We start from the raw sequence: 123696 nt of genomic DNA on the forward strand, positions 1-123696 counted from the left end.
CTTGAGTGTTGACGTGAACGGTGAAGCGCCAAAGTGGGAGGAGGGGGGGGAGGGGGTGAAGTGATGAGCCATTCATAATGATTCGAAACATCGGAGTTTGCTGAAGAGACTCCAGTGATCGCCTCCTGTATCTTTTCAATGCCAAACGCGTCATCCCCTTGGGCCAACCAAGCCCTTTTCTTCTACTCCTGCTACTCTCCCAACTGCTAGCCTTCACAGCGCTTTAGTCACGTGACCGGTCAATCTCGGCGCGACGCGTGGTAGAAAGCGGCAACGTAGGCAAACCGTGCTTAGTAGCGGCGCTGCGTTTTCTGTCGTTATGAAGAGCGTCGCTTCTTCGGAGGTGTCGAACATGTGTTTCCTTGGGGCCCCACCTCACGACATGTGTCCGAAAGAGGGCGACTCCGTCATTCCCAATGTAAAGCGGGCGATGCGTTTGACATTGAAGAAATACAAGAGGCGATGCTTCAGTGGATGGGGCGGGTAGCGGAGAGTGAAAGCTTGCTCTCGGCGGTCGTGCGCAGGACACGCCGTAATGAGTCGGATACCCTGGGTTGCGGAGCATACGGACCCAGGGAAGGGCAGTTCGCGAGATACCCCAATTCTAATCACCGCGCATGGTGTTCCTAAAAAATGCTTCTATAGACTGGATAGCTGATTAATCAGTAATTTGTTTCTTCGTGTCCGCTCATTCGGTCCTGACAGAAAAAAAATTCGCGACAGTCACACGCTTCAGCAGTAAACTGGGTAGCCCAGGATGAATAGTCCCGTGATAAAAGCGTGTTTGGTACCCTGTGTTACGAATCAGCCCTCCACAGGGCTTATTGCAATACTCCTCGGCGGTGCGGCGAAGCCTCCACTACGTGCGCCTTTCAAGCAGGCCTCCCTGTCTGTGACACACGCTAGCAGCCGACGATTCAAACGCGTCGCTACACGTCTGGATCTCTGGCGCCTCGCTATCGGCGTGATTCCAATCGGCGTTGGCAGACGAGGCAGGCTTCAAGTTGCCCGAAGGACGCGGAAGCCACTCCGGAGACCTCCTTTCTCCCCTCTCTCGGGAGAGGGGAGAAAGGAGGTCGGTAGTAGCAGCGTGCGCCGCTACTACCGACCGCTCACGAACTCTGGAAAGTGTGTTGTGTGTGTCTGTGCCGTACACGTCGTGTGCACAATCCAGAGGGAACGCTTGTTTTGACCGTTGGCGCTTTGGGTATAAATAAGCCCTCCCCCCCCCCCCCCCCCCAAGCGCTGTAGTTCATCCCTGTTTGAGCAGTGAATCAATGCTGTCACTCTGTTCGAGTCCCGTGCTGTAACCTCACCCGTCAGGTCGTTGTTCTTGTCTGGCTTCGGCCCATCTCTCGCCATGAAGTAAACAAGTTACGTTTGCCTTCGGCTTCTGGTATTCTTCGAGGCAGCAACATTGGCTGGCCGCTCGCTTCCCCACGCTACCACACGCATGTCGGAGGCTTTTATCTCAGTCGGCTTATGGTATGAATGGACAGATTTTCTTGTCACATTGTACGCTATAAATCCTTCCTGACCTCGAACATTCATTGTGTTTACATTGTTAAACATCTGCGTCTGCCATCGACTAATCCATGTGACGCAGCGGCATTGAGTTTACCAATACCCTTGCAGATATAAGTGCAGTACGGAGGCTAAACGCCAGTCACTAGGCCAAGGTTATCAGCCAGAGGGGCCTCGTTTGTACCCTCGTTTGTCAGGGGAACCGAATGTAGTTGTATCTGAAGTACATAATTTGTGTCAAGAATAAGATTTCGAACCCCAACGAATTCAATGCCACGCCCATGGGATAGCTGTTTCTTTAAGGAAAAAGGGCGGACCAGACTTGCAAATGACGCGTTACAAGTAAAAACTTACTAGTGTAAACCATACTTTAGAGTAACTTGTAATTCAGCTGCTTTTTTCTCTAATTGAATATAAACCTACCCGTTTCAAGACTTCCCGGCCGTTTGTGTGCGATAGGGGTTAGATGTGCCACAGTTCTTAAGCCAGAAGCGAAAACAGCCAATGCTTTTTTTTTCGAAACCCGTACAAATAATACGGAAACACGACAATTAGTATGTCACTAAAACACCCATGAACGAAAGTTTTAAGTACGTAGGTGCAGGTGCCAATTTCTCTCCCTCGGATTTTTGGCGACCTGGCTATTTATACAACGCTATATATGTGCTACCGTAAGAAGAAGTTGCAGAAATAGTAACGTTAGTAGTAATCTCTAAAGCAATTCTCGATTACTTTTTCGACGGTGTAATTGCACTTGTCTTTGGTTTTTTTCAGTAGCGTACACAAGTGTGGCGTGAACCAACAGCACCACGCACTCACCCACGAAGCTTTTGAGAAAAAGAGCGATGGGAATTGTAACCAGCAGGAACGTGGCCACCGGCACGGCGCCAACCACGAACCACCAGTACGAGGCCGACTTGTTCTGGTTCTCATTCTCGCGTCTGCGAACAACACAACAGTCCAACGCGGAAAGGAACTTTGCAAGACTTGTTGACGCGACTTGAAATCACAGAAGACCGAAAACCAGCCTGTCGTCTTTGCCCGCAAAACACCGTTTTACACCCAGAGAACACGATAAATCAAGAGTACTGTGATTTGGGCGAGTTGGTAAACATTCCTGATTGAAAATCAGCGTGGAAAAAAACAAAGCACATAAAATTGCAGCATCTCCATTCCGTTGATGATGGCGAGGGTGCGGAGTACGGGGACTCGAAATGACATCCAATTTGCGCCCCGAGTGACATCCGATTAGCGCCCCGACCGTCATTCGATTTGAGCCATGAGTTGCACCTCGATCATTCCCTCAATGAAACTGCAACTCCCGGTTCAATTGGAATTTCGCTTGATTTTCGCTTGATGGTGGTGTGCGCGCGGATGGACGCGGACGGACATTGGGAGGTATAAGGTACTCCGCACCGTTACAGGCGAGGGAGTAGGCCGTTTCACTCCCGGGTACTAACGCGTGGTTGTAGCCGAATTGGTAAGATGACTGACACTAACTCTGTCTGGTCTACCAGACACGGGCTCGAATACTGCTGCTGCCTGTGTGATTTTTTGAGATTGTAAATGCTATGCGCACGGACACGGACGGACACTGTGCGGTCCTGAGGTACTCCGCACCTAAAAAGAAATGAGAAGTAAACAGGACAGTGCTGTCCTGTCTACTTCTCGTGCGCACTGTCCTGTCTACTTCTCGTGCCTATTTTGTGCTTTGTTTTTTTCCGCACTTATTTTCAATCATGAGCTCGATAAAGATTGTCGGCTGAGCTCACGCGTTCATTTTTGCATATGCTGGCGTCGGCGATTGGCGCGTTCGGCTGGCAGCGCTCAACAAGGCCAGCTTACGGATTGTAAAAATACCGACAATTCCCACGCATAGTTGATCATCGACGTGAAGGGAAGTTTCATGTGCATGCGGTTGCAAAGCCGTCCCTCAGAAAGTCTTTTTCGGAGTATTGCCCGGCACCCACAAACGAGACGCGCTGCTCTCGCAAGACTAGGAGATGCTTCCACCGGCGACGACAATTGGTTCGGCAGTCGACAACACAACAGAGTTTCATACTAATATATAGTCGAGGGAAATCTGTCGCTGCAGTCTCGTTCCGTCGTGGACGCCGCCATAGCACCGAGCGTCGTTCCTAGCCTAATTGCCTTGGCTAGTCGCATGGCAACGATTGTCGCATTTTTTAATGCGCAGTATTCTTCGCCGAGTACCCCCCCCCCCCCCCCCCCAGCCACGAGCGTGTAACGCCCTGCATTTCCACAGAAATGCAGATTTCGCGAAAGTTGCAAACAAACGTAATCGTTAGAATTATGTAAATAGAGATAATAGGTCGAGCAAAATTTTGAAACACTAGAAAATAAGACAAATACAAAAAGATTACGGAAAATTTCAAAACGTATACCACATGCCATTTCCACAATAATGTAGATTTCGGGAAAGTTTCACCTGTAATCGTTATAATAGCGGAAATGGAGATAATTGTTTGAAAGAATTTTTTCAAAACTAAGAAAATAAGAAAAACAAAATAATTACGGAAAATGGCGAACCGTGTAACTCCCTGCATTTCCACAATAATGCAGATTTTGAGAAAGTTCCAGTTGTAATCCTTATAGTAGGTAAATTGAGATAATTATTCGGGCAAAATTAAAAAAAAAACTTAAAAAATAGGAAAAATAAATCAAAATTACGAAAAATGGCAAAACGTCTAACGCATGGCATTTCCACAAAAGTGACGATTGTTTAGTAATTGGAGGTAATTCTTCCGACAGGATTTAGAAAAAAACACAAAAATTTGGCTATAAAAAACTTACACTCAAGGCAGGCGGCATAAGAATGGTACGCATTAGTAGATAATTTTCTGAATTTCTGCAGAATATTTTGTTCGGCCAGCATATTCTAAATAATGTTTGACAAACACATCTTTTAAAGCGAAACTTTAGTGTTCTCACTGATGGTGTCTGTAACGCGAATCCGCCCTGTAGGAAAGTCAACTTTCCATGACCATGATGATGATTGTGGGTGAAGTGTAGGAAGACAGAAATTTTATTGCTTCCCTGCGAAGCTGGGCGACAGCGCCGTTACACCCCTTCCGCTAAAGGTTGATTTGCAGCAGACGGAGGAGGTGACGCGATTGATTGATTGTAGGGTTTAACGCGCCGACGCAACGCAGGCGATTAGGCGCGCCGTAGTGGAGGGCTAAGGATTTTGACCGCCTGGGGATCTTTAACGTGCGCCGAAACCTCGTACACACGGGTGTTTTTGCTTTTCGCCTCCACCAGAAAAGCGGCTGCCGCAGCCGGGAACCGAATGAACTTGTGCCAGCACCGTTGAATATAATCAGTACCTTTTTCAGCAGACCGGTTAACGACGATTGGACGACAAAAAGAGTTACGTTGAGCCTACCGTCGTATGTTTAGGCTTAACGCTAGGTTACCTAAAATGTTGAGCCTTAACGACATGCCAAGAAAAAAACATTGGATTGGATTCGATTGGATTGGTTTGGATTAGATTGGATTGGATTGGATTAAAGTGGAGTGTGTTGGATTGTGTTGCGTCATAGCCGCGGCACGTTGCGTCACAGCCGCGGCAGACGCGCTGGGGCCGGCGCATGTGCAGTACTCTCTCTTCCGCAGTTTCCTCTCCTTCGGGCGCGCTGCGCATATAACCGGTGTGCCGTTCTCCGGCGAAGCAACATCCACGCTTGGCTCAAACACCTAGAGTCCACGCCGCTTTACAAGTACGCCAACGTCGTCATCGACTGGGACCGGCTTACGCAGTCCCCTCAACGTTCTGCGCGCTATTGGCCTCGAGGACATACCGTGGCGCCACCTACGAGTCACGTCACTTGTAGGACGCCGAATTTGGTTGTCGTCTGCTACAACACATTTCCCGTGCGTATGCGGAAGCGTGCTTTCTTGTTGTGACCACTGTCTCGCCCCCTCCTTGTGGATTTGATGCAAATTACCAAAAAAGTTGTCTGTAAACCAAATAATCCAGGCCAGCAATCAGCGACTCGCTTGTTCCCGGCGATACCGCCGCGTTTAGGTAGTTGCTACCATCGCGACCCACAGCTCTTACATATGCAGCCAGCTAACGCCAAGGACGATGCAGCTGATGCCTAGAAAACCGTGTGTACGAGATTTCCGCGCACGTTAAAGATCCCCAGGTGGTCAAAATTAATCCGGAGCCCTCCACTACGGCGCGCCTCATCGCCTGCGTTGCGTCGGCGCGTTAAACCCTATAATCAATCATTCAATGATGCCTAGAAAAGTACGCTGTAGATTCATTATGAAATACTTGTGACGGGACATGTGTGTGCAAGGAAACAGTTTGTAACAGCGACGGAAACGCGTCGCTCACTTAATTTTAATCTCACCGCGCGAACTGCTCGTATTGCCTGGTAAATGAATGACTACGTGAGAACGGTGATCAGATTGCTTCGCCGCACATGCTTAAAAGTGTTGTTATGGTCTGCAATTTGGCTTAATCAGTGCCTCTTTCCCCCACGATGTTTTTACAATCATGCCCGGATTTGATTCACGATCACTGTCGTAGCTTGTACTCTGCACGGATGATGTTTACTTTTGGCGACTTGTCCGCAATGTACGAACGGTATGAACGCGAGTTTTTAGCGCCTTCGAGCGGGTTTGTACAAGGCTATATTTAGTTTTCATTATGTTCTCGGCGGGGTCATTTATAATTGCACCGTGTTTTGAATGTTTACAGTGAGCCGGCCTTTCTCAAGCATCAATTTCGAAACGCACGACTTCTCACAGAAGGCGAGGCTGCGTTCGAGGCGAAACACATCGTTAATGATTTCGGGTAATGGGGAGATTTAGAATAGGAGAACCCAGCGTTGGGGGCCCCCAAGGAGCTAGAGGAACCCAAATGCAACACGCCGTCGCGTGCTCGACGGGAGGGCCTTCCTGGGGAGCATTGTAGCTTACTAACTGCAGTCGCGACAAGTGCGTATTGCTGCATCGGGGCGAGTATCGCTCTAGCTGACATTGATACAGAGCCATTTACCATGTTATCCCTTTTTGTGTAATCTTACTGCTGTCGTAACCAAGTGACCGTTGCTGCATATAGCGAGTATCGCTCTATACGACATTGATACAGAACCATTTAGCAGCCTGTATCTCTTTGTGTAATCATACCGCTGGAAATTCTTTTTCGGCCGCACAATACTGTAACCAGAGCTGCCACCGGTGACCGCCTTTTTGGACGTTTAAGAAACGTTGGACGTCTTGGTAACAAAGAAACTGCATTTTCAGGCTGTCTGGATGTCGGCGTTTTACCCGAACTGGGTGTGGCGCGCACGCAAACGCAAACCACAAATTTCTTATAAGACACTCAGCACTGCTTCAACCACTGACAACGTCTTTGTATGCGCCAGAGATCCTTGTTCACCCTTTTCCGTGTTCCTTCCTACGCGACATGGCAAAGGTCAAATCAAGGAGCTCGGTCACTCACAGCACTGAGGTGGTGTTGAGGGTGGTGTTCTTGTTGGCGGTGGTGGAGTACTTGGACGACGAGTTCTGCTTGGAGTAAGTCGTGGACCCTGTTGTGTCTCGCAGCTCCGTCGTGTCGCGGGACGTAGTGTCCTGCGACAAAGGTGCACTATGCAACTAGCGCGGTAGCCACATTCTGCTATGGTACTCTTGCAAGCCTGACGGGTACGTGTTGGTTGGTACCAAAAAAATTACTTAGATTCCCAGGTTAACCTTTAATATTCCGATAAACAGTAAGAATAAATTACCGTAGAAACCAATATGCAAATATTATTTCTTCACGTACGACGTCGTTTACCCTATCGGCGGTTATAGGCACCACCGCATATATTCTTTGCTTAGTCTAATCTCCCGGCAGCCGTGATAATTACCTCCGGGAAATTCTCACGACAGTTTCTTCAAATGTGGCTGGCCTAAAATTTACTCAATAATATTAGCTCCCAACGTAGCCTGACATAACCTAACCTCGCCGAAAATATCGTAACCTAACCGAACGGATCATGGCTACCCAAATCCAGCCGAACTGCAACTGACCTAAACCGCCGCGGTGGCTCAGTGGCTTAGGCATTGCGCTGCGGAGCGTGACGTCGTGGGTTCGATTCCCGGCCGCGGCAGCCAGTTTTTTGATGGAGGCGGAAAGCAAAAACGCCCGTGTGTACGAGATTTCGGCGCACGTTACAGATTCCCAGGTGGTCAAAATCAATCCGGAGTCCTACACTATGGCGCGCATCATCGCCTGCGTTGCGTCGGCGCGTTAAACCCTACAATCAAAATCAAATCAAATCAACAAACGTAACCTAACCCAGCCCAACGGCATAGAACGCAACCTATATTAAGCCTAATCAAACCCATTCTAGAAGCCGTGTGCGTCGATCTCTTGATATAGAAATAACCAGAATAAAAAAGCAAAATCACGATGAGCGATAACTTCAAAATTCCGAAAGCTTAAAAAAAAAGAGAGAACTTCAGCAATGCCGGACTCGAACCTGGGAATTCATGTTAAAAAGCAACTACTATGCCACAGCGCCACAGCAGCAACTGTAGGGGCGAGAAGTTATGGAATATTTCTTCCAGAGAATCTTCGGGTGGCTTGTCTAGCCAATGAGAGGCGACTGCCCTGAGAAATTTCTGAAGGTTATTCTCAAGGTTGCCGTGATTATTAATAGACTACCGATATTCTTCAGCATCGCATTTGTAAAAGGGTTGTACGGTTGCCTTTGCGGTATCAAGGTACCAAATATGACATCTGTGGCTAAATAATTGGAATAAATCTCATGTCATCCGGGCTTCCTTTCTTTTTTCACACAGGACGGCTTTTAAAAGTAATCACTGAATTTTTTTTAACCTGTACGCATTAGATTTCTTCACTGGAGTTCAACATAACATTTTAGGTCGCTATTGACACAGGGGACATAAAGCACTGCTCTGAACTTCAAGGGCCAGTGTTTTAAGGTAATCCCTGAATTAATTTCGGCTGCGTTTAATCTCACGACAACCGTGAGAATTACCTCCGGGAAATTCTCACGGCAGTTTCCATAAAAACTGGCTGGCCTAAAATTCACTGAATATTATTACCTCCCAATGTAACCTAACAAAACTTAACCTAACAAAACTCAACTTAATGTATCATAACCTACCCAAATCCAGCTCAACTGCAACAATCATAACGTAACCCAGCCCAACGACACAGAATACAATCTATATTTAACTGAGTCCAACCTATTCGAGAAGTCCTGTGCATCGATCTTCTGATATATTATTAATCACGATAAAAAAGCAATAATAATCACCATGAGCGATAACTTCAAAAATTTCGAAAGTTAAAAAAACAAAATTCCACCATGCCGGACTCGAAACCTGTGCTTTCTAGTTTAAAAGCAAGTGCTATAACCCAGCGCCCCAGGAGCATCCGCAGGAACGAGTTTTTAGGAACTATTTGTCCCATACAATCTCCTGGGGGCATGCTTAGCCAATCATAGGCGACTGCCGTGAGAAATTCCTGACCGTAATTCTCACGGCTGCCGGGATAATAGACACAACAATTTATTTCACTCATACAGAATAATCTGACGAGTCGTGGTGACGTAGTACAGTCTGCGGTCGCACTCATTCAACGTGCATATAAACAGAGTTAATATTTCGGAAACTAAATAAGTTGTGCGTATAACCCATTAGGGAAGATTTCACGCGTCCTTCATACAGCTGCGGCCGAACGAAAAAATCGCAGCAACAAACGTTGAATTAACTGAGCTTGCAAGCAGTACGTCGTTCTGCCTTAGAATAGACGAGTATTTTGAAGCTATTGTTCTGGCGCAACATAACGACATGGTGGTGTCTATTATCACGGCAACCGTGAGAATTACCGTCAGAAATTTCGTGCGTCAGTCTCCTCTCATCGGCTGAGAACGCTATCCGGAGATTCTATGGGATATATATTCCCTAAAAATCGGTGTTTGCAGCTGCCCCTGTGTCGCTGTGGTATAGTACTTGGTTTTAAACGTGAAGTCTCAGGTTCGAGAACGACATTGCGGAGTTCTTTTTTTTTTTAGCTTTCGGAATTTCTTGGTCATCGTGATTTTGTTAATGCCTTTTTTTACTCCTGTTTATACTATATCAAGAGATCGTCTCCTAGGACTTCTGGAATGGGTTGAATAACGTTTTATATAGGTTGTGTTCTCTGTCGTTGGGCTGGGTTGGATTAGGTGTGATGCAGTTGGGCTGGATTTGGGTAGGCTACGCTAGACTAGGTGAGGTTACGCAAGGTTACGTTGGGACGTAATATTATTCAGAAACTTTTAGGCCAGCAAGTTTTTATGGAAACTGCCGTGAGAATTTCCCGAAAGTAATCTCACGGTTGCCGTGACATTAGACGCAGCCTATATCTTTCTACGGTTACAGCATGAACACGGTGCAATACATGTGCAGGTTTCACTCAATAAAGCGGCGGGCGTCGCTGCACGAGTGGCTACAAACAGACCGTAAGCGAACACATGTCCTTCGTCCAGCTCTACCAAAGAAACACCAAATTCTGCACGCCATCAGGACATGTCTTGGGCAAAACAACCTTACATACAATATCTATGCGCACGAAGTGGGCGTCAACAACACACTGAGGTAGCATATGAGGAGCTTTGAGAGTGATTAAAGTGACGTAGTGAAATACCGTACATTGGGCGTCGGGCACTCACCCCGGTGAAGGGAATCATGGCTGTTTATAGCATTTTTTGTCCCCGGCCGCGACTCTGGAGGTAGCTGGTTCTAGATGTCACGCTCGCGCCACGCCAGCCCCCGACCGCGCGATTTCCTCTTCGTCGTTGCCCACTTTGTCCCACGCCGCTCTTGTACGTCGAAGAAGAAGGCGCCGAATGCAACCGTGCCGGTAGTCAACCAAGACACCAGCCCTCCGCACTCGGGAAGCTTGTTAACAGCCGCAAAAGTGGCACGTTACCCGTGACCAGTAGGCGAGGGCCGGTTCAGTTTCTAGCGATGATGACGGTGATGTCTACGACCATGTCGATGCCCTCATCGAGCCTTTGCCGTCGGGACAAGGCATGAAAATGGTAGCTTTAACCGGTGCTGCCAAATTGTAAGAAGCTATTCTCATTGAGGGGAAAATATAGTTCCTTACGCCGTACAGCAAACATTCGCCAAAAAATAAAGTACCACTGATCACCAAGCAAGGGTGGCTTGAGATGTTTACAAATGATGGTGATGTCTACGGTGGTGGCGGTTCCTACGGAGAGATCCTAAAGCGATTCAGGGGCGAGAGGAGGGAGTACCCGGCCCCGCACCACGAACTATCCCGTGCGGAGTCGGTGATGCTTCGTCAGATGCAAGTGGAATGCGTGCTAACCCCGGCGTTGGCGCGCCACATCTGCCCCGAGGTGTTCGCAGACCCAGTGTGTAGCGTCTGTGAAAGGGAACTAGCGACACTCGGCCACATCATGAAGTGCGGCGGTGAAGTGCGCGATGGGGACGGGCAGTCCCTGGATGCCACGTACCCCGAGCAAGTGGAACGCTGGTTGCGCTCCAAAGACTCATCATCACAGAGATGGGCGATCCAGCGGCTCGAGGAGGCCCTGGCTAGGCAGAAGAGAAAGGGGACCAAGGACCCGGTTACCGGGTGCCGTGGGACCCCAGTACCGGACGCCCTGCCAGGAGCACACCCCGAGATCTAGGCCCAGTGCCCTAGGACTTTTAATAGACTAGGGCATTAGAAGGGAAGCCCCGAGCCCTGCGCGGCCGGTTGTCAACCCCACGCAGGATCTGTAAATAAAGTCTGTTCTCTCTCTCTCTCAGCGCGCAAACACTCATCGAGCTTTTCCCGATAGGAGAGTGCCAGAGAGTGTGATGACGATGGTAGCTATGATTGGTGTCGTCAAATCGTAAAACATTGTCCCCACAGCTGGAGAAATCGACATCGGAGGGAAAAAGTAAGGTTTATGATAGGTATGTCAACAACAAAAGTCTTTTTAGCATTTTGTAGAACGCTGCATTGGTCATTTTTTGCCTCGTCCTTAAAGAAGTTGTTTATTATCTGTCAATGCAACAAAAGTTTTTGGAACCTCTAAAAAGCTTTCTAGTTTTTTCTATTGCTGTATTTCGCACAAGTATTTGACATTTCCTTATTATATGATCACGGTTGAGTCATGTGAGTTTTTTTAATCAGAGGGAAGTATTACACTACAAAAGGGTAACGTAGACTATGAAATGAAGCGCCTACTGCTTACTCAGAAACATATATAAATCGCTGACTAAAAATCATTGAGGTTCATTTCTTGCTGGGAGTAACATAAAAAACACATTGGGATGTCTCATATTCCCTTCACACGTCACATGTCTGCAATATATGCCAACAGCCTGCCATTAGCACCGCAACGCGCAATTTGGTATAGCGCAGTAAGTACACAAGTTACTCGAATTTACGCTCTCTCGGGTGCGTGTGGCTTGAATAGTGTTTAGCAGTGTTTAATCAATAGTGTTTAACACTCTTGCCACGCCTTCCTTATACTTGCAGGTACTGCATGAACCACCTACCGCCTTTCACTGTGGAGTATATTTTTTTAATGCGATAGATTGCCGTACGGCACAACAGGGAGGTTTATAGGTACAACAATGCACTAGTTCACCGCAGAATTTATCTGAAAAAACAAACTTCTGGACGTTTTCTAAGCGTGTTCCAAAATACTTGGTGGTGCAAACCAAAAAGGGAAACGGTTAGTTGAAACGTGCGAACGTGATTGCGAAAGTCTGGCAGCACTGGTAACAAATATAACGATAGTGATAATCAGCTTGCTATATTTCACCAGAATCAACAAGCTGCAACGACGTTATCCTAACGCGAGACATTCATACTTGGCCTCTTCAAATTACGGGGTCTGGGCTCTTAGCAGTTTCTGCTCTGGCAGGAAGTCGTGTCATGGTGACATTCCTTGCCCTTTAGTAAACACGGGAAACCCAGAAATCCAGGACAGTGCAAGCCACGCGAGACTGTCGTTTCTTAACTGTCGCCTCTACGGTTACATTCCTTAATGTCGGACAATCTATGTGGCGCTACGGTATTCGTGTCGACGCGCTCGGTCCGGACCGGTCTCTTCTGGGGGAAAACAGCGTGGCAGTGCAACCGATATTTTTGTCAGGTGCATCTTTTCGGCCACAGAAGAAAGTGAAGAACGGAACCGGGTACCCTTCTATGTGGAGAGCGTTGGGCCGATGTATCTGGCCAGAATTAAAGTTTTCCAGCACACTTTCTCACTTGTGGCTGGACACAGTGGCACCAGTGCTTACATATTCACCCCTAAAGTATTACGACAACGCTCAAAATGACTGCCGAGAAGACGACGCCGGTTGCTTCGTCCTACATCGACACACACAGTGCTCTGTTCATGATGGCGGGAAAATTTGAACGGTACAATCTATCGTGCAACTGAATTTTATTATTTTGATCAGCCGACGGCAAACCCGCTCATCCGACTGAGACGAACCGGTGAACAACAAGCGGTCGTTCTATGCTCTTCGCCAAGTAACAGTAAGACTGACAGACGTAACTGCGGGGATTGGCGGCTGCCATTTACGCATTTCTAAACCCTCGGAGTCAGAAGAAAATCGTTATAATTTCAAGTTTCATTCGATTGAACTCCGCGAGTCGGCGATGCAGACATGCTGCCCATCGAGGTGTCCGCCGGGTTTCCTAGGAGCGCCAACGAGTCAGAGTGCGTCGGGGTAGCTTTTTAACACCGCAGCTGTTTAAGCTTGAGCTTGTCCGGTGGCTTCAGCAAAAAAATACAAACAGAACAAACTCCTCCGGCGCGAGGCGCCAGGAAAGACCTCGGTGCAGCTGTGTAGGCGGAGCCCAGCCTCGCCGAGCTATGACGTCACTGCGCCGACGTGATCGCGCGCCGGCACTGCTATACCTTCAAGAACAGTCTGCCCAGCGTTCTTGGCGTGATCTCTCGCGTGCTCTTCTTCTCACCAGTTCACGTGCGTTCGCGCCTGAAGCGGGAAGCACAGAATATATCGCGCTACAAACGCCAATTTCGGCAAGCCGGTTGCTATAGCATGTGCTAACACGGTCCCCTTTGGGGGAGATATGAAAGCCTGAGGTCAAAACGATTTGGGCCTGCCAGCCATGGAGAACTATCAGCGGCAAGTTCTGACATTCATGTGAGGTCCAACAGCCAGGTCTCCGACGAAAGCAGAGATGGGACGACAGAAGGCGAGCGTAATTCCCGAAGGAAAGCGTGGCGCGTAAGCCGTCGCGCCGCCACAGGAGAACGGAGGCGGCGACGTCGGTCCGATCCGTAATATCGCGCCGGCGAAGCGGGGGCAAAGCTTCAGCGACTTTCACAAGATCCGGCGTCACGAGCTCGCGTACACTGTACATACTTTAATCACTGAGTGTCCATTGCTCTTTGGAGCGCTGACGACGACTCCACGCAGAAATATTGACTTGGTCTCGAAGCATGACCACGTAGAAAACGTCGTCAAGTCTCCAAGCATAACCAGGGGTAATGTTAGCTGAAATAGAAATGTGCTAATAGGAATTGTAATAGGAATACGAAATAAAAATATGCAAGCTTCGCGGATTTCGAAGTTTTCGCGCTACTAGAAGAAAGCTGCGCAAATTTTTTCGACAGCACTGCCACAACCGAATCCTACCGGCACCTCCTCGAAGATGATTTTTTGCCCGAGCTAGTTAAAACCCACATCGAGAAAGAGGTTAGCATTTTGCTACAGGATGGAGCACCAGCCTACTTCGCCGCTGAAGTGTGCCGTGGACTTTACGGCACCTTGCCGAACCGGTGGATGGGGCGAGGCTGTGCCTCGGCGCCCTGGCCTCCGCGCCCTCCCTATCTCACACCCTGCGACTTTTTTGTGTGGGGATATGTGAAGTCCCAGGTGTACCGCAGCGGCCCAGCAGCAAATACCGAGACCTTCTCAAGAGTCATCCAGGCAGCCTACATTGCCATCGACAAGATGAGGGAAGCCGTGTTTGACGCTTATATTAATCATAGAGTTTCATACTAATATATATTAGTATGAAACTCTATGATATTAATAGGCTACAGAAGTACATCGGCGCTGACGGCGGCCACATTTAAAAATAAGAACCTGAGCATTTTGTTTTCTAACAGAGAACCTGTTCAGCAAATCGTAATCTTTCGTGTCCGCAGTTAAAAATACCATCAGCGCGAGCCTCGCGGCGAACGCCCGGCAGTTAACAAGAGGAATGCGCGGCATTTTCTAGGTTAAGAAAATGCGGCGCATTCGTGTGTGCGTGCCTCGCGACAACCGTCCAGCATCACCGGCAAGCATACCCAATTAGGGAGATTGCCCAACATTGCGGAGACGGTCCAGCAGTTAAAAAAAAACAAGAAAATGCTGAGCGCTCATGTGTGCGTGCCCCGGCGCACGTTTCTGAAGCAAAGTATACCCACTTGGGGATATTGGCCAAGACTGGCGAAAAAACCCAGCGTTCGCCCTAATCGTGGCAACACTTGCTCGGAACGAGAAAGACACGCCATAGTGTATCCCCTTCAAGGTGATGTTCAATGATTATCACTTAAAGGAGCCATGAAGAGAAAACAAAAGTTTGTTTTATTCGAAAGATTAGGTGTTTCATAGTACCCCAAGCGCTTTCCCGGAAGCAAATGATGCTTTATTCACTGAGAAATAAGGCAATTTAAGCCAAAATTTTAAATCTCCCGCTAAAATTGAACATTCCGTGACGTGTACAATGGCGTCATAGAGCCGGTCCATGAAACAGATACTTAGTATGTCGACTCCATATAGCACCCACACGCGGGAGTCGATCGAGACGGCGGCCATTTTAAAAATACTAGTAAAACCTAGTGCACCCGCAGCCCTAGTCATGGAATCGCCTGATCCGGAGAACAAAACTCTCGGCGAGGAGCTCAGGCTTGCATTTAACAACCTCACACCACAAAAACGCTCAATGCTTCTAAGTGCACGAGCGGCAAGAGTTGTGGGATACGCGGATGGACCGGAAAGCGACCATTCCGCGATAGGCACAACAGGCGAACGGCCAGCCGTCGGCACCGCTGCCTCGTCAGCCCCGTCGCGACGGACGAATATAGACTGGTACGTATGTGCCGTATTTTGATTACGGTTAATAATAGTTCAATTTCAGTAGCAGTATCACTTATGCCAGTTGGCCGGTGTCGTGTATGGAAAGCCGTTCGCGCGAGCTCTCTGCTTCGACCAGAAAGATACGAGCGTCAATGCGCGGTGTTTACGGCATTTTTTCCCCAAGGTCAGAGCGATTTGATGAAGCCCCCGACGAGCGCCAGCATGTCCCAGGAGTGAGCTAACGTAAGGGTCCCTGCCGTAATCACTTCCTCGGAAATGAAGCGAGCACACTGGTACTTCCTTTAGCTCTCTTTCTCCTCCGTTTGCAAAGTTCACAAAACGTAGCCACTTGCTTCGCCTAGGTTCGTCGTTGGGCAGCACATGAAAGGAGATCTCCTCACCGGCGGGGATGTCGCACTCCCTCGACGATTTGCCCGTACTACAAGGGCATTTCAAAACGCAGCAACGAAATTTCATTGTAAAGTACTCGAACAAACTGCAGTTTTCAGTGGTTGTAAACTGGAAACGAGCTCGTAACGACAGCAGCAAGCCAACACCATTCGAAACTTACGCGACGACTAGCTCTATCTCGTCGCTTCCTGCTGTTCCTTACTCCCCTCGTTTCTATTTTTACCTTTGCTGGTTGGCGATATGACGGCCAACCTCCTGTGAAGGGATTACGATACGAAGCAAGGTCGCGGCTGTGCGTGCTGGAACGGTTCGTTGGCCCTGAAGAGCCTCGAACCCGAAAATTCGTCTGCGCGACGGCGAGATGTCGAGCTCGGCCGGAGCTAGTTTTGTGCGCATTGGCGCACACGCTTGCGAGTTCGCTCGGACCTTCAACCGTTTACTCCACCGTTCTTTGTCATAAAAAGAATGTGCAGTATGTTTCACGGGGATTTAGCTCGCTATATAAACTGTAAGCCCTGCCTAACCTGCGTTTGCTTTTACCGGCCTCCGCCAATCGCAGAGCATTCCCAAGTGACATCACAGGTTCTGTTGCGGAAAATGAGCTGGTGGGTCGCATGGTCATTTCCTTTTTTCCTAATTATGTAGCTTATTTGAGCGAAGTTTGCGTTATAAGTGGTGTCGTTATGGTTCTAACGAGGCAATCTTTCGAATGAACCAAACTTGTGTTTTCTCTTCATGGCTCCTTTAAAACAAATGAAAGAAGCTCACACTTATAGCAACAAAGAAGGAGTAAAGGACGTTGCGGCAGCGAAGAAGCGAATCGGCTACAATCGATGACTTAAACGTTCGTAATGGTCGCGAAGGTAGCGCACAGCCTCGCAACCTGCAAGTCTTACGCGTCAGCGTGAGCTTCCTTCATATTTTTGTAGCGCAAACTCCACTACGCTACCTCGACCAGTGTTCGCGCGGTGAGGAGTTTTGCCCTTGAGCTCTAGAGGTCAAGCCACACCCCCTTCCGCAAGTGCCCGCCAGTGAACAGCGGTCCGATGGCGGAAAGAGATAGGCGATCAGGGAAAGGAGGCCTGCGTGGGACGTAACGCAGGAAGGCGAGGAGGCCGCCGCCGCAGCGATAAGCGGGTGCCACGAAGGAAGGCCACAAGGCCCTGTGCGGCGCAGAACCGTGTGCGATAGAGGTATGCGAACATCCAGCTGTAGTCCCTCGTGCAGCAGCGAGGCTTAAGCAACGCCGTGAGGCTCAAAAGAGGAAAAACGGTACTGTTGCGTACAGCTTCGCTACCTTGAAGTCTTATGCATTAGTGTGAGCTTCCTTCATTTTTTTGTTTTCTTTGACTACACAGTGAACTGTTCAAATGACTAGAACATTCCGTTGTTTCACCCGGAAGACGATGTGAATTGCCAGAAAAAAGGTACTTCCTAGGCCAACAAATCCAGCGTAGCGATAGCATCTTGCAGACATTTTTCATACCTTGTGAAAGCAGATGAGGAAACAAATCCATTGTATATTGGCAAATGATGAACCGTGGGAATATTTCGTTATGAGCGCTATAAGCTGTTGTGTTACTCTCTGTGATCATCGTAACTTGGGGCAGAAAAAAGGTATCGGATCTTCCGCAAAACTTTTCCACAATCGCGCGTTTCGTTATGCATGCCCCAGACGGCGCCGTCATTCCAAGATCCACTTCCACGTCCGAATTGGCCGCCATTTTCTTATAGACGACCGCGCTTTCTATTTTTTTGTTCTGGAAAAACAGTCAAGTGCCGTTGTCGTTCCCGCGTCAAGCAAAATAGACCAGGAAATGCGACCTTTGTGGGCAGTTTGAGGGCGAAAGAAGCATCGGTTCCCCCGAGAACCTTTTTAAAGACGTTAATTTATCAATTTAGCACCCTGTACCAGTGTTCACCGCCCGGATTTGCACGTGTTTAGCAACCCTGTGTTTTCATCGCAGTTTGTAATAGCAGGAATTTTGGTGTATGGTCATTAAACTCACTGACCTCGCGCCCGCAAGCTAAACAATATTTTCTAACCTTCTTCCCCTCCCCCTCCCCCCCCCCCCCCCCCAAAAAAAAAAAGAAATTAAATTGGCGCAGCTTCGCACTAGCGCCACGAAACTGGGCAAGCAGCGAAGATGGCGGCCCCACCTAGATTATTCTTTGTTCGGCTAAGTTTATGCGTAGTTATGTTTTCCGACTCAGTCAAGTTTCCTGCGTGGTGTCGTCGTTAGGCCCAAAGAGCAGTGAACACTCGGTCATTCCAATATATGCGTACAATGCACACGGGCTCGTAGCTCTGAATCTTCTGCAACTCGCGGAATTTTCGGCGCTTCAATGGCGCGATATTCCGGACTAAGCCGAAGTAGTCGCATCCATTCTCGAGTAGCGGCACGGCTGCCTTGGCGGCGCGGTTTTTTATTGGGTAGCGACGCTTTGATGTCGCCCATCTCTGCCCAGACCCGGCTGTTGCTCCTCACATGGAATGCCGAACTTGCCGCTGAAAGTGCTCTGCAGCTGGCAGGGCCGGATCTTTTTGACCGCACGCTTTCATATCTCCCCCAAATGTGACCGGTTAGCACGTGCTATAGAACCGGTGGCAACCGGCTTGGCGAACTCGTCTTGTAGCGCGATCTCTTCTGTGGTTCCCACTTCAGGTGGGAACGCATGTGAACTGGCCAGAAGAACAGCAACCGAGAGACTGAGCCCGCGAGAGAGAGAGAAAGAGAGAGCACGCGGTTGGTTGTGGTTTGAGGAAAAGGAAAAGGAAAGAAAGTTCACTGGGGTTATTTTCAGCTCTGCAGGGAGCTCAGCTGCATGCAACCCAGTGCGGGGGAACAGAAGCAGAAGGGAAGTGAAAGGACAAAGTAGAAAGAGAGACAGAGAAACACAAAAAGAGAGGATAAAAATAAGAGATAGGATTATTAGACCGGGAACATCAGCCAGTCAAAGCGGTCTGGGCTATAGCCGCTGCGTGACCCCGTCGTCTCCAGGAAATGGAGCAGATGAGCGAAGACCTTCTGTTGGGTTGCCGCAGGCCGAATCTAGAACAGAAGGTGCTCCATGCCGACGCAGGGAAGGCCGTGACGCTGGAGCACTCGGTGGAGCTCTGCTCTCGGCGCCGCGTGGTGAGGGCCGCAGCAGAGTAGATGTTCCAGGGTCTCTGGCGGTGAGCAGTCCGGACATGTAAGGGAGTCTTTGCGACCCTGTGGGTGCAGGCTCTCCGCCACATTGCAACAGTCGATCCGCATGCGGAAAATCACAGAGTGCCTCCCGGCTGATGGGCGCGGGCAGTGCCCGCGGCGACAGGGCACTGACAACCTAGAGGGGGGCGGAGGGGGGGGGTAGCATCGTCTTCACCCCGCAGGCTAGGACAGTGCAGTTCTCGTTGATTGACGCCACGCACACACACACACACACACACACACACACACACACACACACACACACACACACACACACACACACACACACACACACACACACACACACACACACACACACGCACGCACACACACGCACACACACGCACGCACGCACGCACGCACACACACACACGCACACACACACACACACACACACACACACACGCACAACATGCTTAGTTATAACTAAGCATGTTGTCCAAACAATTGGTCTCATCAAAAGGATTGCCAACCGTCAGCATGTGTTGTGGGAGCGTAAGAGATAGCGACCTAATCAGGCCTTTGTGATCAACAAAATAACATGCTCCCTCTCCTACCTTCATGCCAGTGCTGCTAAGTTACAGAAAATCAATTGCCTCATCAGAAAAGCCTATCAAGCGGCACTTCAGATACCCCTGTACGCCTCCACTGCCAGATTAGACCGTCTGTGTATCCATAATAATGCCGAGGAGCTTGTGGAGGCGCACCTGACAGGACAAATGGCATGCTTATGCACTACCTCAGCCGGTCTGCTCATCCTAGACCGACCCGGTATTTGTGTCCCTACTTTGCCGGCTCGTAAATCCCCCATTCCTCGCGCTATTCACACTCGACTTGTCGTCCATCCTGAACCGCGCAACATGCTCCCTGTGTATCATGCGCGTCGCAGAATGCAACGAGCGCAGGCTCGTCAGCGACATCTTGGGAAAAAGCGCGAAAAACGACTACATGTAGAAAACAACACAGGAAGGCGCCGTCCTGTGTTCTTTTCTACGTGTACTCGATTTTCGCGCTTTTTCCCAAGATGCATCACCAGCTCGCCCAACTTTCAATTGTGTTAAGTCGTCAGCGACGTCTTGTACGCGGACGCGGCAAAATACCGTTACCCTGATGCTTATGCCCTGGCCATAGTGAATCGGCCGGACGACCCCCCGTTATTCTCCCTTAAAGTTAGCACTCCTTGCACTGCCACGGCGGTGGAGGCGGCAATTGCGCTCGCCCTCTCACAAAGGCCGACCCCCACGATCGTAATCTGTGATTGAAAGACGGCCGTTCAAAATTTCGCCCGTGGTATCATTTTGCCACTGGCACTAAAAATTATCGCTCAAAATCCTCCAACTTACGCTGTAGAACTGCAATGAACCCCGGCCTCGGGACTCGGGGGGAACAAGGCGGCCCATGACGCGGCTCGAGGATTCACAATCCGAGCGGGAGCCAGCCTAGTTCCTTACCACGGGGCGCGATCAGCCAGACACCGCCTAATTACGTATCATGACATACTAACGCATTCCCGCCTCGCCCGCCGAAAATACGCCCCAGCGCATCCTCAGCATAGCCATAAGCAAGCGCGCACCTGGCGACTTCTGGAGGCTCATTCTTTTCCATTCTTGTGAACCAGGGTAGCGTGGTCTAAGTAGACCGTGGGTGGCGTCGTGCCGGTGGAGTCATGATGACGAAGTTGACGGAGAAGAAACCTTTATATACAAGTATTTACATCGCGGTATCAGAGAACAGGCAGTGCGCTCCTGCGCGCGAGATTAAATAGGCGCGTTGGGTTCGTTCCCCTTCACCCTTTTTCTCGGATGACGTCAGGACGCGCCAATCACAAGATTCACGGCACTGATAGTAGCGCCCCCAAGCACAAACACACACACGCACACACACACGCACACACACACACACACACGCACGCACGAGAGACACGCTCTTCTGCGCAGGTGAGGGTTAGGTTGCCCCCGCCATGGCAATCCGCCGTGGGTCGGAGCCCCCTTTTGTCCTGGCGATGTTGCACTACCGGGAAGACGTCTTGCATTCATCTGTAGTAATATTCGTCTGGTGGCTAGTTGAAGACTTCTCCAGCGTCATCAAACATGCCAGAAGAAGGGCATGACAATGCTGGGCGGGCCCGCCGCCGATGCTTGCAGTGCGGGGCGCCAAGCAATGCTATTCAGCACCGCCGCTGGCCGGTTGGCGCTTGAGGGGCCACTAGGTCGCTGAAAGGCTGTTGTCAAGTATAGTTGCATAGTTCGCCACTGTGAACACGCCGGGTCGTGGAAAGTCGACGAGGGAAGACCGGCAACAGGTTTTTGGTGGTTCACCCGACCGCAGAAGACTGGTTGCGTAACAGCATCGCAACACCCTCGAGGGTGGTGCTCCATCAAATCCACCCTTTCCTCTACCCCTCACCTCATTGCGCCGCATGTGTCGAGCGCACCCCACTTCCTCACACCACTATGTGGGCCTGTCCTTCCAATTCCTTCCCTTTAATCCCGCATGACGAGCAATGGGAGGGTGCGCTGGGTAGCTCCGACCCGGGCGTTCATATCGCCTTGGTGGAACGTGCTGCCATCGTCGCCGCCGACCTCCAACCGGCGGCCACCATGCTTCCCTAACCCCAGAGGCTCAATAAAAGGGTAGCACCGGACCGACACCGGTGCTACCCACCCAGCACTGAAGACACGCTCCCTCCCCTTGATTCCACCTTCTGTTCCATACTTTCCCACTACAGGCACACACGAACAATATACCCCCCGCCCCAGCCCTCCCTCCCAACACACCACGCCACCATTTACCGCCGCCTACAATTGAGACCTTCTATAATCACCCCATCCTACACAACATCTCACCGTCCCTTTTCCCCTACAACTGCCCACACTGGCACATACCTCTCACCACTTACCATCTTGTTTTCTCTTGTCCTCACCACCCTAACTCCATCCCATCCCCCAAACCCGAGCAGTGGGAGTCCGAGCTGACCAGCTCAGCATCAGAGCGATAGCGAGCCCTGGTGCAACGAGCTCTGGACGCAGCTTGGACGCGTGGCCTCCTGGACTTGGGAGACTGAGCACATCGTGGTGTGCACAATAAAAGTTTATTCCTCCTCTCTTTTTCTCTCAGTCAGCCCGACTGACGTTAAAATAAACACAATGGAATCACACTAAACACAACGACTGGCACCTGGCTAGAGGCGGTTACTTAAGTGACGTTCCTGAACTTACACCAACCATACGCGCTTTACGTTGACCCACCCTGTTCCTCGTCCACTCTGTAGAGCTGACACGACTTGCGTGAATGTCAACACTGCGCACCTGGAACATACACAAAATACTCTTGCGGGTTCGACAAAGACATGAAGGAGAGGGGAAAAAGATGTAAAACAGTGCAAAACTTATAACTGTTGTTGCATGGCGGTGCGGAATGTTTCGCTGTCCACTACATTCACTAAGGCTCAAGCCCCCTGCCCGCGCGTATCTCTCCGCCGAACCACATGTGCTGCTGGGTACGTTTACCTAAAGATATTCACGCGGTTTTTACAATGACGCACCGCACTCCTCGCCCTCTTTCTTGAGTGAATTCGTCATCCGTATAGAGTTTCATACTTCTGGCGCACGGTCTAGGGGAGCCGCGCTTCAGCGAGGGGTCGTGATGTACCGGGCAGGCACGTTTCACTTGTCCTTGGCATGGCTCACGAACAGGCTGGAAAGTTGCCTCTGGCTCCAAAAAAGCAACAATATTACTGCAGAAGAATAATAAAATCTGTTTTGTTATTATGAAATTAAAGCTCCAGAAAGAATTATTTGTCAGGGATTATTTGGAAGCTTCATGCGAGATGAACATGAAAACAATGTTACCCATTTTTGTTGGTTTTGGCTTCAAGACAAAAAAGAAGCCATGCGCCTAACCAAGCCAAGTAGGCAAGAAACGTCGCTAGCTGCAATGGCACCACCCACGGCGGCCCGCGAATGCAGCGCCAGATTTCCCTCTAGTATGTATTAGTATGAAACTCTATGGTCATCCGTCACAGAAATGCTTGTCTTTCTGTAGTTGATCTCTTCTGCGAGAGGGGGGCCCCTGTGCACCCCGGGTAGGGGCCTTAACCCCGGGGCAGTCATCCTCACGGACGCTTGGCCTACGCTTCAGCACGTCCACGCGGCCAACCAGCCCACCAGCAGCAGCGGCAACCCAGAGCGCTCCCTTGCGGACAAGCTGCACACAGTGTCCCCCCAAGGCTGTAGCTTCTTCGGAGGTCGTTTTCTCTGCTCGGGCTGGTTTTCCGGACGCCGACCGTTTTCAGAAAAAAAGCAGCGTTTGGCAGTAAAGTTGCTTGCTGGTCAGTTTGCTTATTGGCATTACATCTACGCGCGTTCGCGTATACGCCCAGAGCATTGCGATCGCTGCGCCGCCTGCCGCCGCTTCTCCGCGGCGTTGACGGGATTAGCGCTGCGCGGCCGATAGGGGCTCATGCAGTGTTTTGGTTCTCGTTCGCTTCTTTTTGCCCTACTACGCCCTAAAAAAACTTGTTATGGTGACGTAAATACTACGTTTAGGTCACTTCAAAAGCCGCTGCGTCTTGGTAGGGTGCTCAAACACCCACAATAGCTATCCGCGAACGCGGTTCTGCGTCCTTCTTAGCCGCTGTTGCGGGCGTCAGTGACGGCAGCAGCATACCCCTGCTGTCACCTCCGAATACGACCGGCACAAGTGAATTTTATTGTCGCCTCGTTTAAACCTGATACTGGCACAGTGAGAGGTGTGTTTTCTTTTGCACAGCGGACAACGAATGCGGCCTCATTTCGAATATATGCGTCGTAGAAAAATATATTTCGGGAATGTGATTACCCAATTCCTGATAATAACTTGTGCCTTTTATAAGAATATAAGCCACGCGAAAATGTAAAGCATATTTCAAGGCTCTGCGTCGTGAAAGATGTGCACCCATGCCGTATAGCAAGAACCAAGAAAAGTGAATTAAACCACGGAAAAATAAATGGACTGGAAGTCCGGAAGAAACAAAATGGCTTGTACGGAAATGAAGAAGTCAGTGCAGCTTCTGAAATGCTAAAGACGTTTTTTCTAAGCTTAAGCCGGGTAGGACTCACGAAACCAACTAGTGTGCGAAATGCACTGCATTTCACGGGGCATGGGGAGGGGGGGGGACGCTTAAGTATTGTTGTGTACGAATGCGGAGCGAAATCAAGGAATGAACGTTTTAGTAATCACACACACACAAGTTACACGTTCACCTCACTCTAGTTTTCAGACTTCAACGAACAGTTCATCACTCGGCGGATGCATTTTTTGAAGTACACAAGTTCACAACTGATAAAAGCTGCCCTTAGAAGAGTGGGATAGCTGATAGGGCCCTCTGATTTCCGTTTGTGCTAGATTCTGCAGGCTCCCTGCGTCATATGACTGTGCTTCAAAGAAACGTTTAGTCGCGGACGGGCATTACTCTAGAAGCCCTTTTCCGCGCTGCTCGCGGACGATATATGTAACATACAGTCAAACCCGGCTATAACGAACCCGGATAGAGCGAATTATGCTATATATCGAACAAAAATAATTCAGTTACGGAAATGGGAAACATGGGAAACATATTCCTTATAACGAAGTTCACATCCGCTATATCGAACTCTGGGCGCCTAGAATGGCCGCCGAAATGCATGATCTCGGAGCGGCGATCGAGATCTGAGATTGCCCGCGACCACGGAGCAAGAGCGGCGACTGAGACATTGCGCCTCGCATGGAGCGACGTGACGCCTAATACTTTCCGTAACTGTTTCCGATGCGCGCGACTTGGGACGGAACCCGCCCAGTCAGCGAGTCCGGACCAAGACAGCAGCATCGGTGAACGGTGGGAAGAGCTCGCCAACGTTCCCGATGATGTCGCGAGTGAAATCCGTCCGACGCTTATAATGAAGCGCTTTCAGCAGTCGATGTGCTCCGCCAATGCTTCATAGATTTTTGAGGACGTGGACTCGAACTGGTGCAAACAATGTTTCGTGTAGAGAATGCTACGCTAGTTGAAGCCGCCAAAATGAAAGTGAAAACAAAAATCACCAGCTTTTTTTTTTTTGCAACGTGGGCAGTTAAGGCGGAAAGTAGCTTCGATACTTGCAATAAATGGATTATTTTGGTATGGTAATGGCTACTGTACTGTGTTCGTTTCTGCCTAAGCGGATGGCGGAGTTGGGGAGGCGGCGGGGTGCTCCAGCGGAGTGCGAACTCGTAACAATAAGCTCGTTATAGGCGGGTTCGGCTATTCGAACTATTGGATATATCGAACTAATCGCGGTGCATATTGAAGTTCGCTATAAACGGGTTTGACTGTATATGAATGTGAGCGGACGCTCAGCTCGCGACAAGACGCCCCAGCATTATTTTTTGTCGTGCGCTGATCTAGGATATAATATTGGATTATCCATCATACTTATTTCGTAGAATGTTCGTGAAACTTATGTCCAGGATATTAATCAATATCTGAGGTATGATATTGGCAAGTATAAGTGGCATGCTGTCAGGTATGAGCGCCCCGCTAGGTTACGTGAGCGCACAAAACTGATTTACATTGTAGTGTATAGCCATAGCATGACCACCTGTGTTAACTATGGTTACGGAGACACTGTTAGTAAACTTCAGAGCAGTGGAGATCACAATCATCTTCATATGCATATCCCGCTTTCGTGACGCTGACCTGTGACGCACATCTGGCGCTTGTACAGACCGAAAGTACCAGACTAAGATTGCGTCAGACACATTTACTCTCTCGTAAATGTGCCACATTTGCAAACAGAGAGACTGCTCCGCATAAATATGTATTTTCAACGCCAACAAACGGTAAATCTCAGTTGTGAACGGGCCCAGAAAGCAACGGTGACAGTGGAGAGCGGGCCGGAGACTCCCGCGGCTGCTTTAGAAACGGGCCGCTTCGGGGATTTCAGTGGCGCCAATACAGGCCGCGCTCGAGGCGTATATGGAGTTCTGATGTTTCTCCTACTCACATTTAGCTTTCCGGCAATTTTTCAATTTTTTATGCGCCTTCTTTTATGCTTGCTTCTACTTCCATTATTTTGGACTTTGAACAATCGCTTTCGTACCGCTTATAAGTTGTGATTCCCGTGCTTGTCACGCTACGGAAAAAAGAACCCGCTTGCTGGCCAAACCACTGTAGGGTATGTTCCACCTCTTCATGGCCATCTTGTCATCATCACTCGCAACATGGACGCCGGAGAAGAGGTGACCTGCGAAGAATCAGCGGCAAGTTTCATTGCAGTTGTCTCGATTTCTCGCATAAATTGAAAAGTGTGCTGTGAAACATAAGGCCTGCTGGTTAAGTGTCTACCGGCATACATGGGTGCGCTAAGCATCTATACGGAGAAGTTGTCCGACAGGACGATGCTGATGCCAGGAGTGTGCGGGCATGTTATGGTAGGCGAGGCCACAGTTTGTGACCAGACGTGACGCGTGAGGTTTTAACAACGCGCCCTTTTAATCGCTGTAAGCGAATCTAACACAGTTCCATCCAAACATGGTAAGCGGCCAAGCGTAGCGCACTCGGCTTTCTTCCGCTGCTTATCATAAATGCAGGGACAGAATTTTTACAGAATATAAATATTCCCCGCTTGTAAAACTCCGCTGAGCATGTATGCTTGTTTTCACGTGAACGCATAGAGTAGTGGAACGTTTGACGAATCTAGCACCAACCACGGAACGCTATCGATTTGTGAGTTTGTTTATCAGCCATGACAAACGTTTTTGTTGGCCTTGTAGAAAGATTAATAAAGCCAGCGGCGTTTTGGGATCTCTATACCTCAAATAGGCTGATTTTTGTGTAATATGGTCAACTTTACCTTTGTCTCACACAAAAATACTAACAGCAAAGATATGTGTTTCTCATTCATCAAATTTACCTTGCTACTTATCATTTAACGCTCCATTGCTCTAAAGGAGCAATACTGAAACTTCGGAACAGGATCACGCTGATCCAAGCCATAAGAAAGATTATGATATTTAAAAGAAGTTGAGCTGGTATGAAAGCCGGAAAGAAATATGGAATGAAAGAGGTCCATTCCTTCAAGACCGAAGCAACGGCCAACGTTATCTATGTTTTTATGCTAGGAAACACCCGATTTGGAAGAGTTTTACCCGGCCAGGAATCTTCGAGAGGACCCACAACCGGTGGTGCACTTCGGCGTCCGGAACCGAGATCGCCGAAGGATTGTCCTCATTACGGGCATCGCTGTGACGATCGTGATTGCGGGCGTCATGTGCTTGGCCATTACAAGCAACATCGTAAGAGTTTCTTTTCTGATTCTTGCTTGAAATGTTGGAGAGCTCTGATCAGCTGGCTCTCCGCATGGCACCGTGCTCTTGGGCTCGATAGTGTACGGACAAAACGTTTCGCAAAAATTGTCTCCTCCGAATCGGCATATGCAGTCCGACTACGTTACATATAAAGCTATCTTACATTCTATAGAATGGGTGTCACCAACAAGATATACCGACGTTCCCTAAACGCACGGACCCGTACAGCTCATGCCCCACAACTGCGGTGGGCACGTGTCCGGCAGCTGGCGGTTGCGCGCCGACGGCGTGACCGTCAACTCCTAATTCGTCTGGGCTATACTAAAACAATGCAGCTGCGGGCGGCGCATTGCTCTACTCGGTTTAAACGGCAGAGCTGTTTAAGCTTTTAGTTACGTCGTGGAGCGTTACCAGAAAACGCAGTCCAGACCAGCGCGCATGAACATGCGCTTCGTAAGGAACGCCCGTCGTCGTTCAGTTTTGCTCGTGCGTATGCCAAGCGAGGAGCTCGCAAAAGTACCAAGAAAACTACCAAGCGCACGTGAACATGCGCCTCGTGAGGAGTGCGCGGCGTCGGCCAGCTCCACTTTTGAGAGCACTCTGCCCAGCGTTCGTGGCGTGATCTCTCGCGTGCTATTCCTCTTGTCAGTTCACGTGTGTTCGCTCCTGATGAAGTGGGGAGCACAGACAGCGAGTACGCGAAGCCGATTGCCTCGGGTTCTAGCGCGTGCTAACGCGGTCCACATCGGGATATACGTGAAAGGCTGCGGACAAAACGATCAGGGCCTGCCATTCATGGCGACATTTCACCCGCAAGTTCGTATATTCATGTGAAGTGCAACAGCCGGGTCTCCGACAAAGGAACAGGGGACGCCAGCTCTGGTATTTCTCCCGCCTTGCACCACTAGTGCAAGCTGTGACATTTTTAAAGGCGAAAGCCCTTTAGGTCTCACTGAAAAATTGACATCGAATGCCACGGCGTCGAAATATATGAAGCAAACACCCTTGTGAACCAAGCAAGGTCAGAAGCAAACGAAAGCCTGCCGGCCCTAAAGGAGGATTGATCAATATAAAAGTTAACTATAGAATCATTAGTGCTTTATAGTGATGATTAGTAATGTGGAGGGGGATAAGTAAGTGGAAGTGCCCTTAAGGGCGCTTCCTTTTAATTCATCCTAATGTAGTGTTCAACGTAATCCAGGAAACTTCACGGGGAAAACACTGCATTACGGATAAACGGAGAATACCCGAGCCATTGGAGGTTTGCAGACGACATAGTCTTGCTAACCGAGTCTGCAGAACACCTAAAAGCAATGCTTGAGAGACAAAATACAGAAAAGAAGGGCGTGGGACTCAAAATCAATATGAATAAATTCAAAGTAATGATAATAAACATGCCGAAAGCGCCCTGTTCAGCATATGTAACGAAATGATAGAGCAAGTACAACATTATAGCTACTTGGCCAAGGTTATCTGCGCTGATCCCAACCACGAGAAAGAAATCGGGCGCAGAATCGGTATGGGTTGGGGAGCACTCGGCAAACACTCCCAGATAATGAAAAGTGAGCTACCTCTATCACTGAAAAGGATAACATGGAACAAATGCGTCCTGCCGCTGGTGTCATACGGAGCGGAGACTTCGCGTAAAATTGGTATTCATTAGTGATTGACAATAATGATTACTAAGGTGGAATTAAGGTTGTTTGAACTGAATAGACGGAATAAATGAATCAGGAAGTATTGAGACTAAGATGACTAAGACGAACAAAGGTGTATGAGGCCAGACTAAGGTAAAGGTCGATTCAGATTAATTAAGGCGGACTCTGATGAATTAGGTCGAATTAAGGTTGATAATATATGAATTAAAGTGCAGTAAGGTGTATTGGGATGAATCCGCGTATATTAAGATAGAACACTTTGGATTACTGCGGGAATATGCAGATTAAGAGTAAACAAGATAGACTAAGGCAGATTATGGTGTATTATGGGGGGACTGGGATGAACGTGGATTGATAAGGGTGGGTTAAGATGGATTAGGAGGGATTACGATAGATAAAAGACAGTAAATTAGCGTGGCTGTTGTGTCGATATATGTACATGTATATAAAACCTATAGTCGTCGATATAGCAGACCAGGCTTTCGTCTTCAAAGCACGCATGACTTGAGTGACCCGAAAAAAAGTTTCTTTATGACGCGGCCAGCGCTTTGATTTGAAGCGGCTCAATGCGACAGATGCCATTCCAACTGGCTCCGTGTTCAACTCTACATTGCTGTTCAACGACTCCGGTTAAAGGGGATTCCCACTACAGATAAAATCACACTCACTCCTTGGGCAGCGTATTACGTGACTGACGTCACGCCTCCGTACATAACGATCAAGCGCAGCCAGCAGATTCGCGGTCCACGGAGCGGCGCCGTTGGGATCAGGAGCGGCCTCGGTGGGGGTTTATTTGCCATTGAATGCTTTAGCTTCATTGGCAAAGATCGCTATTTGGGTGATAAACTGCCGGTGATAAACGGTGGAATGACTAGCCGATTAGGAAGCACCCACCACATACTAGCCACGTAACTTCTCGATTTCACCGCATCCGTCATGGCAGCAACTAAGAGAAGAGCGAGGTACAAAACGCAAAGCAAGCAGATTTGCCAGACGGGCAAGAAGGATTGCGCCAACCACGAAGGATTCCCCGACAAGGAGGGGATCGTCTGCGCAGCCTGGACAAACCATCGCGCTGCTCCCGACGGCTAGGCACCCGCATTTGTGCCGGCTGCGCACGTATACTCACGGAGGTGTGAAGTGCGGTCACGTGGCACGCGGCGCGGAGGGAGAGAGCGGATGAATTTTATCCTTCATGTGAATCACCTTGTATGTGAATGCACGAGCCAATGTATCCTCCTAGTGAACTTCGGACCTGTAAGCGTCCGGACTGAAGCGTTCTAACAATTTAGTGAAGTACGATAAGCGTTTGATATTTAAACGTGGCGTGTATTACCTTTTGTCATTCAAATGCGTCCGCAAAGGCTGTGTTTTGAAACTATTGTCTGCACGCGTAAAACAACGATGTTAGCCGGGTGATGCTTTTCTTACAAGCTACTTTTGCCTCAGAACATCGCGACGCTTTTTTTTGCGAGGTGAAATAGACACACGTAATTTTTGTATTATCTTTCTGTTACAGAACACAACGAATACCAAGGCGCGTACCCGCACATCTTCGCCAGATTTGGCGGTTTCTAAGCCATCATCTACGGCGCCGACACAGGTCGGTTCCCATCGCTTATTTATTACTGAAGAATAACACAGAAATCTGTCACTGGCGTAAGTGGTCGACTACCAGAGACCAAATACCCACTCTGGTAATATGTTGTTATTTAGAAATTTCGTTTATCCCCCGTTCCCACCCACGCTTTTTTCCTGCTTTTAGAAACCGACACCGCTTCGATCTCGTTTTGCTGGAACCATTCCTCTTGCGTGACCCGTTAATTAAAACACCTGTTACTAAACACCAAAAGCGGCGATACGTTGACTAAACCTCACGGAGTATGGATATCTGATCTTCGGTTCTGAGTTTGTGAGTGTCAATTAGTCAATTATAACATTGTTAACTGCGTGAATCGATTAATAACTAGTGGTACCATTCTCGGAGTTTTATTTTTGACACGTGACATGTTCGGCTGCACTCGCCTCAATTTAATTGTATACGTACGTCAGATGCATGTACGGATCTACCCCATACTAGCCTTTGGGTATGGGTCCAGTACAAATGACATTATTGTACGTAATTTAGGAATTTACATTACATATATTTTAAAAAAAATCAACACCACCGCGAACCCGAGGAATGGCCGCACGAAGGAATGACGTGCAAAACTAAGTGGGTAACCGGAGCACACTGCTTTAGTTCAAGACGTTGTTTCTGAACATTATTTCTTGGTCCACTATTAAGGCTCCTTGTGCCTTCCATACCCATGTACCATTTTATAGTTTCCTCTGTAACTGAGAACGCCGAAATGACTTTTTTGATTTAATTACAATATACCGGTAAACTGGAATTTCTGCTATTTAACGCGCCGACGATGCACTTCGCTATGAGGTACGCCGTAGTAGAGGGCTCCGGATTAATATCGACCTCATCGGTATCTCTAACGTGTGCCCAAATCTCGTCACAAGGTGGTTTTCGCTTTCAACTGCCATCAGTAAAGTGGCCACGACGCCAGGTTCGGAGCCGCGTCCTTGAACTCAGCAGCACAACGCCTTAGACGCTGAGCCACCGCGGCGCGTATACCGATGCACTTCAACCATAAGTGTGAAGCGCTGTGACTAAAGGTGTGAAGGAATTATTCGGGTTCAAAGACGACCCACGATTGTTTGTTACAGGAAACGGGCTCGACCACGGCTGTCACGGTGTCTTGCGTAGGGAACTGCTCGACGCCGTCGAACGACTCGCTCCAGCGCCTTGAAAATACCGCCCCATCGGGCAGTAGCGGCGTTTTCCAAACCGCTGACCCGACAGCTGGCCGATAATGACCGTACCTCCTCGTATGGACAAGTCCCGGAAGCGTATAGGACTTGTCCGCCAGACTTCAAAGTGCTTTTTTTTTTCATTTTTTGTCGCAGTGTTTTATCCAGACTTTATTAGTACATTTATTTTCATTATCGCGCTACTTAATTGCTGGGACTTCCGCAACACTTAGTCGACGTTAGTCATTGAATATAGAAAAATCGAAGTTCCTTGTGCTCAGCTATAAAATTCCCGATTCCATTATGATCGGAAATACATTGCACACTGACGACCTGGAGCTCTTAAACGGTAATAGTGAGTCCTAGATGATCGATGCATAAATAGGAGTTAAGCCACACTCGCTCAAATGTCAGAATTTATTGGAAAAATGTTCATTTTTCAAGTTGCTGACATTTAGAAACTGGTGTGGCGTTATTGCTGCTTGATATTACTGGATGATTAGAAGAAATTATTTGTACTACTACAGCTTGATGGACTCATTACTTTTTTTCAGCAACTGACTGTTCAGCTGCCTGATCGACTTTTTAATTGGCCGTGCTATTTTATTGATTGACAAAACGTTTTACCCCGTACGGCTTGGACTGGTTAAGGAATAAACAGTCTGCAAGTTTGTCATTCGCAGGCTTAACACAGAACATTGTTTGTATTCTATTCAAATTCGAGTAACAAACTGTCACAGTGTTATATGAAGTGGGAACTAATTTGAGGCAACGATGAACTTTGTGGGGATCCGCCTGATCCCCTGTTCCTCCTCCCGTGAGCGTGGCCTTCGACCGAGCGCGCTTTCCCGCGCACGTGACGTCACCCGCGGGCCGACACGCCGACGGGCGCCAACCGCTCCGTTGCCGCTCCTCCTTTCCGAGCCTCCTCTCCCCCGCGCCTTATAAGCGCGGCGCGTGCGCAGCCCCAGGGATATCAAGCCCTGTTTCTCTTGGCTGGATACGAAAGCCACAAGTCATCGAAAGGGTGAGTCGTTGGGGTTCCGTGTCTGCCAGGCACGTGTTTTTGGTAGGAGTGTATTCTCTTTGCCTTTCGCGTTCGCCATGCCGGCGCAGGATGCGCGACTTAGGCCCTTCACGTTCTACGCTCGTCTCCCGAAAGGGGTGACGAACGTCGAGCTCAGGAAGATCCTCGTTCATTAGTTTTCGAAGCAGGAATTGGGTGAAGTCCAGGATTTTGGTGTGGAACGTTTTGAGATCTTTTTCAAAACCAAACCTGCAGTGGAGCGTTTCTTGGCTAGCCGTGTATTCACTGTTCGCGAGCAGGAGATCCGCTTTGAGTACCGCGGTCACAGGCGAAGATTGTGCGAGTGTTGCATTACCCTAATGACCAACTGGACGAGGCTTTGTGCCGCGCCCTCGGCGTCTATGGGCAGGTGCACAGCTGCTCAAAGGGGAGCGTGTCGGGATTCTGAGGCGTGTGGTCAGGCATTCGGAGGTTGCGTGTGGATATGAATCGAGCAGTCCCAAACTTGGTTCCCGTGGGGAGATTCACTGTCCAGTGCGAGTACGAGGGTGTCGTGCGTCTCTGCAGCCGCTGTGGCTTTCCTGGCCACTACGCGGCTGCATGCACGACGCCCAAGTGCAAGCGCTGCGAGCTGTTCGGCCACGAGCAGTGAGAAGATCCCTGCACCAAGTGTGGTGGCGACCATGCCGTTTCGGAGTGCACCTTTCGCTCGTTTTCGATGGTGGCTCAGGAGCCGCCACGGCCAGCGGGACAGGCCGCCGGTCCAGTAGTTTCTGAGGTGGAAAATGGCTCGCACCCAAGCAACAGCTAAGGCAAAAGTAGCCTCGACAGTGTGGGTGATGGCGACAGCGCCGAACCCACGAGAGAGGCACTCAAGGAGTCATTGGTAGCCCCTAACCCTGAGCCATCGGCCCCTGATGCCGCTGCGGCGACAGAGGAGCCGGCCGAAAAGACAGAAGCTGTGTCCGAGGAGAAGCGCCTCATCGAGGAGGCGCCCAAACCGGCCAGGACAAGGAAGAGGCCACGCCAGAAGAGGAAGGTGCGTAACCCTACGATGGAGACGAGTGCGAATGGTGCATCAGACGATGAGCTCTCCCGAACCTCATGAGAGGCCCCTGAAGAAAAACGACCTGCTGTGGAGGAGCCTGAGGTTGCGGGAAGCGAGGACAGCAGCAGCTCAGATGATGAGATGACTACTGATTCTTCCTCTTCAGACAGCGAGGAATCTAAGCAGGAAGCCTTGGAGAACCCTGTCAGTCCTGATACAAGTCCTCAGGAGAGTGTAGAGATTACTCTACCTCTTGGTAGAGTAATCTCTACCAAGAGAAGAGGCTCGGTCTAGTCTCTTGACTAGACCGAGCCCCTCCAAACCAACATGGATTTTAAGCCCCCTTTTGTCTTCCTTCCACTAGTTGCCCTGTTGACATTTCTGGCTCTCTATCAGCTTCTTTTTCCACCTCTCATGGCCTTTGCCCTAACAATAGCTACTTTCAATTGCCGCGGCCTCACGAAACCTTCCAAGCAGGCAGAGGTGCTAGAACTAGCTAAATCAAAACATGTCGACATCCCCCTGCTCCAGGAAGCTTATATTCACTCTGCAGCACAGATTCGCCATTTTGACAGCCTTTTTAGAACAAGATCTCTGTGGAATTTTGGCAGAACTGGCTCTTGTGGTGTGGCGATTGTGCTGATGCCGTATTTTGAGGGCACTGTTCTTCGCCACTCCCGAGGCTCAGAAGGCCGCACGCTGTGGATCGATCTCGACTGTGGTATCCGGGTTGTAAACATATATGCTCCCGTAAAGCGCCGATCCAAACAGGCTGAATTCTTCCAGACTTTGGACAACATCCTGTTAAGGCCTTCCCGCGTGGTCGTCGCAGCGGACTTCGATGTTGTTTTGAATGCAACTGATCGCTCCTCCAACCGTGGAAAACCAGCCTTTAAGGATTAAAATGGTGTAAAGGCACTCCGAGCTTTACTGGATGAACTAGACTTTGGTCGACGCCTGGCGTGCGCTGCCGCCTGGACAAGCGGGGATGACTTGGACTGGCCGGGGTTCGCAAAGCCGGCTAGACCGATTATATGTGTCTCCATCGTTGGCAGCCAGTATGCGCTCCACCTGGATCACGCCGTCAGCGCTCAGCGACCACCACCTTGCTATCCTGCGCTTTGCGCACCCGGAATGGACACTGCGCGAACGAGGGATTTGGCGCCTCAACGCACGGCTCCTGCATGATCCAGAAATTGCCACTGATGTGGAGATGCTCATCGACAACTTCCTGAACACGGAGCTCGAGCCCACAGTTTGGGATGAGCTTAAAGACAGCGTAAGGGACTGTCTTCAGACATGGGGCAGAAAGCGACCTCGTGAGGAGCGAGCCCAAATAACCATTGTTTCCGATCCCATTCTACTACTGTCGTCACCCCTCTCTCGCGGTTCTGGTGTCACAGCAGCCCTTCCAGAGCTCCGCAAAGAATATCGGTGCCTGCTAAGGCACCGTAGGGATGTTATGAGGGCTTTGGCAAGAGCGGAGCGATGGGAGTCAGAGGCATGGTGCGCACGTAACATTCTTCGCCGCCGCCTCGCCCGTTGTGCCCCTGCTCTTTCGCTAGTCATCAACCCCCAAACTGGACAGGTAGCTAGCACTCCAGACACGGTCTTAGCTGCAGCTCGCCTCTTCTACAGCGAATTATATGAGCAACAGGCTACAACCCCGGAGCTCTTCCCTCTAGTTGGGCCTCAGGAACCAGTCGAGGTAACTGATTCACCCCTGACGGAGGGGGAGCTCTTTGAGGCATTGAAAAAATCCAAGCTGTCGAGAAGTCCAGGCTCAGATGGGCTCACCATCGAATTTTACCTCAAATTCTGGGGGAGGCTGGGCAAGCCATTCACCTTTTTGGCTAACAAGATGCTGAGCAGTGGTTGCCTTACTGCTTCTCAATGGGAGGGGCTTATCACCCTCCTTTGCAAGGACGAGGCGAGACGCTCCGACCTGCGAGCATGGCGAGCAATTACACTGCTTAACTGTGACTACAAGATTATTGCGAAATGCATAGGCACGAGACCCAGTGACGCACTGGACGCAATCCTTGGTCCATATCAGGCTTGTTTTGTGCCGGGCCGTTCAGCACGACTGCATGGCTTCGGCATTCGATATCTGCTAGAATGGGCCGAGTCGAGGAACCTACAGGGCCTTCTTTGCTCATTCGACCAAGAAAAAGCGTTTGATGTCATCAGTCATAGCTACATATTCAGCACCCTCCAGCTGGCTGGCATAGGGACGAACGTGCAAAAGATGGTGCGTGCACTATACAGTGGGCCCACTTCTGCCGTCACCATTCGGGGTCGCTTGTCCGAGAGTTTTTCTGTCGATCCTGGAGTTCGGCAGGGCTGTCCTCTGAGCCCTGTTCTCTACGTCCTAGCTATTGAACCTCTGTTGCAGCGGCTCGCGAGCGATCCCCAAGTAGGCAGATTCCTGCTCCCACCGGATGCTCCCCCGGCCGCCATCTTTACCCATCTTTACTTTGACTGTGGTATTGCCTGATGAGCGCTCGCTCAAGAAGGCAATGACCATCATCCAGCTGTATGGGCAGGCGAGCGGGGCTAAGCTGAACACCGCAAAGAGCTCAGTTATGTACTTACGCAACCCTCCATCGTGTCCGCAACATGGCCTTCCCGTCGCTTCTGACGTCAAAGTGCTAGGTTATCGGTTTGGTCCCAACGGCCCCTCTCCTAGCAATCGGACTGCTGTGCTGACAAAGCTCGAGTCGGGGGTGCGGGACTACCGGCTCAATTGCCCTGTCACCGCCCGAGCCACGATCGTTCGGACCCTCTTACTGTCAGTACTCAGCTACGTCGCCAGCATTATGCCTATTCCAGCAGCAACCAAGCAGGAGGTGGAACGTATTGTGTTCCGATTTGTATGGGATGGTAAACCGGTCAAAGTTAAACGAGATATTGTAAAGCTCCCCAATAAGAGAGGTGGCCTTGGCCTTACTGACCTGAGCAACCTAGCTACTGCCTTGCATGTCCAATGGACGAATACAGCCCTCAACACAGACACGTCCCTCACTCGATCCCTAGCTTCCTACCTCCTAAGCACCCGGCTACGTTTGTTCTCTCAGAGTCGCCCACGCAACAATGTTCCACGAGCAGGGGAGCCATCCCCATTCTACCGGGGAGCAGCTAAGGCCCTGGCAGATATCCAGGAAATACTCCCACAGTTTGATATACTCGGTACTCCACTGAAAGATTTGGTCGCCACACTCACGCCCAATTTGCCTCCGCACTTGGCCCGCTACTCTCTCGAACGTCAACGTCCGAACTGGAGTCTCATCCATGCAGAGTACCTGGATGCCAGCAGAGCCACCTTCCAATGGCTCTTTGCCCGTGGCCACTCAGACAAAGGCAATTCACTCGGGCATGCCTCACAGCACGCTTTTTTTTCTGTGGTGAGCCTGAGACAGCAGAGCACGTCTTTCATAACTGCCTGCTTCCCAGCGCTCTCCTCAAGAGGGTCGCAGATTTGTTTGAAGTACCTGGAATTCCATATCCCACAGTGAGATACCTTCGATACCTTCCACGTCATGCTGTCAACCAGTTTGTTCTGGCGCTAGTTGAATGTTCCTAGCAAGTTTGGGTAGCCCGCTGCATTGCTACTTACTCTGAAAAGAGGCCAGGGCTTCATGGAGTACTTTCCAGGGTACGGAAGGAGCTCTGGTTTCACCTGCGAAGAGAGCAACGCAGGCTGAGGAATCAGCAGTTCGCAGGGCAATGGTGTCGGCCACCGAAAATTGTCAACGAAGACAGAGGCCAAACCAAGGTAACCTTTTAAAGCATCTCCTCCCCCCCCCCCCCACAATGACCCCAACCCCCCATCCCCCCACGCCTTCTCGGGTTGCCCAATGGCTCTCGAAGTTGTGCTATGTCGAAGCGAGTCTACGGATTGCTGGAGTCAAAGCTGATCCAAGCGAATGACGCTCGCCCACCTATGTCCAGGTTAAAAAAAAAAAGGACCGCTGCTCTAAACAAAAAAAAAAAAAAACCCCGCACCATTGGGGGGCCCTTACCTGAGCAGCGTAGTTGGATGATGATGGATGGATGAGTTTGTAAGCTCTGGGGCAAGCACCTATGTGCAACCCCCAACTCCATCTGACAACGGTAAGGGGAGTGTTGACGACAGCACTGCACGTGAAGTGGACGCGGGCGGCGCTGGATTGCGACATTCCTCTAACCAGCTGTTTCGCGTCCTATTTTCGTAGTACTCGGCTACGTCTGTTCGCGCAAAGCTCCGTCCGTAATAACGTCGCCCGCGCGGGCACGCCATCGTTGTTTTACACACGTGCGGCCAACGCCCTGTTCAGTTTACAGCAAAACACTCCAGACATAGACTTGTTCGCGACCCCACTGAAAGTGTTGGCGGAAATGCTGTCCCCCAGCCTCCCGCCGCATCTACACCAGTATTCACTCACCCGTCAGAAACCCAATTGGAATCTAATCTCGGCACTGTTTCAGAGCCTTGAAGAGCAACGTTTCAGTGGCTGTTTGCGCACGGGAACCTTCCTATCTTCCCCACAAGGAGGCAGGCCCCTGTGGGGCTGGTTCCTGCGCTCCGCGGGGCACCTTGTTGGTTCTGCGTGGAGCCCGAGCCCCCGACGCACATCTTTCGTGACTGCGCAATCCCGCAGGCACTTCTTCGAAAATTGGCACATTTATTCGACATTCCTGCTATCCCTTACGAAACTCTGAGTTCCTCAATCCGTTTCCGCGCGTAGCAGTAAACCAGTTTGTTTTGGTCGTCGTAGAATGTTCTTCTCAGGTTTGGTTGGCCAGCTGCGCTGCTGCTCACTCTGAGCGGCGGCCAGGCCTCCACGAAGTGCTTGCGAAAGTGCGGAAGGAGGTCTTGTTCCACCTGCGAAGAGAGCAGCGCAGGCTGCTCTCCACGTGTAATCCAGCGTGTAATCCAGCGGTGATCCTTGAGGAGGCTGCGGGGAGCATCAAGGTGGTTTACTAAGAGTTGTCTTTGTTTTTCAGGCTGGCTAACGTTTTCTTTTTCTACGTAGCCATGGGCATTCACACCGCCACCCTTGCGCCTAGGGGGAAGGGCCGCCACTCTAAAGCAAAAGATTCCCCCTTGCTCCGGGAGGACCTACCCTGAGTGGCGTTACCGGAGTTGAATGATGATGGTTGGTTGAGTTCTGCTGCTCTGGGGTGCGGCCCTTTGGTGCCAATCCCTCCACCATCTGACAGTGGTAGGGTAGATGGGGAATGGAGGAGATCGGAGCCGGATAACCGGGGCGCTGTTTGTCCCAAGGTTGGCTCGTCTCCTCCCCGCCGGGCCGTTCGGCCGGGGCCTGCTTTTGGCCCTGCTCGGATGCGCAGGGTAGGCCTAACCCTACCTTGCTAGCAGCCCACGTGCAGCCTCGGCCATGCCCGCCCGGTCGGGCGGGGCCTTAGGACGCGCGTCGGTACAGTGTAATTCTTAACCCTGTCTTGGCGTTCATTATGCGCTGTACCACTCGGCCAATAAACCCCCTGGTTCGTCCTCGCCCTTTGGAGCCTGTCGTCGCCTTTGTTGGTGAGTCGAACCCATCGCGGCGTCTCCCTCCTGGACGCCGCGAACCTCTCTGGGGCATTTTGGATGGGTCAATCCCGGGCATGGGGAAACACCCTGTATCCCACTTCGGCCCGCATAGGCCAATCTAGCCCACAACTTCAACGAACTTTTAAACGTGAAAAGACTCGCACAGAGGGCAAGCTCCTCGAGGACGTCACTGGGTGTTAGAACGAATATACTCTTCTAGCACTCGTCGGTCTTCTAGCACTCGTCGGGGTTCACTTTGAAAACCCTAGTTTATAGTTTATTTTAATGCGTGAGAATAACAAGTGCGTTCAACTAATGACGGTACATGCTTTTTACAGCGTTAAAGGCCAACTGCATTCAAAATTTCAACCTCTTGTAAACACTATTTCCCTATAGTCTGCCTAAAACGGAAGCAAGGTTGAAAATACAACAGCTGAAATACGCGCGTCGACGCCGCAAGCGGTCAGCAAAAATCGGCGATTTTGAAACCGAAACTGAGGAAAGCGTGGCCATTAAAATGATCTTGCAGCCGGCAGCGCAAGCAGCCGGATGGTCAGCAGCTCGGGAGCAAGCCTGTGCGCAAGCTCTACGCCCGCACGAGGCAGCAACTTGGTGAAGCATTCGCAGCAGAGCTCGACCGGCTCTCCAGGCGCGTGGCTGGCCGGAAGAAGAAGCCCCCGTCGTCTGGAGCGTCACAGGCACGTCATGGCTGTTAACGCGACCCACCGGCAGGTGCAGCGTGGCCTACGACGGAGCTTTTTAAACGCTTCTGACTGACTAATGGCGCGTTTCACGCGGCTACCACTCGTGTCCGAGATGATTAAAAATAAATTTGGTCTAGATAAAATTTGAGTGCAGTTGGCCTTTATCGTTGTACAACTACGGGATCTGTCGTTTCGCTATTCCTCGATCACACTACCGAGGACCGAGGTCACAAACCGGCACCCACTTCAACTCTGCCATACTCTCCCCACCACTTCCCTTACCTTGTACTATAAGTGTTGCAATCTCCCTTCTTCAACAGCACATCTTGTAGGGTTCTGCCCACTACACCGTTCGGGGAGGGGGCCTGCGGCCTTGTCAAGCTGCCATCACGCCAGCTTTTTCTGCAGGTCTCTTTCATCATGTATCCTTGATGCCAAATAAATTCATTATTATTATTATTATTACTACACTCGATCGCATTTCCTCCTCATCCCCTGGGCGGTGCGAAGGCGCATCGACCGGTCGGCTTGCCCCCCAAGGAACAGCGATGCCTGAATCATCTACTGGGCCCCCTGGGCACCGAAAGCGCGCGGCTTCCTCCACTGATGATGCCACCCGCTCTTTTTTGTTTGTTTGCTCAATAAAACATTTGCCTCCCCTCCTATCGAAGCCAACATTGAAGTCTACGCGCAATTTAATTGTACAAGGAGGGGGGGGGGGTAAAGTTTTAGGAACGAAGCCTCTTAGAGGCTGGGGCTGCTGGCGTCTCCTGTCGTGGTGGCCGTCGCCGCAATCGTTCGTCTTATGTAGTCACTATTAAAACACCGGAAAACTCGTAACGACTTGCGATATAACGTAACACGCACTGAAAACACACGGGTACACACGTTTCCGCATCACGCTGGAGCGCTTCGTAACCCGTACTAAAAAAACACCGGGTTTACGCCTCGAGCTATAGAGTTTTGTGCTTAAAAGACTAGAGACTTTTACAGCAAAGATGTACAACCTGTACCCACGAACGGTTTCATCTCCGTGGACAAAAACGCCAAGGCGCGAAGAATGCACCCACACACTGCATGCTTCACCCCTCCCCAGGTTCCACGTTAGTGGAGATGGCCCGGGATTTTACCTTCTACTTTTGGCAAAGAGCTCCAGCAGTGTAGGGGCAGTTGAGCAGCTTTTGCGAGAGCTGGAGTCAAAGCAGATTGCTGGGTGTCACACGTGGAAGAAGCCCGCTTCGCAGCAGGAGGTGCTGCCCCTCCCTCTGTAACATCAGTATGCGGCTCGTCTGCAGATCGCTTCGATCACGGATCGGCGGTTGCCTCCAACAGTGGCGGGAAGTCATCAGTGATGCCACCAACCGTGTAAGCAGCAGCAGATGCTTCTGGTAGCTGCGTTATTGCAGTCGATGGTTGCTGCTCCAACACGTCCGACATGGCCGGGCCGTGTCTTGGTCGAAGCAGCTCAGATGCTGCGGAGCTAAGTCTAACGAGCGAGGGGAGGGGTCCCAGCTTGCGGACGACCCGGCGCGGTCATCTTTGAGCTTCCCGCTGTGACGTATCGGTGCCAGGAAGATTGCAGCGACGTTAGGAACGAGCAGGAGTGATGCAGCCAGGGAATAGAGCCTGTTTAGACAAAAACAACGAGTAGCCGGAGCATGTCAACAAACCGCTCGTATATTGCCTTTTGGCGCAAATTACCTCGACCCATAGTTTCTCAATATCACCTAGAGTGGAAAGTGTCGCTGCGATCGCACGCCGCCATGGGAATTGTGGGAATCGAATTGGCAGCAAGTGGCTAGTACAAAGGTCTATGGATTAGGCTTCTTGGCTCTGAAGTGCTTGTTAGCTCTGTTTTGGGTATGCTTTTCCGTTTTCGGGATACCATTTTCTGGCATTCAATGGCTAACACAGATGTGCCTAAATAACAGCATCACTAGCACTTAACGCATGTGCCCGCGTTAGCGGCGAGTTTCTTAAGATGAAGGGGTGACCACATGAAGCGACGGCGACAAGCGACGCGGAAGACGTAACTCAACAGGTACAACAGCAGAGTGTATACTGGGTAACAGCCACGGGCGAAAACAATTAATACACTGCCGACAATGTCCTCTGTCGTCGTCGCTCGTCGCTACAGTTCACTGTATCGCCGCTGCCGCTCGCTTGTGGGGTGCTTCTGGCCAGCAAAAAGCGAGCGAGGGTCCCAGCGGCCTGTTCTTGCCGCCGCCGCCCACACTACAACCACTAAATAAGCTACGCTAGCCCACACTATCCGTTTTCTGCACACATTCAGTTACGATTTTCGCGTCGCTCGTCGCCGTCGCTGCGTTTACTTAACCCTTGAAACATGCACTGCCTTGGACAGGCGCAATGAGGCAACATACATAGCTACTCGACAAGCCAATATTTATTTGTCATTTAAAGCATTCATGCAATTTCATAATGCTTTGCCCGCGTGCTTGAAGACTTACTTGTGGTAATAGGCTACGCCTCTAGGTTTAGTTATATCTGCTTGGACAAAACGCATAAATACGACACGATTACATCATTCTTGCATCTCTATGTTGCATCTGTTTCGCCTGCCAACGACGTAGCACACGATAATAATACTGTATTGAGAGGATGCAAGAACACAGTTTAAGACCATCTAAACAATTTTTTTCAGCTAAATATTAAAAAAAAATCAGAGAAACCTTACCCAGTTTGGAGTATGTAATAATTTGAACATATATATGTCCGGGACGGCGCGCTGTATCTGGCGGAGTGAGCCAAAGGAAGGACTTCTGCTTTTTTTTTTGTAACACCCTAATTTCTTTTGCAACATAAGCCCTCTAACACAGTGTCTTATACAAAATAAAATTTGTTAACAGCGGCAAATTTGGCAGCAATTTTTAAACAAAAACTCAATTTGCATAGCCACAAAGTCGTTGCCAGCCATGCCACGCCGAACGTCCGGCCGAACTACGCACTATGGCGGCACTCATGGAGGCGTAGAGCGCTTTCGCCGAATCACGTTGACCTTAACGCCAGATTCCACTTTAGGTTAGCTACTCTTTGCCTCGACCGGCTTCTCGTCGTCACGGGACGACGATACGTGACGTGTCACGCTCAAGTGTGAAATTGTACGAAGTATTCTACAACTTTTACGTCTCCCGTTCGTACTTTTCTGAATTTTCCGTAGTGGGAACATTAGCCCCTCAAAGCTCCTGATTCCTGGCCGATCCCCCAAGCGGGTATGTACCGTAAGAAAGGCGCAACGACAACAACTTTTGCTCGGCTAGCTGCCTAAATTTTTATTTATAAAAGCCTGTAAAGAAATACGATCATAAATCCCTCTGATATTTCTTCAATCCCCTGTTCGGGTATGTGGCATTCTCCTAAGAACATCATAATCTTTTTCTTCATCATCATCATCATTAGATGGCAATGTTCGAAGATAGTGCAGTTCCGCGGAGCTCGGCGCATCGTCCGCATCTCTTATCACTCTGCCCTCGTGATATATGGCCGTACTCGTTGTCACCGTGGCGGGGTGCGTCTGCATCATCGGCGTGTGCATTCGCCGTATCGCCCAGTTCCGCCACGAGTGCTACCTCGCCAACCGAGCCTACATGGCCACTCAGGACACTGACTCTCAGCAGGCGCGCACCACCTCGGAGGGAGCCATGGCTTCCAGCAACGGAACGGGGCCCCACGCTTGTGCAGCGGTGCTCTGGCTAAACGCCACGGGTAGCAAGGCCAACCGCTCTTGTTCTTCGTTCCCGGTGCATCGGTCAACACAAGCGCAACGGCATCCTCAAGGTCTACCGATGTGGGGCTACCCCTGCGAAGTGCACTCCCCTCCCGAGTGCAGCTCCAGTGTGCCGACGCCGCGGACAGCTTTTCCCGCCTTGGTTATAACGAGAAAGAGCAGCACAAGTTGGCGCCTCTCCAGTACTACCTACGAGCCGATGCGAGCATGGAGACAAACGTAGACAGTGCAGTGGTAACGCATTAGGACTTAGTGTATAGACGCGGGTGGACATCCCATTGGATCACACGTGCTCTTTATTTATACTCTTTAGGGCGGCTACCATTTTCTTGACCGAAAAACACAATGGTTTCTCGCTTCTGCCCGAATAAAACTACAGTGCAAACTTTATGTTGCAAAGAGAAGCGGGAAAGCTAAAAGTGCATCCAACCTTCGCTCAAAGTGCGTCCAATCGGTCGTCAAACCTTCCAAGTTCCTAATCGCATACGAAGAACGAACCCACGCGACGATTTTCCGCGAACTAAGTAAACGCATCTAGGAACGATTTAAATGTTACCGATACGTGGTTTATGAGATAAAGGTATACAATCGCACTCCTTCTTCATGATCGATTAGTGTATTGCCTTATCTATACCCGTTCCTTTTTAGCAATTTCACCCACGCACCGTGTGTCCAAAGATGTTACCACAGCTTTTCGGTCGACCAACCGCTTTATGGGGGATTGCATCAGTTTTTTAACACAATGCCATCGGTCACACTAGGAAAACTTACAGCAGCACCTCGGCACATTATCTTTCTCTAATGGCGACAATGCGTGAGCATCCCTTCTTGCCGAGTTACGCCTCGTCTCGCATACCGAAGGCATACGTGGTTTGATTCTCAGATCCAAATTTAGCCAATTTTTTTTATCTCAATTACAATACTAAAGGAGCTTCCCCGAGAATTTTGGCGTCCCTTCGAGCATTCTTTGACATTTTGTTGTGTCCTTTGAGGTCAATTCCTGGTGGTGAAGTCGTCAGCTATTTTGCAGACCATCTCTCGGTTATGATCACACCTAATTTTTGACCTCATGTTTTGACATTCAAAAGTTCGTTAATTTTAAACGGCGTAGTTCGCAAGACGCCCCAAATAATATTTAAGAAATGTTCGGCACTGTTTAGAGAGGAGCCAGAAGTAGTGCACAAAGCCCCCATATGTTTACCTAAGCTGTCCTCAAGCTCTGCAGACAGAAGTTTTGTAGTTAGTCTGCTTGTGAACAAACTCCCAGATCTCAAGAGGAGTCGTTGGCAAGGAAAGCGTTTACTTTAAATACTATAAATCTAAAGCGAAGTTTCAGGCCCCAACCCACCTTCAAGCTGCCTGAAATGTTCGTACATCGACTCATTCAGATGCCATGTGTGATTTTGGAATTAGCCTTTGTCCTAATTCATGCGTGTCCAAAGGTGTCCTGGCACCCTCGCCTGAAAGTACATGAACTGTCCAGTTATGGTCACCATACTGTGGGTTCAAAGACAGGCCTTCCAGGGCCACACGACAGGCACTCGCTAAATTAAGACGAGCATCACCACCAAAGTGAAATCTAGTAGGCGTGGTTCCATAGCCTGTCCCATCACTGCCGTCTTTGCTGCGGACACGTGTTATCACACTTCATTTCGCACATAGACCAGCAGCTGACGAATAAAGTGGAAAGCAGGATAGAGAAGAGATGGGAAAAGAAAAGGAGATTGTCCAGAGGCGAACGAGCAGTGCGCCAGAACAGAAAATCGACAATGAGGCAGAGTAGCCACGCATAGCTGTGCAAGTTTACTGCCGAGAAGGCCCTTCAAGGCGGAAGGAAGGACTACATTTAAAGCTCTTGGCAGTGTGGGGGAGACAAAAGATCCGTGCGGTAGCGCAAAAAGGTGTGAGCCAAGGCAGATGGAAGTGGGGAAAGTGGAGAGAGGGGTCGCACCAGCACCGAGCTGCTCCTGACCGCAGTTACAAGCGCCTCCAGCCTGTCTTCCTTTTGAACCGCCTTCCCGACAGTGGTAAAATCGAAGACAGGGTTAAGGGACGTTGTGGAACACGCGCGAGGGGAGCGAGAGTCTGTGTCCGGTGACCAATACGAGGGACGATGTGGGCTGGACTCTGGAGAGCACGGGGGTCAGTCGTCCTTGTCTTTGGTGAGCCTTTTAGCTTACCTCCGCCCGCAAAGACAGGCTTGCCAGGCTTGCTTTCTTCCGCTAACTGCAAGAGAAGAGAAGCCAACCAGTGATCGTGCCTTCCTGACACGAGGCGGCACACCGAAACGACCCATGCAAAGCCCCAGCGCTCCACACAGTGCTAAGTTTAGCCGCTTGCATGGGCAGCTGATATTACTCCATTGTAGAAGTATCATGATCAGGTACGTACCATATATGCAGAGTACCATAGAAAAAACACTTGGCCTAACTATCGGCCTCCTAAATAGTACCTGATAAGTATAGTACCTTAGAGAAAACATTAGGCCAATATCGGCTGCAGCTTCAAAATTATCTTGGGAGTCTACGGAACAAGCCGTAGATTGTGCTGTAGAGTTCAAAATATGACGATGATGAAACCTACCAGGGGTCGGCAATATGAGATGGAGGAGCCACCCGCCTCCGTTGCACTCCCTTGCAGCGTCGTGGGCTTGCTGATTTCCATCTGCTCCAACCCTGTGACCAGGTGTCCACGCAGGTCGAACAATCATTCCTTGTTGTTGGAGGGTCTCTGTTAGTGCTATAACGTTATTGGCAGTTGCATTGTGAGTGTAGGCCTTGTCGAGCTCGTGTAACGGAATTTCGAGAGTCCGTAATTAGTCTGAGCTTGGTGATACTAGTTGGTGCAGAGTGTTGCAGTTGTTGAAGCGCCTCTAGGATTCCAAGGAGTTCAGCTTCTTTGGCGAGGCCGTAGGTATGCGCCATTTGGCGGCTGCCATTGAGAGCAGGGTATTTAAGGCATACCCAAGCAATGACCGCTTCTGCACTATCAGATGGGGCATCTGTAAAGATTTCTGATTCATCAGGACCTTGATCTTGCCTAAGTTTGCGTGTCTCTTTCAGTGCTCAGGAGAGAGGAGAGAGTAAACGCAGGGGTTAGGGTAGTGGTTCTTGTGACAGCTCCACATAATATTATAGAGGGTGCCCGGTGCCTCGCAGGAGCGGCATTCTGTGCACACTAAGTGGGGGCAACACAAGAAGCAGACACAAAGCTCAGCACAAAGTAACAATCAATTCGCTGTTACTGCAATGTGGTTTTTATGTCTTGTTCATATGCTGACCCAATCTAATTTTAGTGCGCGCAAAATTTTTCACTATGAATTGAAGCAAACTTGCGCGTCCTTGCGCTTTACTGCAGTGAAGATGCGCTATTATTAGGTGTGCAGAGGCTGTGTTTACAGAGAATCACAATTTCTCCAAGGCGATGCGTCCAGGCAGCGGATAAAATGTTTCTGTAGTTTGTGCTCATGCAAATCATAGCATGCGTGCACTAAGTCCAGAGTTAAATTCTGTAATGTCATAACTCTCAGCGAATTGCAGGTTTCACATGCTATAACCCTATGCATTTTGCATACATTAATATGAAATGAGACAAGTTATGAACATCCATGAATCTGCCAACATTATTGAAGTTCTTGTTCTTCCCTTCAAGTGAACTGAAGTCAAAAATAGCTCAACAAGTCGAGAAATTGGGATGGAACAATCTGTTTATTACATCTGGTGTATATTTCTTGCTGAGCTGTGTGCCATGAGCCAACACCCCATGAGCCTTAAACGTGAAGAGGTTGATTTATCCTGTTATTTCGCAGATGAAAGTGAAGTTGGCCGCACAAACCTTCAGCAGCTCTGTGAGCAAAGCCCTGGTTTTTGCATCGGAACTTCGTCTACCGGAGTTCGCCGGCTGCAGTGGCACAGCGCAGTTTATTGCCACTATTGACCGGTATAAGCACCACTACTGTTTTAAAACTGTCCCTTAAAGTACATGAACTATGTGACCTTTCAACCTTTCATGTAATGCCCTGCACTCTGATGGATCAATACAGTTAACCCTATGTTGGAAGAGGTGAAACTATGGTTAATTTGCGCTTAATACAAAGAACACCGACTGAGGCTATCAACTTCCACCCAGGCTATTAATGCGCATTGCATTGTATCTTGTGCATTTCCCTTAAACAGTAGTAAAGAAAAGGTCACCCTCAGTTTTCTCGAAAGCAGCTTTGGCTCCAGTAGGTGGGTAGTGCAAACTGAATGTAGATGGGCATTGCAGACAGATACTACCACAGGATCTTGTACGACAGTGGTTCTCAGACATGACTGCCCCGAGGACCCATTTTGGGCTTCCAAAAGTGGTGGGGGACCCCACGATGGAGCATACGTTGATCGGTGCGATAATGTCAAACAATTTCCACTTGCAGCTCACATCACACACACACACACACACACACACACACACACACACACACACACACACACACACACACACACACACACACACACACACACACACACATATCCAATGCCCGAGTTTTCTGCTTGACGTTATTGACTATGCGCGTTATAATGTTCAACAATTTGCTCGTGAATCTAAAAGTCTTCTAAACACCTCTATGCTGCGTTTTCTGGGTATGTTCTTTTTTCTTTTCATTGTTGGCATGTTGCGCAAAAAGCAGGTGGTAAAGTATGTGCTAGCTGGAGAAACTAATTGTACATGTAATGCGGCGAGGCCACCCTTTTGCATTGCAAGCAAGTGCTGGCCAAATCGAGAAAAGAATGCCGGGGGGGGGGGGGGGGGGAGTTTTCAGGTAGGCTTCGCGGACCCCATTTGAGAACTGATTGATTGATTGTAGGGTTTAACGCGCCGACGCAACGCTGGCGATGCGGCGCGCCATAGTGGAGGGCTCCGGATTAATTTTGACCACCTGGGGATCTTTAACGTGCGCCGAAATCTCGTACACACGGGCGTTTTTTGCTTTTCGCCTCCATCAGAAAAGCGGCCGCCGCGGCGGGGAATTGAACCCGCGACCTCGTGCTCAGTCGCGCAACGCATTAGCCACTGAGCCAACGCGGCGGATCATTTGAGAACTGTTCTAGCAAAAAACTGCCTTCCTGCTTTTGCGAAGGTGCCATGTATACTGATCGCAGAGAATATGACAGGCCTGAGACCAAGATACATATCTGCCTAGATAAAAAGCTGTCATTAGGTGCTCTCATGGTGCCAAGAAGTGATAAAAGCAAAATGGTCTCATCATCAACATGTGACAACCAAATCTTAATAAATGCAGATGAATAACTGATTAGTGAGCAGGGACGCAAATGCATTATTTCACCCACAAATTGTCCTAAACAGAGCGAAAAGAACCAGCATCCAGGTCGCTTACTATCCAATAAGGTCATTTACTACACTACCTTTCGCTATGCAATAAAAACTTTTTTGTGGCACCTGCATATGACCCACAAACTAATGAACACCACACCAAAGATCTTCTTAGTAGCTGAAAAGCGTTGCACTGTACTTTAGACAGAAATCATAAAATCAACTTCAGTTGAGCATTCAAAATGTAAGAATCCAAAATGACACTTTAATAAAAGAAAAAGGTACTAACTTAACCAGCAGTGTAGATACAGGCAATAAGCAGGATATATTTCTAGACTCCAAGATTTCTTTCATCACCAAGGAAAGGGATAAATAGAAAAGGACTGTTTTACACCATGCCTAGCATTTTCTACAAAAAATTGCTTTGTTTGCTGTGCTACATGTGCTAAGAAAATCGACCAAAGAGAAGTCCCAAAAAATATACTGAGACGATGCTCGCACGTGCCCACGTTTTTTAAAGTACCTTGTACTTCGCAAGTATGCGATTGTAACTTTGTTCACACATGACACTCTCTTATGTCATGCCGATGGGTGTTAAATGCGTCATAGTTGTAGCCGGCGCTCATGTGGATTACACGAAAAATGCCAACATTGATAGCTTTTGAATTGCGAAACCCTCAAACTTGCGCACTTCGTGCTTTAGACCGGTATGAATCTACAAATAACTTGGAAGTCGCAATAACCTCAGAGTTGGCTTGAATGAACATTGATGTAGGGACAAAGTTGTGTCCCTAGAATAAGAGCAGTCCAAATCATCAAGCAAAAAGGTCGCGAAATGGTTTCTACACTACTTGTCAACTTGGTTGGGACAGAAGGGCGCTGCAGTAGGGGAAGCACGCTGGCAGTCCCCTGCCATCATGCATAGGAATCTACCCCTCTGGCGTGTCAGCATGCAGAATACTTACACAAGGCATAAATACGTATGCCATGTGCAAGACAGATCCCAAGATTACATAGGCACTCACCAGTGGCGGGCAGTTACCTAGTCCCAAGAAGTGAAAGTTACCTGCTTTTCCAAGGCCTTCAACCTGTTGAATTCCCGCTGCCCTGTTGACTCTGGCTACAAAGCCCCACTGCGACCAGCCACATTACAGTGGCAGAAGGCAGCCATGGAATCATTGGGCCAGGAGCTGATGAAGCTGCAGCTGGTGACGGGAATGCCAGTGGTGCAAGATGGCTGACGAATGTCGGTCATCTCCCTGGCATTCACGCTGAAAAGCGTCTCCCAGCTGGCAGTAACGTTGTTTGGCCCCTACCTGTGCAGGTGGGAATAACGGGAAGTTTATGGAGTGCTTCCAAATGTCACATCACAAAGCCTGTACCAGAACAGGTTAATTCAAAATTTAAGCGCAAAGTTGGGGTGCAATAAGTGGTTTGTGTCAACCATGCCAATACTGTACCTGTGAACACGGGCGTAGCCAGAGGCAGGGTTTCGGGGTTCGAACCCCCTCCAAAATTTTCCCAGGCAGCACGAAAGCAAGACTTTGTGTCTTGCTTTTGTGCTGCCCCCCCACTCCCTTTCGTGGAAAAGAATTCTGGCTGTGGCCCTGCCTGTGGAAATGCACAGCCTTCTTTTGTATACAGCAGGAGAGGTATTGAAAACTATTGTTACTCTCCAAAGAAGCCATTTTACAGACACAGTTTTACAAGTGCTACACAAGTGGGGAAAACAAAAATGAGTACACAGCTGTTACAAAGGAAATCTTGCTTTTAACTGTTTTTGATCAGCTTAGATGACAGCTAGCCAAACAAAGTGAAATCATATATGAAAGAGGCTAGTTCTCAGTCATTTTTGAGCTCTTCTTAGTGGCAGGATGTTAGCAAGCCATTTCCCTTTCTTGGACAAAAAAGAACACATTATTTAAATCCCTCTCTAGGTGTCACTCATGAAAAGAACGCCATGCACGCCAATGATCTTTGCATGCACAGAAATTGTGTTCAAGGAATTCTGATGTGAGAATACTTTATGGCAGTACTGATCTGACGCAAAGCCACGTGCATAAGTCACGTGCATAAGCGAGATTCAATTCTACTGTAATGAGGTAAATTCAGTACAACTGGTCATGGTCATGTGGCAATTGAATAGTCAGGTGTGAAAATGATGCAGATAAGAGAGCTTCCATTGTAATAAACCTATTAAATTCAGCACTCGTCTCGTGGCCCCTAGAGACACCAGAACATTTCTCCATGATTCGCAATTTTTCCTTCATGTACAAGAGGTGTTCAGTGCTGTATGAATCAAACCGGTTGTTTTAAACAAGACAAGAGTGTGCAGGTTTAGGTAAAAAGTGCTTGGCTGGTTCAACACAATGGCTGCACAGCAACTGGACTGTTGTGAATTGGGGCAGATTAGACACCTCAGTACCGCAATGCACGCCAATTCCATCACTATAATGCAAGTGTAAGGCCATGTGCAAGGTTACCGTGAAGGAACGGACATATTTACGACAGATAAAATAATTCCGAATGACGCAAAGGCACCTAGAGCCCTGCATGAGTCGCATTCAGCAACACCGCAATGAACACCTGTTGTGCTAGTTCCGAGTGACTTACAGACAAGTCAAGGTACAAATAACCATGAAAAGTGGTGCAATACCTGCAATCATACATTCTGTGCATGCAGGTACATATGTACAGCCAACCTGGACCAGGACGCACTGGATATGTATTTCAGCTGCGTCCGACAACGGGGTGCCTGGAACAACAACCCCTCAGCTTCAGAGTTCCGCCACGCACACCGAAGGAGCCTGGTACATGCAGCTGTGGACGGCTCACAAAACGCCAATGTGACCCCACAGCTTGAAGGCATCATGTTGGCCAGGAACCAAGGGGCCAGCAACAGCACCTGCAACGAAGACAGTGATGAGGCTGCGGACCCAGAAGCAGCAGTGGTACCAGCTGCGCTGGACCATGACTACTTCGGTGTGCCTACATTTGCAAGCGATGTAGTTAAGTACTTCGGCGGCTTCGTAGTGCGAAGCGTGACCAAGCACCTACACTGTGCCGAATGCGCAGGACTCCTTGTGTCCACCAGCATCACAGCTGTGCTGACCTTACTCAAGGACAACGGTGGGCTTATAGAGCCTTCCCACTTTGTGCACGCAGCCCTTCACGCAGCTGAGCAGGTCCTGCACCGAAGCCCACCTACCCCTGGGGAGCAAGTGAATCGGCTCACGCTCCGGGCTTTTCGGGAGCTCCTCCAGCGGAACCCTACCATGCTCCAGCAGCTCGAGCAGTACCACGATGAGGCTCATCACGTCATCAGCCTGGGAAATGTGGTGATCCCAAAACGCATAGTGCTCCGTGTCCGGGCAATTTCACGGCAGATCACTGAGCGAAGTAGGGGCACATACATTAGGCACATTCTCACAAAGCGGGTGCGTTTGCCCAACAGTGATTGCTCCTAATGCCACAAAGAAGAATCTATTCTTGCCTGATTTCTTGATTTAAATGTCTGAAATTGACAGGCCAGATGCACTGGTTACAACACCCACCACCTATACTTTCTGTTGGCAAGTCCACCAGCTTTCTTGTGTTGTGATATAGTTATCCATGAATAACAGACAAATGCAGCCGCTATGACACGCGACTGCCTGCAAGCCCTTTGTGTTTTGCTGGAGCAGCGGCTGTGGATATTACTCATCACACGGAGGCTCAGCCATACTTACTGTGTAAACATTCCAGTGATAATTCAGGGGGACTTTCTGGACCGACACTGCGCGTTCGATGGTGTGGTGTGCGACAGACTGTGGTGGGAGAACGATTTTACGGTAACCAGTACGTCCGTGATGCGTGAAGCAAGAACGTACAGTGGATGTGTTGATGCGCGCCTTCCTGAAAGGGCTGACAAGGTCAGGTTCAAGACCACTGGATGTGCAAGGATTCCTTACTGTGCAGTGCCGTGCCACAGCTCCAGCGCCAGGAACACGGAAATTGTAGGGGGACTTTCTGGACAGACACTGCGCATTCGATGGTGTGGTGACAGAAGTTCGGTAACCGGTGCGTCCGTGGTGCGTGAAGCAAGAACGTGCAGTGGTTGTGTTGATGCGTGCCTTCCTGAAAGGGCTGACAAGGTCAGGTTCAAGAGTGCGGCGCATGGAAGATACACGTACTACCCCAGGTGCTTACAGCTCAGCTAGCTGGTCACCCACGTGAATAGGGTAAAACGGGCTTGAATTTTTCAGCCTACAAATAACCACTGAAACAATGCCAACAATTGGCTTAACAGCTATTCATTTAGGCAATTTGCCAGTACGACCTTGTTGTGGATAGCGGGAAGTGCATCGACTGCCTCAATATTAATACTTTACGGGAAAAAAATGATATAAGACGCTGCCTTCACGAAATTCTTTGGATATACCAGATGACATTGAAGACACCTAAAGTGCAGGCACTGGAGCAACAGCACGTGCAACCGCCCGTGTGCAAACCTCACTAAAGCCACCCCTGTGAGAGCTGGTACTGGGAAGTGTTAGTAGTGACGCGAGAGTTTGGTAAACATCAAGCACAGCTATGGTCATGAACACTTACGTTTTGATAGGCCTTCATAGTGGGACTCATCGATTATCAGTCTCGGACCGTCCGCGGACTGCTGGGGTCGCGGTCGCGCTCTTGGCTTTTTCGTGTAGCCCCACGGGACCTCCTGCCCGAAGGCAGTCCTTGGACTGCTTGCTCTGATAAATCGACGAGTGCAATGCAAACAAAGGAACGTTTTCATTTGTTTCTAAGCAAAATAGAGCTAACTTCTGAACAAATTAATGCGCAGTCGGGTTCGATTTGAAGGTTTTTCACTCTAGTGGAGAAAAAACAAGCACCAGCGCTATATTTCGGGCTGTAGAATAGTTGTATCATGCAACAGACTACGCCGGGAAGAAGGCAGCGTTATCTTTATTTCAAAAATTCCGAAATCGGGCGCTATGCATCGTAGAAGTCCCGTCGATCGATGCTCCCGCGATCACCTTGATCGTTACTACACCACAACGTCCAAAGTAGCCGCAAGGGACGCAAGATAGTAAGACTGGCTATGTTTATTCGTCGAGCGCAACCGACAAGTAAACACATACAACTAGCGTAGCCGCAAGGGCCGCAAGATAGTACCGCTAGATATGTTTATTCGTCGAGCGCATCCGACAAGTAAGCACATACAATTAGCCATTACAAAGAACGCTCGTACAGTCCCAACTGATCACGTAGGCCATAGATACAAATGGAGCTACATTTCACAGTTGTCGCGATCTTAGGAGAACCAAGAAAATGGCGAGCGCTAACACTGATCACTCGCTAAGAGTTGTACTACGCATAAATGCGCACCAACAGTTCCGGCAACCTACAATCCGAGACACGTTAAAGTTTCAACTCATTTTACTGAAACAGGTAGGAGAACGGCTCTTACCACCTACATTGGCATGGAATAAACAAAAGAAAAGCGTGAACGATCAAGGAAGACAGCTTACCTCGTATGGCTTTCTGGCGTCCACTGGTGACCGGCGAGGTATTATTAGGCGAGAGGCAGGAAAAGATGCAGCCACGCGTTTCTTTCACTCCACCATGATCAATGTTCGGCACGATCATAGAGTTTCTTTGCATATTGTAACAAACCCTATGATCACGCACACCCCGCTCTTCAACAAACACACCATGGCACACAGCTACAACACAACAAAAGAATTCGGCTGCCGCGCCTATGACTACTCTATGACAATGACGCACAGCCCATAGATCCCGAAAAACATAGTGAGGAAAACAAACCCACCAAGACGCTTAAGAATCCAATAGCCGTGCCAAGCCAACGAGGGTGTCTTCCATAACCCCCAACACCGACATGGATTCCCAGGCGCAGTTTCCTCTCTAGTATACTTACTAAGAAACTCTATGAACTCAGCCACCCTTTGCTGATCGACACGGCGAGCCGAAACTAACCGTATGGCGGCAAAACAAACTATCCCAATGAAAAAAAAGTTTGACCCAAAACCCACCCAAGACGACGACAACGACGGTATTGGAAATTTTCAAGAATAGTAGCCAAAACCGACATAAAAATAGAAAACAAGAAACACGAACAAAAAGTGTGTGGCTAAAGATTATCGAAAGGGAAATACACCGCCCTAAATCCCCATTATAGCGCACAAATCTCTCGAATAAATTTCACGCGTAATCCAAATATTATATTTCAATATAAGAAAATATTCAAGTACAAAACACCTAATGTGTTCTCACTCGGCTTCGCGTGCTCGCTATCCAGAGGCGAAGCCACGTCCCCATAAGACCAGGCTTGGTAAAATAGAGTATCAGAAGCACGTCGGTACATGCTAAAACGTGCCCCTGGATAGCACCATGTGTCACTTGGTGGTGCATGCTCACTAGGAAACGCCTGTACGTTGCCTCGCACGTCGTTGCGACATTCCATTTCCGGATAGGTACAAACCCGGCCCTTCCGCTGCAATATAAAGCGGTAAAATGACCTTGCAACACTTTCAATAAACGCTTTCACTCTTTCCTTCGCGTCTGGAAGCACTGCGAAAGCTATAGTAATCCCCACCACAGAGCGGCACTGCGTGATTTGCTCGTCGCGCCAGATACGCCTTCTGTTTCTGCCTTGTTTTTGTGGCTTCATTGTTAAACTTGCTATCGAAAAGCACATTGGTGCAACTGAAGGCAAACTGGCCAACAGCCGCTACATGTCCTTAGTGGCGTAATTCGGGCGGTCAAAGAACGTCAAGACAATGAAAGAGACAAAAATCTTTTGAGCGAATTTCCAAGTCATCTGATCGGCATAGAGCAGTAATTTTTGGCTGAGGTACTTTGCGACCCCCCATATCTGGGTGTGTTGGGGGACTTCGTTGATTTATTCACTGATTGTAGGATTTGACGCGCCGACGCAACGCAGGCAATGAGGCGCGCCGTAGTGCAGGGCTCCGGCTCATTCTTGACTAACTTAACGTGCGCCGAAATCTCGTACCCACGGGCATTTTTGCTTTTCGCCTCAATCAGAAAAGCTGCCGCCGGTGCCGGGAATCGAACTCGCGTCCTTGTGGTCAGCAGCACGACTCCTTAGCCACTGAGCCACCGCGGCGGGTGGGGCGACTTTGTTCTGCAAGCATGTAAGATTTCAAAAAAAAAAGTTGGAAAAATTTTTGCAGGGTCCCTTTAATTAAACGTGTTGATATGCCGCACCCCACCAACACACCAACCTACACCAAACCACGTTTATCTACGAAAAGAATGCGCAGAATTGAGCTAAGAAACCATTTTGAAATTAAAAAATCATGCGTCTGGGGAAACATATTGGCATTGAGGGCTTGAACCCGAGGTGTTCATTAGAAAACCCACGATCCTTCCTCAAGGATACTGAGGCAGAACAGCGAAGCTCGTTTCAAAGTTTCATAAGAGAACAGAAGGAGTGTTGCAATCGAAGAAGTAGATGGCGCTGGGTGCGCCCAGAAAATTCTTGTCTTTTACCTACGAACAAGGGAACGGAATCTCGCCACGTTGTTAGGCCTCATGTGGGCTGCGTAACGTTGGGCTTAACTAGGGTGAAAACACATGTTCTCATTAATGCATTAATGGATGCTTACCGCCTGATGTTTCCGCTTCGCGTGAGTCGTACTAGTACCACAGCGTCAGGTGCCCATATAGCTGCATACTCGTAGACATGCATTGCCTAACGCTTACACCCGGATTTTCTTAGTTCCGTGCTAGTCCAAGAACTCAGCGTAACATTAGAGTGGCATTAGCGGACATTCGTAATCTATTTTGTTTCGAGACAGCTTCGATAAAAGAAGAGTTTTAGCTGTTTTCTGTAACCATACTCTTTCCGTAAAAATTTCTCTTCTACGCCGAAGTTGCCGCGCACGCTTAATGAGAAAACCGAGACAAATGAACCGTTGCTGTAAAATATCCCTAATAATTAGGCAAAGAATCAGAAAATAATGATATATTGGCGTCATAAATAAAAGCACGATTACGCAAAATACGGTTTCACTTCCTGGAATTCCCCTTCATTTTTCATGGTTGAAATTCCTTCAATTGTCGTGCAAATGCAGCGGGCGAAATGAGTGTGTCCTGACTAAGCCAGGTTTTGTGCCTGTTCACGTTCTAACGTTCTGTTGACGTTTAGCCGGTTTTGGCTTAACCTGAAGAGAAAACACAGATAGACAGGCGGCGTACGATTTGGCGAAGAACGGGCAGTAGTCAATGAAATATTTCAGGCGACAGTGGGGTCTACTTTTCTTTCGCAGGACTAAACGTGCGAGGATAGGAACTCAACTATTGTTTGAAGAAACCGTAATGCAGTCACTGACCAAGTCAAAAAAAGTATACAGACGTTTCGGAACCTGTACGGACTTCTCGTTCACAATGAAACGTAAGTAAAATTTACCACGCGAGCTTCCGTCGAACACTTGACTACAACTATTGTGTGTGTTTTAGTTTTTATTTTTTGAGGCTGGACAACAGGAAGGCAAACGAGTTGGCAATAAGAATTAATAGACAAGATTTGCTATTTTCAATAAGGGAGACACAAAGACAGAGAGGCACTCAATTGCCGAGAAAAACGTAGGGAAGTTTGTCGACATGCTACTCTGCGACGGAAGGCGGAGATGTAAAAAAGGCAGATGTACTAAGAACAGTAAAGAAAACATAAAAACAGAGAATAAAGCCATAATTCTGTGCCGTTTCAGGGCGTTGCGATAAACGTTCCATGCACGCGCTGGGGGTGGGCGACGACAGCGTGGTAGCTACACCAGTGGCCTATAGGTGCTCAAACAACACTGATGGGGCTTTGCGTTGAAAGGAGGGAGAGGGAAGGTGTCGAACAGGATCTAAGTCGCTTCCACAGGAAGCAGTAGAAGAAAAAAAACAGTAAAGAAAAACGAGACTTTGTGGAAGAGGCGTGCCCATTTGCATGTTGACGCAGCCTTTCACGGTTTGTGTCACGCGACGTGTAGCTGCTGCATCCGCTAACTCCGCTGTGGCATTTTGGAATGGTGTGCCCAACGGAACGATAATCCCGTCCCACCGATGGCATCGTTTTCCGGCCGAGTTGCCGCGATCCTTGTGTCAAGTGGAGTGTGGATATCTTTGTGCTGCGTTTACGACGACTGCGCTAACGGTAAGTTGACGCCGACGTGAGTCAGTGAGAAACTGCCGGCGAGAAGCGATGGTATTTCGTCACCCCGTGACAATTTTAACAGCGGAGCTAGAGTGAACTAGAACACAAAGTGGTCCAAACGCCTATACTTTTAATACACGAAAAGTGAAGCAAAATCGGGTAAAATCCGCAAGGGGCGCTGCAATCTCAAAACTTCAAAACGTACCTCAGTGGTAGAATACTCGCTTCCCACGCAAAAGACCCGTGTTCGATTCTCGCTTGCGGTACCTGTGCACACTATTTTTTTAAATAAAACGTTGCAAGACTGCTACAAAGCGATACTATCACTTATTTCATATGCTCTGCTTTTACCATATAAAGTGCAACAGTTGTATGCAAGATTTCGTATACCGTACGGCATACTGAATGTATGCGAAGCACCGCGGCTGTAATCAAAGGAAAGCTTTGTGAGCGATCAAATGCGTGTAAATGAACCGATTTAGTGTCATTGCCAGACCTGACACTGATTATATTTCTGGATATATAAACGATTGTTTTCATTCAGCTCTGCCGAGTATCCGCAGGCGCCTGTTCCTATGCAGAAAAACGGCGCGCACCCACCCTAATGCAGACGACAAATTTTCTGCCTTACGCGTACTGGGGCAACTTCCTATTAAATTTATATTGCAATAAATGATGGGCAAACTTCGCAACGTGATTGAACACTACGCTTCGGAATATATTTCAACATGTTTTGTTTATTTTAGAAAGCAATAAACAAACAAACTCCTTTTATGTGTCGTCTGATAACTTGTAACGGTAACGGCCTGATGCGTGCGGAGTTATCCCGACGTCGTGCATCGCAGTCTGCAGGCTACTTCTGTCCCCGTCATAAAGGCAAGTGAACATTTGAATATTTAAGACGCAGAGCCCACATTACAACGTAACACAGTCTTCCAGACAGTACAAATGAATGGTTATATGCTAGCTAATATACCAATGTCAGTGCAAGCGTGCGACCGGCCAGTTTTGTCAAATGCAGTTTCTCAAGCATTCAATGAAGGTGTTGGACAAACTGCCAAAGCGGCGAGTGGGTGGTGTCCTGGATCATTTCAGAAGTTGAGCGAAGAGCCGAAGCTTGAGCAAGTAAGCTAAGAATAGAAGGATACCGGACGTGGGTGGGAAGGCGGGATGCCGAGAAAGCCCCAGTGCAATTTTTATGACGGCCCGCGTTCTTCCTTTAAAATATTTGTAAAACTGCCCAGCCCTCTATTTTCTGTGCAATCATTTCCAACAAAACTGCTTTCGAACCAGAAAGCGTGCAATCACAAACTTCGTTTTCTTTCGTTTTGTTTGTAAGACCATAATGCTTACTAGATGCACTCGCTGCCCTTTCAGTGCACATATTTACGCTGCACGAGAGTTATATGTTCAGACGGTTATTGTAAGGCTGTTTCATATTTTCCCGTATCCCTTGGCGCTTGTTGTCTGGTTAGCTCCCACCGCGCCGCAATGTAATAAAACAACTGCCCATAACGGCCCTCAATCGCAGAAAATGTCTTTGAAAACGCGCCAAAGTGATGGTTGTATAATGACGTACTAAAGTTTTGTACCAAGACATGTAGTAGTGATACTTATGTCTCGAACATCGAAAGATCTTGGAATTTATGTCCAGAAAGTTCGGAAAAATTACCAATGCAGTTCAATTTATAGAACATACGGAAAAGCTTGAGGCACCGAAGTAACAATTCTCAATGTGGCTTACGGCTGAGATATTTCTGGTTCGCTTCGCAAGAAAACTGCAAGTTGCTACATTCGCAAGACCCTCAGATAGCTTCGGCTTTCTCGAATGCTTCCACGGAATTGAAATTTTGCTATTGCTTTTTCCCTAGGCAATGAAGCGAAAGAAGCAGATTTCGTGCTGCGTTCCAGGCTGCGACAGGAGTTACAGGAACAGAGGCAGCCAGAGCAACCTTTCACTGTTTTCAATGCCAAGAGCCCACGCCTTAGAAAGCAATGGGGAAAAACTTGCCAATGGGAGAAAAATCCCTGACGGATTCCAGCGCAGCTTGCGAGTTACACTTTTCTCCCTAATCGATGAAGCGGCATTACGTGCACATTATAAATGCCCGAGAGGTGCGAATGGCCCATGCACGACCAACCTAGGCTACAGGAGCCGTGCCCTCAGATCGACGCAAGCTTACGGCGGCACCTGAACATGCAACAGGCCTAGACCAGCTTGCTTTTCAAACGGTGCACACGAACACAATCCACGAGCGAACACTAGGCGGATGTCAGCAGGTGAAAAGGAAATGTCGTGCACCTTAACAGCCAGAGCAACATTTTCTTCGAAAGTCCCAAGAACTGACCATCCAGAAAGCCTCGAAAGCAACGAACAGTTCAAGCAGATTGGTGAGGCACCCCTGCGCACGAATGATATGCCTGATGCTGATGTGCTCAGCCGAATTTGTACTCCTCCAGACTGGACAGAACTGTCCTTCCCAAACTTTGACGGCGTATGCTGTGGAACAGCAGGGCTGACCAAAGACTCGAGTAATTTACCACGACAAAATCATTTTTGTTGAATGTGCGAAGGCCGGAATTTCTTGTAGAACGCACCTCATTGGAAAAGCTCATGCAGTGAAAAGTAAGCAGTCTTTGCCGCAGGCCGAAGCGGGGAAGAAAACAGTGAACTCTCCCCACTTGTGTCGCGGAGCAATGACCAAGGAGAGCCTCCAAGGGGTAGAATTCCCGCTCACTGGGCAACTAGCAGCTTCTGTACGCACGTACAAACAGCTTTTCTACAGCAAAAGCCAAGTCGTCGAAGAAGGTATGTATGCTAAGAGATAAGAGTGCGGAATCATACCACGCGCATACCAAATTTTTTTAAGCGCCTAATCTCCAAATACAAAATAAGAAGTGCTTACTTACCAAGTGTGCGTGGTCCCTGTGCATGTCGACGGATAACCGGTAGTATAGGACTTCTCTCTCTCTCTTTTCTCTCTCTATGAGGGTCGTGGAGAACAAAAACCCATCATTCATTTCTTTATAAATGCGTGAACTTTCAGTACAACTGCACTTGACGATTCCCGCAAGAAGTTTGTAGTTAACTTCTGCACTTAATCCCTAATGCAACTCATTAGTCGCCGTTCACTATAAAGCCAACGGACCTCGGCATCACCTCCTGATTGCACCCTCGGTGGACGACTCGTACGCAGGAAGCAAAATAGTGTGCTGAAATGTACTTGGTTTGCAGTTTATAGCCACAGCCTTTTTTATTTTTGGTGGGGAGCTTGCATATGTGAACTTCTGATAGGTCACGAGATTTATATGGGGCCTTAGAAGAATTAGCTTGGAACTACCCAGTGTGATGCAGCCCAGGCTGCCAATGTGCCCACCACGGGTTCCAGCGAGCGAAACCGTAAGGCAGGCGGCCCTCGCAACGCGTGTGCAGTCACTCAGGAAAAACGAACTACATAGCCCCTCAGAACCAGTTATAGTTCATGATTTTTTACGATACAGTAACCAGCCGTAGCAGAACACTCCTAGCCTTGGGGCAGATATTGGGGTGCCTGCCGGCCGTATGGATCAAGCCACAAAGCCCGACAGTGCGTGGCACAGAATCAGCAGCAGCTGCTGCTGCGGGTGACGGATTCCTGCGGTAGCCGGAACGGATCACTCGACTAAGCAACCTATAACTCAAATCATCTGCGCTGGCAGGGAACGAAAAGCCAGAGGGTGCATGCAAATCCGACTCCCGGTACGAACGCCGATTACGCGCAATTGGGAATACCGTGGCCGCTTCAAGCCCAAGGTGCTAAGCGAGCAACATGCGTCATACCTGTCAGAGCCGGTGCTCGCCCGTCTCTGACAAGTACGGCTTTGACAGGTACGGTGCACCGGAAGGGATCGCGGGCAATGCGGGCCCTCGTAATGGGAGTAGTTTCAATAATATTTCCACAAGGTATATGGGGTATCTTTCTGCACCGGTGCGAGGAAATTGCTTACGGTCATGCATTAGCAATAAAAAATTCTAAACTTAACTTCGGTTGTCCCTTCGGCTGCTCATAGCTTCTGTTTTGTCTTTTCAGAAGGCATGTGTGCCGGGCAAGGCTCTTGCTGATGCGCGACAAATACACGGCAAAATTGACCATCGCGGCTACCCGAAGGAAGTCTTCGCAAATGAACGCTTTTTGGCAAAGACACCGGAGAATGAAAATTCAACTCGGGAGCCTCAAAGAACATGTCAAGACGATGAGGAAAAAAATCAGGAAATGAAACAAGATAAGTTCAACGAAAAGACCATGGACCTTCAACAAACCAACAACAAGCCGCCATTAATTTTTTCGCGCATCCAGGGGACAGAGCCCTCAAGGGTAGGATTTCACCCAAGATTCAGTACCGCAGTGCATACTAATGGTCATCAAGAGCCCTAAGCTGTACGGACATATGCGGAAAAACGAAACGCTCGTCCTTCCTTTATAAAAACACGCTCAGTAAGAGCCTAGCGTCATACAGAACGGACTTCGGTTTCTGTACTGAATTGATCTGTGCACTCAAAGAAGTGACCAAAAACAGGGATCCTTTCCCACTGCACGGAGGGCTCCTTGTTGACGAAATTAAACTTTATGAACATCTGTCTGTCACGCCATCAGCACGAATCGAAGGATTTGTCAAGCTCGGAAGATTTACGCCCAACAGCCAGAAACATGAACCTGCGACCACGGAATCCTAATCATGTTTAGTCCGTTTGCTGGCGAGTGGACTCAAATATTTGCGGTGTTCGCAACTCACGGAAACGTAGAAGAACGTTTAGCAGGGGTGAGACAGCCCAAACAGATTTGGGAGCAGTTTTCGGAGCAGCAAAATTTCGATTTTGGAGCAGAAGAATGTTGATTTGGAGCAGTTAGGGACATTTAATACACCGTCTTGTGAGCTTAAAAATCCTTATTTCAGCAATTTGCAGGGTAAAGTGCACATTTTAGTCAGTTTTGAATACACAGAACACTCAAACAGCCTTACCTGAAAGAGTTTTTAAGAGTATCACAAAGTACTAACTGCACTACCTTTTTCCTAACTGGTGATATTGTGTTGCGCCTGCACTCAACACTGACAATAAAACTGCCGTTAACATTAGAGAGTTTTAGCAGTCCGTCTGTTCTTTTGGTTACTTTGTTACCGGGTTCACCGGACCGGTCTGCGCCTACGCGCGCGGAAGGGCGAGGAGGCGCGGACAAGGCGAAGGCAGATCCGCGCAACTAATCTCCCTACGGCTACGAATGCCCAAGTGCTCAGACGAGTCCCGGTGAGCACGGTAACTATGTACACGACAGAACAGACGGACTGCTAAAACTCTTATCAAATTTAAGGGCTCCGCAATTGCGGTGTTTTTTTGCTGTTTTAATGCTAAAATTATTATTTTTGTAATCCCAGGCTGTGTTGTACGAACGACTGTAGTCATGGCAACAGTTGAGCAGCTTCGAGCTAACGGGCGCATAGCCCAACCAGCCTACCCGTTTCAGTCCCAAGGGCGCAGGTTCACCCCATGGTCACTTGAGTAGCGTTAATGTTTAGCCCCCTAGATTTTGGCATTAAATTTCACTTTGCATACATCAAATGTTATATTCGCGTTCTATGGCAACCGTGTAGTCCTGCAGCTATTGGGCGCTGCCTGAACAGGTCGCGGCGCCGCAGCACAGCCCGCAACTTTCGTGTCGACCGTTCCATCCCTGAGGCTCGCGATCGCGCTTCGATGCACAGCAACACCTCAGCATTTTACAACAGCACAACAAGCCAAAAAAAATTCACTTCACGAACCCGATTATAGAAGCGCGCACCGCGTTTCGCACTCAAGGACAAACCACGCCGAAGTCGTAGGCCCCACATTTCAATGAACTTTTTTTCGAGCCGCCCAACTTCCCGTAATCTGGCACCAATCTCAAACCATATCCCCGCATTAACATCACTGTTCAGAGCCAAGAATGAATAGTCTGGAACCCAGCTGATAGCGTAAAATAAACCAGGGAAAATATCGGTGATACGCACTGAGCGCGTTGGTAGCAGCCAGATCAGGCGGCGGCCATGTTTGTTGCCACAGCAATGCCTAATCGAGAAGGCCGTTTCAGCGAAACCGGACGAAAAGCGAATAGAGTTTTTGACACTATTGCTTGCTTCGTTTCAGTCTTCCTATTTGTGCCATTTCTGTGTTTGCGATTGACCGACGATAAAAGCGGTGACCGGGATGCGGGAGGCTTTCGTCTCCGCCGAAACTGATATGAGCATCAAAATCCGTGCCGTTAAGGCTCTTCTGGAGCAGTTTGGCGCAATTTTCGCCATTTTTGTGCTTTTGGAGCAGCTTGGCGCAGGAAAATAGAATTGTATCAGAAAGGCGCAATATGCGCAGCTGTCTCACCCCTGGTTTAGCCAAAAATTTAATAGAGGCGGTTATTCTCGCGGAAGATGCCAGCCTCCTCGTTGACTTCGTAACATGTGACGGCGCCTCGTGGAATAACAAAATGTGGAAAGTCTTGGGAATCAAGGCGACTTCAACCGAGCACGTCCGGTATCAGGTATCCCAAGGACCCAGGTCGGTCTTTGCATTTCGTGTCCGACTTTCCGCGCTTGAACAAGTGCCTGCGCAATTACATTGTGGAGCATGACTTCGATACCCCTGATGGCTGGATAAGAGCGCGTCCTTTAGTAATTTTGGTATATTAGCTATTGCTTGAAATACACGGCTGATGTGAACTCTCGTAATGTGAAGTCGAATATATACCCAGCGAAAAAATAGATTCGTAATGAAATAGTTGGTATGAGCATCACAGACACGTACATACCAAACCCTGAAACTAACATATATATGGTTCATTTCAAACGCACATACCAGCAAACCTACTTAAATAGTTTATTTTTAAAGTCACTTTCGTACCCCTCATCTTCTGTCATCAGAGTGCCTATTATTCGAGCGTTGCACCAAATTTCTGTCGAGCCAACTTCTGAAAACTTGTGTGATATCGCTCGATATCGTCAGAGACGCGCTGACGATGCACGGGAGCAGCGTCACCCCTCGGGTCATGTATGGTGTTCAGGAAATGCGTAACTTACGCCTACAAGCTTTTTTGAGACCAAGTTCTGCGTGGGCTTCGTTTCTTCAAGGAGGAGTTGAAACCAACATGGGGCAGCAGTAAGACTACGATACGTTTCATCGAGTAAGTGTCAAAACGTATTTTAACTGGCATTTCACTTGCTAACTAGAAGTTAATGTTATGCAAAAAACACACCATATGCATTTACTGGGTGACAGGGAGGATGCAGCGGTAACTCACCTAAGAAATTTTTGAAAAATAGTTACTGCCTTAATATGGATGTTTATGCCTTAGGCGCAGCGATGGGAAGACAAACACGTGTTCATACAAGTACTGCCATAGTTTTAAAGCTTTTTAAAAACACAATGAAGTGGTGGGCTAAATGCAAAGTTTAGTCAGCATGATGAACCTGTTCGAGGTGTCTTAGCAGATACTAAAATAAAGCGCTTAACGGTCGCACGTGAATAATTACGCAACTGATCTGACGGCGGAATCTCTTCCACCGACACGCACCTGTAGGTCTAGTGTACATCGGTTTCTGGGGATACAAAACGTACACCATGGTAGCAATTAGTGCATACATCCAGGATAAGGTGTTTACATATTTTCTTCTTTCCAGGATGATCAGCAGCATCATCTTGATCATGCCTTCCCGTAGATCATACCTCGCTATTCTGTGTGACTCACCAGCAGCGGATAGCCTCGTTCGTTTTGTCGCCTACCTAACGGAAAGGGAGACCCACGCAAGCGGTACACGGGGCTTCTTAAGTGTCTCCACAGCTACCGATCTTAGGGTAACCATTAGCAGCACTCTATCGCTACTGGATAACTTGATGAAGCACGCAGGCTTCCTGTATTTGCTAACATCCAAAATGAACCAGGACCCCGCTGAAAATGTTTTTGGGTCGTCAGGCAGTGCGGTGGTAGTAATGATCACCCGACGCCCCAAAAATTTCTTGTTAGTGCAAACTGCATCAGCTTCTGCAACCTCGCTCGGTCTCTAGACAAGGGGAACGCTTAGCTAGCAGTTCTGCGATCTGTTGTAGGCCCCGGCCTGAACACAACACCCACTACAAAACAAAAGCAAGCTAGCTTTAGTCGATGAATTAATCGGTAACCTGGAATTTGACGCTGCTGAGCAACTGCTCCAACCCTTTGTCTCAGAAGATGACCGCTTACGCGGTAGCCAAAAGTGATCGTAGGCTTATCCACTACATAGCGGATGCGGAGCGAGCAAATACCTGCTCCCCTTAAAGTGCACTGCATGCAAAATGCTACTTCTGTGCTCCAAGGACGACACAGACCACAGATTTAGCCCAGCTGAACCGAATAAACTCTGCGACTAAGGCGAGCTGCTGTACCGATATGTCTCCCTTATGGGGTATATTACGTTCCTTGAAGACAAATTCACCGAATGCTTCGGCACTACTCGTATGCACCCGATAGCATCATGGATGTCATTTAAATTTTGAAAGGGCGGGAAATTGGAATAATTGGCTGTGACGAACTCCGCCATCAGCTGACAATGCGGGTAATGGGCTTTTATTTGCTCGCACACATGCATTTTTGTGAAGGCTGTCAACCGATCACGCACTGCAAGACGGAAGGCAGCGCGTGACAGGAGTAAGAGCAGGTGCTCATAAGCTGGTGCACTCTTTCGTTGTGTGTGTGGTTTGCCCTTTCAGTATGATTTTGTTGTATTCTTGCGTGTCTCAATTTCCCGTCATTTATATAGTAGAGGCTAAGAGAGACCAGCCAGCGTACACCTATGTCGCTCGCTAATTTATTCACTTCCGGTTTCACGTTTTCAAAACAAAGGAAGAGGAGAAACAAGAGAACAGCTGTAGACACGTGCAGCCAGCAGGAATTATAGAATGCACTTTCTGACTGATGAGCGACAAGCATAAGCTTGGGCCACAAATGTTTACAATGTTCTGTTTGTGCCATTATGAGGTTTCATGTCATCGTTTACAAGGGGCGCATGTACGAAAGACGACGTAGTGTTCTAGTCCGTAGCTGCCAAATATTTCAGTGTGGCACTTGTAGTATGTGCCTGGTATAGCGTTTGCATTCATTTAACGCTGGTGGCAGGGTGAGAAAAAGAGGGGATTTTAACTCTCAGGCAATTACGAGGTCAAGTTACGATCCTTTCAACACGTTTTCTAAGTAGGATTGCCAGCCCACAAAGCCACGAAACTCTTAAAGAGCAATCTGAAATGCAACGAGGGTCCTTTCCATTTTTCGAGTGCCTATTACTTTTGTTTCTCTGCCATTTGCGTGTATCGTGTCCTTTTAAACCCTAGGATTCATGCACGAATTGGCATTCACAGCCTTGAAATGCTGTTTGCAACAATGTGCTGTACTTACGAAAACATGGACCAAAGGCGTATTCGCATGTAAACGTTGAGTACCGTTTTTTCAATGCGCTTAATTTTGACATTTTTGTTGTGGTCTCTGCTGCCGTTGCGTACTTAAGTACAAAAATAACAAGTGCCACATCATACGCAAGCACAACAGCATGACGTGCATGCTTTCAAAAGCATGTGTTTCGCAGGCGGGGGAAAAGCCGCAGGGCCTTGAGCTCGTAGCAAACACTTGTCGGCACTTTACCCCATCCCCTGTCACATCAGTTTAGTGTTCTTCATCTACCGCCAAAACGTCCAAGTCCTCAATTACCAGGAAAAAATGCACAACAAAGGAAGAAGACAAGCAACCACCACCCACTGTTGTTTTACAAGGTAGCTAACAGCCACAACCCCCCCCCCTAATCCCGCAATATTACCTTTATTTTATTTCGTAAGCACTAGGAAGGTCAACCACATGAAATCTACGCCCGTGCGCGTACTGTGAAACCTTCCACAGTGCTTACTCGCGGAAGTGTCAGTGACAACACTTTGTAAGAATAAATGTATGCTTAGTCTAATGCGGGCACATTAGAAAGAACAAGCAAGATATATTTGGAACCCAATAATGACGCAAATGAACTCAATGACGCTGGTTCGCGCACCAGGAACGAGATCTGCATCAGATCATCCCGCAATCTTTCAAGATCTCCTTGTCTCCGAAAACTCCAGGGATCCGCGCCTGACTTCTAAACGTACTTTCGCCATTGTTTTAAGCTTAGGCCCACTTTCGTGAGCTCTTTATTGATTAGTGCATAAACTCTACCTTTTTACAATCACAAATGTGTCTCAAATTTCGCGCGCTCGCTGTAGCTCCAGCCCCGCACGCCTAGGTTAAGCGGCAACTTCCGCTCGGCTCCGCGTCGTGGCGAGACGATCGCAAGACTTGGGCGGATTCTCCTTTTGTTACTCCGATTTCGCTTCATTTTAAATGCAGAGCATTTCTTTAACTCACAGTGTCACCCGTCCGTTGGCGATCGGCGTCCGCAGCCAGCCAGCACGTGCGCCCCTCCCCCGCTCCTACTCGCTCTCAACAACAGGTGCGGGCGCCCATGCGCGTGCTCCGGCGCTGAAAGAGGCGTTGCAGCAGCAGATGCTACCTCCTCTCCCTCTACTGCGCGCGCTACGAATATAAAGCGGGTATCGGCGCGGCTCACTCCATTCTACTCCTGCGCTCTGTTCTGCTTACTCTCGAGTTTGGTCGTCGTCGAAGTTCATAAGCGATGGAAGCAACACCTTCAACCAGTACCGCGACGCGAGCCAACGTCAGCGTTGCAGTACCAGTTCAAGACATCGTGCTCCTTCGACTCTTCATCGACGGCGGCAGAAGACAAGGCGGCGAGACGGCGCGCTGCCGACGCCGAACGCAAGCGTCTGAAGCGCGCTGCCGACGCCGAACTTCGTGCACGAGAAGCCGCGGCCAAACGTCAACGTCAGGCCGCGGATCCTTCGCTAGGGCAACGAGACGTGTCTGCGCAACGCGAGCGTCGAGCTGCGGATCCCGAGCGCCGTGAACGAGAGGCAGCGGCGAAGCGTCAGCGTCGAGCGGCCGATCCCGAGCGTCGAGAACGAGAGGCCGCCGCCAGTCGAGCGTCGAGCTGCGGATCCATCCAATCGAGAGCGAGACACGTTACGTACTTACGTCTCTCGTCTCTCGCTCTCTCTCTTTCTCGTCTCGCAACCCAACTACCCAACCCCTACGACAACAACAACTACAACTACCACCGCCAACTACCACAACCTACGCCACGTGACCACCCCCAATGCTCTGCATTTACTCGTGTCCCTCGCGCGGGGGCATGCGATGGAGTTTTTTTTTGTCAGCTCGTTTGAACCACTCTGTGTTCGAGTTCACTCTAGCGGAACCGTTCTAGGGCTGGCCCTGACGACAGTCTCTGCTGGTGTCGTATCACGCTCTCTGTGGAGCGTGTTTTGCCGCCGCACAAAAAACAATTCCCAGTGTTGTGACTTCCTCTTCATCCCCATTGTAGCAGGCAACGCTAGTCATCATCATTGTCGCTATGCTCCTCACGAGCTGTCGCATGCTCTCGTGGTTGCGCCGGCTCGCGCCCGCTTTCTAGCAGATTCCATTAAAAATCCATACCATCAAGACGTGTCGCTCCGCTTCCTGAGCATCGCGCCGCAGCTGGAGGACCCACAGGTTCAACACATGGTGCCGAAACCCGGGACTTCATGACGACGCCAAGCCCATCGACGCAGGGAGCCGCGAAAGCCGAGAAAAAGACGCCGCGCCTGCGATTTTGGCGAGTTCTCAACTGCGCGCGACCGAACGGAACGACAGCTTTGAAGACGCCGCAGCCTACGGGCGCAACTGGATGACCACATAAGGGGAAATAGAGAGGCGACGGCAGGAGCGGTGAGTGTACTGCTCGAGCTGATCGGCGCATTTTATGGCCAGATACAGAAGTTGGACGAGGCGATCTTTGATGAGACTCGGGATGACCTAGTGGACAGCTAGACGATAGACGCTGGGCAATACCACGACAAAGTTTTCAGCACTACCGGGAATCTTCGTCTCAAGCTGCAAGAATGCCGGTCTTCTACGCCACGCCACGCCCGACGACTGTCCACCCATCAACAACTGGCAAATTCAAGCTTCCCCAACCAGAGCTCCTCAAATTTGACGGGAACCGACGACCGTGGCAGCGATTCTGGACGCAGTTTTCGGCAGCCGTCCACAGCAACGACGAGCACAGCACGGTTGACAAGTTCAACTACTTGAGCAGCCTCGTGACTGCAGCAGCTGCATCAGCCATATCTGGAGTGCAAGCTACCGATGACTGCTACAAGGACGGCATCGGGATATTGAAGAGGCGCTTCGGAAATGACCGCACCATTGTGCAAGGCTATCTGCGAGGCCTCCTGGACTTGAAGCCAGCGTCGTCGTCATTCGACGTCCGACAACTGAGGCAACTTTATGATCGGGTCCAGGTCCATATCCGAAGACGCCTCAAGGCGCGTGGCATGAGCTGCACGACCTACTGCACCATGCTGCGTGAAATTCTGGTAAAGGTCCTACCGACAGACAAGGTCCTGCGGTTCCATCAAGGGCACAAGACGTCATTTTCCCCAGGTGGCGCTTCATCGAAACCATACGGCGACTCAACCGGTCGAACGGCCCCGCCCGAGCACGAGCTTCTACTGCGCTTGGAATTCTTCGACCATCAGGTAACTTGTCGGGAGGCAGTTGCTGAACGCACCACACAAAACCTTCATCGAACCTCAGAAGATGGACGAAAACGCAGCTTTCCACCGGACGTACCAACGACTACTACTTTGAAAGGCACAGTGAGCAGGCCGCAGCGGTGCTTGTTCTCTCACAGCACACTGCCGAAGCTTGTGATGCCGAAGAACTCAGCTTTTTCCGCAAAAAGGAGATGCTAGCCAAAGCTGGAAGATGCTTCAGTTGCCTCAAGCAGGGCCACTTGGCGGAAGACTGAAGAAGCCAGTTAAAATGCGGAAAGTGCTCGAGAAGGCACGCAGCATCACTGTGCGCCTCATACAGTAGCGAAAACGACGCGGAAACCGTGACTTCTACACCGCCCCACCTAGTATCCAAACAAGCAGGCTTCATCATGCTGCTGCAGACTCTGGAAAGCAGAGATGGAGTGGTCTCGAAACTTTTTCCTCATTTTTGGGAAGTTGAAAGCATCGGAGTAGAGAACCAAGACGGACGAGTGACGGACAGCGATTAAAGGACAGCATGCTACCCGGGAAAACGTAGCGCTCAGGACATGTGTAGACCTTGACATGAACGGAAGAGTCGACATCGGCGGACGGGACAGTCTTCAGATCCAAAAATCGACATTTTCCTTGCGGGACTACAATCAAGTGCCCTGAACCACGACTTTACCATTCGGAAGCCACCTAGCGTCATCTGTCGGTGGTGGGGAAGGGGGGGGAGTCACAACACCCAGTATAGAAAAAAATTATGCCCACCTCCCCTCGCGGGAACCCTGGTGAGATGCGACGCTGAGGGGGGTTCAAGCGCAAGCGGAGAGCAACCATCGACCGAAAGGCCACCGGAGAGCGGCCACCGGTTATATGCGCAGCGCGCCCGAAGGACAGGAGACCGCGGAGAGAGAGAGTACTGCACATGCGCAGCACCGCGCGCAGCGCCGCCCACCGGCGTAGTGAGAGCGCGCTGGGCCGCACACGCTCTCACCTGGGCACGCCCCGGCGCCAGTGCGCCTGCCACGGCTATGACGCAAAATAATCCAACACAATCCATTTTAATCCAATCCAATTAAAGCCAAGCCAATCCAATCCAATGCCCCTCGCGAGAGTGTTCGCTATCGGGAGGAGAGGGGGAGAGTGGCTGCGGACAACGGACGCACGCGGACAACAACGGACGCACGCAGGAAGGACAGGGCCGCCGATAAGAGATGCTCTGAGCGTCGCATCTGAAAAAAAAAAAAAAATGTCCGGCCACCTTCTCATTTTCATACAAGCCGGCTTGCATTGCCCATTACGAAATGACTTCCCTGCTACTTCTGAGACCTACTTCCGAGATCACAACTTGAGTCTGCTGCAGTCCGACAAAGAAAGTGGCTTTGTCGTTTTACCGAAGGGGACTTTCAGCGAGAAAGCAAGAGACGCTATGAACAAGGACTTCAAGGTACGCATTTGGGCGGGTTGGTTCATGATAACGAGTGAAAAAACAGCGCTAAAAAGACAGGACAAGAAAGAACACAGGACCATGGCGCTGACTAACAACCAAATTACTCACACTTGGCTCACAAAAAGCTCACAAAATTACTCACAAAAAGCAAATTACTCACACTTGGCATCTTTATAGACTTTTCTAAGGCATTCGATCGCATTAATCATGACACCTTAATAAAAAAGCTCGAAATTTATGGTTTCCGAGGAATATTTTTGGACTTAATCACAAGCTACTTGCAGCATCGAAAACAGTATGTTACAATTAATAATAAGGCATCCTGCACTCAACAAATAAAATGTGGTGTACCCCAAGGTAGCATTCTTGGACCCCTGCTTTTTAACCTCTACATAAATGACGTTGTCAACACTACCGATTCAGCCGAATTCATAATTTACGCGGATGATACAAGTGTATTTTTTACTGCAGCTAATACTTTTAATATCCAGAGCCAATCATGTTCTAAGTGAACTTCATAACTGGAGCCTAGCCAATTCTTGAGCCATTAACGTAACAAAAACAAAAGCTATCCTTTTCAGAGCTAGAAACAAGATAATTGAGATAAATGATAGATTAATAATTGGTAGCACTCCTATTGAAATAGTTCCTACCGTCAAAAGTCTGGGAGTAATTTTTGGTGAAACTTTGTCTTGGGATAACCATGTTCCATGTTAACTCAGTTTCGAGCAAAATTTCTCCTGTTGCTGGCATTCTTACAAAACTCCGTTCCGTCTTGCCTACTCACATTAAGTTGCTGATCTATAATTCCCTGTTTTTGTCGCATTTACAGTACTGCCACCTAGTTTGGGGACTTACCACTACATCAAACTTGAACAAACTATTCTTACTTCAGAAAAAGGCCGTACGCGCGATTACTAATTCTACATATGATTCCCACACTAGCCCACTTTTCAAGCAGCTGAACATTGCAACAGTGCAGTATATCTACAAAACCATTTTACTAAAACGCTACAGGGCAGCAGTTAGACAGCATAGAAACCCTTACGAACAATTCTCCAACTTAACGTTAAATACGAACCACTACAACACAAGACGTTCTGAAAAATGGCAAGTTCCACGCGCACGCACTAACTATGGTTTTCAGATGTTACAGCATACGCTACCAACTCTTTTAAACACAGTTGCACAATAATCACACAAATGAATAATCGTGCATGCCTTTCAAATAGTAGAAACTGGACATTGCCCATCACGCTCCGATGTTTCTTTTTTATTTTTTGTTACCCTGGTTTCTGGCATCCTTGCTTTATTTTTGCACTTGTAAATGTCATGTGAATACTTTGTTACCTTGTGACTGCCAGTGCTTTGTTCAATTATTTGGTCTTTGTCGCACGTACACTGCGCATTACATACAGTATGTTATGATTCGGAAAAAAATTCTTGCTGTACTATTTTTTTTTGCTTTTTCCTTTGATCTACACCTTGCTCTCATTTCATGTTCTTTATAATAATTTATAAGTTCTGTGCTACTCCCGCTGCTAAGTATCCTTGTTTGTTTGACTATAAACAAACATCCGACGAAGGGGCACAGACCCTCGTCAAGCCCAATCCTTTGAGGCTTTTTGTCTGTGCTCTGGACATCTGTAACAAGTCTGATGTCGAATAAAGATTCAAAGATTCAAATGTGTTTTATTTCTTCAGTCAGCATATATACTTCACCACTATCCCAAAGCAATGACAAACAAATAGATTGGAATACTCAGCCTGCGCAGAGGCTAAGAGGCGATCAATCAGACGTGAATTTGATCTCTTTTGGAAGGAGGGAAATCGAGGGGAGGCTAACACATGCCTCGCCACTGTTATGGATGTGATAGGCTTCTGAAATGAGACGCGCGCATTCATCACGGTATTTTGACAAGAAAGTGGTATCTTCAAAAATTGAGTGGCACTTGCATTTCTTACAATGAATGGATAACTGACTATCAGCAGCTTGTTTTTTAACCCGATTCGAATGTTCCCGCAAGCGGTCATTCGCGCACCGCCCCGTTTGACCGATATAATACTTCCTGCAAGAAAGAGGAATTTTGTAAACAACACCTTAACGACATTCAACAAACTTCTGCTTATGTTTCTTAGTACATCCTCTTGTTTTCCTCCTCCCCTCTCGATTCACTTTCTGGCACAAACTACCGAGCCTATTTTGGGCAGAAAACAATAGCTTAACGCCTGCCCTGCCGACCAACTTGTTGAGATTGTGCGCCACCTTGTGCACATATGGGATGACGGCTATTTTTTGCTGCGAGTTTGTCTCCGATTGTATGGCAATTGAGCGTTTTTTCTTAAGGCTTGCTCCTGCTCCTGCTTTTCTTAAAGCTGCTCCTTTCCGATAAAGAAGGAGGATTTGTCGTGATGCCTCGAAGCCTCTACAAAGAAAAAGCAGATGCGGCCATCCGTGGTAACTTCAACGAAGTAAAAAGAGTGGTTCCTGCGAAGGTAAAGGCAAGGGCTGTTCAGCTGTGCAAGAGAGCCGGACTTTCAAAACTAGCATCCTCCGTGAAAGGCCTGCAAAGAGACCAGTCTTTCGGCCTTCTTCAGTGCCAAGACCCACAAGGAACTATGCCCGTTCCGAGCCATTGTTTCTGAGCGCGGAACCTGGTAGCGAGAACTTGGTAGGTTCCTGCAAAGATGCTTGTGTCTTCTTGAAGTCGACGACCCCTACCTCATTAGGACGCCAGGTACTGTCTCTGACTATCTCCGGGAGGAGTGTCCAGTGGGTGTGAGTGCGTTTTCCGTGGACATTAAGGACTTATATTATTCGCTGCCTCAGGAAGAAGTATGTATTGACAGATATGGTGCTATATGGGGCTAGTATGTAATTGCATTGACAGATATGGGGCTATTAAGTTTCAGAACGCATGTGGAACCACTGTAGACAGGTTTTTAGAATTTTTAAAGTTCTATATGCAATCCACCTTCATCTGCCTGGATGATAAGCTTCTTATACAGCGGAAAGGTGTGTGCATAGGATCTTGCATCGTCCCTGTTCTTAGTGACATTTTATTAGCCAGCTACGACCGTAAGCTTGAGAGCAAGCTAAGTCAGACGAGCGCGGTTAAGGTGATGCGATATGTGGATGACTTTTTAATATTTTACAGCACTAACCCTTCTGACGAGCAGCCTGCTGCTAAGGCTGTCTTTGACGAGTTTGTCGCAGAATTAAGCTGTTTTGAACTGACGACTGAGCACCCTTCAGATAACAAACTACGCTTCTTAGACTTGGAGCTCGCGTTCTCAGATATCCATGTCTGTTGGCGTTATGCGCCAAGGTCTCAAAAGAGACTTCTTCCTTTTTCGTCTGCCCACTCGAAGATTGTAAAACGCGGCATTGCAACAGCTTGCATGTAGGTGGCGCTAAGTAGGTCTTGTGACCACCAAGTGGATGAAAGTTTTCTGTCGCAAGTAGCACGCCTGAAGCTTGCAGGTTTTCCAGCAACGCTTTTGGCTAACATTGCTGAAAGCCCCTTAGCAGGCCTTAAGAAAAAAACGCTCAGTTGCCATAAAATCGGAGACAAACTCGCAGCAAAAAATAGCCGTCATGCCATATGTGCACAAAGTGGCGCACAATCTCAAGAAGGTTGTCGGCAGGGCAGGCGTCAAGCTATTGTTTTCTGCCCAAAATAAGCTCGGTAGTCTGTGCCAGAAAGTGAATCGAGAGGGGAAGAGGAAAACAAGGGGATGTACTAAGAAACATAATCAGAAGTTTGTTGAATGTCGCCAAGGTGTTGTTTACAAATTTCCTCTTTCTTGCAGGAGGTATTATATCGGTCAAACGGGGCGGTGCGCGAATGACCGCTTGCGGGAACATTCGAATAAGGTTAAAAAACAAGCTGCTGATAGTCAGTTATCCATTCATTGTAAGAAATGCAAGTGCCACCCAATTTTTGAAGATACCACTTTCTTGTCGAAATACCGTGATGAATGCGCGCGTCTCATTTCAGAAGCCTTTCACATCCACAACAGTGGCGAGGCATGTGTTAGCCTCCCCTCGATTTCCCTCCTTCCAAAAGAGATCAAATTCATGTCTGATTGATCGCCTCTTAGCCTCTGCGCAGGCTGAGTATTCCAATCTATTTGTTTGTCATTGCTTTGGGATAGTGGTGAAGTGTATATGCTGACTGAAGAAATAAAACACATTTGGTTGTTAGTCAGCGCCGTGGTCCTGTGTCCTTTCTTGTCCTGTCTTTTTACCGCTGTTTTTTCACTCGTAAAGACTTCAAGCCCACTGCCGGCTGCCATGAAGCTACTAAAGGAGGTGAACCATACGGCCCTAGAAAAGTCCGGAAAGGCAAACAAAGAGGATCAGCTGCGTGTCTTTTTTTCGGCAAAAACCCATAAGGTTAATTGCCCCCGCGTTCCATCGTCACAGCAGACGGGAGCTGGCAGAAACTGTTTGGAAAATTCCTACAGCAAAAACTGCGTTATTGTGCCTGAGGACCCGTTTTCCGTCCAGAGCTCCGCGCATGTTACCGATGCTTTGATGAAAGGGCTGCCACATGTGAACGCAGGTTTTTCGGTTGACATAGAGGACCTTTACTATTCAGTACCTCAAAATGAGCTCTGTTCTACTGTTCGTGAACTCATAGAGGAGTCTGGCACCGTTGGCTTCCAGAACCAATGCGGCTTGAACAGTGATGCTTTTCTTGAATTGCTGTCATTTTATCTCTCCGCCACGTTTGTGAAATTCGATAACGAATTGTATGTCCAGAGAGAGGGGGTTTGCATCGGCTCCTCAGTCCCTCCTGTTTTGTGTCACATATTCTGAGCCAAGCTTGACCGTTTGCTGAAGGAATCTCTTAATGACGACAGGGTAGTGAAATTTTTTAGATACGTAGATGACTTTCTAGTTCTTTTAAACCTTTCACATGATGACAACCTTGATTCTGCTGCTACGTCAATTTTGGGTTTTTAATGAATGCTCGCTCGGCTGCTTTGCGTTTTACGCACGAACTTCCTTGCGAGGATAGTATTTGGTTTTTAGATTTGGAGCTGTCATTCTGTGCCGACGGCCACGCCTGCTGGATGTACTCGCCGCGTACAAAGAAAGCACTCCTTCCGTACTCTTCTTTACATTCTAAGTTCGTGAAGAGAGGGATCGCGTCACTTTGCATGTCTAATGCCTTAAAGAAAAGCTGCTTCCATACTGCCCAGCGCAGTTTTCGTCAACAAGAAAATCGTTTGAAGGAAGCAGGCTACCCAAGCGCGGTCCTGAGTGCGGTTCCCGAGAAAATATTTAAAAAGCTACGTTCGGGCAATTCAGGCGCATCTTCAAAACCAGAGATAGATAAGAAGAAATTAGAAGTGATGCCGTACCTGCACAAAGTGTCGCACAACGTGAAAAGATAGCGAAAAGGCATGGCATAAACATTGTGTTTGTTTTCAGCCCCGCGCAAGCTCTCTGGTTTGTGTTCTTGAGTAGAGCAGGGAGATCAACGGAAAGCCCAGTGCACAACCAGGCACGTCACCAAGTATGTTCCGTGCACCACGGGCGTGGTTTATCAGATTCCCTTGACGTGAGGCAAAGTATGCATCGGCCAAACAGGGCGATGTACAAACGACGGGACTAGAGAGCACGGTGGTTCTCTTAAATCTTCAGACGGTGCCCATTTGCCAACCCATTGTCGCGATAGTCGCTGCACACCCATGTTTGATAAAATTGCAATCTTAGGACGTGGCCGGACCAAGTTAGAGCGTGAGATTTTAGAGGCTTTCTATATTAGGACTGCGGGACAGCAGCGCTGCATAAGCGTTGCATCTTTGAGCCTTTCTGACAAGGAATTTTCTTTTCTTGGCGGGTAATCTGTGATACTTTCTTGTTTGCGTGTTGTTCGATTTTATGCATTGTCGCGAACTTTATCTTTAGTGATGTACGAAGCGATAAGTATCACTTGTTGAGTTCTGCCCATGCGCAGCTTGTGGTTGGGGGAGGTTCTTGTTTTCTCCATAAAATTCAGTTGTTAGTCCAGCATCGTCCTGTCTGTTTCTTTCCTTGTGTCTCCGTCTTCTTGGCTGGTTTTTAATCCCTCAATCATGAAATCATGAACCAACAGGCCCAGTTTTCCACGTTGCTTCAAGGAATAATACCATGGGTAGCAGCAAACATACTGAACAACATTAAGGGAAGATTCCTTGGCACGCGCAGATTGACCTGGGCCCCCGGTCACGAGGGATTGGCGGTGAACAAAGCGGCTAACAGCACTGCCCGAGAATTGACGCACCGGTTGGGTGACAACACGCCGCTTTTCACCCCACTTCCTAAGGGCTATGGGGAGAGACTGGAAGTACACAGGGCAGCCAGGGCACTCTAACCGCCTCCTCACAAATAGCTAAACGCAATGAAATACACCTCCTGGAGACAGATTCAAACGAATACTTATCCAAACCTACACAGGTATAGCCTCATTTACCCAGGAAATTACCGACCAGAATGTCCAACCTGCAGCAGCACTCCCACATCACCTGGGAGTGCAACAGCAATTGGCGGGAAGACACAACACCAGAGAAAAAACTTGAGCTATGGGAAGCAGCCCTGGTCAGCTCCAGCCTGGAAGACCAGCTCCATCTGGTCAACCTGGCCCGGGAGAAGGCCAGACTCAGTGGAGTCTTTGGACTAGAGACCCCACCCATCAGCGACACCAAAAGACTTGTTTTTCAATAAAACTTTGGTCCTCCTCGTATCTTCATGTCCCGTGCGTCGCGCTATTCATCGTTATTTTTCTGCCTTGTTGCTGTGTTCGCTGGTGCTGCTGTGGTGCTGAGGCTATTTTTAAATGCAGAGCATTTCAGTAACTCACGATGTCACCCGCGTTGACGTCCGTCGTAGTCCGACGTCAACGGGAGGCTACGAACGCGCCTTATAGCCTTGACTCATTCAAACTACGTCATGAAGCTGCTGATACAACGCATTCACTACCACCAACTTCCCAAACACTAAACATTAACGCAATACACTCACCCCCTATGCGACGCATTTACTCGAGTCCCCCTCGCGGGGAGATGAGACCGCCAAAAACAACGCGTTGTGGACTACGCAGTAAGGTGCCGGCACGTGCGAGAACCGCTCGCGCTGTTCGTTCCAGGCAGGGGGCGCGCGAGCACTGCGAAGGCGGGAAATTTGAACTGCTTTGGACAAACCTCCGTTCAATTCATCAAGAGAGAAGTGAGACAGGGAGGCGAAGAGCGCGATGGGTAGTAGCAGTAAGCGGATAACGGTGCCACAGGCCGTTATGGCGAATCACTGCTCTGCATTTACGACAGCTTTCAAGTTGATGATGATGATGATGGTTTAATTTTAATGGCGCAAGGCCGACATGGGCAAAGAGCGCCAAATACAAAGTTATTTGATAAGGAGGGAAATCGGATAAAGTCAGTTAAATACTATGAGCACGTCTGGTGTAAAGGGCCAGGGTGAAGAACGTGAGTGGTTAAAAGATAAATACGGTGGCTGGTGTATAGGACCAGGGGTAAAACTATGGGTGATAAGAGATGAGTTGTAAGAAATGAACTTCAGATAGGAACCTTAAAGGAGTACTGACACGAAATTTTTATGTTACGTTTTTTTCGCTGCTATGCGTGCCTACCAGCCAACTAATCATAGAATGACAGATTAGACGGTCGAGCGCAGCGTAAACGTTCATTTACGGCGTCGTTTATTCGTGCCAGTTTCGGTTTCGACAAAAAAACGCCGAGCGGCCGCCATGACAGCATGTATCACATGGCGTCACCATTCTTGCCGTATCGCTGCCTCTCTGGAAGAGCGCGCGAGCGAGCGCACGCGCGCGCCCAGACCGGCCGAGGTTTTCGCCGTCCCCACAGGCCAGGGCAGTATGACGTCAGTCCTAAAACCATGACGTGTACACACTCTCGAGCAGCGCGCGCCAACCACAGCCAGCGCGTCGGCTTCGTCACGGGAGCCCCGACGTCGGCAGTTTGGGGCACGTAGCAGATGATGTTGATTGATTGATTGTAGGGTTTAACGCGCCGACGCAACGCAGGCGATGAGGCGCGCCGTAGTGGAGGGCTCCGGATTAATTTTGACCACCTGGGGATCTTTAACGTGCGCCGAAATCTCGTACACACGGGCGTTTTTGCTTTTCGCATCCATCAGAAAAGCGGCCGCCGCGGCCGGGAATCGAACCCGCGACCTCGTGCTCAGCAGCGCAACGCCTTAGTAGCAGATGATGTCACGTCGGCCCGCTCTGGGCTTTCTGGTGCGGGCGAAGATTAAAATGGATTTTAAATATGTTTCCCTGAAGGGTTGCTGTTGAAACTTGCTGGAAGATATCTCCTGATAAAAAGGAAGCGTTTTACATAGTTATCTCAGCTTTGAAATTTCGTGTCAGTACTCCTTTAAGGTTCGCTGAACAGAGAACATGGCATCATCTCCTAAGAAATATGACGGGTGTGGTGGAATATGTCGTGTGTGTAGTTGTGGGAAGTGTTTTCGTCGTGTAATGTCAAGTGCCTTACATTGTATGAGGATGTGGATCACGGATAGGGCCTCTCCGCACCTGCTGCACAGAGGTCTTGGAGACCCCGTGAGAAGGTGCGAGTGCGTTGCATGAGTGTGCCCTATCCGTAATCTAGCCAATGCGACTTCAGTGTATCTATTACGTGTGTCGGTGGTGTATGGTCCCAAGTGTGGTTTTATTACGTGTAACTTGTTGTCTGTTTGTTCACTCCAGTGTGTTTGCCATGTTTTGCGAAGTTGTTGTCTGATGTGAGGTTTCACGTCAGTGTAGGGTAATGTGGTTATGTCTACTGTATTCGAGAGTGTAGCAGCAGCAGCCATTCGGTCCGCTGCTTCGAGCTTTGAAGTTGAGTGGAACGGCTTTATTTTTTGTTCTCCTCTGGATGGCTTGTTGCTGTGCGTGGTGGCGCTGCCAGGATTCTGCAAAGTCCACAAAATCCATGTTTTAGTGGGAATTGCACGCAAATTTAAATAAAACCCGAAGAGGAAGCGCGTGAACTTGACACGGGAGCTCTCTTTGCCACTGTCAATCCTCAACACTATTGTCGGTCAGAAATAGAAACTTCAAAAGAAGCCGCACGTTTTCGGCTCCGGTTTGAAACAAACGCGAGGTGTAATGCATGAGCGAATAGAAAATCTCATGCTTACATGAGTCGAGGAAGTTAGAGCGGCTGGAGTGAATGTCAAAGGGTTAGTCGCACGCGAAAAAGATGACACCATCGCTCTGCCCTTCAGCATTCAAGACTTCCAAGCGTCCGGCGACTGGTTTCACCGATTTAAGGCGCGACACGGATTGTCGTACAAAACAGTGTCCGGCAAACCCTAAAACACCACCAGCTTCGTTTTTTTACATTTGAGAACTTACTCCTGGACGTTGAAAAGAACAAAGCGCAGCACAAATTCACCAGCTACTCCAATGTCGCTCAATAAAAGTGAGTTGCTGAAGGGAATATGCCTATTTTCCTCTTTTTTAGCCTGTTTGGATGAATGGATTCTCGCATACTACGTTTTATTTTTAGGTTCCTGTGCTAAACGTATCGAAGAGATTGCACTGTAAGCTTTCTTTATCTTGATACAGGTCGTCTTGGGTTAATAATGCGGCCTCCTGAGAAATATTTTACAACTGTTGAAAACTGCCCGCGTGGGTTACATCTCCTTTCGAAGACCCGAAGAAAGATATTCCCGTAAAAGTGAAAGGTTTTTAGGTGCGAAGCAACTTAAGACCTCGCAATGTCCGTCAGCAGTCCGACGGTGTCTCCCCAAGTTCCCCGTCGTCCCTGCGCAGTGACTACAGCGAGCTACACGAGAGGGCGCTACACGCAAACACGAAATCAAAGTGCAGGTTTGGCGCGCCGTTCGAATGGGGCGTCGAGCAGCGCCCCATTTATACTTGTCGAAGACTTCAACGTTAACATTCTGAACATCGACTTGGACACCAACTGGCTCCTGCAGTTGAACGCTAATTTCAACAATAATTTTCGAAAAGCGGAATTGAATTGCAGTTGCAGCTATATTGACTACAGCGAACTACGCGAGAGGGCGCTGTGGTGCAACGCGTATGTCTTGTATTGCGTGTGGCGTTTGTCATTTGGAGTGCACTTACTGCACCCCAAAATCATTTCATAAGCTTTGAGTGCATCATCGTGCACGGACGATAACACTCATCCACACAATACACACAACTTTTGTCCAAGTGCTCCGCACCCTCGGCATCGTTCACGGCTTGGAGATGGTGTGTTCTTGTTTTCAAAAGATAGCACGCAAAGTCACTGCGGTGATATCATAGGTCAGCACCGTTCAACAGTAAACGAAACAATGACAAAACTAGTAAATGTTAGACAAAGAACATTTCTTTTATTTCCTTTGAAGGATTTTAACCATCACTGCCTTAATGGTGCCATTCGAGTCAGGTGCAGGTTATGGAAGTTCCCATGCTGTTGTACACCCCACTTAAGTAGCGTAGCCGTCGGGCTTTGCTGCTACCGGAAAAGGAGTGTACGCTGAATCGGTGGTTCAACAACACAGCGGCATCTTATTCACCGCTCACAATTCATGCCGGGTGGTTGCAGTCGGGCGCCAGTGACGATCTTCAAAGACCGGGTGGTCCTTCCCGAAGTATCGGCGGCGACGCGTTCATGGCCGCCGCTGGCTGCCCTCAAATGCACTCGCCGCTGCTCTTGTCAGGAACCGTGCGCGAAGGCGGCCGCCGTCCACAGCGGCTGCCTCGGCTCAACCCGTGTGGCGGTAGACCATTGCCACAGATGACTTCCTAAGAGAGAGAAAGAGACAGCAAAACTTTTATTGAGCATTTATATGCGTAAGGATGGCTTCTTATTCCAGAAGTCCAAGCGTCGTCTTTGCAAATTCTGCCCTCTCCGTCACCATGACTTGGTCGCCAAGCTGTGCGCTAGACAGTGCTGTCTCCCACTGCTGGAGATACCCTGGTGTCGTTACTGAAGGCCTAAGCGTGGTTGGATCCCGTCCGTGGCCCGTGCTCCGCGGTGGTGGTGTCCGGTGCAGTCACCAGCAGCTGGCTGTGCAAGCAAAAAAGAGCCCCCTAGAAGGCGCGCACGCCTGTCAGAAGGAATTTGTCCATGTCACCGCGCACAGTTCTGCGCACGGGTAATCGTGCAACGCATTCCTTGCGTGCGCGATCCTGGAGAGAGCCGGTGGCGCTGTTTTCACTCCCACGTAAGCAAAAGCACGTGTCCGAGCACTGATGGGCAGCCCGGAATCGTTGATTGATTGATTGTGAGGTTTAACGCGCCGAAGCAACGCAGGCGATGAGGCGCGCCGTAGTGGAGGGCTCCGGATTAATTTTGACCACCTGGGGATCTTTATCGTGCGCCGAAATCTCGTACACACGGGCGTTTTTGCTTTTCGCCTCCATCAGAAAAGCGGCCGCCGCGGCCGGGAATCGAACCCGCGACCGGGCAGCCTGGAATCACAGAATAGGTACTCTCCCAGATCGCTCTGGAACAAAATCAGCCTTGTGGCAATGAGTACGAGACCTTCGATCATTCTTATTATGCTTCCAATAATTTCCGCGCCTAAGAAATCCGCCCTATGAGTTTCCAACTCACGAACTTGAGACTACCATCGTAGTGCCAGCGTTCCTTCAATTTGGGGCTTCACGGTCGGGGTTCTGCCTCCCGTATGTACGTTCCCTTCTGAGCTTGACTGAAAATTGTAATCACTTGGTACGGAGGCAAACATCCCTTCAAGCAGTCTCAGTAATAACAAAACAAAAAGGGCAGAGGTTAATATGTCCTGCACAAGAGATGCGCGACTTCAACTTACAGTGAATTTGTCTGAAGAACAATCACAGATTCGTAGGGCAAGGCAAATATCGAAGCAGTTACTGTAAATTAGGTCGGGAATTGCACCCTTCTCACCAAGAAATAAAGAACTCAATTTTTGTATGCATTCGTGGTGGAATGAGGACTGTAGGCGGGCGCGAGAGGCCCAGAACAAGGCGTGGGGTATCCTTCGCCGGTACCCCACGTCGAGTAACCTCCTCTTGTTCAAACGGGCCAAGGCGTTAGGAAAACGTGTGCGCCGTGAGGCAAAACGAGAGAGTTGGCGTACATTCATAACATCAATTAACTCCTACACAGACACACGGAAAGTATGGACACGAATACGCAAACTCAAGGGACATCAAACACACAGCCTGCCTCTGGTCAGTACAACAGGGGACACACTCGAAGACCAGGCTGACACACTCGCACAACACTTCCAACACGTTTCTAGTTCAGCACACTACACAAACACCTTCATGAAACACAAACTCGTGGCCGAAAAGAAACCTTTACATGACAATGACAGGTCAGCCACCTCTTATAACTCCGAGTTCACGCTTCATGAGCTGAGGGGTGCTCTGAGCACGTGTAAACCCTCAGCTCCAGGCCCAGACAACATTACATATACAATGATACAGAACTTACACACAGACACTCTTGTAACACTTCTTCACCTTTTCAACAAGATATGGCTTTCGGGGCACATTCCAAAGTCTTGGAGGGATGCCATAGTTGTAGCATTCTTGAAAGAAGGGAAGGACCCTTCTTCTGCCGCTAGCTATCGACCCATTGCCCTGACCAGCTGCCTGTGTAAGCTTCTCGAGAAGATTATAAACCGGAGGCTCGTGTACTTTTTGGAGTATAACGGCCTTCTCGAGAGCTGCCAGGCAGGCTTCAGGGCGGGGCGATCCACGAATGATCAACTTGTGGCACTAGAGTCATATATTAAGGATGCCTTCATTCATAAACAGTTCTGTTTAACTGTGTTTTTCGACCTAGAAAAGGCCTATGACACTGCTTGGCGTTATGGGATCCTTACTGCCCTGAAGTCATTCGGTGTTTCTGGTAATATGTTTAACACCCTTGCTAGCTATTTGTCTGAGAGAACCTTTCGCGTCAGAGTTGGTTCTGCACTGTCAAAGGTACACGTGCAAGAAAATGGCCTGCCGCGAGGCGGAGTTCTAAGCTGCACTCTCTTCATAGTAAAAATGAACTCCCTTGGGAAGGCACTGCCGCCTACAATTTCTTACTCCATATATGTAGATGACGTACAGATATCTTTTAAATCATGTAATATGTCCATCTGCGAACGTCAAGTCCAGCTCGGCGTCAAGAAGCTTGCCGGCTGGGCAGACAAGAATGGGTTTAAATTGAATCCTGCAAAAAGCTCCTGCGTTGTGTTCTCCAGGAAACGCGGGGTCCATCCGGACCCAGACATTACTCTTAATAGCATGTCGCTTCCTGTGAACAAGGAGCACAAGTTCTTAGGTGTGGTGTTTGATCACAAACTCACATTCATTCCCCACATCAAGGAACTTAAAAATAAATGTCTCAAAACAATGAATATACTTAAGGTTCTCTCCCACCAATCCTATGGTTCCGACAAAGAACTCTTGCTTCGCTTGTATACTGATTTGGTTGGGTCTCGTTTGGACTATGGCAGTGTGGTGTATGGGTCGGCGACTAAGACAGCCTTGCGAATTCTTGACCCAGTTCTACACCTGGGCCTTCGTCTTTCGTCGGGTGCTTTTCGCACTAGCCCTGCTGAGAGGCTTTATGTTGAGTGCAATAAGTGGAGCCTTGAGAACCAACGAACATACATGGACTTGCTTTATGCTTTTAAAATTTCATCGCTGAATAATCATCCTTTTTATCCTGTCTTTAACGACACATCCACATCTCTGCTCTTTGTAAATCGCCCATCCGTTCCTCTGCCCTTTTCACTTAGAGTGAAAGAGCGAGCCTCGGATCTTAGTGCTTTGTTTTTGGATGTGTACAGGTCATCCCTTTCAAACAGTTTACCGCCTTGGCAAGTTCGTCCTGTGTCGTGCGACCTTTCTTTTATGAAACTTGACAAAAATCGGGTACCGCAGGCTGCAATACTGCAGCACTTTCTCTCTCTGCAGTTTAAATACCCACTTGCAGAATTTTACAGTGACGCGTCTAAAACCTCCACTATGGTCTCCTGCGCTGCTCATGGTTCGAATTTCTGTGCAGCCAGAACCATGAGCGTCCACACGACAATTTTTTCAGCAGAGGCGTATGGGATTTTGCTGATTGTACGGCACATACTTGAAAATCAAATTCCAAAGTCTATCTACACAGATTCCTTCAGTGTTGTTCGCGCACTGTCATCGCATACACCCCCCAAAAACCACATAGTTAATCTTGTATTTAACACTATCATGTCTGTGTATGCAAAGAAGCATCAGCTGCTCCTCTGCTGGGTTCCAGGACACGCTGGGATCGCTGGGAATGAGTTGGAAGACGAGAGGGCTGCTGCTGCTGCACTCAGGAACACTGTAGACATAACAACCGTACCCTACACAGACCTCAAGCCACACATAAGACAACACCTGCGGAGAACATGGCAAACACACTGGGACGAACAGACAGACAACAAACTACACGTAATAAAGCCACACTTGGGACCGTACACAGCTGACTCACGCAACAGACACACGGAAGTCGCCTTGGGTAGGCTGCGGATAGGGCACACCCATGCGACGCACTCGTATCTGCTGACGGGATCTTCTAGACCCCAGTGCAGCAGGTGCGGAGATGCCCTATCCGTGGTGCACATACTAATCACATGCAAGGCACTTCACACAACACGACGGAAACACTTCCCACAGCTATACAGACTACACGTCACACCACACCCAGCGTTTTTCCTCTCTGATGATCCCATGTTTTCTATCAAGTGCGTTTTTAAATATTTAGAAGAAGTTCAATTTTTAGACCTCATTTCATACCACGCGTGATCACTCCCTGGCCCTATACACCAGCCATGCTCATTGTCGTTTTGTGATTTTACTTTTGTTTTTGCTGACTGTTCGTAGTGTTTAAGGTTTCACCCCTCATATATGACTATTGTTTTGGCGCTCTTTGTCCTAGTTGGCCTTGCGCCATAAACATCCAACCATCATCATCATTTTGTATGCATTCATGTTATTTAGGCTTCCATCATGAGTTCATGCAGTGTTCTGACTCTCTTCTTTTCCATTCCAGATACCAAAACCTGCTTGGAGAACATACCATTGGACACAGACTCCGTCACTTGCGTACGTTACAAGTGTGGCAGCGTCACAGAAAGCAATCTCACTTAGCCTGCGTATTCAGTGGTCCCCATCTTAAGTCTGTTTCACTGGCAGTTGCGCTAGCAAGAGCAATTGGGTGTACTGGTGGCAGACGTAGTGCTCCTAATCATGCCCGAAAACTAGAGCGAAAAGTGTGTTTCTCCACAGTTTATGATGCATTAATATGAGCTTCTGATGCCATAAACCGGAAAAAATATTTGCCTAAATATATGAGGGAACGCAGCATAACGGGGGAACATACACGTTTGAAGACATCCCGCAAAGGTAAGGAACTCGATGGGATAATTCTTAACTACGCCTAAAGTTACAGAATACAGGAAGCTTGTGAGGACACACGGAACGAAAAGGACAGTACGAGCGCCGACGCGTTCCTGGGGTCCCTTTGTGCCTTCGCGTCCTGCTTCTATTTTGCGATCCTGACGCCAGAATTAAAAATCCTCAAGCAGAACAAACTACTCCAATTTAACAGAGATGAGGTTTAGCAACTCCTTCATTCTTGCGTTCCACAAAACTCAGTAAAACGAAACAGAAAGGAAATCACCGGCATTGGCAGGATTCGAACCTGTGCCTGGTAAATCAACGGAGTGAGATTCAGTCGTGTTAGCCACTCGGCTACGAGCGTTTCTTTTATTGCCTAAGACAAAACACTGACAAAGAAAGGGGGGGCCGGGGAACGAACCATGGTGGTTGATTGTCTTAAACACCCTTGCCATGCGCTTTTAGCTGGAAGTTATTTGTGCCCTTTCATCGCTGTAAGTTCATAGATTACTGACAGCAATTCATCATCGCAACCTTGCTTAATGAACACTTCGCAAAATTTAGGAACATTTTCCAGAAAATACGAGCACATTGAACGCGCCTCTACACCCGCATTCGTACAAGCCATGCGTCTCCTCAAGATTCCGTGCAGTTCTAGGAGAAGAAACGAGTCTTACGGTGCAGTTTCAGTCACGACTGATAAGCACCAAATGCCGTAGGATGTTAGAGAAAGGTCCTTTTTAAGAGCTCGTTGTAGGACGTCCCAAAAGAAGACGGCATCTAAACAATCCACTAAAACGTGTCCTACACTTTCTGGCCTCTTGCACAAGAAGCAATGGGCACCCCATAGCAGATAAAGATCTTTGCTTTGCATCCACGTTTATCCGGTAGCGTTTCTGTGTGCAGCTTGTAAAAAAAAAGTCTCTACCCCTCCTGGTACTGGGATTTCTTTAGCTCTTTTAAAAACATACCGACGTGGGCCAGCACGGAATCGAGTTCTACACAGAGGCTCGGCCAAGAGGAATTCAGCTAAATCTTCGGACAAGATTTTGCGGAATACTGAAGACAGAAAATCGCTAGAAAAACGAACGATCAAGAAGCGGCACGCAAGAACACTTCACTAACGAAACAACTGACATTCATACGAGATCCTTTAACCATGTACACCACAAAACCAGGTGAAGCATTGGCTAACTTAATCTGCAAGAGAGCACGTCCAAAGGGTGAGCCTGGTCTTTTAAATAGGAAAAACGCGATCATAGTTGACGAATAAATAAATGGTGCAGTGCAAGTCCTACCCCTTCTAGCCGCCTAAAAAGATTGCTCCGGCTCGTCCTCTCGAACTGTCACTGCCATACAAACACTGCAAATATACGACGACATTTTTCAACATTTAACCTAGAACAATACAATGCCTGCATGGCTTACCATACATTTTTGATACAAGAAACGCATTACATGCCGTTCCTCGGGAAAAAGCGGACATAATCATACCTCCCATATTTCCGTTTGTGTGCGCATCTCGTGTGCTCTCTCGTTCCCCTAGGTCGTATTTTCTCGCTAATGCTCGAACGGGATGCCAAGATAACGCGTAGGCATCGTTGACCGCGACACTCGCTCGCAAACGCTTGGTGCTGCTGACCAAACACCATGTCAAAGACCAATGCATTTTTTAATATTAACAGAAGTGCCAGTTTTATCACAGAAATCTTGTGTGTTGCTCAAAGCATTACGAACACTTTCGCGATAAACACAGAGAAAAAGACATCATCCGCATAAGCAAATACTTTCCCATTACAGGACTCTAAGACGTATCCACTGATTACGTCACTGTTGTTAATTTTGGCGCATAAATGCTCGACGTACAAAGCGAGAACTAAGGACGACAGTGCACATACATGTTGTGGTACCCACGAATGAACTTGAACGCTTTCTGTGAGTTCCTTATTAGCGGCTATTTTAGTGGTCGAGTTAAAATATGCCATCCTAATTCCTTCAGAAATGACTTTACCAATGCCGACGTGTTTCAGAATTTTAAACAATATGTCATGGCAAACCTTATTAAAGGCTTTTCGAAGACAATCTGTAGCATTGGTGCACGCGTGAAATCCATGTCGCACTATTCAAGTATACTGCGTACAAAATGAATACTTGTGCGTAAGCTCCTCCCCTTTATGCCACACGTTTGATTTGGACCTAAGAATGTTTTTATAACAGATTGTAGTCTTTTAGCTCGTTCTTTCATGAAAATGCTGTAGTCTGTGTTTCTTAGTGTGATTTTTCTGAATCCAGTTAGTTTGCTAACTTGTTATGGGTCACCGCTTTTGGGTATAAGTATCATGTGGCCTTAAAAGGAGGGAGGTAAACAACGCTTACTGAAAGGTTCACGGAAAACATTGCATAAGAGGACTGCCAGGTCTGACTTGAAGGCTTCATAAAAGGCTGTTTCCGGTACGCTTCCGGTTCACACAGCGATCGGACGTGGTGATGGCTGGCTCTGAGCCGGGTGCTTCTGCGGGTATTTCAGCCGTGGCGACAGGTCTTCTCATGCGCCTTCGGGCTGCAAGTGCTTACTTCCGACATTGCGTTCAGGTGATTCATTGAAGACATGTTTGATTCTGCATTGCTATCTTGGTGGAAGGCCTTAGAGGATTGGAGACTTTCGCTCGCCACTGAGTTTTGCATGCTGAAGGATATTGGAGGTACCGGTCCTTTCCAAATGGGCCGTGTCCGGCTCCTTAAGCTGCGCACCCAAGAAGCAACGCAACGTCTGATAACCGCCGGAGGAATTCAGGTCAAGGGGCGTTTCTGCACGGTCATCGACCCCGCCCACCAGGAATTGACAGAGTGCATTGGGTGCCATTTCATTTACCAGACCAGGCTGCGCACAGAACTTTCACTGATTTCGGAGACGTCAAGGACGTGCGTCAAGACGCCTGGGCATCGGTGGATTTTGAATCAGCCGAGTAGATGACGAGGTTGGTGCGTCTTACCCTAGGTGAGAACCTATCGCCTCACGAGCTCCCACACCTGTTTCAGTTTTAAGGGGGCCCCGTGCTTGTTGTCGCGCCTGGGCGTGCGCCTGTTGGCCTGCGTTGTCGTAGGAGGGGCCATATTAAGAAGGACTGCAGAGTTCCGAAGTTCACCCAGTGCCGCTCGTTCGGACAGGAAGCGCGCGACTGCGTGCGCACCTACGCTGACGTCACTGACGCTGACCCCGACGTTGTGGACGTCGAGGCATCGGAGGAGGCGGCAACGGCGGCCTCAACTTCAACAGTGACCGTCGCGCAAGGCAACAAGGAGCTGCGAAAAGCGGAGGACGCAACTATGCCCCCTCCGACACAGCCCGATAAAGTACAGTGCTCGGCGATTGAAACGCGACACTCGGTGAGCGTGGCTGCCGGCGCTTGTTCCGCCCATGGAGGAAAAAAAGTTTAGGAAGAAGCATCACGTGACAATCGTGAAGCCTAACCATAAAAAATAAAAAGAAAAACTCGTGGGAGATGCACCCCTCACGTGACAGGCAAGCGGTAGTTCTTGGCGCCTCATGCGGCCGCCCGCCCGCCCACGCTGCGTGCGTCGTTCCGTTCCGTTCGGCTTCCGGACCGTCCAGGTATTCGGGTTTCGGCGACGAGTCCCCGTCCGGTCGTTGCGCGCAGCGCTGCCTGCAACCCGAAACGCGCCGCGGGCTGATCGTGCAGTCAAAGCGGTTGGACGGGAGAGACAGAAAACGTCTTTATTTATTGAGCTTTGGGATCCGTCCAAGTTCACGCCACAGTCGAGTGTTGTGTGCCGCCGCTGTGCAGAAGTGGAGATGACAGAGTACGACATCCGTGCCTTACATTTTATTTCACAAAACACACATCACTTTCTTGGTTCTGGTCATTTTAGCCTTTCACCGCCCAGGCGTAATTTAGCATTCGTTACCCATATATCTATCGCACGGATTGAGCAGTCCTTGGTCTACCAGCCCGCGTACTGCCTGCGACGCGAGGCGGAAAATGATCCGTTCTTCCTGCGCCCGCACCCAACCTCAGTGCTTCTGCACCTTTTGTTTTCTAATGCACTGAAGGAGACAGCAACGCAACATAGACGTCACCACGACAATTGTGGCACGTACAGCGAGCCACCATTCCAGATCACCGATGAGGCGAGCGTATGCAAATGTGCACGCATGCAAAACCAAAGCTTTTCGCACCACCTCTCAGCTGACAGGACACTTGTTACAGGGCTACGATGTAAAGGGAAGGTGGCGCGATAACTCCCAGCAGAATTCCAAACGCAATCGTCAAAGCACACCTGGCAAACACCACGCACTCGTGAGCCGCTCCATGCTTGTGAATGTTTACAGCGGCGCGTTCGAGCAAAGCCGGTCGTGGTTCCAGCGGTAAGCGTCAAATTCGGCTCGCAGCTCGTGAAGGTGCTTCCTGAGCATAGGTTCTGCGTCTTGTGTCGCTTTAACAGCGACAGTACTTCCACGATACGAGGCGACAGTACTTCCACGAACTCACGGCTCAAATCGAATGGCGGTCGGGGCGCAAATCGGATGTCACTCAGGGCGCAACTTCGATGTCATTTCGAGTCCCCGTACTCCGCACCCTCGCCATCATCCATAAAGTAGCGATGGTGCCATTTTTAAAGGCGGCCTTCGTGGCGGCAAGCATTGACAATCCTATTCACAGAGGAATACACGTGGCCTGTGATTCTCGCAATCTCTTCCTGCGATACCCCTCTGTCACACATTGTGACAATTTGAATGCCCACTGCGAGCATTATTCTGGGCATGGCTGATCAGGAATGAAGATCACAAGAATAGCTTCGCCCGTTTATAACAATCTACACAGGAACAATACCTATAAAGATGAGCGTCACCTTTTTTCGTCGAAATTATTGGTAAAGCTGGCGACAATGGGGCGCACTAAAGAATTTATTTGCACAGGCTCGAAGCTTCGAGTTATCAGCAGGCAGCCGGCAGCCCGCCGTGCGTCTTCGCCAGGGGGGGCGTGTCGAAGGACTGCTGGTGGCCTCGTTCTTTCTCTTTCACTAAGCGCGCAGTATGCCTCAAGCGCTTTGGTTATGCTCCAAAGCGGTGCGCTCGAGGCTTCCACAGCTTTGCGCGGCGCGGCACGGCGTGCAGGCGCAGAGATTTGAAGCCGTGGCATTCAGCGCCGCTATGGCACCACCAAAAACCACACCAGAGTCCTTCAATACTTCTCTGGTCATGAAACTCCCGGCCAAGTTTCTTACGGGGACAAAGGCTACCGCTAGGGGCGCAACCACAGATCGGAGGGCATCGGGCGGCCGCCGCTGCTCTGTAGCCAGACCGGCAGGCACGAACGCAGTAGCAGCATGCCCGTTCGCACCAAATTTTTTCGCCACTCACAAAATGATAAGTTCATTTAAGCGGCCTACGACACGTAAAGCGAGAGCGTACTGCTGATAAGGCGACGAGCGTCCTTCTTGATCCGTGGTCCGTTCCCTGCCAAACGCGCTCTGACCACACCCTCGGCTGCCCTCCGATCAACACCAGCGCCGCGGCGCGGCAGCGTAGGAAACTCTCCCATAGCAAGACGGCGAAGTTTCATGACCATAAAGGCATTGAAGGACTCTCACCACACACTGAAGGGCTTTCAACCGAATGCAGTGAGCACGCGTTACGCACTCCCTCGCCCTCACAATTCGTCATCTCGCTTTCGCATGCGCTCACCTGTGGCTACTCCGTGCCAGTGGTCCTACAAGCGCCCGCAGCCACGCGCTCCGAGTTCGTGTTTCAATCGCCGAGCACTGTACTATGGTGATAAAATGAAATACGAACAACGGAGCGTGTGGCTTTCAGTACATGCCGCGCATCGTGGCGCCGGGCCGCGTATGCGCAGCGCGAACACGTTACGAGAGTTTGTGGCCAACGTTGATATGGAAACACCGCCATTCGGCGTTTGAGCGTTTGGTTTGTCTTCCCACCGCGTTCCGCGCCCGCTCACGCACGCGTTATCTACTTTGTTGCTGCGATGAGTGAAAACGGCGCACGCAGATATATCCGGTTCTTCTTTATTTCGTGCTGAGCGCCCCGGCGGACGATAAAAATACGATGGTCTCTGGAAATACGCGGCATGTACTGAAAGCCACGCGCTCCGTTGATCGTATTTCTATTTATCCCGATAGTAGGTGAAAAAGGGCCCATCTCCCCGCGAGGGGGACTCGAGTAGATGCGTCGCATAGGAGGTGGGTGTATTGCGTTAACGTTTAGTGTTTGGGGAGTTGGTGGTAGTGAATGCGTTGTATCAGCAGCTTCTTGACGTAGGTTGAATGAGTCAAGGATATAAGGCGCGTTCGTAGCCTTTCATTCTCTGTCGGTTTTGTGGCGCAGTGGAAAGAGCACCATGTACCTCGCGTTCAGCCCACAGGTAGTGAATGCGTTGTATCAGCAGCTTCTTGACGTAGCTTGAATGAGTCAAGGATATAAGGCGCGTTCGTGGCCTTCCTTTCTGTGTCGGCTTTGTGGCGCAGTGGGTAGAGCACCATGTCCCTTGCGTTCCGTCCACAGGGTCGTGGGATCGAAACCAGGCGCCGGTAAGTATTATTTTTATATAGTGTAGGGGGAGGGGTGCGGACCTGTTGTTGAGAGCGAGGAGGGTAGCGTGATGCGGGAGAGGAGTGGGGGAGAGGCGCACCTGGAACGGCTGTTGCGGACGCCGAGGCACGCCGACAACGCCGGGTGACATCGTGAGTTAAAGAAATGCTCTGCATTTAAAAGATACAAACGATGCAACTAGGAACAACGGCGACGAAACTTCCAAGGTAGTGGAACTACACAACAAGGAGGACGACGCGGCTAGCCAGCAGTCGTCAAAATCGACTTTGACCCTACCAAGCGGCGGCTACCAGACCGCGGAATAAACCCAGGGAAGGGGCATCCGCAAAGCGTCCGCGTGAACTGACCGAACTGGGTGACAAACAAAAGGTTTTCCGCTTGGAACCGGCGGCCGTTTGCGGGGGTTCTTCGAGTTTGCTTTTTGTCTCGGCAACGCACAGCTTCTTGAACTCGCATTTTGGAAACGCGTGAAACAAATGTTCATGCAATATGCACGAATTACGCTGCTCACTGGAGTGCAGCCGCACGCAAAAGGGCTACTGAGGGGAGACGACGCCAGAACGGTGGTGCTGACTCATACGTCACATCCGGAAATTCGCCGCAGTAGCGACCCGTTGCGGCGACACTACGTTAGGTGCTACGTCGGCTGAAGTGGCGTGTGTTTGAACGGTTTTAATACAAGTACTGCGCGCGTGTGTAGTGCTAATTTAAGTCAGAAGAGACTTTAGTTGTATATACCACACGTTGATACAGAAATTCGGGCGGGTAAGTTTTCGTTGCAGTTGGCCTTTTAGCCGGCCTAAATTACACCAGTACTCTTTTTTTTATTTGGAACAGCTTCAAGCGTCGAGTCATGGTTACTGGGCTCGGCCACAACAGGCGCCACATTAGGACAAACCAAAGCTGTAAAGGTTTCATTGCCTGCGGTGGGTAGATTCAGATCATTACGGCATCCGCACCCGAGGCATTCCTTCACAAGAGCCCGCAACCACGCGATGACTGACTTCGACGCATTCACGTAAAGACAACGAAAAAGAACGATTAGGGCGTCCTCATTTCTCGATTTGTAATCCGCTCTTCAGCTGGCTGCCCTTTATTTTATTACGGAACCTTATTTTGCAATAATATTTTACCATTACATTTAATTACTATCATATGAACCTAGTTACTACACGCAAATGCTTCCCGGTAATCAGCGTTCTCCGTGGGTAGGGTGGACGCCGTCGTCCTGGGTGTCGTCACGTGCTCTCGGCTTTTCTCTCCCCCCCCCCCCTCGACAATACAAAAAAACTACTGATGAGAGGCTACCATATTCGCCTTAATGCTGCACAACAGTAGTCGGAACCAATTAGAAAGGCACAGAGACACCACTAAGTATACCAAAACAATCGGTGAAACTCACCAACACGCGACTAAAATGCCCTTAATTCTGATAGCGATAGCCGAAACTGCTGTACACCAAGTATATGACCGATGAAAACTCATAAGAAACATGAACAAGAACAGTTGACACCCAAGGCACTAAATAAGCGATCATGACGTGAACGTGGTTATTATTGTAAGCTGAGGGCCGGTATGCAATGGTAACTTACCCACCCAGGGTAGTCGACATTCCAACCCTAAGTAGCCACGTAGGGTCAAGAACAAATTGCTACTACGCTACAATATTGTGTCTACGCAACGCCCACGTAGCGTCATCGAGATGCACGGTTATCTTGGCACTTTCATTTTAACTGACCCGGTGCGTATGCGCTACCAGTGCGATTCCTGCTGTGGGAAGGGTTTTCGTCGAAGAACAAAATTCACTTCAATCGCCTCCTCTGTCGCCTTCCCCCTCGTAATGTTAAAGAAAAAAACCACAAAACTGCAAAAATATTTGATTGCTCGCTGCTGTAATTGATCATTCAAACCAGGAAAGCAGGTTCGCACAGCTTACGTATGCCTACCAGTTCTGTTTTCTCTTTTTTTTTCTTTGGGTCACCTCAGTATGCGCAATGTTGTAGTTTAACAATAACATAATTTTTTAGTAAGCGCTCGTCCTGTGAAAGTTTCTCCTCTGTACGGAATATAGCTTCGCGTTTTTTTATCAACATGACACCATAGCAACGTTTCCAACTATCGTTGCTTCTAGGATTCCTTTAGTCTCCCTCCTTCCCCTATCCCCCCTCTTCCGCCATTCTTCTGTCACAAAAAACTCGCATCTGCACGCACGCTGAATGCCCTTTTTCTTCACATTTTTCAGTTTTTTATTCCGAACGTATAATTCTGCAAATACAAATTTCATTTCATTTCATTAGTTTCTTTTGTTGCCGTCCAGGCGTTCAACTTATCACTGGATGGACAGCTGGATTGCCCGGCACCGCCAGCAATGTGTGCGAATGTCTCTTTAAAGCGGGTAAGCTCTACATCTACATTCACATGAAACCTTACGGTGTTTTCCCGTGTATCACGGCGATTTAGAAGGCTCCACAACGGCAACTATTGTTGCCTTTTACTGGGTGTCTTAATCATTGCTTCTGGCATGCTCTTACTTTTACGAAAAAAACAAAACATTTTAACGTCAACCTATCATGAATGCCGGATAACTTGCAAAAGAAGTGCGAATTCGTACCGCAGCTCTTCGTGCACACAAATTTCCTGGTAATTATTTATCTCAAGAAAATCTTACCAGACTTGTTCAAGCACCCCTATATCCTCTTTCCGACATTCCATATGTCGCACCACAAGCTGTGCTGATCCTTGTTGTTTCAGATCCTGTATGTCCATCTTTGGTTAAAAGGGAGCAAAAAGTTCCAGGTAGGTAAGGGAAACGGTTACCTCTTTCCTGCAATATTTTAACCAGTTGTTGGCCATGAATGGTTATAAATAATGCTTAGCCCCAGTCTTTATTCTTTTGGGAACACCGGCGTTCTTCCTCCAGTAATCATCCAAGGTTGTAATTTCTTGTTTTGTTCCGACGAATATTTTATATTTACTGTTACCGACTGCTTTCATCATCGTATGAATTTGACACCTCATTGTACCACGCCATTCTTGCGAAGCTTGAGCTCGTAATAGCTGTTTGAATCTAAACAGCTAGGAAGGGCCCGAACGACAAAGAAGGGCCCGAATGTGTGTTTTGAGTTGTGGCCGCGACGGCGTGTGTCTGCGGGGTGTTGCTGAATTCGTGCGGGAATATCATAGTTTAACTTTTCGAAGTGCAACGCGGTGTATGCGGTCTGACTGATTGAATGCACTTCGTTGAAATAAAGATGAGGCAAAAAGGAGGAGTATGCGGTCAAGCGCGGAGCATGGCGCCATCCGTCGTTCGGCAGATAAACTGGCGTGGTTGACAGGGCAGCGAGACATCCGGAAATTAATTTGCGAATTACTGTAATTACAGACGCTATTTATTTGGTACAACTTCTAATTAGGACTACTTCGGGCTTAGCTACGCTGAATGCCTGGTTTACAGAACGGGTGACCAGGTGCAACGTCGATGATAGACAGTGGAAGATAATTATGGTGGAAAGAAACGCCGCCATTCTAGCACTGGTTAAGCAAAGATAACATGCACGTGGAATACCGCACGCCTGGCGAGACGGACACCAGCCAGTTGGGAAGGCGGGCATAAAACGATGGCGTCAATGCTAGGCCCATTTCCTGTACTTTGTAAGAATGACGTAACACAGTCGAACGAAATGACGTCTGTGTCTGTGCGACCACAAGAAAGCCTAAGTAAGGTCCACAGGTACAATGGAGACGTTGCTGTGCGTAATACAATCGCCTGATACTTTGCCAGAAATTTTGTGGTGCCAATGTTTCAAAAGAAACCCGCGTTTACTGATTCTCCTTCGTCTTTCAACCACATAAATTTTGTGGCCCATGTACCAGAAACAGACTCCCAACACACGGTCACAAACTTTGTATTCAGCGCGGCAATATATGCAGCGGGACCTGATTAGAGAGAGAGAGAGAGAGAGAGATGATCGAGACTAACCGTTTAATGGGGCTCCAGGAAAGGTTTCAGAAAGACGTCCTCGCTCCGTGACGCTGTGAGACTGGGCCGCGGCGACAGCTCTTCCAATCAGACGCAGCTTATCCTTCAGGCCGCAACAGTCCAAGGCTCTCCCAAAACTCCGTGAAAAGGTGGAGGCGAGGAGTGGAAGGGTAGGTTTGTTGCAGCCACCTACTTTGAGAAAATTGTGTTAGGTTGAAGAAGTGCAATCTGGTGTGGTGATAGAAGGTATCAACCTGCAGGGCACGGAATAGCCTTTCTTGGTCGTTGCTTAGCAATTTGTATGCGGAGGGATCAATTCTGCGGGGAAGCTTATAGTCGTGTAAATTCTTGACAGAAGACTACAGGTAGCAGGTGTTCGGGCTCAGCTTTATCAACGCTGGCTCGGCGGGTAAAACATGAAAAACCTTGTATCATACGCAGGGTTCCTGTGCCTTCAGACCGGTATTCTACCAGTGGATGTTGGTAAGAAACATCATGTCGTGTGATGCTGCTTATAACACAACGCAGGAACGTTGCATCATACGTTGCATCATATCGTGTGATGCTGCTTATAACACAACGTTCTTGCAGGAACGTTGCATCTTGATCCATTGACGTGAACAGTTAGTCGTTTCGTCGCATAACCTCACTTTCCAGTGATTGACGCCAAAACGTAATAACCCAAGCAAAGCCCAACCATACTCGTGCATCTGGTTTATGCACGGCCAGTTCAAGCAGAATGTGTTGCCTCATCGCAGAAAATGATCAAGAAAACACATCAGCATGACGAAACCCACGCTGCTCAAACTACATGAAAGTAAAGTTTCAAATGGTACAGCGACATCGGAGGTAGTGAGGACGAAAGCAATGCTCCACAAGAATTAGGCGCAAATTGGTAAATTTTATAAAGTAGAAATGACTCAAAATAAATTATGTATATAAACAAATTGACAAAAGGGGTCGGCATTTGTAAACAGACATCAAGGAAAGATACGTAGTAATGGCACTACCGTCAATTTCAACAAGCATTTCAATTGTTCGTTGCTTTCTTCTGGCCTATCTTATCAAACAAGCAATGTACGTGGTTCATTGGCAAGGTGTCAGAAACATTTTACGACTTAATACTGACGAGTTAATTTTGTACTTGTAAAAGGTGAAATTCTCTATATTCTCTAAGCTATTCACCCAGCGCCACCTTTAAAACCCAAGTGTTCTGAAGAATTTTTCTGAAGCAAAACGTTTCTGAAGACCGACGTTGTGCTTGGCTGTATTTAGGCCTATTTTTCTTCAGGTGCCAAAGCGTCGTTATTGACGGCGAGTATTCAAACCCCCGTGTAGTTCGTTCCGCTGTACCGCAGGGGTCCTTGCTTGGTCCTCTTTTCTTCATAATTTATGTCAATGATATCACGAACGGCATACCGGTAAAAATGAAATTGTTTGCCGATGACTGCGTGCTTTATCAGAAAATACAAAATTCTCCTGACCAAGCTCTTATAAATTCGGAACTAGACAAGCTAGCTTGGGAGTAATAATTGCCTCAGTTTTGCGATGGAACGATCTGTCACGTACATAAAAAACAAAGTATTGCGTACCTTCGGACATGTCAGAAGGACATCGAAAACGTCTGCAAAAGAACTCAAACTACTAGCCTACAAAACCTATTTCCGACCAATATTAGAATATGCCTCAGTGGTCTGGGATCCTCACACGCAGGTCAATATCGCTAAATTAGAAAGCATACAACGGAAAGTTGGCGCATATCACCCACTGTGCTTTTAAAAACCACCCAGTTAAATACTTACAGTACAGACGGTATTATGACAGGCAAAAACGTCCGTACCTAATTTTTCATGACGAAACAGCCATAGATAAAAATACGTGCATGAAACCAGTGGTTGCCCGTTGCACATGCTCACAACACTAAAAAACTAAGCCTTCTCTTGCAGAACGGATGCATTTAAAAATTCTTTCTTTCAGAGGACCATTCGTGAGTGGAATAGGCTAAGAGCAGACATTGTGGAATGTGCGTCGCTTCAATCTTTTGTATCAGCGTTAAAAACTAACTCATGATTTACAACTAGATTGTTCCTGCACTATCATGCGCTACGCGCACGGCGTCGCAACGCCTACTGCTCGTACTGCGCCGGTTGCTAAAATGCTATTTCAAAAGCGATTAATGTGGTCAGTGTGTTATGTTGTCGTTGAATGCAACGACGCATTTATTCTTGTTTATCTCTGTGTTATGCAGTCCTGTTGTAAAATTTTGCTCCTCCACGGCTTGATTTTGTATGAGGTGTTGTATGGTTCGCTAGCAGTACCCCAGTGAACAGCTTTCACATGCATGTTCCTCTATGCTGTGTCATCTGTATATTGTATCGCTCACTCCTGCCAAGGACCTTGTTTCAAAGGTCGGCAGTATTACAGAAATAAATAACAAAATAAATTTAAAGAAGGTCCGGAGCAGCACACTCACTCGGTCTATTGACACCATGTGGAATGCCCTTTAAAATAGAATAGAAACTACTTCTTAGATACTATCCTTAAGAAATTTCAATATTATAGCTGATATTTTTTTAGAGCACTAAACTAGCCTAAAAACATCGAAGACCAGATGAACCCATTCAGACGGTTTATTGGCATCATTACATTTTTTTACAATATCGAGAATTTGTTTGTTTCCATGTTAATAAGAAATAAAATATTTGTCTTTTCTGCAATACCATCTGAGTCTACACCATCCCAAATACCAGACAGCGCCGGCCACACGACTGTTTTGTTCCAGGCGTTCTTCTTTCTTGCTTTTTTACAACTGTTGCGCGTCGCGAGTTACGCTTAGGAAACATCAACGGGCAATAAAAAACCAAGGCTTATCGTCATCGTCATCATCAGCCTACTCAGGCCCACTGCAGGGCGATGACCTCTCCAATGGACTTCCACCACCTGCTGTGCTGCACCGCTCGAGTCCAGTGTTGACCACCTAATTTCCCTATTTCACCCTTCCATCGTGTTATTGGCCCTCCCGTTCTCTAGACCCATCTCTAATTGTCCACCGGTTGTCGGTTCATCGCACTACATTGACAGCACAAGTTCATTTCTTTTTCTTTACTTCAACTATGATACCATCTACTCGGGTTTGTTCTCTGATGCATGAAGCTCGTTTCCTGTTTCTAAGTGTTACTCCCATCATTATTCGTTTCATGGGCTGTTCAGCCGATTTAAGTTGGCTTTGGCTTCCCGTTGTTTAGTAAGGCGCCAAGTTTCAGCTCCGTATGTCATCAGATGCAGTATGCACTAATTGCATATTCTTCTCTTGAGTAAGAGAAAGTAGGAGGAGGAGGAAGTGGTTGTTGGGGGTGGGGGAAGGGGAGATAGAGGCCGGTAACTGTCTGGCGTTTCGCCGACACCTCAACCGGCCGATTGAGTAAGAGAAAGTAGCTTGCTTTTCATTGTTTGGGAGTGCTTGCAGAGTGCTCCCCTGCCCATGCCTATTCTGCGCCGAAGCTGCTGTTATGCAAAACTGGTGTTTTGCAAAAATTGGTAGACGTTTTCATTGTGCCTCAAACTACGTAGCCCACCGGTAAATGCGAAGGGTTTTCATATGTTGAGAAATTTGTATGGTACGTCATGCCAGTCAACCAAAGACAATCACACGCTGCCACTCAAGCATCGCTGAGATTTATTTCAGTGCGTTATAGTGGCTCTCACAAATTGCCTCGTTCTTCCTCCGTTTAGCCCTGCTGGATGAAGCTCAGACCGCCAAGGGACGATCGACCGTACCTGCTTCGAGGATAGGAGCTGATGGCAAGATTATAACCGCCAGCACGTTTATCCCGTGCTTCTGAAACTGGATGCAAAACGAGAAATTCCCATAGGAGCAACTTCTGAGAATTGCACATTAATTTGCCAAATTTTAATGGCGCCACCCTAGCAAATGGTGTAGCAAAAGAAGTTACCAATACATGGCCGATGGTGCAAAACTCTGATCATTGTGCTGTCATGTCCACGAGCAGAATAAACTTGAACCACCTTTAATAAGCTCGCTAAATAAACAATGCAATTACGAATAAGCTGGCAAGAACAATTTACGCCTATGATCCAGTTTCCCAAAGGTTTCTTTCAGCTATGTCGTTTTGCCTACGCACAATAATCTCTTGTTTTCAGATATCTCCCCTTCTATCTACGTTCTTTGCAGCTATATGGACTGTAGGTGGACAGCTGGTTCAATGGTCCAGTTAGAAATAAAAAATATTTTCACATGGGACATAAGATTCAAAGGTGACAATGATGATGATTGATCGTTGGGTTTTTATGCCGCAAGGCCGACTACGGGCAAAGAGTGGCAAGCAAAAGTTGTTTTATGAGGACGAGGTTATGGTAAGTGTAAAACATTCAACTAAAAATATACGTGAAATGACATAAAGGACAATTTAGATGACTGGTGTAGACGGCCAGGGTGTCAATATGCATTGTAAGTAATGAGATTTAAAAAGTTGACATCGCTAAGAAACTTAAAAGTTCGCTTGTGGGTGATTATGCAGTAGTCCCCTAAAAAGTACGATGGGTGTAGTGGAATGTGTTGTCTGTATAGTTGTGAGAAGTGCCTGTGTCGTGTTGTTTCTAGTGCCTTGCATGAGGATGTGGATCACGGATAGGGCCTTTCCGCATCTGCTGCACAGAGCTCTTGGAGATCCAGTGAGAAGGTGCGAGTGCGTTGCATGTGTGTGCCCTATCCGCAATCTAGCCAAGGCGACTTCTGTGTATCTATTGCGTGTGTCGCTGGTGAATGGTCCCAAGTGTGGTTTTATCACGTGTAACTTGTCTGTTTGTTCACTCCGGTGTGTTTGCCATGTTTTGCGAAGTTGTTGTCTGCTGTGTGGCTTCACGTCGGTGTAGGGTAATGTGGTTATGTCTACTGTATTCAAGAGTTTAGCAGCACCAGCCATTCGATCCGCGGCTTCGTTCCCGGCTATACCACAGTGGCCAGGGACCCAGAAAAGGACCAGTTCAAATTTGTGGACATACACAGACATAATACCTTGGGGATAAGATTGACAACCTGGTTTTTCGAAGACTTTGTTGACGACAATGCACGCACAACACTGAGGGAATCTCTACAGATAATGGATTGTGGAATGTGGCTTTGAAGTATAGGATTAACAACAAGTACACCATAAGCCTCTGCCGTAAAGATACTAGTATTACTATTCAGAGTTTTAGTGACATTATGATGATGGTTGCATTTTAGTGGCGCAAGGCCAACTAGGGCAAAGCGCGCCAAACACAGATGGTTAGTTACCACAGATTAGAGGTGAACACTATTAAATTGAATAGAAACAAAGTAAAAACAAATAAAGACAATGGATATGGCTGGTGTATAAGGCCAGGTTGTGATTATGCATTATACAATATGAGATTCAGAAATTTAACTTCAGATAAATACTTCAAAACACATTTGACAGAAAACATTGGTTCATCTCCTAAGAAGTGCGATGGGTGGAGTGGGATTTGTCGTTTGTACATTTCTGGAAAGTGTTCGCGTCGTGTGGCGTGAAGTGCCTTGCATGTGATTAGTATGTGAACTACGGATAGGCCCTCTCCACACCTGCCGCACAGGGGTCTCAAATCCCCAGTGAGCTAGTGTGAATGTGTCACTGTAAGTGTTACATAAGTGCGGCCTATCCGTAGCCTGCCTAAGGCTACTTCCGTGTGTCTGTCTTGTTTGTCTGTTATGTATCTAACTAAGCGTAGCTTTATAGTGTAGAATTTGTTCTCCGTTTGTGTGTCCCCTGTTTCCTGCCAAGATTTGATGATGATGGTTGGATGTTAATGGCGCAAGGCCAACTGGGGCAAAGAGCGCCAAACAGTGGTTAAATATGAGAGGCGAGAACGTAAACACTAAAATCAGTAAGCAAGAACAAAAGTAAAATCAATAAAAGAAAGTGAGGATGGCTGGTGTGTAAGGCCAGGTTGTGATCATGCGTGGTATGAAATTAAGTTTATGAATTTATCTTCTGCTAAATATTTAAAAACGCGCTTGACAGAAAATGTAGGAAAGGAAAGGAAAGGAAAAACGCTGGATGTAACGGGATGTGTTGTCAGTAAAATTGGGTGAAGTGTTTATGTCGTGTTGTGTCGAGTGCATTGCATTGGAGTAGTACTTGGATTACGGATAGCGCCTCTCCACACCCACTAGACAGGGGTCTTGGAGATCCTGTGAGCAGGTGGGAGAGTGTTATAAGAGTGTGGCCTATCCGTAACCTATCAAGGGCAACTTCATGATGATGATGGTTGGGTTTTTATGGCGCAAGGCCGACTAAGGGCAAAGAGCGCCAGAGGAAAGTTTATTTAATGAAGTGAAGTGGTTACCACAAAATGGTAGAAGGGCAACTTCAGTGTGTCTGTTGTGTGTGTCAGTGGTGTGCGGTCCCAAGAGTGGCTTTATTATGTGTAGTTTGTTGTCTGTCTGTTGATTCCAGAGTGCTTGCCATGTTTCACGAAGGTGTTGTCTGATGTGTGGTTTGAGGTCAGTGTAGGGAACTGTTGCTATGTCTGGTGTATTTGTATGTGCAGCAGCAGCGGCCATCTGATCCGCGGTCTCATTTCCCGCAATCCCAGAGTGGCCTGGAACCCAACACATGATCACCTCGAGATTTAATGCATACGCTGACATAATGGTTTTATACATTATATTAGGAACATGGTTTTTAGAAGACTTGTTGGATGATAATGCATGTACAACACTCAGTGAATCTGTGAAAATGATAGACTTGGGTATTTCATGTTGGACTATGTGGTTTAAAACAAGCAAAACTCCATGGACTTCCGCCGTAAAAATGCTGGTTTTCGAGTTCAGGGTCTTAGAGACTCTAAAATCGGGTCCGTGCGCCGCACACGACACAGTAAGGGCAGTTTTCGATGCGTCACTATAAAATTCTGCACATTGATGCTGATACTGCAGGGACAAGAAGTGCTGCAAAATAGCAGTTTGTGGTACCCTGGTTTTATCAATTTTCATGAAGGACAAGTCAGAAATACAGGATGAAGCTGCCGGGGTGGTAAAACGTCACTGAAAGAAGATGTGTAAATGTCTAAAAAGAACATATTGAAATCTGAAGCTTCCTGCCTCACTCTGAGAACGGCAAAGGAACGGACGGGCAATTTACAAACAGTGGCGATGTAGATGTATCAATAAAAACAGGTTTAAAAGGATGGTTATTCAAAGATGAAATTTTAAAAGCGTAGAGGAAGTCCATGTACGTTCGTTGGTCCTCAAGGCACCACTTATTACATTCAACATATAGACTCTGGGCCGGGCTAGTGCGGAACGCACCCGACGCAAAACGCAGGCCCAAGTGAAGTACTGGATCAAGACTTCAGGGTTGTTTTTGATGCCGACCCATACACGACACTGCCGTAGTCTAACCGAGACCCGACTAACGCGGTAAAGACCTGGAGAAGCAGTTCTTTGTCTGGACCATAGGATTGGTGGGAGATGACCTTGAGAATGTTTAGTGTTTTGAGGCATTTATGTTTAAGTGCTTTGATGTGTGGGATGAACGTGAGCTTTTCATCAAATATGACACCCAAAAACTTGTGCTTCCTTTTCACAGAAATAGGTGCACGGTTAAGCGTAATCTCAGGGTCCGCATTAATCCCGCGCTTGCGGGAGAACACAACACAAGTACTTGTGGCCGGGTTTAGTTTAAACCCATTAAGGTCCGCCCAGCCAGCAAGTTTCTTAACACCTAGCTGTACTTGGCGTTCGCAAATGGACAGGTTACAGGATTTAAAAGATATTTGCACATCGTCTACATAGATGGAACAGGAAATGGTTGGCGGCAATGCCTTTTGGAGGGAGTTCATCTTGACTATAAAGAACGTGAAGTTTAGAACTCCACCTTGCGGCACACCATTTTCCTGCAAATATACATTGGAAAGTGCACTGCCAACCCTCACTCGAAAGGTTCGTTCGGCCAAATAACTACAAGGAGTGTTAATCATGTTGCCGGAGACACCAAATGACTTAAGGTCCCTGAGGATGCCGTAGCGCCAGGCTGTATCATAAGCTTTTTCAATATCGAAAAATACAGTAAGGCAGAACTGTTTATGGGCAAATGCATCTTTTATGTAGGATTCCAGTGCAACAAGTTGATCATTGGCATATCGCCCCACCCTGAAGCCTACCTGGCAGCCCTCGAGAAGACCATTGTACTCCAGAAAGTAAACGAGCCTACGGCTTATCATCCTCTCCAGCACCTTACACAGGCAGCTTGTCAGGGCGATGGGACGATAACTTGCGGGAGAAGAAGGATCCTTCCCCTCCTTCAGAAAGGCTACAACTATGGCCTCCTTCCAAGACCTTGGAAGCTGCCCCAAAAGCCATATTCTGTTGTAGAGGTGCAGGAGTGTCTCAAGAGTGTCTGCGTGTAGGTGTTGCATCGTGGTGTATGTAATGCTGTCTGCCCTTGGAGCTGCAGGCTTACAAGTGGCAAGAGCAGCCTTCAGCTCGTGAATTGAAAAAGGAGAATTGTAAGAAGTGTGGGACTTGTTGTTATCACTTGGGGACTTCTTTTCTACAGACGTTTTGTGTTTAATTAAAGTGTTTCTGTAGTGTGCTAAACTGGACACGTGTTCGAAGTGTTGTGCAAGTGTGTTAGCCTGGTCTTCCAGTGTGTCCCTTGTTGTATTAACCAGAGGCAGGCTGTGTGTCTCTTGTCCTTTTAGTTTCCGTATTCGTGTCCAGACTTTGTGTGTGTCTGTGTAAGAGTTTATGGATGTCAAGAAGGTGTGCCAACTCTCTCGTTTCGCCTCACTGCGGACACGTTTTCCAAACGCCTTGGCCCGTTTGAACCAAATAAGGTTACCGACGTGGGGTAACGACGAAGGATACCCCACGCCTTGTTCTGGGCCTCTCGCGCCCGCCTACAGTCCTCATTCCACCACGGCCTCCTCTAGTGGCGCGGGGCACCAAAGCCGTTGGGAATGGACTTTTCGGCTGCGTCGAAGATGTGCGCCGTGAAAAGTTGGGTAGCTTCTTCAACGTGTAGGTGTCCTATGGATGTGTGGTGTAGTTTGATTGTCTGTAAATGTATTCCAGTTAGCTCTTGCGTCATTGAACCTGTTTTGGGAAGATGGACTGCATGGGCCTTTACCTATATATGTTAGTGAGGTGGGGAAGTGGTCGCTACCATATGGGTCCGTGCCCACACCCCATTCAAGACATGGAAAGAAAACTGCAGAGCCAATAGCCAGGTCAATACATGAGTGTGTGTTGTGTCCTATATTAACGTACGTGGGCTTATTTTTGTTGAAAAGGCATGCTCCCGAAGATGTAAGGAATTTCTCTATCAGGCGACCTCGGGCATCTGTGCGAGCAGAGCCCCAGAGTTGTGAGCATTAAGGTCGCCTGTTAAGATGTATGGTTTAGGCAGCTGGTCGACCAGCGCCTCGAAGTCAGAGCTCGAAAGTGCAAAATCAGGACGAATGTAAACGGAGCATACCGTTATCAACCTATTAAAAATTGTTGTGCGTATTGCTACAGCCTCAATGACAGTGTTGAGAGTGATAGGGTGGCATGCTAGGGATTTCTGGGCTATTATGGCTACACCGCCCGAAGAGTGTGTGCAGCCAACCCTATCCTTTCTGAACACGATATAGCTATTTAAGAAATTTGATTGATTGGAATTTAAATGTGTTTCTTGGACACACATTAAACTTGGCTGATGAGCATGCAGAATCTCATATACGTCATCAAGATTATTCAGAAGGCCTCTGCAGTTCGATTGAACACTATTTTCTCTTCCCAATATAATGTGTTAGAGCTGCTGGAGTGTGACTATTTGCGCAAGATCTTTCGGGGCTTACACTCTTGGGAGGGGTTTCTTCAGCTTTTCTGGAGGTTTAGATGGAGGGACCCTCTCTTTCTGCTGCAAAGCAGACAGGAAAGGTCCCACATCCACCTCATCATCAGATTTGCAAGGGGTACCCGGCGTACCGGATACCCCAAACTGGCACCCTTTGCGGTGCCCTTCGTTTTGGCCGCGACCGCCGACGGCATCAGGAGCGCCCCACGTGGCACAGGCGGTGCGGCGGAGGTGGGAACTGTTGCGGTTTCCTCTGTCTCCATCTCCTCTGGGCCCTCGCGTATGCTTCGGGCCGGTGGAGAGGAGGAAACAGAGGGTGCAGCAGCATCTCCAACGGACGTGGATGCCACCACAGCCGGCGGTGCAGTGGCGGGTTGGGCTGCCCGAGGCAACCCAGGGGGGTGTGGGGGCGGGTCCAGGCCCGACTCGCGGTACTGGGTTCCCGCCGAAACCAGACGCCTCTCCGCCCCCCGGCGAGCTGCGTCGGCGTACCTCCCCAGGGAGAACGAGGCGTACCTCTTTCGCGCCTCTGGGAAGGTGATGTTCTCAGTGACTTTTACCTTGATAATCTTCTCCTCCTGGTTGAACTTCTCACATTTTCGAGAGTAGGCGGCATGGGGTCTCTGGCAGTTGGCGCAGGTGAGGGCTGAAGGAGGACAATTGTCAGATGAGTGATCATGCTGGGCGCACTTTGCGAAGGTCAGACAGCCACGGCAAGAGTTGGTTCCGTGCCAGAACTGCTTGCACTAAAGGAGCGGCAGGGGTTAGGGATGTATGGCCGAACCGAACATCGAGTGTATCCTACGTGAATGAATTCTGGTAGTGTTGATCGATCAAATGTCAAGATCAGATGTTTAGTAGAAATTTCTTTGTCTTCTCTGCGTATCGTTATGCGCCTCACAGCTGTTTTTTTTTTTTATTTTAGGGTTTAACGCGCCGACGCAACGCAGGCGATGAGGCGCGCCGTAGTGGAGGGCTCCGGATTAATTTTGACCACCTGGGGATCTTTAACGTGCGCCGAAATCTCGTACACACGGGCGTTTTTGCTTTTCGCCTCCATCAGAAAAGCGGCCGCCGCGGCCGGGAATCGAACCCGCGACCTCGTGCTCAGCAGCGCAACGCCTTAGCCACTGAGCCACCGCGGCGGGTGCCTCACAGCTGTTACGCCCTGACTTTTCATGCCCTCCAGCAGATCGGTTTCGGTTCCAGTCATGAGGCCAGGATCTGAGATCATGCCCTGTTAGCTGTTAAGGCTTCGATGGGGCGTGACCGTGATGTCAAGATCTCCAATGCGTGTCTGGCTCAGATGTGTTGCCTGCTGCTGGTTACTGACTTAGACCAACAGTTCTCCCGTTCTCTGTTTCTTTGCTTTGTAGGATTTTCCTATTATACCTTCTATGAACTTTGTGATCAAGACGGACGGAGAGGCAACAGGCTTTCTTTTTAAACAGAATGAATGATCAGGAAGCGGGGATAGTTGGCTGGCTTTGGGATTGAGATTGTTGGTAAAGACGGAAATGATACTTCGGTGCGGTCCCTTGTCAGAAACCGATCACGTTTGGAGGGGGGTTTGAAAATACCATACAGCATGTATAGAAGCAGGGGACGGGGGTACTTTCTTCCACAGCCTTACCCTGATAGCTGAGGAGGTCCCAGAGCTACCTGCCTGGTAAACAGACAGAGAGCCCATCCACCGGAGCTTGACCTGGGCTCCGACGGCCATCGTTTGAGGTTTCTACCCTTCACCTTTAAACACATAACCACGGTAGGTTACAGCTTATGTGGGGGGCTCAGGGTCCGAGGTGTCGCCAACACCGTCACCAAGATTACTCAAGGTGCCCCGTGCGGGGGAACGCGGCATGGCCTATGCGTATTCAGCACTCTACCACCCGCAGGCTAACGGCCAGGTGGAAAGGTTCAATCGGGTACTCAGAGTACATTCAAGTCTGCACACGAGAACGTCGGCCTTTCAAGGAAGCTATCACCGAGTACCTGGGAGTTTACTGTTTCACGCCACATGCCACCACAGGAGTAAAGCCTCCCGTCCTTCTTCATGGCCGTCATCCCAGAACAAAACTTGATCTTGTGGGAGCGCCAGGCAAACAATTTTTTTAATATCCTCAGGCTGCGATGAAATCCTTCCGCAGCAGAGTAGCACAAAAGCAACAAGCAAGACCTACACTGATCGTCGACGAGCTGCGAAGCATTCTCCGCTAGCAGCAGGTCAACTGGTTCGCGGAAAGTTGCCAGCTCACCTGCCTAAGGGCGCTTTAAGCTACTCAAGTCCATTCACCATGGTTGACCAATGCGGCGAACACACCTACAAACTTGACAATTAACGGCCGCACCTGGAATCGGAATCGGCTGGTACCCTGCCCTCGACCAGTTACACCACCTCCATTTGCAAGAACCTGTTCGCCTGAAGCATTAACACCGCTTGGCGAGCCTCAGCAGGAAAACGATCAACAACCTCTACAGTCATCTGCTCCGACACCAGTTTAAAGGGACGTTCCAGAACTGAGGCGTTCGACAAGGCAAACAAGACCGCCATCGTGATTTAAAGACTATCAGAAACACGAAGTCCTTAATAGTTCCAGATGTTGTTTATTTGTTAGTGACTCTTTGTGAGGGGGAATATGTTGTATTGAACAGTTGTGTTTATGTAATCTAGGCGGCGCTAGGCAAGCGCGTGATGACGTCAGCTGACACAAGCATTGTATATACTCATCAGGGACTAATAAAAAATCAGTGTTGTTCGGGGCACGGCGGATGCGGTTTAATTCGAGGTGCCTCCGGCGTAGTCTGGCAGGGCATGCAAGGCGATACAACAAAGAGAAATATTTTCATGAAAAGGATGAACACATGGTGCTCATTCACAAACAGCATGACCTCCTCAAGAGAGTGTCGTCACCCGTCCCTTCTAGGCAGTGCTCAAGAATTCATTACTCTTGCACTAAGAAACAAGGAGATGGGGCAGACTGAAAGTGGTAATGTGCTCCTTAAAGAAGCAGACATGACTCTTCCAAAGGTGATGATGCGTATTGAGGAAATCGATGCAATCGTCTTGAAGCACAAGCAAGGCCATCAGAAATTCAGATGAGGAGAGGTTTTCCAAGAGTTGAGACCACACTCTGTGTACGCTTAAGTTCATTACACCCGAGTGCTTTTTGTATAAAAAAATAAACTTCACCTAGAAGGCTACTGTGTGGTTTCCAATGTTGCATTGTACCAAAATATTTTTTGTAGTTCTGGGGAGGTTTATCCTACAGGAAAACTTGCAAGATAGAGCATTTTTCTCCACGTAGTGCATTACCCGGCATGAATGCAGACACTGGGAGACGAGTTGTGTTAAAGAACAAAAAGGATGATGATGTTTGTATTTTTATGGCGCAAAGCCGACTGTGGGCAAAGAGCGCCAAAGGATGGTTAGTTCAGTTGGGTGACATGAAAGTAAAAGTGAAACATTTCAGTAAAAATAAACGAAGTAAAACACAAGCAAATGACGATGACTGGTGTAAATGATGATGGTTCGGTTTTTATGGCAGAAGGCCGACTAAGGGCAAAGAGCAAATGGTTGATGAGTCTAAATACTAAAACCTGTGATTAGAGGTGAAAGTGACGCAATAAAAACACAATGAAGATGGCTGCCCTAGCAAAAATTCTGATACAAATTCTAATACACGTATATGCTTATTGCCACTAATAGACCTATCAGTCTGTATTAGTCTATTAGGTCTATCAGTTTGTATCAGCCTATTAGTCCTATCAGTCTGTATTAGTCTATTAGGTCTATTAGTCTGTATTAGTCTATTAGGTCTATCAGTGTGTATTAGTCTGGTAGGTCTATCAGACTGTATTAGTCTGATAGGTCTACCAGAGTGTATTAGTTCTATCAGAACCAGTGCAAGTTCGAACAAAGCAATGAATCATGGCAACACATTTTATTATAGGGTACACAGGCAAATTCCTCTGGCTGAAAGAAATCTTGCTGAATAATTTAATGTTACATAAGTTCGTAACCTGATTAAGAACGAATGAATAAATATCAATGCGAATCCACAAAATAGCTGCAGCATGCAATCAGAAAAGCTCGTCAAACCTGTACGGTCCAGCCGTAGGGACATATCGAGCGCATTAATGGCCGATTGAACACCATTCCCATTTCGATGCAACTTCAAAACGGCATTCACCCTTCGCAAAACGCGATTAGAATGGAGTCTCTCCTTCGTGAGAATGAACAAAGGAGTCCGAAGCGGCGAGGTGGCGGGTCAAAGATGGGTCGGGCGGCGGCCCGGATCACATTTGTCAATGTTCGGCGGGCGCTAGACACATCGCCAACACTTCTGGATGACGTGATGCACACGCTTTCTTCGATGTCAGGCGTTCGTTAAACAGCATAGCAGACAGAGCAAAGATGTTCGGAGCCGCGAGGTGACGGGTCCATGATGGATCGCGCTGCGGCCTGGTTCATACTTGCCAAAGTTATACGGGCGTTAGACACATCTCCAACACTTCTAGATGACGCGATGCACACGCGTCTGATGTGAAATAACGCAAGAAGCCGCTTCCTTCTAACCGTCTTCTTCCCGAACGTACACACACGCACACACGCCAGCCGCCGCACTTTATACCGTCGCCATCTTGGCTACCCAACGAAGATCATTGGCATGGCTTGGCTTGACTTCGTTGCAGTTTTTTCGGCTTAGTTAGATTTTGCTGCTCTTCTTGCAGCCTCGCAGGTACGGTCAGGTTAAAGTCTCATCATCTGCTTTAAACGCCGATCAAGGGCCTTTAGGTCAGGTTAGCGTCACCAAATAAAGGCGTATCTTATTTAGTGACGCTAGGTCAGGTAAGGTGGCTTATCGCTGGCGCAGCACTCCCAGCTCCCATCAGCGCTCTTAATGTAGCGCATTTTTTAGGAGCGAAATGAAAAAATAGTTGACCTATTTTGCATAAGAATTTGGTTAGATTTGTTAGTGAACAAAACGCTTCATAATAATATACCAAATAAAAATTATTGCTCAAGGGCGATCATTTCAACCTTTTTTGGCTTGTGATTTTCCAGAAAAAATAAAAATTCAGGAAATCGCACTTTGCGGGTCCATTTGTATTAGTTTTTATTAAAACCAATACGTCTCTATTAGTTTGTATTAGACTCAGGTCTATCAGATCTATTAGTATTTGTAAACTAATACAAACTAATAGGTGTATTTATATTAGACTAATACAACTTGTATATGAAACTTATAAAACTGACACAAGTTTGTATAAGACTAATACATGTCTTATACACCTAATACAAAAATGTATAAGACTAATACAAGTTTCTATCAGAATTTTTGCTAGGGTGGTGTATAGAGCCAGGATGATCACACGTGATATGACAAGAGCTGCAGAAACTTTACCTCAGCTAAAAACTTAAGAACACGTTGCCTCGAAAACATTGGTTCGTTGGCTAAAAAGTATGATGGCTGCAGTGGAATGTGTTGTCTGTATAACTCAGGGTAATGTTTGTCATACTGTGTCAAGTGCCTTGCATGTGATTAGTATGTGGGCTACGGATAGGTACCTTCCACACCTGCCACACGTGGGTCGCGAAGATCCAGTGAGCAGGTGGGAGTGCGTTACATGTGTGTGGCCTATCCACAGCCTGGCCAGGGCGACTTCAGTGCATCTGTTGTGTGAGCCAGTTCTGTAGCGTCCCAGTTGTGGTTTTATTATGTGTAGTTTGTTGTTGACTGGTGTAAAGGGCAAGATTGTCATGATGCATGGTAAGAGATTAGATGTAAAAACTTGACATCAGTGAGAAACTTAAAAACGCTTGATGGAAAAAATGGGCTCGAGAACAAAAAGGACAAAATGAGCAGTCCTGGTTCGTGTTTAGAGCTAAATAATAAAAGGTAGCTCCAATATATGTAGATAAAAAAGGCTTTTGCAAATGCTTTAATCTTAAGTACATAAAAAGGCTTTTGCACAATTTGGCTGTTTTTACTATATGCAGCATGGAATAATTCATCATCATCAGCCCATCTACACCCACTGCAGGGCAAAGACTTCTCCAATGGATCTCCAATTATCCCACTCCTGTGCTAACTGCGACAAATTAAAACCCGCAAACTTCTTGATATCATCTGCCCATCTGACTTTCCGCCACCCCCTGCCACACTTGCCTTCTCTAGAAATCCACTGTTACCCTCAATGACCAATCTTGCCTTCGCATTACATGCCCTGCCCACGTCCATTGCTTCTTCTTAATTTCTACTAATACGTCAACACGCGCGTTTCCTGACCCACTCCGCTCTCTTCTTGTCCCTCAATGTTCCACCTATCATTCGTTCCATTGCCCGCTGAACCCTAGTAGTAAGTTTCTGCGCCGTAGACGAGTACCAGTAATGCAGCTGTCATACACTTTCTTCTTTGGAGACAATGGTAAACTGCCATCAATTCTCAGATGGAATAATTTCTTCACTACAAATGCTCTGGAATGAATTTATATCTGCTCCAAAAAGGCCTTCCTGGCTGCTCCAAGCCTGCTACAAAAGGCACTTTTGCCTGCTCCCAAACCCAGGTACCCTGTTCCACCCCTGAATAGTGGCCATTGGAGCCTTCCTCAAGCTCTGGACGATGAGCTTCATCTCTACCTACCTGGCAAGGAGCTCTAGAGCTTTCGTGGGCAGCAAGTAAACTTTGTGCTATCCGTACCCTGCTTTTACACTATGCCGTGCGAAAAAACAAAAAAACTCTGACTAATACCCCTGTCACACACGCCAACCTAATGTCATTTTAAACGATTGAGATTCGTTTCAAATGACATTCGTTTTCTGCATAGGTGCTACACGAACAAACCAAATGTCATTCACGTGTGATGTCAATGGCAGTCGGTAGTATACTTGGCGCACTCGAAATTGCATGGAATGATGTAATCCAGATACGCGTTTATACTTTGAGAAAAAGTATTTAAAATGTTTTAGCATGCGTTATGCGCACTCTTTTTAGGCCGTAATTTGTTGCCGTAAGTCATACGAAGCCAAGACAAATAACAAGCAGATCCGCCATGATCCATACCGCAATTTGTCCACAAACATGGCGGCGCGCGGAGACGACGCCGCGATGAGCGGCGTGAAAAAGGCTGTCGCCGCAGCTTTGTGCATGCGAGCTAAGCGTATCAGCGGCCAGATAGAGTTGCAACGAGATCTAGCACGACCACAAAGTTCGACTCTTCACGAAAGCGCCACAAAAAGTCACGAAGATCAACTAGCGGCGACTTCCTTTGCACTTGCTACAGCCGTTTGTGAAACGTCAAATGTCATTTTCCGGGAACGGTGGTCCTACCCGAGAAATGAAAATTGGTGTGAAGATACTCTGCCGAACTTGGGGGAAGCAAACTTCAAGCAGGCGTTCCGCGTATCACAGACAACATTCCGCTACATAGTGGAGTCTTGCCGGCCAGTGCTGCAGCGCCAAGACACGTCTATGAGGAAGGCAATTTCAGCAGAAAAGAGAGTGGCGATCGGCCTGTACAAACTGTGTTCGACCGCAGAAGACCGTACCATCGCTCATCTCTTCGGACAGGGGCGGTCAACTGTGAACACCATTTTTCGGCAGTTTGTTCGTGCTGTGATTGAAATGCTCGAGGCAGAATGGATCCACATGGTTTCCCGCAAGGACATGGCTGCACACTTGCGGGAGTTCTTTGCTGTCACCGGCTTCCCTCACACACTCGGCGCCATGGACGGCTGCCACTTCCCGATTTCGCCGCCCAAAGAACACGCGACTACCACAACTATAAGGGATGGTAGGTTGCTCTACATGTTTTCGCAGGCTATGCAGTACTAATCAGCAGGACGCAAGCAGAGAATTTCCATTTGCCTAGCTTTGTACCATGTTACCTGTGCTCACCTGCAGCAAAATATTGGTCTCCACTAACATGTACTTACTAAGCTCGTTTACATTAACTTTTTTCCACTTGATATACCTTTTCTTTACATGTAGCAGCTCTCGCCAAACAAAGCACTGAAAAAGTGTTGTGTTGCTGCTGAAGTTTTTTTTCTATAAACATTAATTACTAGTGTATATGTGTTCTCAAAGAGGACGGTTTCATTTCAAAATGTGATTCGTGTGTGACATGATAATTTACCAGCCCATTTTCTTTTCTCATGCAGGTTCAGCATGATACTGCTGGCAGTGGTCGACCACAAGTACCGTTTCCGGTACATAAATGTCGGTAGCCCCGAGAGGTGTCACGACGCCCATGTGTACGGACGTTCGAAGTTCTGTGAAACAGTCGAAAGCGATGGCTTCCAGCGTCCACTCGCCCTGATTGAGGGAACCCACGTTCCGCCCATTATACTGTGCGACCAAGCGTTCCCCTTGATGCCAAACCTGATGAAGCCGTTTGCAAGTGCCACAAGTGGAACACGGGAGGGAGTTTTCAACTACAACTTGTCGCGGAACAGACGAGTGGTGGAGAACGCCTTCGGACGGCTGAAGGCACGCTTCAGATTTGTTATGAAGAGAATGGAGTGCAAGCTCCCAAATGCAAAACGAGCAATCAAGGCTGCGTGCATTTTGCACAACATCTGCGAGGACTTGGGCGACACCGTGGAACAGCAGTGGGAGCAAGACGCACAAGCCATCGACACACTCTGCCATCCGACACACAGCACTGGCGTGTGCGGACAGCGAGGCCCAGAAGTTCGTGCTGCACTAGCAGATTACTTTTGGAAAAGAGCCCACAGGGCTTCATAAGACAGGAACGCAACATGTCCGCCCTACCCGTGTAGGTTTGTAGACATGCACTGTGTGTATGGCCCTTGGGCGAAACTTGAATCTTATTTAAAGGCTACGTCACGGATGTACAGTTTAACCCTGTTGCAGTGCACAAGACAATACATGGTGCTATAATAAAGTGTGCAAATGTGTCTTTATACCAGGCTGTCATGTGGCATATTTTGAATCCCTATTATATAGTATTAAATATTTTTCTTCAGGCTGCATACACTGGCACACAGGATGCGAAAAACGTGCAGTCACTGACCTGATCATCGGAAAGCAAGACAAGCAGTTGTAAGCAGAGTTGGACACGTTTAGCCTTCGCAAAGCGTTTATTTGCAAAACTTTTCAAGCGCAGCAATGAAGCGCTCCTCTCTCTCAGCAGCTTTTTCTTGCAGTGCGACCAGCCGTTCACGCTGCTCGATTTCTTTTTCTCGTAGCTCAATTTCTTTTTGACGCTGTAAAAATTCTATTTGCCGCGATTTTTCAATGGCAAGGCGCAGCTGCCGCTGCTCTTCCAGCAGGTGAGACAGCAAATTCCTCTGAGATTTCTTTTTGGTGCCAGAGGAACGCGGGGACCCAGATGCTGAACGCACCGAGCCTGAGGAGCTGCTGGCTGGGCTGTCTAGCTCCGCTGCACTGGGGCTTGAACCGCCAGCAGTTGTCGGGTCATCTGGCGGCGGTTCGGAGGTCTCTAGAGGAGGCTCCTCATCCTCGAACTCGTCGTCAGGGCTGCCATGCTGCATCTCAAAGATGATTTGAAACAGTTCGCACGTTCAAATGCAATACTCACTCATGTTTATGTTCATGTTCTAAAAAGAACTTGGGGGGCTATGTTACACGTCAGCCACAAGGTGTCCAGATGAAAACCTTTTTGTTTTAGTGCGTGTATCCACTTACGCTAGCATTGCGGTTATTGCCGACGCATTGTACCGGGTGTAGCAATGCTTGTCGAAGCGCTCATTTGGTATTCACAATCATACACCACTACATGGGCATGAAAATGTACTTGATAAGCCCCTTGCATTCTTCATTACAACATTGTGCACCTCAAAACAAAAAAATAACAGGAAATAAAAGCACGCACTATAAGACCTTCACCAGGTGTTCACCCATTGCCTTCTCACCTCCTCCACAGAAACCTCAGGGCAGCCAGACTCCTCTGTTAAGCTTCTGTCATTCGCAGGCAGCGAACGCACAAACTCGTGCAGAGCCCAGTAGAATTTCCACTTTATGGCTGCACTGCCTGTCCCCTTTGTCCTGTTTAGGGACCTGAAAAGAGAAGAATTATGATGCTACAAGAATGTATTCATTTCTTCAAATTATTTCTAACAGTAAAATCAACCTGTGTATTTTCATTTTTAACAGCAAATTCCAACATTGTTAACTGCGTGCTGACCTGACCAAAATAATGTGCTGGAGCAAAAGTAAAAAGAAAATGAAAACTCACGGCACATACAAGACCCTCGCAGCCACATACTAGGGACCATACACATACTATGAACGCACTGCATTTTACGCCCCATGCTAGCTAAAATGTGCCTTACTATGGCGAATAGACCCCCAGCGACATCCTCCATGCACTCCACTCCACATGCGCTAGCAACGTGATCTACAACATTCCCCATTCCCAGCGCGCGCTTAGTAGCCAGTCACGTGAGAAAGGCGTCACTATTCAAAGGGCTTGCAGTTAAGCGATGGCATGTGAAGTTCATAAATATCCAGCTTCGCCGGTTATGGGTTGAGACGTTTCCATGCATAACTACACAATACAAAAAAAAACAAGCGGTTAATCAGGGCAACATAAAAGGAGAATGGAAAATGCCGCGGCGAGTGGTAAGACTGCGCACACGTCTGCTTACCTGTACTGGTTCCCCAGGTTTTCAATTTTTGTTTTGACCTCCCGAATGGTCTTCTTGATGATGATGGTTTTTGTTTAATGGCGCAAGGCCGACGAGGGCAAAGAGCGCCAGAGAAGTTATTTAATGAAAAGAAGTGATTACCACAAAAGGTAGGTATAAAACTGTAAACTGGACATAGTAAGATCAATAAAGATAATGGTGATGGCTGGTGTATAGGGCCAGATTTCATGATGCGTGATAGGAAATGAGGTTTAAAAACTTGACGTCTGACAAATATTTAAAAACGCGTTTCACAGAAACCATGGCATGGTCACCTAGAAACAGGGATGGGTGTAGGGGAATATGTTGTCTGTACAATTGTCTGAAGTGTTTGTGTCGTGTTGTGTCAAGTGCCTTGCATTGTATGAGTATGTGGACCACGGATAGGCCCTCCCCACACCTGCTACACAGGGGTCTTGGAGATCCCGTGAGCAGGTGCGAGTGCGTCACATGTGTATGGCCTATCCGTAATCTAGCTAAGGTAACTTCAATGTGCCTGTTGTGTGAGTCAGTTGTGTATTGTCCCAAGTGTGGTTTTATTACGTGTAGTTTGTTGTCTGTCTGTTCGCTCCAGTCTGCTTGCCAAGTTTTACGGAGTTGTTGTCTAATGTGTGGCGTGAGGTCTGTGTACGGTAGTGTTGCCATGTCTACTGTGTTTCGGAGTGCAGCATTGGCGGCCATTTCATCTGCCACTTCATTACCGCCAATGCCAGAATGGCCTGGCACCCAACACACAGTCACCCCAAGGTTTGAGGAATAAGCTACCATAATTGTTTTGAAGACAAGATTAATGACATGGTTTTTTGATGACTTTCCGGATGATAATGCACGGACGACGCTCAACGAATCTGTATAAATGACGGATGTAGGAATACGATGTTCAACTATGTTACTTACAACCAGAAATATGCCATATCCTTCTGCCGTAAAAATACTTGTATTAACATTCATTGTTCTACATGCTTCGAAATTGGGCCCATGCGGAGCACAAGACACCGCAGTGGACGTTTTAGATGCATAGCTGAAAAACTCTGCAGCCTTGTATTTATCCTGTATATACATGAAATGCTGCAAAATCCCACTTTTTGGTGTCCTGTTCTTATTGTATTTTAAGAAAGACAAGTCACATGCAACAGGACGAAGATGCCATGGTGCTACAAGATCGGTGATAGATGACTTGAATGTGTCTACAAAGGAGACCTCATGAATAGTGACCTCGTCCCTTACTCTGAGCGAGAAGGGAACAGGAATGGATGGGCGATTTAAAAAGAGCTTTGATGTGGATGTATCATTAAAAACCGGTTTAAAAGGATGGTTGTCCATAGATGAAATTTTAGAGGCAAATAACAAGTCAACATAGGTTCGCTGGTGTGATAAGCACCATTTGTCACACTCTGCGTAAAGACTCTGTACAGGGCTCGTACGGAATGCGCCACAAGAGAGGCGAAGCCCCAAGTGAAGCACTGGGTCGAGCATTTTAAGTGCTGTTTTAGTGGCTGACCCATACACAACACTCCCATAGTCCAATCTAGACCCCACTAGGCTTCTGAAAATACGTAACAGGAGTTGCTTATCCGTTCCATACGACTGGTGGGACAAGATTTTAAGAATGTTGAGAGCCTTTAAACATTTATGTTTCAATTGTTTAATGTGAGGGATGAACGTAAGCCTTTCATCCAACACCACACCTAAAAACTTGTGTTCCTCCCTCACAGGAATCGATACGCCATTAAGGATAATGTCTGGGTCCGGATGGATCCCACGCCTCCTGGAGAAGACAACACAAGTGCTTTTTTCTGGGTTAAGTTTAAAACCGTTCTTGTCTGCCCAGCTGGCAAGTTTTTTGACACCGAGCTGGACTTGACGCTCACAGATGGACATATTACATGATTTAAAAGATACCTGGATGTCGTCTACATACATTGAATAAGAAATTGTAGGTGGCAGTGCCTTCCCAAGGGAGTTCATCTTAACTATGAACAGAGTGCAGCTTAGCACTCCACCTTGCGGAACGCCGTTTTCTTGCACATGAACTCTTGAGAGTGCGCTACCTACTCTCACGCGAAACGTTCTTTCGGACAAATAACTAGCAAGGGTGTTGAGCATATGGCCCGAAACACCGAAAGACTTTAGGTCACAGAGGATCCCGTAACGCCAAGCGGTGTCATAGGCCTTCTCAAGGTCAAAAAATACCGTTGTGCAAAACTGCTTGTGAATGAAGGCGTCCTTTATATAGGACTCGAGCGCGACGAGTTGGTCGTTGGTGGACCGCCCCGCCCTGAAGCCTGCCTGGCAGCTCTCGAGAAGACCATTGTACTCAAGAAAGTACATGAGTCTCCTGTTTATCATCTTCTCGAGGAGCTTGCACAGGCAGCTTGTGAGGGCGATTGGCCGATAGCTAGCGGGAGAGGAAGGGTCCTTTCCTTCCTTCAGGAAAGCCACTACTACGGCCTCTCTCCCAGAGCGAGGTATGTGCCCCGAAAGCCATATGTTGTTGTATAGATGTAGGAGTGTTTCAAGAGTGTCTGGGTGTAGGTGTTGTATCATGGTGTATGTGATTTTGTCTGCACCTGGAGCTGAAGGCTTACATGCGTTCAGAGCAACCTTCAACTCATGAATTGAAAAAGGAGAATTGTAAGAAGTGTGCGACTTGTTGTTATCACGCAGGGACTTCTTTTCTACAGATGTCTTGTGTTTCATGAAAGTTTTTGTGTAGTGTGCTGAACTGGACACGTGTTCGAAGTGTTGTGCAAGTGTGTTAGCCTGGTCTTCCAGTGTGTCCCCTGTTGTACTAACAAGGGGCAGGCTGTGTGTCTGTTGTCCTTTTAGTTTTCGTATTCGTGTCCAGACTTTGTGTGTGTCGGTGTATGAGTTGATGGAAGTGAGGAAGGTGCGCCAACTCTCCCTTTTCGCCTCACGACGCACTCGCTTCCCAAGAGCCTTTGCCCGTTTAAACGAAATGAGGTTATCTGACGTGGGGTACCGGACACCCCACGCCTTGTTCTGGGCCTCTCGCGCCCGCCTGCAGTCCTCGTTCCACCAGGGCCTCCTTGGGTTGCGGGACGCACTGGAGGCCTGGGGCATGTACTTTTCGGCGGCGTCGACTATGTGCGCCGTGACGAGTTGGGCTGCTTCCTCAACGTGTAGGTGTTTTATGGTTGTGTGGTGTAGTTTAGATGTTTCTGTGAATGTACTCCAGTTTGCTTTTGATTCATTAAACCTGTTATGGGAAGATGGACTGCATGGGCCTTTACCTATGTATGTTAGGGATGTGGGGAAGTGGTCACTACCATATGGGTCCGTGCCCACGCCCCACTCAAGACATGGAAAGAGAATTGCAGAACCAATAGCCAAGTCGAGATGTGAGTACGTATTATGTCCTAAGTTATGGTATGTAGGCTGTTTTTGGTTGAAAAGGCATGCTCCTGAAGATGTAAGAAATTTCTCTATCAGGCGACCTCGGGCATCCGTTCTGGAGGAGCCCCAAAGAGAGTTGTGTGGATTAAGGTCGCCTGTTAGGATGTACGGTTCGGGCAGCTGGTCGACCAGCGCCTCGAAGTCAGAGCTCAAAAGTGTGACATCAGGAGGAATGTATATGGAGCATACCGTTATCAACCTATTAAAAATTATTGTGCGTATTGCTACAGCCTCAAGGACGGTGTTGAGAGCGACAGGGTGGCATGCTAGGGATTTGCGGGTTATTATAGCTACACCGCCCGAAGAGTGTGTGCAGCCATCCCTGTCCTTTCTGAAGACCATGTACCTATTTAAGAAATTTGTGTGCTTGGAATTCAAATGCGTCTCCTGAAGACACATCACACTTGGCTGATTAGCATGCAGTATTTTGTATACATCGTCAAGATTTTTAAGAAGGCCTCTACAGTTCCATTGAATTATGTTTTCTCTTCCCATTATTTAGTGTGAGAGCTACTGGAGTGTGTGTGTTTGTTTATGTGTCGTCTTTCGGGGCTGTGACTCTCGCCTTTTTTGGCTTGTCGGGAGGCTTTGGCGTCGGGACGCGTTCCTTGCGCTGCGTTGCAGGCAGGAACGGCCCGACATCCATCTCGTCGTCGGATGTCCGAGGGGTGCCCGACGGACCGGGCCCCCTGGACTTGGCCCCCCCTCGGGAGCCCTTCGTTTGAGCCGCCACCGCCGAGGGCGTCCGGGGCGCCAGAGGTGGCACAGGCGGTGCGGTGGCGGTGGGAACCGGTGCGGGGCCCGTGGTGTCCATCACCTCTGTACCCTCCAACGCACTGGAGGGCGGGGAGACAGAGGCGGGAGCGGCACCGGTCCCGACGGAAGAGGTTGCCACCACAACCGCTGCTGCCTCAGCAAGCGGCGTGGTGGCGGGTTGGGCTGCCAGAGGCAACCTAGGGGGGGCGGGCGAGGGACCAGGTCAGACTCGCTGAACTAGGCCCCTGTGGAAACGAGACGCCGCTCCGCCCCCCGGCGAGCCGCGTCGGCGTACCTCCCCAGGGGGAAAGAGGCGAACCTCTTTAGCGCCTCTGGGAAGGTGATGTTTTCAGTGAC

The 123696-nt window shown here is 48.4% G+C and overlaps 2 protein-coding genes across 2 annotated transcripts in view; one reads left to right on the forward strand and one right to left on the reverse strand.

Moving 5' to 3' along the window:
- The window catches only part of LOC144146511 (neprilysin-1-like), a gene marked incomplete in the record, with an annotated part of 55392 nt that extends 45033 nt beyond the window's left edge, over nucleotides 1-10359 (reverse strand). The window contains 3 exon segments of the mRNA XM_077678456.1: nucleotides 2344-2465; nucleotides 7001-7131; nucleotides 10227-10359. Of these exon segments, the coding sequence (XP_077534582.1) occupies nucleotides 2344-2465; nucleotides 7001-7131; nucleotides 10227-10244 (271 nt within the window).
- Nucleotides 10360-58231: 47872 nt separating this feature from the next.
- Nucleotides 58232-102867, forward strand: LOC144145041 (uncharacterized). The gene is made up of 6 exons (XM_077676540.1): nucleotides 58232-58541; nucleotides 87713-87765; nucleotides 96969-97046; nucleotides 97403-97447; nucleotides 99072-99113; nucleotides 102363-102867. The coding sequence occupies exons 1-6, from the start codon at nucleotides 58451-58453 to the stop codon at nucleotides 102420-102422; spliced, it is 369 nt and encodes a 122-aa protein (XP_077532666.1). The 5' UTR covers nucleotides 58232-58450; the 3' UTR covers nucleotides 102423-102867.
- Nucleotides 102868-123696: the final 20829 nt, after the last annotated feature.

This window comes from Haemaphysalis longicornis, unplaced genomic scaffold (assembly GCF_048455015.1).
Source record: "Haemaphysalis longicornis isolate Haplotype H1 unplaced genomic scaffold, Haemaphysalis longicornis Haplotype H1 scaffold_7, whole genome shotgun sequence".
Lineage (NCBI taxonomy): Eukaryota > Metazoa > Arthropoda > Arachnida > Ixodida > Ixodidae > Haemaphysalis > Haemaphysalis longicornis.

Bases quoted from the DNA above. Each gene is read 5' to 3' on its own strand.
- LOC144145041 (XM_077676540.1), top strand. From the start codon at position 58,451: ATGGCATCGTTTTCCGGCCGAGTTGCCGCGATCCTTGTGTCAAGTGGA. The intron at 87,766-96,968 runs GTACGTTACAAG...GTTGCCGTCCAG, and splicing joins ACACAGACTCCGTCACTTGC to GCGTTCAACTTATCACTGGA. The intron at 97,448-99,071 runs GTAGGTAAGGGA...TATCATACGCAG, and splicing joins AAGGGAGCAAAAAGTTCCAG to GGTTCCTGTGCCTTCAGACC.